This window comes from Polypterus senegalus, chromosome 4 (genome assembly GCF_016835505.1).
Source record: "Polypterus senegalus isolate Bchr_013 chromosome 4, ASM1683550v1, whole genome shotgun sequence".
NCBI lineage: Eukaryota > Metazoa > Chordata > Cladistia > Polypteriformes > Polypteridae > Polypterus > Polypterus senegalus.
Window position 1 is genome coordinate 247,612,587 of NC_053157.1, and position 135,862 is coordinate 247,748,448.

The following is a 135,862-nucleotide window of genomic DNA, read 5'->3' on the forward strand; positions in this document are numbered from 1 at the left end:
CATATATTGTAACATAGCTGGTCTCACTACCGTCCTGTAGACCTTACCTTTCACTCCTGCTGATTCCCGTGTGTCACTAACCACTCCTGACACTCTTCTCCGCCCTGCCTGCACTCTCTTCTTCACCTCTCTTCCACAATCCCCATTACTCTATACTGTTGACCCCAAGTATTTAAACTCATCCACCTTCGCCAACTATACTCCTTGCATCCTCACCATTCCACTGACCTACGTCTCATTCACACATGTGTGAAGGACAAAGGACACTCATTTGAGGACATTAACATCCAGATATTGGATAGAGAAGACAAGTGGTTTGAGAGAGGGGTGAGGGAAGCTTTGCATGTGCAAATCAACAACCCCTCACTCAACAGAGGTGGAAGTCTTAGGCATAACCTGTCTTCAGTTTATCATGCTGCCCTTTCATCCATCCCCTGGAAAATCAGGCCTAATTTACACCTCCACCAGGTGGCCCACTCTTAGCGACCCACTCTATGAAGGTAGGAGGAGCTGTTAAAAAGGTGTGACTGTTACATCTACCCACACCTCCCCCTTCCTTTGTCTTACTCAATGAGCCTATTCAGGCAGTGGCGGTTTTTGATATGGGAGACATGGGCCGTTGCCCAGGGTGGTATCGTGGTGGGGGCGGCATTATGGACATAGTCATTTTTTTTTTCACGCGCTCATGCTGCCCCGGCATCATGCCAGTGCATTTTTGGGATTGCATGGGCACCGATCAGTTTTCTACTTCCCATTTGCGGGGAGTAAGGGCGCCCTCCATTTGTGAGGTGCGCCTGCTGCTTGCCGCACAGGGAGGAGAGGGGCGGGCTGGTGGTGGATTCTCTGGCTGGCTGGCTGGCTGGAGCAGCATGATCTAATAACCAGCTCGCAAAATAAAACAAAATTAAAACAAATAAACAAACACAAAAGCACCAGACATTATGATATAGACTTATAATTTGCACCGATGTGTTTTCTAAATTCTATCACACCCATATATGTGGGAACTGAGCGCGAGGGCCCTCAGTGTGCCTGCTTGCTGGTGTTGCTGTGCTGAAGTCTCACACACAACCTGTCGAAAGAGGAGGGAGGCGGGGTGCTTCCAAATAAAGCACATTTCATTCATAATATTGTCAATCCAAGCCCATTATGACACAATGAATTTTTCCTGGGTTGTGCAAAATCACAGAAGAAACACCCTATACAAACTGAATCTGTGCACTAAGGCGTAGGTCAATTAGTTTACGTTGTGGTAATTCTCGGGTTGGGGGATGGGTGTTGATACTGGAGTGCAAAATTAACACAGATGGAAGATAGACAAGAAAAGGTCAAAGCCATCAGGTGCTCAGTTTAGAAAAAAGAGAAAAGAAGAGGAGGAGAAACGAGCAAAAGATAAAGGTAAGCAGATGCGTCATTGGATAATGGCAGGTATTATGCATGACATGTATCCTGAAACAAGATAACATTAATTAGTAGGGATAGGGAAAACTTCTGTTTATGTTTTGTTAGCCACTTGGCTATGATAGTAAACAGTAGACAGACAGTAGACACTGGTGTGGTGTAGAAAGCTGAAAAAAAAATTATAAACTTAGAAATAAGAAAACGAGACAGAGAGAAAAGAAGCACCCCTATTCAACCTGTTTATTTATTTTAAGGATTTCTTTTGATTTCACCATGGTTTAGATGAGTTAAGTGCTCTTCCACCTCCAAGTCATTAGATGGGCGCTCCTTGCGCAAGCAGCATAGAGCAGCGTACAGCAAACAGGAAGAATAAATCCTCCTGTGTGAAGCTGATGCCAGCTCAATGCGTGTGCTCTTTATCACAGGTTAGTAAATTCACCATAAATGGAGTGCACATTACAGGCTTTAAAACGGTAAAACATCGTCAATTAGATTTTGAACATGTTGATAAAATGATTTGAGTTAGTAAGAGTGTTTTTGTATGGATATATATATTTGTGTGCTAACTTACTAATGCAATTGACTCACCTAGTGGAGAGTGGTAGGCAGGGAAAGTTAACCCGAAATAATAATCTGACTGCAGCTCTGAGAAAAAAAGGTTTATGTAGTTGTTAGTGACCTGGTGAATTGATGACTGGAGATGGTACTAAAGTGAAAATTCTTTACATTATAACGAAATATTTTGGTGCTGTATAAATGTAAAATTTGATTTTGTCTCTGTTAGACATTACATTTCCAATAGTTTGTTTTATTGCATTGATTTTGTTCAGTGTTTATTAGAACACACCTTGGGCGTCGAGGGGGTGCTGGGGTGGTGCCAAAGGGGTGTTCACCCAGGGCACCAAACCGGCTAGGACCTCCCGTGTATTCAGGACATGTATGAAGTGAAACTAACCTTATACATTTTCTGACACATGAAATCAGTTTTGAGTCCACAGAGAAGTTGCCTGTTCCTGTGCATTCAGACACCTGTGTGACGCTGAAAGTCACCAAATACACACCTGATATTGAACAATTACCTCAGGAGAAGAAAGGACAAGGGTCACCATAATTGATTAATGTCTCAGGTCAATAATAATCAATGATTACTCATACTCATACTTACTCCTAATTTTAATAATGTGTTTTATGTTTGATTATTTTATTTTCTTCTTCAAACTATTGGACTTTCTGTCTTAACAACATATACATTTGACAATTTTACAATTAAAATTCAAAGTAATGTGTTCAGAAATAAAATTTTGCAAAACAAAGTTTTTGTATTTGTTCAAAAAATATTGAAAAATCAACAAAGATTAGACTAGTTATTTAATGTACTGGAAACATGTTAATATAAGATCAAGTTAATGTGTTTCAGTGGTTGTTGTATATGAAAACATGATGGGGTTAGGTTGGCATGCTGAGTAACTTTGCAACATTACCTCAGCACACCAGTACTAAAAGGTCACCTCTATTCAGTCTATATCATATTAATTCATGAAAGACCAGTTCCTGTCTGTAGGCTGTAGTTTGCTCACCACTGCCTTAGATGTTAAAAAGAAAATCTGATCAGAGCACAAAGAAACTCCACCTTGTGTAATGAGAGCACTCAGCTCTTCATGGGCAATATTGGAGATCTCATCCTGGACTTTTCATACTTTACACTCAGTCTCACCAGGGCAGGCTCCAGGAACCTATTCTCTGAACTTAAAAAATCAGGTTTATAAGATAGATGCCTAAATATCTCTGTTACAGTAAATTTAGAAATTCCTTAAGTCAGTGTTATTCAAATAATTTTCTTTTAATACTAAACTCCACTCACCTCTTTTTCTTCTTTTTCTATCTCCAGCTCCACCATTTCATGATTTTTATGTCCAGTCACCACACACATCAAGCAGATGCACATCTCATCAGTTTTACAAAATAACTCCAGACTTTTCTGATGTTTCTCACAGAGTTTCTCCTTTAGATTTCCATCAGGATCGACCAGCTTGTGGTGTTTCAGGGCATCTCCTTCATAGTGAGGCTGCAGGTGAGTCTGACAGTAGGAGGCCATGCAGGTCAGACAGGACTTCACCGCTCTGAACTTCTTCCCAGCACAGATGTCACACTCCACTTCTCCAGGGCCAGCATAATTCTGAGATGGAGGAGGATGAGAAGAACTGAGTGCCGTCTTCTTTAATTTCTTGATGACTTCATTCAGCAGAGTGTTTATGTGCAGTTCAGGTCTCAGCATGAAGATGTGTCTGCACTGAGGACATCTGCACTCTTGGCTCTGATCCCAGTAGTCCTTGAGGCAATTCAGACAGAAACTGTGACCACAATGCAGTGACACTGGGTCATTCAGGATGTCCTGACACACCGAGCAGTTGAACTCGTCCTGTGATACAAACAGCTGAGCTTCAGCCATCGTCAGTCTGAGGAGAGGCAGGCAATGAGAATCAATCAGACAAACAAGGAAGTGACTTGTGAAGAAACGAAAGTGAAAGTTTCTCTGTGCTTAGTGAGGAGGAGGAGGAAGAGGAGGAGGAGGAGATTTGAAGAGAAAGCTGAGAGCTCACAGAGAGAACATCTGAAGAGACACTGAGGGTGAACAGTTAATGTGAGACAGGAGCTCAGAGAGTGAAGACATACAGTAACAGGGCCTGCTAAAGATTAATTCACGTCAGTATTTCTTATTTATTTACCAAACACTGAAGTTCACATCAGACAGACTCATTTACAAATGGAATAAAATGACAATAAAGCACAACACATAAATCAGTATTTAAAGCTCTTTATATTACCATGCTGGTACTTTGTTCATGCCAGTAATTTATCACCTTTTTCTCTGAGGCTCCCAGCTGTTAGACTCCCATCAAGGTGACTGAAGCCCATTTTGATTAAAATGGCCACCAATACTTAAATTAATATACATGTTCTGTATATCAAAATGGATGACAGACATTTCTCTTTCTCATATTTACATCTGGATAAGAAATTATGTTTTGTATTTAAATGACAGTACAGTAACCCAGCCACAGGGGATATAGAAACCAGTGTTTTTTCATGCTGGTCCCAAGCCCAGATAAATGGGGAGGGTTACATAAGGAGGGGCATACAGTGTAAAATTTTGCAAGATCAACATGCGGACAACAATACAGATTTCCATACTGGATCGGTCGAGCCCCGGGTTAACAACGACCGCCACCAGTACTGTTAGCCAACAGAGTGCTGGCGGAAATTGGGCTAGTTTTGGATGAAGGAGGAGAAGAAGAGGGCTTCTATTTAACTCCCACCTCACTCAGCCTCAGCCCACCTTCCTTTGTCTTCCTGAAGGTTCTCTAAGGAGTCCTCCCTTCTCTTGCACATCACGCTATTCTCAGTCTTGTCCCTGGACCTGCCTACCTGCCTCAACAGCCAATCAGTCACTACACTGCTCCCCCCTCAGCTCCTTGCCCCCTCAGCAATATGAAAACTTCATAACGGCTGGGCAGGTGGATGTGCCATGTTGATCGTCTAGGAGCTGAAACAGATGAGGAGGAGATTCTGGACTCTGCAACAGCCAGAAGGTCATCTGGGTCAGAGAGGCTCAAGACAGCACTGGAATGAGATGCTGGGGAACTCGTAGATGCCTCATCTATTGGTTTTACCAATTAAGGCTCCTTTCCTGATGGAAAAAAAAAACTAACTTTTTCCATGGTGTGGCAATTGCACCCCGTACACCACCACCCCAGCTCTCTCCAAAATCTAACAAGGACCCACCTATGAAAAGTCCAGCTTTGGGTATTTGCCTTTAATTCTTTCAGGGTAATAAACCCACATGCGATCCCCGCTCTCTAAGGGCCTCTCCTGGACTCAAATATCATAACGTGTCTTCTGTGCCATACCAGATGCTTGCATTTTCTAGGTCTGATGGTGTAGATGCATTGTTAGGGGGAAGGCCCAGCACAATGGCAGTGGACGTTCTAAATTTACGTCTTAACAGAAACAATGTGGTTATGCAACCCGTGGACTCCAGCACAGCAGAACAATGCGCCATTAAAATTAAAGGTACATTTTGATCCCAGTTCCGCCAGTCTTTATCAGTGACAATGGCCACCTGCATGGTAAGGGTGCAAATAAATTGCTTTGCCAATCCATTACTTTGTGGATACTGGGGTGTGGTATGGGTTTCCTTAATTCCAAGCTGGGCACAAATAGCCTGAAACACTTTGCTTTGAAAACTGAGCCCCTGATCTCAATGAAGTTCGGCTGGGACTCTGAAATGATTATTGATGCCCTCAGTTAGCCCCTTTGTCACGGTCTCTGCCTCTTGATTTGGCAAGCATACACCTCTGCCCACTTAGTGAAGTAATATATGGCCTAAAGCACGAAAAGGTTTCCTCTGCAAGATTTTGGGAAGCAACCCAATATGTCTGTCCCTACTTGTTCCATGAGTTTCCCAAACTTTATTGCTAAAACTGTACTAATGATTGTCCCAGGGGGTCCTTCTTGTCTGTGCAGGGGTCACACCAATGACAGAAATCCTCTCTATCCCAGTGACAGTGTCTCCAGTAAAAGTGTTGTGGAGATGTTTAAAAGTTCTTGACACTCCAAAGTGTCCTGCCCCTGGGGCTCCATACACGTGTTGCAGAACCTCTCTCTGCAGCTCCTTGGACGCTACAATCTGCCATCGCCACTCACCAGTTGCCATCTTTCACCATCTCTATTTCATGACACCCTCCTTGATGCTCAGACTGTCCCACATGGAGCAGAGCCACTTTACTAGAGTGCTCTCTGGTGCCACCTTGTCTCTAACCAACTCTTAATTTTTATCAACTCTGGATTTGTCTCTTGGTACTTGCACCACCCTCATTTTCATTTTCAGGCAGAGCAGCAAGGTTCCTCCTCCTTCAACTGCTTGGCCTGCTCCTTCTACCACTCTTCCAGTCCAGTGCAGTACTGGCAGTCATTCTCCACACAGGGTCTCTGGGACAGGGTGTCTGCATAGTGGTGGGTGCTGCCCTCATGGTACTCCATTGAGAATTGAAAAGACTGAAGATACGTCAGCCAGAGGGCCATTTGTGTCTCTGGTTCATGAAAATACCACAACCTTAGAATCAAATGAAAATTAGGAAAAGACCATTTATACTGGATGACAGTAAATGAAAGGCTAATTAGCCTCCATTACACCTGATCAGGTACTCCTTACTTTAGGACATGGCCAGAGGTGGGATAGGGTCTCGTGCAGATGACTTGTGTTGATCATAAGTATACATACATGAATACATATTTTGTACATCGATGGCACTCACTGCCCAAGTCGATATTGAAAAACCGGGGTGGTAAAGGACAAGCCTATGGGTAAGAAAAGCTATCAATCAAAGTCAAATTCAGCAAATCAGGTTCTTGCTTTCAGCCCTATAACCCTCCACCTACTTTGCTCCAATCAGCAGCATTAGCCTTTTTGAAATATCCCCGGGTATTATGGCTGCTTGTATAGTTCACTTCCTTCCATGTTGTCATAACTCCCTGAAGCCAACTACTGTGGCCCTGAAGTGCAAAGCAAAAAAATCAAAATAAATTTTGCAACATATTCCAGATATAAGATGTCACAATCTGAGATCACAACGCATGTTTGTATTTGTGTCTTTCAACTTGAAGTCAGTGACTTGCGATCTCACAACCTTAAAGTCGCGTCCTGACTCTTTAACGTGCGGCCAGTGCGCAGCTGTGGACCAAACCTGAGCTCCGCCTTCAGCCCCCACCTCCCTGCAGTGCGCATTCACGCTGACCTCAAAGCGCAGCACCGGTTTAAACCAGTCGGGCATTCCGTGAAGCGCGCGTGTCACAAAGACTTAGCGGAGTGAGCCTCACGTGAATAGCCGTCTGCTTACAGTCGAGGCTCAGTCGGTGCTGCGATATCAAAGTCTCCGTTGTTAACACATGACGGGCTGAGACAGTTCACGGTTATGTGCGCACACTCGGGAGATTTAAAGAGCGCCGAGAAACAATCATGGAGAACATCAGTGATGAAGACATCGACGAGAGAGTGTCAGTGCACTATTATGGGATGGCGTGGTAAAGTAAAAGACACGAGTGACAGACCATCTGAAGATGTCGAGTCTTTTTGAATTGATGTAAAAGTGAAGAACAGATGACAGAGAGAGGCGCCGAGCAAGAAGCAACACTTGAGTTGGGCGATTGGCGCAAATCTGTGACAAATTCATCTGCTGAATAATCGACGTTAACACACACACTCCTAAATGCGTTAATTGTACAATGTAACACATTGTTAATGAAGCAGCACCATTCAATCCAAGTCTATTAGTAGTAATATCGGGTCCCCAGCACTAGATCGTTATTATTACATTACTAGCAAAATACCCGCGCTGCGCAGCGGTGAAGTAGTGTGTTAAAGAAGTTATGAAAAGAAAAGGAAACATTTTAAAAATAACGTAACATGATTGTTAATGTAATTGTTTTGTCATTGATATGAGTGTTGTTCTCATATATATATATATATATATATACTCACCTAAAGGATTATTAGGACCACCATACTAAAACGGTGTTTGACCCCCTTTCGCCTTCAGAACTGCCTTAATTCTACGTGGCATTGATTCAACAAGGAGCTGAAAGCATTCTTTAGAAATGTTGGCCCATATTGATAGGATAGCATCTTGCAGTTGATGGAGATTTGTGGGATGCACATCCAGGGCACGAAGCTCCCATTCCACCACATCCCAAAGATGCTCTATTGGGTTGAGATCTGGTGACTGTGGGGGCCATTTTAGTACAGTGAACTCATTGTCATGTTCAAGAAACCAATTTGAAATGATTCGAGCTTTGTGACATGGTGCATTATCCTGCTGGAAGTAGCCATCAGAGGATGGGTACATGGTGGTCATGAAGGGATGGACATGGTCAGAAACAATGCTCAGGTAGCCCGTGGCATTTAAACGATGCCCAATTGGCACTAAGGGGCCGAAAGTGTGCCAAGAAAACATCCCCCACACCATTACACAACCACCACCAGCCTACACAGTGGTAACAAGGCATGATGGATCCATGTTCTCATTCTGTTTACACCAAATTCTGACTCGACCATTTGAATGTCTCAACAGAAATCAAGACTCATCAGACCAGGCAACATTTTTCCAGTCTTCAACTGTCCAATTTTGGTGATCTTGTGCAAATTGTAGCCTCTTTTTCCTATTTGTAGTGGAGATGAGTGGTACTCGGTGGGGTCTTGTGCTGTTGTAGCCCATCCACCTCAAGGTTGTGCGTGTTGTGGCTTCACAAATGCTTTGCTGCATACCTCGGTTGTAACGAGTGGTTATTTCAGTCAAAGTTGCTCTTCTATCAGCTTTAGGTGAGTTTATATATATATATATATATATATATATATATATATAGGTTCACAAAGAATGGTGTGAAAAGGGAAAAACATCCAGTATGCGGCAGTCTTGGAGCTCTTCCTGGTTTTCTACGCACTGCGTTGACAGTCAGTTCACGTGATTACGTGGGAGGCGTGATTATGTCACACGAAACTCCACCCCCATGGCTTTCGTGCTTAACTCCATTACAGTAAATGGAGAAAAATAGCTTCCAGTTATAACTGTTACGTGTAGAATTTCGAAATGAAACCTGCCCAACTTTTGTAAGGAAGCTGTAAGGAATGAGCCTGCCAAATTTCAGCCTTCTACCTACACGGGAAGTTGGAGAATTAGTGATGAGTCAGTCAGTCAGTCAGTCAGTCAGTGAGGGCTTTGCCTTTTATTAGTATAGATTATGACTTTCATTGTTACCACTTACTATTTATTATGACTTAGCAGCACATAATTAGCTTATATGCCTTACTTCCACATAATTACAACATACTATGCCATTTGTGCAAGTTAGTTTCTGATGAATAAGATGAAATACCCCCCTCTAGGTATTTGGTAGCTTTTAACTAGAAGTGTTTAACAAGTGTGCCACAAGTATGAATGATAAAGTTTAATGTCAGGATTTATTAGCAGCTGCACATCCCCTAATACAGTATGGAATGAGTGGGGTCAGGCGCGAGTCACAGGGACCACCCACCTCGTCACAGCAAATTTTTCTGTGCATGCATCACATGGACACACACGGCCACACACTCACACACAGCAGAACACAAACAGTCGGACTGGCGAGCAACACTCATTGGCCTCAATACCTAAATTTATTGCTATATACTTAAGAATGCAATATTCACACATTACTTTATTACTTATTATATTAAGAAACTATTTGTGCTATACGTCTAAATGGGTTGAATTCTAATTAATCAACATAGATCTCAGCATTAACATTTGCAGTGCACCATCCATTTGGAATGTATTTTAAAACGTATATAGTAATAAAATACATTGCATTTGTCTTTGAAACAGATGGCATACCACACACATTTGTAATACAGTAGTACAATGCATTACTTCAACTGTTTGTGATGTGCCATCTGGTGGAGTGATAAATGCAATGCCTAAATCTATGCTATATGCCATTTGGTAGAGATGTTTTATTTGCAGAGCCGAAGTCCCACAAATCACCACAGGTTTAGACCAGCAGTTGTGTGCCAACAGATTCATAATGGAGGTTTACAGGCAGGCATTGTACACAGTATTCTCACTAACTCCCAACCTTAAATTCTGTCAAAAAACCGCTGGTGTACAAATGCTGTTCAAGACCAGTGGTGATGTATGGTGCTGTAGTTATGCATGAGCTGGATGATATTGATTCAGTATGTCATTCATAAAAGCAGTTTTCATGTTTTTTTCTGTACCATCTGTTGGAATGAAAAATCCAAATGCATTTTTTACTATAAACATCTGTGAGACTCCATCTGGTAGAAGGACAGAGACAATCCGATTGGACAGATACTCAGACAGATATACAGATAAGTTTACTTTTATTAATCATAAACAAGAAGATCTTATATCTTCAGAACATGCAAAACTTGAGATATGATCAGAGGAATTTACAAATCAAAAGTTACCAAATGAACAGATTTGACAAATATCACTTGCCATTATTTATTTATTCTTTTTTTTTTTTTTTGAAATTTTATTAATTTTATTGCAATCATTCCATACAAATCAATCAATTTTTACAAAAAGTAAAATTAAGAACAATTCGGCCCCCACCCCTGAGAGAGAGAGCAAGGCAAACAGAGTAAAATTTAAGGCTTGTAAACATACCTAAAATAATAAGTTTGATAAGCCAATAGAGATGAATGCAGAAGACAAAGAAATACAGAAATAATTGCTTCCTCTGTGCTTTAAGAGCTTATTTTAAAATATTACTGATTAGATCCTGCCATCTTTTGAAAAAAGTCTGTACGGATCCTCTAAATGAGTATTTGATTTGTTCCAATTTCAAACAATATAACACATCGGTTTCCCACTGACTTAAAAGAGGAGAGTTTGTGTTCTTCCAGTTTAGCAGAATAAGTCTGCGTGCCAACAGTGTAGTGAATGCAATCACAATTTGTTTGTCTTTCTCCACTTTAAGCCCCTCTGGAAGAACCCCAAACACAGCTGTTAATGGGTTAGGAGGGATTGTGAGTCCAAGGCTATCTGAAAATTTCTGTCCAGAATAATGCTAATTTGGTGCAGGCCCAGAACATGTGACTTAGTGAGGCTGGGACTTGGTTGCAACGTTCGCAGGTTGGATCATGCCCTGGATACATTTTGGAGAGTTTTAGTCGAGACAGATGTGCTCGATATATAATTATGAGTTGTATAATTGTATGCTTTGTGCATATGGAGCTCGAGTGAATTCTCTGCATTGCTACTTTCCACTCCTTTTCTGATATGTTGAGTGAGAGATCTTTTTCCCAGTGTCCTCTTGGATCCCTGAAAGGAAGGGATTGTAAAATGATTTTATATATTGTAGAGATGGTGTCTGAGTCCTTGAGATTGAGCAATATTATTTTGATCTTTTTTTAAATTTGAAGAAACTAATATATCATTGGAACTGTATTTTACAAAATGAGAATCACTAATAGGCCATTTATCTCTTTGAATTTAATACCTAATGTAAGAGCCAATCTTACAAAGTTAAAGCTTCATCACTCATATTAGTGTTTGCTTAAGTAGAAAGAATATAATTTTCATGTATGGCTATTAGAATATGATATAGTCTTCTAGCCCCTGTATATTATTATGAGATAGAACTTTCTTGCTATAATCTGCAATCCAGTGTGTTAACTGAGTCCGTTTGTGGTTTGTGTTTGGAATTATTCCCATAGCCAGCAGGGACTGAGACGCCTGCCTGAAAGGAAGCCAACTGTATTATTGGAGTGTCTCGATTGTGACATAAACTGTTGCTAAGTAGAGGCGTGTCTGGGTATGCGCGGCAGTGAACATGTCAGTGTCCAATCATAGCTCAAGTAAAGTTACCGGGAGTGATCTGAGGACGGATTGAAAGCCAGAGAAAATTGCTTAGTGAACTATAAAGGCGTAATGAAAAGGCAAGATCGACTTTCTGAGCTTATGACTGAGATGGAAAGCCTTAAGGACACAACTGTTAATTTCACCGACATAGCGCAGTTGTTTGAAATCTTTCAGGAGACGCACAGTCAGGCTGAAAAATTGAATGAAAGGGTAATATTTATACTAAATAAAGGAAGTGCAATTAAAACACAGAAAATGGTATTCGCAGAAAATACTCTGGAATGAATTTAGTGACGCTACAGTGGCGTGGCTGAAGATACGATGAGACCTTTAGCACCCTCATCTGATGAACAGTGTCGACGATTTTTCTCTTTCTCTTCATTATTTCCCGGACAGAGTAGGAGTCTCACACCAGATAAAATTAATCAGTAATATACACTTTATTGCACCTAGACTAGAGAAGCCCTCGTACAGGAAATTCTTTGCTCTTTTATAGCTTACAGAGTTGAGCAAAATGACATTATTATACCAAAAATAGAGGCGGTACATATTTCTTACTGCTGAAAAATAAAAAGAAGAAGTTACTTATTTGGAGCTTTAAAACAGGAACTATAATAAAAACTGGTTAGGGCAGATTCTAAGACAAACAGGAACTATAATAACAGACTTGTTGCTGGGCAGATTCCTTTGACCTGCTCACCCAGTACACTCTGTACCTCATACAAGGGTATACATAGAAATGTCACATACACATTTTGTAACTGCTACATGTCACAGGGACAAGCTGTATTTTTCCATTCCACACTCGACCCCTTTGAGCAGAAAAAGGAATCTGGCAGGTCAAACTTCGGAATCACTTTCAGGGGCCAGAAGAAGAACCTGTTCTTGACGTAGGAGGTAAGCTTTAGATAGAGCAGAATGGAACACATGAGCAATTAGACAGTGGACAAGAGGAAGTAAGCAGCAAGAGGCAAGAAGGAGTAGAACAACTCCAACAGCAAGGGAGACAAAAATAGATCTGAACCATTGCCCCCAGGAGCCAAACATAGAGGTGAACCAAGAATGGAGAAGGAGGGAAAAGACAGAAGAGAGGGAGCAGGAGGAATTCGAGAAATGGAAGGAGTATTAAAAAGGGAAAGTAAGCAAGGAAGAGAGTTGGAGGAGTTATGGGACAAAGGGAAGGGGTGGTTGCGAGATGGGGACGAGCAGTGGCACACACATAACAGTCGGATTGATTGAGCTGACGAGCTGAATACAGGACCCATTGCAGCCAACGGTTCCGATCACCGTACCCAGTTTCAACCTCGAAGGTGGATTCTATGGAAAGGACGGACAGAGAGGAGAATGGAGAAGTAGTATTGGAAGAAGAAGAAGCGTTAACAGGAGAAGATAAAGAGGAAGAGGTGGGGAATTGGAGTACACCTCAATCTTGAACTTTCCCAACAGATCTGTACCAGAGACATAGGCACCAAGAATGTAGATGCCAGAATCATGTAAAGAAGCATTCTTAATAGTAACTACTAAAAGATTGCATAAAATAGGATTATTGCCTTTACAGGTTTCAGCATACGGGTGTCCTTTTATAATTGAAAAACGAGTCTTTAGACCATGTTGCGTAGCTTGTCTAGGGTTATACCCCAGTCCTGGTTTCGGTGTTAGCGAACACGCGCTCCATGAGCTACATTCTGGGACACAAACGTATTTTTGTGAGGAAGTCCAATCACGTGGAGAACCAGTACAGGACGCAACAGAACAAAAGTCCAGGGTAAAAGAATGAGTAGTACCCTGAAGAACGCGGAATCCTTGTGGTTCTCGGTGCGAACAGGGATAGATAGAACAAAACGGAAAAGGATCAAAAGACAGAGGAATGGTGCCATCTTTTACAATGAGATGCGTGGATCCAGGCAGGTAGTCCTTCAACTTTCACAGCGTGAGGGGTTGACAGAAGAACTTGAACGGTCCTCGCCACCTGGGTTGGTGCCAGTGTTTCCTGCGGGTGTCACGAACCAGGATCCAGGTTCTTAATGGGATAGGCGAATCCTCAGAGGGAGGGGTGGATCTCCAGGCTTGCTTCACTTGTTCATGGACCTCCTTCAGAGAGGCTCGGAGACCTGAAAGACTAGAGAGAAGATCATTGTCCACAGTATGTAGGTTCACATTCCCTATAACCATACCAACTGGCATGGATCTACCGGTAAGAATCTCAAACGGCGATAGCCCCAATTGTCAGTGTGTCCGCCCTCGTAGCCCCATCAGTGCCAGTGGAAGGGCATCAGGCCAGGAAAGATTTGTCTGCTCACAAATTTTTGCTAATTTTGACTTCAAAGTGCCATTGCATCTTTCAACTATACCTCCACTCTGTGGGTGATACGTACAGTAGTGGTGAACATTAATTTGGAGCCATGTGGTTAGTTCATTTATGACTGAATTCACAAAATGAGTCCCATTATCAGTCTGCAGTTTCTGAGGTATACCCCATCGTGGATAATTTCCTTTATTAACGCTTTAGCCACAGTTTTGGCATCATTATGCTTAGAAGGGAATGCTTCTACCCATCGGAGAACACATCGACAATTACTAAACAGTACCGATATCCCTTTGAGGCGTTAATTGATGAAATCCATTTGGAGATGCTCAAATGGTCCCATTGGATTCGGGGTAACGGCGGGACTTACCTGCGTGCCTTTTCCCACATTAAACCTTTGGCACAGCGCACATCTCTTACAGAATTGATCTGCATAACTAGAAAACCCTACTGCTTCCCAATGCTTCTCAACATCCTGAATCATAGCATCTCTTCCCGCATGGTCCAGTCCGTGGGCTATTTTCGCCATTCCTGGAAAGGAAGCTTTCGGAAGAAAAGGCTTATTAGTCTGACGGTGGGTCCAAACACCTTCAATCAAGGAGCCTTCCTTGGACCATTTCTTCTTCTCAAGATCCGTTGCTGAGCTCTGTAAAGAAATCATCTGGTTATCTAGAACCGACTCCGAACTCTGTTGGAAAAGAGAAACTGGAACATTATTATGAGCAGCTCTTTTAGCAAAGTAATCAGCCAATTCATTTCCTTTACTAACAGGATCCTGTTTGCCAGTGTGTGCCTGGCACTTTACAATAGCCAATTTAGATGGTTTAGTTATGGCATCCAACAGAGATTCAATTAACTTCTGATGTTGAATGGGCTTGCCAGTACTGGTCTTAAAACCCCTTAATTTCCATAATGCCCGTGATCATGGCAGACTCCAAAAGCATAGCGAGAGTCTGTGTAAATAGTTATGTCTTTTCCTTCTGACAGCTGACATGCTCAAGTTAGGGCTATTAGTTCAGCTGCTTGTGCACTGAGGCTAGAGGTAATTCGGTTAGCTTCCAGTAGGTGGTCCCCTTGGACCACAGCATAACTGGTCGACGGAGCTCCATTTTCTAATCTTAACGAACAGTCATCTACAAATATGATTTCACCTGTTTCTAATGGAGTTTCCTGCAAATCAAATCGCGCTTAACTTCTCGAGCAATCACTTCCTGACAATCATGCGGTTCTCCCTCCTCACTAGTCGGGAGTAGAGTAGCGGATTGAGGGTAGAACACCTTTCAATTGTGACATTTGAGAGAGTGCAAAGAACGTTCTGATAATGGATGGCTCTTGCTGTGGTTAGATGAGAAGTTTTTGCTTGTACTAAAATGGAATGAACTGCATGCGGAACTTTAACTGTCAGTGGACTCATGAGTACTATATCGGTGCTAGCTAAGACTGCTTCTGTGGCAGCAGCAACTGCTCTTAGACAGGGAGAAAGAGCAGCTGCAACTGGGTCTAATTTTTTCGAAAAATATGCAACAGGCCTTTGTTTGTCTCCATGTATTTGAGTCAACACGGCATTCATATATCCCCCCTTTTCGTCCACAAACAATGTGAATGGACGAGAATAATCAGGTAAACCGAGGGCGGGGGCAGAAAGGAGGGCAGTCTTTAGGTCAGAAAATGCGGTCTCAGCATCAGGAGTCCAGGAACGTGGCCAGATAAGGGAAGGCCGGGAGTGTTGGCCAGATCTTGCAGTGGCTGAGCACGTGCGAAAAGTTAGATCCATTGTCGACAATATCCAAGAATGCCTAGGACAGACATAACCTGTTGTTTAGTGACCGGTCTAGGAAGATTCTGAATGGTTGTAATGCGACTAGTGGAGAGAGCTCTTGTGCCATTAGTAATGTCATGACCTACATATTTAACAGTTGTTTGTACCAATTGTAATTTAGCTTTGGACACTTTATGGCCATTTTCAGCCAAGAAAGAAGTAATTTCTTTGTGTCCGTTTCACATGATTCCTGCGAATCACTGCAGAGCATGATATCATCAACATATTGAATTAACGTGGAACCACGGTCTGGCCAAAACCCTCAAGATTTTGAGCAAGCGCTTGTCCATACACACAAGGAGACTCAGTGTAGCCCTGAGGCATAACAGTCCAAGTCCAACGGCGGTTTTGAAAAGTAAAAGCACGGAAGGAGGATTTTGGGTAGATCACCAGAGGTTCACAATGGGCTATTCTGCCAAAATCGTTTTTATCCTGAGACCATAGGCAGGATGGGATATCTGCGAGCCAAGGCAATGGAGGAAATGTAACTTGTAAGGGAAAAACAGAACATGACGGGAAGGTGTGCAGAGACTACGATTGACTAAAAATCAGTTTGGAGAACAACCTTTGTAATTAAATGGTCAGAGGTGTCGAAGACACCAGGGCAACATATTGCCAATCTGTCCGTCAAGACAGTGTTGAACCCAAGGTCCAATTTGCACCCACTGGGTGTCATGCGATTTGGCAAGAGAAATATGAGGGACAGAGTCACCCAAATAGTAAATTTGCTGGGAAGGGGTGAGATGGACAGATGTAGCAGCTTTGGTGGAGGACAGGAATAAACAGGGAACAAGTATAATTTGCGGTGTGGGAGCTGAGGAAAGAAAAGATTCCAACCAAGGGGTATCAACTTCAGCAGGGAAGTATTGGGCAGTACAGTGAAGGGTGTCAGGGACCTGGAGATGGGGAAACAAGCAGGAAGGGAATGAACTAAGGGCTTTTAATAAAATGGTGTGTGGGGAAATGGAAAGAGTCCAAGCTGCAAAGGAAGGTGTTGGGTGAGAGGATTGAAAAGAATCATAGGGGTGGAACAGTTAAAGCCTTTGGGGGTCATAGTAATCGATAGGGAAAGTTTAGTCATGAGGTCACGTCCCAAGAGGTTAACAGGGCAAAGTGAATTAAGGAGGAAACGGTGTAGTATGGATGGACCAGAAGGAGAATTTTGGACAGGAGTGGGAGTGAAACTTTAAGGCAATGTGGTTGTCCAGAGGCTGTCAGAACAGTAATTGTGTCATCCGAGGCAGGGACCTTAGCCAGAGAAAGAGTAGAGCGTGCGCCAGTGTCAACTAGAAAAATAGTCTTTTGTCCATTAACATGCAGAGATAAAAGAGGATCATCCTCAGGATCCACAGTCAAGAAGGGAAACATGGAGTGGCTAGAGGTCCCTGAAAATTCCTAGGGCCAGCCTTGGTTTTCGGGAAACCGGTGTAAATTCATCTCCGGGGTAGTCAAAAGAGGCTTAATCTGACGATTTGGACAGTCTCTTTTATAATGGCCTGGCTGACCACAATTATAGCAATAGTAAGGAGTGGGGAGCTGTTGTTGTTGAGAAGGGTCTTGCAAAGAGGTAAAACCACCTCGACCCGGCCGCGTCCTCTTCCTCGGGAGCCTCCCCGGGCACCGCGTGGACCGGTGAAGCCTCCTCGTCCACCAGTGTAGTAATTTAGTTGCGCAGCCAGCAACTTAGCCTGATTCTGTTCTTGCTTTTGTGAGGTCTGCCTTTCAGCATGTTCAGCATGTCGCTTGACCTCTTCAAAGGTAGCAGATTCCCAGCCAATACATGAGATATGGACTTTAGATTGAATGTCTGGAGACCGGAGACAAAGGGAGGCACGGCCGCACGAAGTCGGTCCTCAGCCCGCTCTATGCCCGAATAGGTAGCCATCAAATCTTGAATTCTAAGCCCCCACTCATCCACAGTCTCATCTTTTCTGTTTTGCAGCAGAAATCAAAGCCCAGTCAGTGCCCTTTTTATACTTGTCATCTAAATTCGCTTTCAGTAGACGCCACTGAGTTTGAAAATCTGCATCTCCATTCTGACCATCTCCTCGATGGAAGGTCTCACGCCAAGTCCACGGTTGTCCATTATTATCAGTGCCATGATTAACAGAAGCCCAAGTTGGACCCAATTTACGACGAAGGACCTGTGTCCATTCAGCAGCGTTTGGTTTATACATGCTGTCCAACTGTTCTAATTGTTCAATAAATTTCAGTCCCCCCTCCTTTTTAGGGTCAACTAAGGAGCTGACCACCTCTTTTAGCTCACTTAAGTCCCAAATATGGGAAATGGAAATTGTCAAGGGATTCTGGTCACCAGTAGGTTGATTGGGATTATGCCGGGATTAGGGATCTGCATTAATGGGAAAGAAGTAGATGGAGGGAACTCGGGGTCAGGGGCAGTGGGGGAAAGTGGAACAGAGGATTTAAACACATGGGGTCGGTCATCGTGTAAGGGATTGAAAGGTGCCTGTGTCTTAGCCTGTCTTCGGGTGGTAACTCCCTTGTGTCCGATAAGGGGCTCGGGTTTTATTTCTAGTGGTTCTCCCTCTACCTCCTCTTCCCCTTCTGAACCTCCTGGAGAATCATAGGGTGGAGGTTCGGGAGCCTGAGTCCCAGAACCATAGAATATAGGGTATAGACGTTTCTTTTTCTTTTTAGAATGGGTGTCAGGTGGTTGGGCTGTTTGTAAAACTAAAAGCAATTCATCTTTTTCTTTTCTGGCCTTAACTTCATTGGCTCTCAGAACCTCATTCTGTCTAGTGATCGCCTCTAAATTTCGATCTTTTATAACCAATTCCCATCTATCAAACATATCCATGCGATACGGACCTCCCTTGCAACAACCAATATTTTCCTTATTTCCTGAATCTCACTCGTATCACCGGTGCCTTCTAATGGCCAACGCCCACCACTCTGTTTATTCCACTTCTTACATGCCTTTTTAAAATCTAAGCCTGTCTTTTTCTCAATTAGTTTCCTTGGTGACCCATTTTTCCACGACGTCTGTTGATCCTCCGAAAACAGTCCTTCCAGTATAAACTTAGACCCATCAGACCCCTGCTTAACTTTTTTACTACTAGCGGAACCCATTTTCTTTTATTGTCCTAGTTTCTTCCCTGAAACTATATCTTTTATTTTCTAGTTTCTTTTCCTGAAACTATATTCAGTGTACACTGTTCTTTTCCTACTCGATTTCCTTTTCTCTTGAATTTCCTAACTGTTAACCGTTGTTGTCCGTTACTGACCTTTGACGGGCAATGGGCTCTTTTCCTTAGGTGTGCCACGCACCTTGTAACCGTCCCAATGCCTATCCCACTAATATCCCAGTTCGGACTCCTACATCCTTTCCCAACAGTTAATTAATAAACCTCGAGTAGATACTTACTATTCCGGCCGCTAGTTTCATTTTTTCTCAATTATTTATCACTCTTATTATACCCACTACCAAGGAAACCCCCGACGGTACTTACCCTAGTCTAGGCATTTAGTCTGGTGCGCAACGCAGAGTACTCCACTCTGAGTCAGGAGGAGACCGGGACTTCTCACTCAGAAGCCGTCCTAGGACAGGACAGTCCTAACTTTTATCGGAGCTGTTTACTCTGCTGCCGGTGCACACAGTAACGGCAGTCTGCTTCAAAGAAGACAGATCCATAAGGCAGGTACCGATCAAGGAGTCAGCCGATCGTCTCCTGCCCACGTTGGCCAAAAACTGTCGACGATTTTTCTCTTTCTCTTCATTATTTCCCGGACAGAGTAGGAGTCTCACACCAGATAAAATTAATCAGTAATATACACTTTATTGCACCTAGACTAGAGAAGCCCTCGTATAGGAAATTCTTTGCTCATTTATAGCTTACAGAGTCGAGCAAAATGATATTATTATACCAAAAATAGAGGCGGTACATATTTCTTACTGCTGAAAAATAAAAAGAAGAAGTTAACTTATTTGGAGCTTCAAAAACAGGAACTATAATAAAAAACTGGTTGCAGGGCAGATTCTAAGACAAACAGGAACTATAATAACAGACTTGTTGCTGGGCAGATTCCTTTGACCTGCTCACCCAGTACACTCTGTACCTCATACAAGGGTATACATAGAAATGTCACATACACATTTTGTAACTGCTACATGTCACAGGGACAAGCTGTATTTTTCCATTCCACAACAGCTAGTTAATCAATTTAGAGAGATGCAACTGCAAGATTGACATCGCACAAAACCCAGAGTCCTGTAAGCTTCTTATCTGAAGCGCATTCTCAATAGTAAATGTGGTTCGTCATTCCTGCTAAGCGCTGCAGCAACGTCACCCCATGTCACAGTCGTAGTTGAACAATTGGCACTCAAAAGAATTCTACAAAGGCTCCAAGAGCTCAAAGGTAAAGTAGAAGGACAGAAACAACCCACAACTAACACAAGGGCAGACACTCAGAGCTCCAGACATGATATATTGGACACGCTCATAGAGAATCAAGTCGAAAATCAGAAGACAGTCGCCCAAATTGCTAAAGTGTTATTCCAAGAAAGTGATAAACAAAAGGATGTTCCTGAACCTTCTGTACCTACAAAGAAACCAAAAGGTTGTTTGATAGATAATATGACAACGAGTTATTTATAGCAGACGCATATCTCGACAAAGCATTGAAATGGCCTCAAATAAAGCAAAATGATGGGGAGGCTCTGAGAGATACGCAACCTTCCTGTCAAGCTGCATGAACGCTATGAACGACAATGAGAATGGTGGAGAATTCAGCAACAATTCTAATGTGTATGATATGTTTATGAAATGCCATCTTCTTTGTGAAGTGAATGCAGAAGGTATGCTTACCAGCTTCAAGAAAATAGAAGGAAAGCAGGCATACTCGAACTAATTAACTTTTTGCATCGTGAAGCTTAAATGCTGTTGCACCCTGAGCACAGTGCCATTTAACAAGGCTGCACCTACACAGAGAAAAAAGGACAGAGCGACAAGGAGGGTCTCCTCTAAAGTCTGGTCAGAGATCAGGAAGTATTTTCACAAGTTTTACTGACGCTACTGAAAAGGGGACTTGAGAAACCTCAGTCAGAAGGACTGCCATCTGTGCATTTAAAAAGCCTTCTGTATTTTGTACTAACCAGCATACTCTTGCTGAATGCAGTAAAATCAAAGATCTGCCACATAAAGAAAGAATTGACTTTTTAAAATCTAAACATTTACATTTTCACTGTCTCAAACAGGGGCATCTTGGTAAAAACTGCAAAGAAAGGATGAAATGTCAGACATGTTCTTTGCAGCACCCAGATATCCTGCACATCAAAAAGAGGTTGGAGTGACATCTTCAGCTACAGCCAGTGTGGCAACATCTACCAAAGGGGAAGCTGAGACTGGAACTTGTGCTTTTACTGGGGCCAGTGAAGAGTACTCACTGTAGAGTATGTGGTTCATGTTAAGGTAAAAATCTAAGAAGAGCGAGACGTATTTAGAAACATACGTCTTTACAGACCCCAGAAGTACAGTAACACTTTGTACTCAAAAGCAGTTACACCTTCAGGGGAGAAGAACACAAGTATTCCTCAAATATTATGAGTAACTATGATGATGATCCAAAAATGCTATCCCAATGCTCTGTCTTATCAGATTTGCAAGTCTGAGGTCTCAATGAAGATGAATATATTGATTTGCCAAAGGTCTATGCAGGTCTTCATTCCAGTGAACAGAGAAAGCACTCCAATACAAGAGGATATCGAGAATTGGGCATATCTTATCTTGTATTGACTCTGAAGTTGATCTTTTAATAGGAATCAACAACCCAGAAATCTTCAAGAAGTCGTGAATCATACCAACCCAAGGAGGTGGACCTCATGCTGTGAAGACTGCACTTGGATGCACTTGGATGGGTGATCGGTGGGCCATACAAAGAGACAGAGGACCTCACAAAACAAAGTGGTAAGCTGCCCAAACATTCAATCAATCAAATGTCAATAACAGAAATTGAAGATATGTTGCTTCAATAGTATAACACAGATTTTACAGAGTGCAGCTCTGAAATGTCGCAGGAGGACAATTATGTCAATGTTCTACCAAGTTAAAGTCCCAGATAAAGACACTGATCTCTTACACTTTTTATGGTGGCCTGAAGGTAATCTAAGGAAAGACCTAGAAGAATTCAAAATGACAGCACATCTTTTTGGTGCTACTTCTTCACCCAGTTGTGAAAAAAATGCTTTATAAGACATACAGTATAAGACTAATGACTGTAAAGTGGATCGTAGAGCATATGAGAACATGAGGGCAACCATTAAGAAGGATATCAGGGAGGCTAACAGACAGTTGGAGAGGAATATAATAGATAACGTGAAAGATGACCCTAAGAGATTGTTTCAGTATTTTAGTAGTAAAAGAACAGTTAAGGAGGAGGTCAAGTGCATCAGGAATAGTAAAGGGGAATTAAAAGGCAGAGACAGTGAAATGGCAGATGCACTAAACTTACATTTTTCTGAGGTGTTTACAAGTGAGCAAGTGGATAACCTCAGAGCAGTAACAGGGACTACTAAGGAGGTACTGAGGGATTTGGAAATTGTAGAGGAAGAAGTGCTGCTCAGATTAAATAAGATGAAATCAAACAAATCACCAGGCCCAGATAATATTTATCCTCGTGTTCTTAAGGAGGCTAGTGAGTACAGATATAAACCCTTGACACATATTTTTAGGAAGTCACTGTGCACTGGAGAGATTCCAAAGGACTGGAAAATGGCAAATATCATCCCATTATATAAAAAGGGTGACAGGGCAGATCCAAACAGCTATACTCTTCTTATGCCCAGGTAGATGTTGATCTGTTTAGTCCAATTTTTCCATCTTCTCCTTGGCTGTCTTCTCTCCTTTTAAAATTATGCGCATTATGCAAATTTCTCCCAGAAAAAAAACAACAAAAAAATGGATGTCCCACCTTCCTGGCACTGCTGTCAATCACAGTCTGTAAGTACTATCCACACAAGCAAACCCAACAGGCAGCAGTAAAACACATTACTTCTATTTATGTAGCAGTGCTACAAATTGCCTGGAGATGCAATAGTTAAAGTCCCAGCTTTTTCACTATTTAGTCTGAGAAAGTTGTCAGACAGCCAGTGTTTGATGTCAGCCAGATAGGCAGCCAATGCAGGAGGAAGTCATGTTTGTACAAGCCCTGCGTGTAGATAATTGTTTGTGTCATCCGAGTAACAGTGAAACCGAAGACCCTGCTATCTAATAATGGCACTGAGATGAAGCATATAAATGATGAGGGACACCCTGAAGCATGTAATATGGGTCAGACCTAAACCAACTGACAGAAAAAAACTGCTGACAATCTTTAAGATAAGACTTAAGGCATAAGAGCTATCCCAGCAATATTTAACTCACTCTCAAGTCTAAACAAAAGCATGGCATGATGGACCGACCATATAAAAAGCAGCAGTGAGGTCCACAAAGATCATCAGAGTTAAAAGAGAACACTCTGCTGCCATTAGGAGATCATCAGTTACCCTGACGAGTGGTCTCTCTGTACTGTGATTGGCCCTAAAAACAGACTGGAATTCCTCAAAGAGGTCATTACAGGCAGGATAGTCATTTAAATGGCCCACAACGGCATGTTCAGGGAGTTTACTAAAAAAAGGAAAGTGTGAAGTAGGCTTGTAGTTTTTAAAATCATCAGGGTCAACTCCAGGTTGTATTAGAACAGGTATAACGACAGACGTCTTTAGGCTGGCAGGGACAAGCCATTATAAAGAGACGTGCTGATGATACTGGTGATTAAGTTGAAAAGAAAGAGCAAAGCAGGCACTGGCGGTCATGACAAGCTTATGGACTGCAGGATCGTCCAACAATGGGAAGCCAGATAAACAGCTGCTAGATTAGATAGGGGATGGACACTGCTTAGACTGAACAAATGGAACTTTTTGAAATTCAGAATAAATCAGACCAATTTTGTTATTAGAAAAGGACAGAAATTTCTGATAAAGGTCAGAAGAGACAACGAATGCAAAGCTATTTGCAAGCTTAAGTAGTTGAGCCACAGTAGGAAAAAGTGTGGAGGTGTTCTGCTGACCCCATAGAATGCCATTAGTATAGTAAGCAATTTCAGCTCTCTTTAGTGCCTGCATGGAGAGGGCGACTTGTTCCTGATAAGCAGTTGTAAGGGCAGTTTGGAGAATGGCCAGCACGCCCTAAATATGAAAGGACTGGGGGAGAGAGCATTTCCAGCACAGTTTATTTACCAGTCCGACAGAGGGCAGTCCCCTTGGTTTCCAGTGGGGCCCGTGGCCACCACCAGGGAGTGCATGGAAATTTGTGGGGTCCTATTTGGCAGCACGTCTGCAACACCTGGAAGAGCTGCCAGAAGAAGCTTGTTAGGCTCCTTGAGTCCTTCCGGGTGGTGTATAAAAAGGGGCCAGTGGCCAGCATCCAATGGCCAGAGTCAGGAGGAAGAGGACAAAGCCTGTGTAGAGGACTGAAGGGGTGGCGAAGAAACTGTGCTGTACCTTGTGCTCTACAGGCAATTGTAAATAAACTGTGTGTCGTGTGGCAAACTTGTGTTCTACCTGTCTGTGTCAGGGTTAGGGTGGCTGAACACACCCGGGCATCTCTGCAGCTAAACTTGTTTTTCTACTAAGGGGTTGAAGTCTTTACTTACAAGCTTTAAAATGACGCAGCTCAGGAGAAAACCAGGAGCAGAGTGCTTCAATGTCATACTAGAGTTTGGAGTGGAGTGAGTCGAAAGTATTTGTTCCTAATGTTGAGCTGAGATATTAGGTGATAAAGAGACACCAGCTGGAGGAGGACACGGCCTCAGCGTACCTACAGTATAAGATCAGTGGCACTGATATTGTTCCTAAAGGTGATATTAGGAGGTGATTGTTGCCCATGCGACTGACCAGGGTTAAGCATATCAAACAAAATCGCCTTATGGTCAGAGACTGATAAATCAATAATACCATTCAAATTTGCAGAAGTAACACCAAATACACACAAGGTCAAGTGTGTGTCCTCAGGCATAAGCATGAAAACTGACATGCTGAGTAAAAACAAAGCACTGAAGTACATTAAGAAAATCAGCCACTTATAAATAATTTACAGAGTCCACCTGTAAGTTAAAATCACCAAGCGAAAGCACAGAGAGGTGATCAACTCAGTGAGTTCTGCCAAGAAGACAGGCGACGATTTAGGAAGAAAATAAACAAGTAACATCAATACCAGACAGCATTAATGCCAGATACTCAAATGATGAACCATTGTGAGCAGAGACTGGCTCGATTCTAAACTCAGAAGAGTATATAACTGCACCACCACCCTCAGGGCCGGTAGTACGTGGCTTTACCAGATAACAATAGAAGGGTGGGACAGCCATATTTAGTCTAAAATAATCATTAGGTTGTCGCCAGGTTACCGTCAAGCACAAAATATCAATATTATGCTCCAAACAAAGACTGCAATTAAAGCTGATTTGCTATTAAAAGAGCGAACATGAAAAGGGCAGTTTTCACATTTTGCATATATCTTGAAAATTCTGGAAGTTTGCAAAGTTCACAGCCGTAGACAGTCCAGCTGTGATAGCAGAGCAGCGACACAAATAATACGGTGTCCAGATCAAGTCAGTGTTATTCTCAGTATGAAAATAGTCAAACTTCTGAGGTGAGTACCTGGGCCAATGCAGAATTCCAAAATGACTAATCAAAAAGAGCGATGTCGGTGTACAGTGCTTGGTACGCTGAAAAGCATGAAGTTCAGAAAAAGAATACGTTATAGCCATAATCCAAGAGAAAAACCAGAGGATTCTAAAAGAAAACTGAGAGGTGGTAAGCAGACCATACAGGTAATATCCAGAGACTTTAGTGTTATGTCCACTGGGGTAAACGGAAGCCAAAATGTGCCAACGTAATCTCCTGTAACCCAGAAGTCCGTCAATGTAAACCCCTTATTGGAGGACCTGAATGTAGCAAAAAGTCATCAATGCAGGCTGGTGACGGTGCTGTCAAAAGAAGTCCTAAGTGTCCTTCAGCTCTTTAAGATGTGCAGAAGGACCCTTGGCTTTGTCTTTTTCTTTTCTTCCAGTTTGCCATCACTTGCCCTGCAGTGTTCTTGCTGTTCTCTTAGCTGTCTGTGCTCAAGCGACCCCTGAACTTTACAATTTAGCAGTGGATTTAGAGATGAGATCCCCCAACTTCAACATTAAAATTTGTTTTTTAACTTTTAATATTTTTATTGCGTGTTTGTACTTTTAGTTAAAATTTTCCTGGTCAAAGCTATGCAGCTAAAGATGGTGAAGTAATACAAAAAGTCTGGGACCATAATTAGCAAAGGTAATTAACAAAAAATAAAATAGCAAAGCAAAGTCATCAAAATAAGGCTGCATGGAGCCCAAGACATAAGCTGATCAGCAACTTGATCCCCGCAGAACTGTGGAGGACCACTGGATGGCTCTAAATTTAAAGAAGCCACCTTTAATTTTTCTAAACTTTTTCATGACAGGTTTGGCTTACATTTGTGGTTTTAAATATCAGACAATCCAAATCTAACATTTCCTTTCACTTTTAGAGTTTTTTTTAGTAAAAATGTTTCACATCTTACACTGTTGTGCGCAGTGCTGTTTTAGGAGCCATTTGTTATCTTAGGTCCAGTTTACACTTCACGCTCGGGACACACACATCATGGCTGCCATGCATGTTCATTTGACGTGTCCTCTGAGCATTAACTCAGAAAATAACATGGTGTGTGTGTGAGTTGCACTACCAGCAGAAAATCGGGGGGCACAGTATGCAGTGTGACAAAGTAAGAACCTGACGTCAGAGTCTCTGTTTGCTATCTATATGTGACAGCGAGCCACTGTGGAGATCGTCTGGGATGGATGTGTGTGCCTCGATGTTTGATGAATGGTTTGATATGGTGAAGCAAAAGGCTGACATGCAAATGCATTCGTGGTGCTTTTCTTTTTAAGCGTTTCATATTCCCCATCGTAATTTTAAAAGTCTTACATACCATCTTCTGTGCCGTCTATTTTTTTTTTTTGCACCTTCACAACAGCATATGAATGTACTGTGGCGTATTTGAACCACAGAGAAAAAAATCAGGGACACAGTGAAAACATCTGTTTTGTGATTAAAGTGGAAATTTCAGTTTTAATCTCAAAATGTTCACTTTAATCTCATTGGTTATTTTATCTTTAAAGTAGACCATCGTAATGTCATCTTAAAACTGACCCAGTTGTTAATCACTGTGTGCTTCTAGGGCTTCCTCCTGAAATGACAGTAGCAGCATGCAGTGATCGCCACACAGAACACGTTACATTTATGATATTCCAGCTCCCTGCACATTTAGAATCCTTAGATGTATACTTGATATCACTTTCATGATGAAATGCATTAAAGAATGTATGTTACCATTTACAGATAAGTCGTTAACTTCATTTACATAATAAATACTGATAATAATTACACAATCCGAGGCGGCACAGCGGTGGAGTGGTAGCGCTGCTCCCTTGCAGTAGGGAGTCACGTCTCTGGTGGTCCCTGCCTAGAGTTTGCATGTTTCCGCAGTGTGTTCCAGTTTCCTTCCAAAGACATGAAGGTTTGGGGATTTGGTGACCTTGCGATGAGCTGATGTCCGGCCCAGGGATTTTGTTTCTTTCTCGCGCCCAATGATTGCTGGAAGGGGTACATCCCTGGATTGATGAATGTAATCATTAAACATCCATCCCTTTCAGAGATATTGTGTAAAGGCATTCTCAGAATTTAATAGATGTTTCAGGCAATCAACACAGAGAAGTCAAACTTTTTCTGACTGTAATGATATTTTGCACTGCCATCTGGTGGAATCTTCCAGATTTATGTAAACTACGTGCGCAAGTATAAACTGCACACCACTTGTGTACCAGTAGCATCCACAGGAACATAGTTGCGTGAAATATAAACCTAGCCTTAGTATGTCTATGCTTTGATGACTGAAAGTGTGTGACACGTGATGTCACCAAGAGAACATGATGAGATTAAGTTCAGCTCCACGCACTTGCTAGTTATCTGACATTGTGGATTTTACTCAAATAAACTAGCGTGTGACTTTGTGTTTAAGCTTCCCATTAAATAAACTTTTGCTTTTGATCTCTGACTTTGTATATAGTTCAGTGTTTTTGGTGCAGATGACTGGATTTTATATATATATGTATATTTTTTTTTTCAAAACTTTATTTGGTTACAATATCATTTTACCTAACAATCAAACAAAATGAAATCAAACAAATCACCAGGCCCAGATATTTATCCTCGTGTTCTTAAGGAGGCTAGTGAGTACAGATATAAACCCTTCACACATATTTTTAGGAAGTCATTGCACACTGGAGAGATTCCGAAGGACTGGAAAATGGCAAATATCATCCCATTGTATAAAAAGGGTGATCAGGCAGATCCAAGCAACTACAGGCCAGTAAGCTTAACGTGAAACATCAGAGGAAAATTAATGGAAGGAATTATTAAGGATAAGATTGAGCAACACATGACAAGGACAGGAGTTATTAGGGACAGTCAGCATGGGGTCAGAAGAGGGAGGTCGTGTTTTACTAACATGCTGGAATTCTATGAGGAGGAAACAAAAGGATACGATCAGAGAGGAGCTTATGATATTATTTATCTGGACTTTCAGAAAGCATTTGATAAGGTGCCACATGAGAGGTTGGGCATCAAGTTAAAAGAAGTAGGAGTTCAGGGTGATGTTTCTAGATGGGTGCAGAATTGGCTCAGACACAGGAAGCAGAGGGTGATGGTGCGAGGAACCTCATCAGAACTGGCCGATGTTATGAGTGGTGACCAGCAGGGGTCAGTGCTGGGGCCGCTGCTATTTTTAATATATATAAATGATTTAGATAGGAATATAAGCAACAAGCTAGTTAAGTTTGCAGATCATACCAAGATAGGTGAACTAACAGAAAATTTGGAATCCGTTATATCATTACAGAAGGATTTGGATAGCATACAGAATTGGGCAAATTTGTGGCAGATGAAATTTAATGTCAGTAAATGTAAAGTATAACATAGGAAGTAAAAATATGAGGTTTGAATACACAAGGGGCAGTCGGAAAATCGAGAGTCCACCTTATGAGAAGGATTTAGGTGTCATAGCGGACTCCAAGCTATCAACTTCCCAACAGTGTTCAGAAGCCATAAAGAAGGCTAACAGAATGTCAGGTTATATAGCGCCTTGATCTGTGGAGTACAAGTCCAAGGAGGTTATGCTCAACCTTTATAATGCACTGGTGAGGCCTCATCTTGAGTACTGTGTGCAGTTTTGGTCTCCAGTCTACTAAAAGGACATAGCAGCACTAGAAAAGGTCCAGAGAAGAGCGACTAGGCTGATTCCAGGGCTACAGGGGTTGAATTATAAGGGAAGATTAAAAGAGCTGAGCATTTACAGTTTAAGCAAAAGAAGATTAAGAGGTGACATGATTGAAGTGTTTAAAATTATGAAGGGAATTAGTACAGTGGATCGAGACTTGTATTTTAAAATGAGTTCATCAAGAACATGGGGACACAGTTGGAAACTTGTTAAGGGTAAATTTTGCACAAACATTAGGAAGTTTTTCTTTACACAAAGAATGATAGACACTTGGAATAAGCGACCAAGTAGTGTGGTAGACAGTAAGGCGTTAGGGACTTTCAAAACTCGACTTGATGCTTTATTGGAGGAAGTAAGTGGATAGGACTGGCGAGCTTTGTTGGGCTGAATGGCCTGTTCTCGTCTAGAGTGTTCTAATGTTCTAATGTTCAGTCCTTATCAGACATGAATGCTCCTTTTGCTGGGACTCACTGCTACTGAAAGTCCCAGAGACTCGTGTTCAAGCCGTGCCGTGTGTGTAGTCTGTGTTTTCTGCGCCAATTTGACTTGTCATTTTCTACCACAAAGCCATTCACTCCTCCATTTCAAGAAGTTCAGAGCCTTTCTCAGTCTTCTTCATGTTTCAGTCTCTCTGGCTGTGTTTGTCAGATGATGACACGTCAGAGGGTCTCACAATGATCTGATGAGTCAGACCAGACATTAACATCCCATTGTCTGATTGATTCTTATGAATTGCACATCTCACTGTTCACTAATAAATTAATGTCACCCAGTTCTGTGAAGCACTCAGGGGCACACAAGGCCTGCTAAAAGAGTCGACTTAATGACAATGCAGAAAGTCAGCTGAGACCCCCACCTGATTTCCAGAGTGAACACTAAAATGAATGTCTAAACTGCAGCTCCACCAACTCTTTGGCCAGCTTTGTCCTTCATCTGGTGACAAAGCTTTAAATCAAGGATGAGCTGACATGTCTGGAGAAACACCCTGTGTCAGCTCTCAGCTTTCTCTTTAAATCTCCTCCTCCTCACTGACCACAAACTTTCACTTTCGTTTCCTCACAAGTCACTTCCTTGTTTTCCTGACTGATTCTCTCTGCCTGCCTCTCCTCAGACTGACGATGGCTGAAGCCCTGTTGTTTGTATCACAGGATGAGTTCACCTGCTCGGTGTGTCTGGACACCCTGACTGACCCTGTGTCACTGCATTGTGGTCACAGTTTTTGTCTGAAGTGCCTCACGGACTGCTGGGATCAGAGCCAAGAGTGCACCTGTCCTCAGTGCAGAGAAAACTTCAGCACAAGGCCTGCTTTGCAAAGAAACACTCTGCTGAATGAAGTCATCAAGAAATTAAAAAAGATGTCACTCAGTCCTCCTCCATCAAATAATTTTGCCAGCCCTGGAGATGTGGAATGTGACTTCTGTACTGGGAAGAAGTTCAGAGCGGTGAAGTCCTGTCTAACCTGCATGGCCTCTTTCTGTCAGACTCACCTGCGGCCTCACTATGAAGGCAATGCCTGGAAGGGACACAAGCTGGTTGATCCTGATAGAAATCTGAAGGAGAAACTCTGTGAGAAACATCAGAAATGTCTGGAAGTATTTTGTAAAACTGATGAGACGTGTATCTGCGTGATGTGTGGAGTGACTGAACATAACAGTCATAAAATGGTCGAGCTGGAGACAGAAAGAGAAGAAAAAGAGGTGAGTGGAGTTTAGTGTTTAATGAAATTAAAATGAATGACAGTAGTTAAGGGATTTGTAATGTAGTGTGACAAAGAAATCCATTCATCCATCTTAAGACCCTGATTGTTGCCTACAGAGTAGTCAGTGGGTCAGCACCTGAGTATCTGGAGACCCTGATGATGTCCTCTGCTCCTTCTCTCCCACTCGGTCTGCCAGTGAACAGCATCTGGTGATGTCACCTCTACGTGTTATCAGGTCTCAATCCCGACTCTTTTCCTGTGTAGTTCCCACTTGGTGTGATGAGCTGCCCACCTTCATCCATACTGCTGACTCCCTCAATGTATTTAAGAAGTAAATGAAGGCCCATCTGTGCTGTGAATATGTCTAACTGGTAGAATAAATCTTTCGCACTGTGATCTTTAATGTTGATTAATTTGTTGTTTAAGTTTAATTGCTTTGTTGATTATAAGCTACGCTTATTAATTATTAGTTGTCACATCTCTTCACTTCTGGCAATCGACTTATATTACCTGTCCTACTACACTTCCTGAACAAAGAGGCCCAAGCCTATTGTTACTCGATTGTTTACTTCTTTTATAAGTCGCTTTTGATAAAAGTGTCTGCCAAGCAAAAAAATGTAAAAATATAAATTTCATATTTACAGATAGAAGGGGGCTATGGGGCCTATCCTGGTGACACTGTGTGTAAGGCATGAAACAGTCCAGGATGAGACACCCAAAGTTATTAATGAGCATCTCAGGCAGTGGCGCACCAACTACAACCAGCAGACCACAACTGGCATGACTGGCAGGGGTGTGAACGTTATGTGGGCTACTCATAGAAATGTCTAACATTTGGACCTTCATGAGGTGTTCTTTGCAAGATGATGTTATTTTTGGCTGATATAAACGTAGTAAGTGACCATGCAATGTCATCATAAACGTAATTCAATACGAGGTTTGACACATGAATAGAGACACTTTGTAGTGCTGCCACATACACTGTAAGTGTGTTTAGCTGGTTGTTTGCCTTTGTCTTGTTTGTCTATTTTTAAAGAATTTCATATTGAATTTAAGCTAATCTCAAGGTCTTTTAAGAGACACATCATAGTCACCTGTCAATCTATATTGTTCTCCAGAGTTAAGTGTAAGATAAATTACAATAAGTTTCTGCTCCAAAGGGTAACATAGTGTCAGACTGTTAGAGAGAGAAAACAATCTGTTAGAAGAAAGACAAAGCAAACTGAATGTTCCTCCATGTGTGCCAGAGGAAGCTCTCCATGGACACAACAATCTGGACAAAGCATCACCTCCATCTGAGTGACCATAAACCAAGTCAGGACTTCACCTGTTCTGAGTCTGAGAACTTCTGACTGTAACTTGGTAGTTAAGATAAAGCCAGTGAATGAATTCTGGTAATTGACATCACCATAACTGTGTGAAGGAGAAGACTTTATCGGTTGTCTCTGTATAAATTCAGTAAGAAAAGTAAACTGGACTTTAATCAGTTCAGAGCAGCTTTACACACACGCAGAGGAGCTGTAAGGGAGTGCAGGCAACCTGTGAGGAGAACCAAACTGCCTTCACTGTGCTGGGTCTAGAAACATGATAAGTAGCTAAGAACTGATCAATCTAACCTTCTGAAAGACCAGAATTGAGATGAGAACATTTAAAAACCTGTTCTGAACGAATGATGTGCCCTGGGAAATTTTTGGATAAAAATCAGAGAAATAAAAACAACCCAGTTATGTGCCTTTTTCTATATGTAAGAGAAAAATAACAAACTAAAGTAACGCAGAGTCATGTTTTGTGTTGTTTGTGGGTTTCCTTATCTTGTAAATACATTATATTTATTGACTGTGGTTCTTGTCCCTCTTGCTCCCTGTGTGTTGCTTGTATGTTCTCCTTGTGTCCATGTGTAATTCCTCCTGGTGCTAAGTTTTCTCTCATAATCCGAAAATATGCATGTTAGGTGGACTGGTGTTGCAGAATTAGGTATACTGTCTGTGTGAGTGAGTTTGCCCTGTGACAGACTGGTGCCTTGTCCAGGTGTTCTCCCTGCCTTGTGTCCAGTGTTTGCTGTTTTAGGCTCCAAATGCCCTGTGAATTTGCCCTCGATAAAAAACTTAACAAAATGGATGGATGAATGGATGGGTTATTTATTAAAGCAAGCGTGTTTCTGATAGTTGTTGATTAATAATTCATCACTATGTCTGGGCCTCAGACAGAGAAAGTAAAAGATGATTTTGGTGGACTTTTGACCATTTATGACCTCCACACTGGATTTACTGTTTGGTAGTTTTTTCAATTTAATTTATCCCTCTGCAGTATCTGAGTTTCCAGATGTTTTGATATTTTTAGTTGCAAAATAAGCTCTTGACAGACCTGAGTGGGGACATCTGTGCAATTGATTGTGTAAAGCTGAGTTTGGTCTCAATGTGTTAGTGTGGATTATGTTATTGTACTGTAGTCAAGAAGTCTTAGTTTGTATAAATAAAATTCATTTGAAGTTTCAGTATTTCAATGTCTCCATTATCAGCAGTGTTCTTATGGGTTGTAGAAGATGTGCAGGATGTCACTACCCACATTAATGGAGTGCAGTCTACTAAAGCTGAAGATCCTCCTCTGCCCTTTCCTCTCTAGTTGCCTTGTGTTCTGAGACCTGTGCAACCTGTCATTAATGTTTACCCCCCAAATACTCGTAGGACTGGACCACCTCTACATCCACTCCTTGAGGCTCTTTGGGGCGCTGAAAGTGAGTAACCAGTTTCTTGGATTTGCTGATGTTCAGATGCAGACAGTTCTCAAAGTTCTTCCCTTGACTTCTCTCCCCTGTCTCATCTCCTTATCAACACACCGCATTTGATCAGAATCATCTGAGAATTTCTTCAAGTGATGTGACCTTCTGTTATACAAAGAGAGACAGAGATGTTGGGAGCATTCACTGAGACAGTGCATTGCTGCATACACCACATGATGAACCACCTCAGGATCCAAAATTAGGACCCGAGTGTAGTCATGTGATGGGTGACACCTCAGCACCACACCAGTTTGAATGGAATTGAACAGTGGGAGGTTATTACAGTGGCTGGAGTGACAATCCTGCCACCAACCACAAAATTTTACCTTCCAAGTTGGAGGACCTGCTTGTAGGACTGGATGCAGATTAACGTCATACCCAGACAGAGCAATTGAAGGTTAAGGGCCTCACTGGAGGGCCAAGTGCAGTGGAATCACTTCTGGCATTTACAGGATTTGTACTGGCAACCTTCTGATTGCTGGCACAGACCCCTAGCCACCACTCTGCTCACACCACTCATATGCAGTGCCCTCCATAATGTTTAACTCAAAGACACATTTCTTCTTGATTCACCCCTCTGCTCCACTGTTTCAAATTACAAATTCAACAATTCAGACATCGTGAGTAAAGAGCACACGGCAGAATTTCATTTTAGTTTATTTACAGACATTTCAGTCACACAGCACTTTTTCTACACTTTTCCCACATTGTATGACACTAATGTTGGAGACACTTGGTGTCACAGGTGTTTGTTATTCCTCAGGTGGGCTTCATGGCTTCATAAGACCCCTCGGCTTTCTTCTGCCCTTTGGGGTCTGTAGCTGCCTTAGTTCAACACAATGATAAGAGCTATGGCAGTGACAGTCACAGAAGCCATTATGAGGCTGGCTTGTCTGACTCCTGTTCTACAATCTGGCTGTGGTCCTGCAATGAACTGAAGGTCAGATGTTGTCATTTCACATTTTTGTTCTTTAGTTTCTATTTTGTTTTGATGTATTTGCACAAATTTGTGTCCTCATATGTGGTAGTTCTGTATTTAGTGAGTGGTCTCATCTATTCTTGCATTTTGCCTTGTACAGCAGTTTGTACTGTTGTGTTGTATTTCTGAGGAGGCCATGATGGATTGGTCATCTAGCTCTGTGATGGCACTTCATGCCCAGCCCACCTAGAGTGGGGTCTCTCTCTGAATTGCCCTCCTAAGATTGCTTCCATTTTATTTCCCTAAAAGGTTTATTTGGGAATTTTTTCTTATCTTCTTAGGACACCTGGAGTAGGGGGCTCTCAAAAACAGGGCCCGTTAAAGCCCACTAACACACTCCTTGGGTGACTTTTGGATATACAAGAAAAGAAAAATTGTTCTTTCTAGTGTGAGGTGCACAGAGTGAAGAGTAAAGCAGTCAGGCCTGTTCCTTGTGCTGCTCCAATTTTGCTCACACAGTCCTTGAGTCTCCCAAACTGCGCTCTGCCTGACAGATAGTCCATCATCAGGACACCACAGGCTCACCCGCCTGCAGATCTCTGAGCGGACCCCTTAACAGGGATGGCTGGGTGGTCTTGTAGGCTCTGGAGAAACCAAAAAACAAAACATAATAAACATTTTGATTAAAAAAAATCTCAGTCCTGTAAATGAAACACCTGAGGTAAGTAACATATAAAAATATCATTTTAAATTTTAGAATTCCTTTAAGTTGCCTTCTTCTTGAATTTAACAGAATTGTTTGTGTATTTTGGTATCTTACTTGACTCCAGAAAATGACAACGACAGACAACGTCCTCACACATCTGACTCAGGACATCAAATGGCCTTGTAGATCCTATAATTACTGACATGACGTGTTTAAGTCCTCCTGGCCTTTCACCAGTTTCTTTACTTACACACTCCAGTTTGTTTTTATTATTTTTGGTGTTGTGTGAACTTCACATTTCCCAGGTTGTCAATGTGATGTCTTCTAAACGTTAAGAACTAACTCACACAGTAATGTGCCTTCAAACTGTCTTCTGTATTTGACGTACTCTTCAAGCCCAAACTCAATCTTGCATCAATTAAATTAAACATTTCTTTTAATCTTTATTGTCATTCCTTTGTGTTAAATCAAATCTAAGTTGTGTCATGAAATGTCAAACAAATGTGTTGTGAAAATATCAGGAGTCAGAAAGAGAAGAAGAAATCACAAAGTGAACGTGAATTCTGATCTGACCACGCGTGTCCTCTTGTGTGTCCAAACAGAAACAGACACTGAGTGACATCAAGAGGAGACTTGAGGAGAGAGAGAAGACACTGAAGGAGACGAGGAGGAAGACGGAGGAGATGAAGGTGAGTAGAATAGGAAGACAACACTTCATATCAAAGAGAGGAGAAATAAATGAGAACTTGTAGAGCAGCAGAGCTTCACTGGTGATGATGAGTAGGGACACAAGATGGAAGAGTTAGAGAAGACGTTGTGTGGTGTCCTTCATGGCCTTTCACTGTTGAGAGAATCCCAGGTGTTACTCAGTGGAGACTCAGACAGCATCACCCTAAAGTCCTCTGATATTCCAGCTTAAAGGGGACTTAACTCTACTGACAGAAACTCACACTGTAGGTTGACGCTGATCTTCTGAATTAGATCAACAGTCACAATGTTCCATAATGGTGTAAGTTTTTTTTTTATTTCAAGAAAATAACATTGCATGCAGAGTTTGCATGTTCTCCCCGTGTCTGCGTGGGTTTCCTCCGGGCGCTCCGGTTTCCTCCCACCATCCAAAAACATGCAGGTTAGGTGGATTGGCGATTCTAAATTGGCCCTAGTGTGTGCTTGGTGTGTGGGTTTGTTTGTGTGTGTGCTGTGGTGGGTTGGCACCCTGCCCAGGATTGATTCCTGCCTTGTGCCCTGTGTTGGCTGGGATTGGCTCCAGCAGACCCCCGTGACCCTGTATTTGGATTCAGCGGGTTAGAAAATGGATGGATGGAACATTGCATGCTATTAAGTTCAACTTACACATCAAATCACTTTCAAAGTCAAACTAAAAAATAATAATAAAAAAAATGAGACACTTAAAACAGAAAGCAAAACAAAACAAATGAAAAAAAAAAAAAAACTACCAAATGGGATTTACCCAAGAAAAAGAGAGGAGAGGCAACATCAGGGCCAATAATAATGTAGGAGAATAAAAAAAATAAATAAATAAATCATAAAATGGCAGAATATGCTTTTCCCATGATATGAATGCTTATTTTAAATTTTATTAATTAGATCTTGCCATATTTTAAAAAGTTTTTAAACAAATCTTCTAAGTGAGAATTTGGTGGGCTGGCATTCTTCTATTTAAACAAGATAAATCTACATGCTAGCAGTGTGGTGTAGGCAGTTAGAGTCAATGTGTCCTCCTCCACTTCAGGCACCTTGCGGATCCCACCAAAAATGGCTTTTAAAGGTTTAGGACTAATTGTGTCCCCAAGGCTGTCTAATAAAAAACTCAAATTTTGTTACTTTGGTGCCCTCCCAAAACATGTGGCCCGGTGAGGCTGGAGCTCGACTGTCACACTCGCAAGTTGGATCTTGCCCTGGATACTTTTTGGACAATTTTAAATGAGATAAATTTGATTGATGAAAGATTTTAAGTGGAATGGTTGGATGCTTAGCACATATGGAGCTGGAGTGTATTCTATGCATGGCTGACTTCCACTCCTTTTCTGAGATATTCATTGTAAGGTCCTTTTAAGGCTGTATCCTAGAATCCTTAAAGGAGAGATTCTTTGAGATTTTTTTATATGTTTCTGAGATGTTGCCTGACTCCTTGAGACTAATCAGTATTTCCTCTGGAACAGAAATAGGTGGGAGGTGTGGAAAACTGAGTAGGTTCCTTTTAACAACATTTCTGATTAGAAAGAAGTGGAAAAATTGTGTTGCTGGGATGTTGAATTTGAAGCATAATTGTTCAAAAGATGCAAAAATATGATCTATATACAGTTCTCGAAGTGTTTTTATCTAGGAGATTTTTCAAAGCTTAAATACTGTGTAGGCTTGAGAAGGTTACAATGGTGAGTATCATTTACAGGAGCAACAGTTAAAAGCTTTTCTGCCTTGAATTGCATCCTGCGTTGGTTGTATATTCTTGAATGATTGATGGAAAATTGGATTATTAGTATATTGATGATAAGTTGTATTTTTGGGGAACACAAACCATGGCATCTAAAGAAGGACAGCAGAATTTTATTTCCATTGCAGACAGGGCTGGTGTTAATTCATCAATTTGTGTCAATTTCCAGGCCTTTATAGTTTGTATATTTGCCAACCAGTAACAAAATTGAAGTTAGGTAGTGCCTCACCTTCTGCTTTATGTCTTTGTATAGTTGCCTTTTGAATATGTGAATGTCTCAAATTCTAAATAAATGAGGTTTTGATTGAGTCTAGTCTCTTGAAGAATTATTTATTAATGTATGTGGGGAACTTCTGAAATAGAAAAAGAAGCTTAGGAAGGAGGTGCATCTTGAAAGTATTGATTTTCCCTGCTTGGGTGAAATGGAGGGTAGACCATCTTTTTACATCTTGCTTGATTTTTCCATGTTGTTATCAAAATTGTGTTGAAAAAGATCTTTATATTCACTTATAATGTTTACCCTAAGATATTTAAACTGTTCTGATAAAATGAACGGATTGATATTTAATCTCTTATTGTGTGCTAGAGAGTTCAATGGAAAAAGTACACTTTAATGGCAATTGATTTAAAGTCTTGATATCTTCTCAAATTTTCTGAGTGCATTAAGGACTAATGGTAAAGACATTTGTGGGTCTGATATATACAGTAAAGTACCATATCATCTGTGTAAAGTGATATTTTCTGTTTAATTCCTTCTCTGATAATTCCCTTAATCTCTGGTGTATTTTGAAAATGATTAGCCAATGGCTTAAAGGCAAGGGCAAATAAGCGATAGTGATAGAAGGCTCCCTTGTAGATAGAAGTCTCATGTTCTAGTTTGAAGTAGTTTGAGTTAATGTTGTGAAAACAGACTGAGGCTTCTGGACTCATGAAAAATAATTTTATCAATGCACATATGTTTGGGCCATAGCCAAATATGTGCAGTGTGGTGAATAAAAAGTCCCATTCATCTCATTCAATGGCTTTCTCTGTGTCCAAAGATAATAAGGTCTCTGGCATGTTAGACTTTATGGATAAATATATTACATTAAACAGATAACAAAGGTTTGAAGGTAACTTTTCAGCCTTTAACAAATCTGGTTGACCTTGTAATATTATTCAGAAGTGAAATTGGTCTGTATGATGCACATTGTGATAAAAACTTATATTTCTTTTGAAGCTAACTTTGTTGAAAATATCTTTAAAAAATTCCACTGGGTTGCCATCAGGTCCTGTTGTATTCCCACTTTGGAGTGAGTTTACAGCATCCAGTAGTTCTGAGAGTGTCTGAGGTTTGTCCAGTTCCTCTGCACTAAGAGTGTCCAGCTGTCGTATTTGCATTACATCAAAGAACTCCTCAGATTGTGTCTCACCTTCTTTAACTGAGTAGAATATTAAGACTTATAGTACTTGCCAAATGTGTGAGTTATATATTTATACCTAATTACTTTATCTCCCATTGTGCTGCTAATTTCTTTAATTGTATTGTAGACTTCCTGCTTGTGGATTGCTGAGCTAAGATCTTTTCATCCTTCTCTTCATGTTCACATTAATGATGTTGCAATTTAAAGATGAGTTATTTAGATTATTTCGTTGTCTAGATGTTACATTCTGATTGGAGAGCCTGTACTTTACTGTAAAAAGACTCATTTGGAGATTTGGTTTATTCATGTTCTTTTCTGGAGATCATAATGTTCTTTTCTTATTCATTTTGCTATTTCCCAGTTTTGTTACACTCCACAGCTTAAGGATCTCCACTGTCTGACTGAGTACAGACTTTACATAAAGTACACTTCCAAATGTTTTACTTAAGCTTTAAAATTTTATGACAAAGTACAGTAAGGTTGTCCAGTGGTGGCATCTGCTGAATCTCAGATCCATTTGCCTGCATTCACTTTCCATGTGGAGTTTACTGATTCTTCCAGTTTCTCAGTGACTTTCCTCCAGTTATTCTACATCTCCCACAAACTCACATTTCAGTTTGGTTAATTGGCAGAAACTCCAAATTGCCTATGTGTGACTGCTAGTGTGTGTCTGACTGATTGCTGATAGACTGTCCAAGGTAGCCCACTCTCTGATGCCCGGTTCTGCCAGGATTCATTTATGAGAAAGGCCTCGTCCATCAGAGTCAGAACTCTTCACAATCATTTCTGTAGCCAGACACACCAAACATATCCAAACTAATTTATTCAGCACAGACTCACATTAACCAGACCAGCACCATCTAGCATACTAAAGTACTAAACACAGCTTGTCCAGACCACTGGGGTGTGTCTTTAGTTCAAAGAAAGTAAACGGGAACAATGTGTCACTCAACACTGTGTAGTCCAATCCAGACAAAGAGGTGACAGTTGAGGAAGTAGAAGAGAAAGAGAGCCAAACTCACAGACTGACCTTCACTTTGGTTTATGGATTTACGCTCATCTGCTTTTGTTGTTTCCTCCTACAATTCATTCTTATTAGTGATGCATGAATCCCCTCTCTACACCCATTCTGACTGTGAAATTTTTACAGCCAGGGTTTGTTCCCTGGATGTTGTTCAAAGTCTTGTTTCATTTCTTTTTGTTTATTTATTTATGTTAATGATGATTTTGTTGAGTATCTTCATTATTGTTTGTATTTGATTTTTTTCTATAACCTGCATGAATGTGCTCTGCGAGTTTGTTGAGTTCTTGTGTTCTTTTGGCTGTGCCTTATGCTTTTGCGAGTTTCTGGATTTCTCAACCTGTGATTTGTTTTTGAACTGCTCTCTTTAGATTCTGTTTGGAAACTATGTTTTGAATTACCTTGTTTGGCTCAAAACAGTGTCTGTGTATTTGAAATAATACTTTATTAAGATTAAATCTTTAATTTTATAAAGATTATATTAGGGCCATTTTGTGTGGATCTATCTATCTATCTATCTATCTATCTATCTATCTATCTATCTATCTATCTATCTAATTTCCTCAGTCTTATGTGTGGCATAGGCTGAACTTCTGATCACTATGCCACTACTGCTCCTCAGCTATGTACCTAAGTCTTAAAATTGTCCTGCAGAATGGTGGTGTTATCCAACCTTTTGTAATTGTTCACTTAGAAAGGGACACATTTGATAATGACAACTAAATCCTTCCTTCCCTGCAGTGGCCAGGAGCCTATCCACCCAACCAGGGAGGTTTTCCACATGCGAACCAAAAGGCACACTCTATAAGACTCTATGTGTCTGGAGTAATGCCTCATCCAAATACCCTAATAAATAAATCCCATATTGACCTTTCTTTCTTTTTTCTAGGGAAGTGGTTCTCAATCTGTGGGGTGGGCCCCCCTATGGGGATGCAAAGCAACAAAAAGGGGGGCACGAAAATGTGAAAAAAAGAAAACAAGAATCGAAAATATGAAAAATACATCTATTGAAACCAAAACAAATTAACTTAAACTACATTCTGATACTAGAAAAAAAAATATAGAGTTAGATAAATGTTGATAAAAGTTAAGTAGTGTGACAGATAGGGGGCGCTGTTGTCCCCTTGAACCCTCAGGTCAGTCGCCAGACACCAGGTAAAAGTCCAAATATTGACTTTATTATAATTATACAGTGCACAAAGCACCCTCCTCTCCACAATACTCATACAATAAACACTACAATCAATAATCAATAATCCTCCACTCCCAGACGCGCTGCCACCCAGCTCAGCTCATTCGTCTGGAATCTTTCACAGTCTTTTATAGTCTGTGACCCGGAAGTGCTTCTGAACCCACAGTCCATGTGACTTCCTAGCACTTCTGGGTTAGATCAAAAGTCCTCTTCTTCATCTCGGAAGTACGTCATTTCCCCTGTTGCTGTGACTAAGACATATTTCTGGGTTATAGGGCACGTAACAGTCCTTGGGCCTCCCTGCAGCATCCTCTATCGGCCCCTGTGGTATCCAGCAGGTCTGTGGATGAAAACTCCAATGTCCATAATTCCCTGCTGGCATTTGGGGCATCTCCATGCTGCAGGTAGAGCTCCACCTGGCGGCCTTGGGGTATTGGCCAGGATGACTAGCTGGCCATATTCCACAGTAGGTATAATAAAATATGCATCTATGTTATATCATTAATTAAAAAATAATAAATTGGTATTAGTGGGCACCTTTCAAAAAAATGTTAGGGGGGTGTTAAAACTGTTATGAAAACTCAGGTTGCAAATACTTAAAGGTTGAGAAATGCTGTTCTAGGGGCTGGTTAGGAGGTGACCTTTTATGGCTTCTCATCCTCACCTTCTATCACAGAGTTATCAGAGTCACTGTCCAGATGTGCAAATTCTGAAAACAGCAGAACACTTCCAGCTTTGGGGTTGATGATCCTGGACAGCCTGCACCTTTTAATTTACATTTACATCCCACACAGTAACCCCCGCCCCCCTCCAGGTGTCATAATAGAAGTATGAGTCATAGTTACAGTAGCAAATTCATTAGTAATAATGCATAAATGAAGTACAAATACATCAAACATGGAAATAAAGAAAACTCTAAGCTTTACAATGAAAAACAGATGGAAAAATAAGCAATGACATCATTAATTTAAATGAAATCTGAAGGCTCTTGACCAACGCTTAGACACTATCGTTTAATATTTCCTTCACACTGGTCTGACATGAAGACGTCTGACAACCCAAACTAGAACGCAATTATTATATACACAAGTCTCTCATCCAGAAATACTTTTATTTTCACACAATTACCTTAAAACACACAAGTTTACTCCGCTATACAAATTCATTTTCTTCCTCTTCCTCTTCTTCACTCCTGGTGTGTGTTGTACTATGCCACTCCTAACCTCAGGCTGAGCAGGAGATGCCCTTTTTAAAGGCAGACTTATATATAAATTACCAGGTCAAATTGAGTCCTCACAAGACAGTACAGTTGTCCCCAGCAGTTCCTGCCAATGGCTCTCACGATCCTTCAAAAGGATGCCTTTTATAACTGCTGTGGGGTACAGCCCAGACACAGACAGGCAGACATGTTGTTTCACCACACACGTTTATTTACAGTTATTATTTACACAATTAAAGGGCACACTCCTTGTGCCTCGGCACCAATCACCCCTTTTAAGTCCTGGCCAACGCACAATGCCTTGCTCAGTCTTCAGACCGCCTCCACTCCTCTCCTCCGAACTCCGTCCAATTCCGCCCGACTCTTGTCGTCAAATGGAGGGAGGTGGCCCCTTTTATGAACCCCCGGATGGGCTTCACGTGCTTCATGAGGAGCCTCCGCCGACACACCCCCGTGTGGCGGAAGTACCAGCGGTGTAGCCGGAAGCCCTCCAGAAGTCCCTAATCCTCTTCCCCCCAGCACTTCCTGGTGTGGCAGAAGTGCTGAGGTCTAGGGCTCCCAAGGCATTGGGGCGCCCCCTGGCGGTGACCACGGGCCCCTACAGGGTTGGGATTCCAAGCACTCTACCCGTGGCCCCCAACACAACCAGGGCGGTCGCCCCCTCGTGGTCTGGAGGAGGCACAAGCCCTCCTCCAATCCTCCTGGGCGTCCTGGCTGGGTACCACCCCCAGCCGCGTGCTACACTGCGTAACCCATAAAGTCCTGCAGTTTCCTTAATAGAAGTATCAGCAGAGTGATGATGTTCCTCGGCATAATAAGGGGAGTATATTGTCTGGGTGGCGGTCTGCAACTGACTTTCCTTCTACAAATAAAGTACCACCAGTCACTCTAGCCAACTGAAACTGTCCTTCACAGCATCAAAATAGCAATAATGTGTCTTGTGAATCGTAATTCTTATTGGGTGACTCAAATAAAAATTTTTGCCCTATCCAATCAGATCTCTTTACAAAGAGAGGTGGAAAAAAATGAGAAGAGCTTCATTGCTCTGATACGGTGCATTGAGGAATCCCAAAGGAAACTGACTGAGAGGATCAAAGAACATGAAAAGAGTGAAATGGAGAAGGCTGAAGGAGTCATGGAGCAACTGGAGAAGGAGATCGAGGAGCTGAAGAGGAGAGAAGATGAGCTGAAGGAGCTTTCAGAGACCAAGGACCATCTCCACTTCCTGCAGGTGAGAGCGACACTTCACAGGGAGTCTGATCAGACTGGGGGGTGTGTGGGACCTGAGAAACTTCAAAATCAACTGAGCTGAAGAGTTTGTACAACATGATAAGAACAGGCCATTGAGCCCAACACAGATCATCTTTTCATATTTCCTTAACATTTCAAATTTTCTGTTTATAAATATCTCAAAGTTGGTAACTTTGTGTACATGATGGACAGATGAATCTACAGCTGTCTATGTAAAATATTTAATTTTTCTGAAATTTTAAAGATGACATCTAATAAAGGATGGTGCCAAACTCTTTTCCAAGGGAACCTCCTAATGTCTCCATACTTAAATTGATGAAATTCAAATCCTTCAGCATTTCCTCACAGCTCAGACCCTACAGTCCAGTCTCATCTCTCATCTTTCTCATGTGCTTTTATCTCACACTCCACACAATAGCCCTGATGTCGACTGTGTTTTGCAGATGTTACAGAGATTCTCGTCTTGATATTACACACCAGACATGATGGTCGCTATATAACTCTGCTTCCCCTTAGCTTTCTCTACTTTGTGTTGTTGATACGAACACAAAGGCCCCCCAAGATTTCCTCACAAGTCACACTTCTGAGCTGCACACCTTCAATTGTGTAAACATACTGAAGAGCTTTCTACCTACATGTGTCAGTCTTTATATTTCCTTTAATTAAGTTTGTCTCATAACCATTGAAGCCCAATGCCTTGTTTTGTATGCCAAGTCAATTTTAGACCCACCTGCCCCTCAAACCCTTTTTCTTGATTGTCAGATCATGGAGTCCTGCGTGAAAAGCTAGTTGAAAGTTAAGGTCACTAATCTCTGATGCTCCACTACACTCCACCAAATATTCTGTCATACATAACCAACAAGTCAATGACAGGCGTTCTCACCATCTAAACCCAAGCTGACTGCCCACCACACTGATCCTTCATTCAGAAAAGCCCCCTCTTATCATCATTACTTACTTTTTAATGTCTCCTTTCTGAATACTCGTCCCCTCTTCTGTCCTGATCCAGACTTTCTCATCTCGCTGTGTCCTTCCTGCTGATGGAGACTCGCTGAGCTTCACTGTTACCACAGATTTCTCATCTGAGAACCTGAGAAAGGAGCTGTCAGGTCTGACAAAGAGTCTGGAGAAGATCAGCCTGTGGGTCATCATGACAAGGACTCCATCAGGTACAGCATCTGGTGACATTGTGTTTGTTATTGAAGTCCATTAGGAGGACCAGAGTAACAATAAGAGGACACTGAAGAAGGTCTGCTCATTAACATTTATCTGCCATCCTTTTCTGTTAGGTATTTTTTTTACTATATAGTACCTTTCACGGTCATTAGCTGAGTGATAGCAAACTTTCTAAATAATCAGCTACTTTTAATCAGATGTTTTGGATTTTGACTTTGAAATATTGTACATTGTATTCTTTTACCATATACTCTCTTCAAAAGTCCTTTTTTCACTTAACTTTGGGATTCTTTTTATTTCCTTTGCTTTCTTCAACATAAGATTAATGAACAGAAATGTGTTTCAAAATGGCTAAGCCAGCTCAAAGCACAAATGAATTGTTTATTTGAGAACAGAGAAGACGTTAGTGGAGTCAAATTGAGCTCAGCGTCAGTGCTTTATAACATCAGAACATCTCAATCTGTCCCTGCTGTCTTCAGTGTCCATTACATTCTGCTGGATGGAGTCCACGTTAAAAGTTCACGTTCATCCATTTTCAGTTGTTCTCCCCCTGGGCTCTCGTGTTTTATATTCCTGCTGTTGTTTGATCAGAAGTCATGTCTCCTACTGACATTTAAATGGATTTCACACACCAAAAGCATTTTATTTGATATATTTTGGTGGAGAAGATAAGTAAATTGGTGGACTGCGTCAGAACTCTGACTACTTGAGGACCACCTGAACATTTCACAGTGCAGAAAATGAAGGGGTCTCAAAACTCTCAGACTCCCTGTATATTTATTATTAATATGAATATTCAAATCGACATTTGGCCAAATTTGCCAGCCCTTGTATATTTTATAAATGTTTTATTTGAACTCCTCTGCATTTGTAATACGTGTTTAAGAACTAAACTAAGATCCCACAATGCCATCTTCACAGTTTCCATTCTTCTTCTCTTTTCTTTTTATTTTCAGCTCATGAAGCTCCAGTTTTCGCCCTCCAGCCTCCTGAACCTCAGAGCAGAGACGACTTTTTAAAATGTGAGTTTGTGCTTTGACTGAATGGATCATCACAATAAAAATCAGTGAAGTTTTAATAGAGCAGGACAGGCTTAGGATATGAAAGTCTGAGTGTTGTGTGACTGAGGGGCTGAGAGTGATGGGGGTCCTGTGACTGGTGCATTATGGGATAGAGAGACTCAGGCAGTGAATCACCAAAGCCGTCTGTTGAGCAAAAATTTTATGTGTCCGAAAATGTTTAAAAAAGAAAAAACTTACTTTTTCACACGACTGTATAAACAGACACAGATAAAAGTGTTGCTTTAAAAATGAACCAAAATTGTATGTGAAATAAGTTAAAGTTGACAAAAGTCCTCGTCATCCTCCATTCTTTACTTTACAGAGCAGATACTTTGCTTTGAGTTCTCCACTTCACAAATTTTAAACATTAAAACAAATTAACATTGTAGAGAAAATTATTGGGGGTCCTGAGAAATTCAAAGATCTCACTGAACTGTTGTGACTTCTCAAATTGACCGATTCCTCAAATAAGTGTCACTGGGGTCTTCAGTCACTCAGTGAAGTCCTCACTCTGCTGTGTTGTGTCATTGTGTGCCTGACACTGAACGAGGACAAGAGAAGAGGAGGAGATGAAGAAGGTTACAGGCAAGGGTTTTCAAGATGAAGACTACAAGACCACCTCTACAGAGCTTCATGTTCCAGTGAGCACAGCTGCTAATATTCTCATGATGTTTGAGGATCCACAGGACTGTAGGCCACCTCCGTGATGAGACCACCAGAGCAAAGCTGACCTCAGATTGAGAGTTTAAATGGAGGAGAATAAACAAGAAAACATCACGAGAGACTCAGGCGGACCTCCGAGATCAATGGACAACAGTGTCAAGTCACACCATCTGTTACTGTGTCAATGACAGTGGGCTTCATGGTAGAAGACCCCACTTCTGAAGGACACACACAGACTGGAGTTTTCTAAACTACGTGTTAATCAGCCACAGTGCTGGAGAAGAACCTTTAGACTGAAGAAACGAAATAAGAGCTTTATGGCGAGTCACAGCAGCTCTGTGTCCACAGAAGACAAAGTGATGCCATTAATGGTCTGAAGTTGAAGTGCTAAATCTGTGAAGGTCACAATGAAATCAGGAGATCATCAAGGTGTTTGGGAGTGAATGTCACAAGGGTAAGACCACCAAGAATGGGGGGAAAAGAAGACAATGAAATGTTGTGAAGTGTCTGCTATGAGCCCTGAACTGAATCAAAGTCAACATTCATGGAAAGAGCTGAACGTCACAGCTGGGAGAAAAAGGCCATCAGACGTCAAGAAGAGTGGGCCGGGTGGGCAGTGAGAGGAGTAGAAGTCTCATCCAGAGCCACAGGAAGGGCTTGATGGCAGTTATTACCTCCAAATAATGAGCGACAAAACATGAGATGAGGGTCTGAATCACTTTGTGTGAGCCATCGGAATTTGATTTATTGATTCAAATAATCTGTGAAGTCGAAATACAAAGAAAGAGTCTGCTGTGTGGAATAAGAATGGCGGGTGACAGTCACTGGGGTCAGTTTACACTTATTTGACTGAAAAGTGGGATTTGTGTTTAAAATGTGGAAAGGGACCAAAACTACGGGGACAGGTCAGTGATAAAAACAGTAGAGAGATAGACGTGAAAGGCGCTATATAATATAGAGATATTAAAGTCACTATATACTGTAAGAGATGGGAAAGAAATGATACTGTATGATAGATGGATAGAGCAAATGAGAAAGACAGAATATAACACATAAATATGAAAGGCACTATATAAGAGAAAGATGAGAAGAGCACTAAAATCTATAATAATAAAAGGCAAAGCCCTCACTGACTGACTCATCACTAATTCTCAAACTTCCCATGTAGGTAGAAGGCTGAAATTTGGCAGGCCCATTCCTTACAGCTTATAAAAGTTAAGCAAGTTTCATTTCGAAATTCTACGCGTAACGGTCATAACGATCAACAACGTCTGCCATATTGAACTTTCTTATTCATGGCCCCATCTTCATGAAATTTGGTAGGCGGCTTCCCTGCGCTAACCGAAACCAATGTACATACTTATTTCGGTGGTATGACGCCACTGTCAGCTGCCATATTGAACTTTCCAACGTCACTAATATTCGAACTTCCCGTGTAGGTAGAAGGCTGAAATTTGGCAGGCCCATTCCTTACAGCTTATAAAAGTTAAGCAAGTTTCATTTCGAAATTCTATGCGTAACGGTCATAACGATCAACAGCGTCCGCCATATTGAACTTTCTTATTCATGGCCCCATCTTCACTAAATTTGGTAGGCGGCTTCCCTGCACTAACCGAAACCAATGTACATACTTATTTCGGTGGTATGATGCCACTGTCAGCCGCCATATTGAACTTTTAATGGAAACCGATGTCCGTACTTATTTCGGTGGTATGATGCCACTGTCAGCCGCCATATTGAATTTTCCAACATCACTAATTCTCCAACTTCCCGTATAGGTAGAAGGCTGAAATTTGGCAGGCTCATTCCTTACATCTTACTTACAAAAGTTAAGCAGTTTCCATTTCGAAATTCTATGCCTAACGGTCATAACGATCAACAACGTCCGCCATATTGAACTTTCTTATTCATGGCCCCATCTTCACGAAATTTGGTAGGCAGCTTCCCTGCACTAACCGAAACCAATGTACATACTTATTTCGGTGGTATGACGCCACTGTCAGCCGCCAAATTGAACTTTCCAATGTAACTAATTCTCCAACTTCCCGTGTAGGTAGAAGGCTGAAATTTGGTACTTATTTCGGTGGTATGATGCCACTGTCAGCCGCCATATTGAACTTTTAATGGAAACCGATGTCCGTACTTATTTCGTTGGTATGACACCACTGTCGGCCGCCATATTGAACTTTCCAACGTCACTAATTCTCCAAATTCCCGTGTAGGTAGAAGGCTGAAATTTGGCAGGCCCATTCCTTACAGCTTACTTACAACAATTAAGCAGGTTTCATTTCGAAATTCTACGCGTAACGGTCATAACGGTCAACAACGTCCGCCATGTTGAACTTTCTTATTTATGGCCCCATCTTCACGAAATTTGGTATGTGGCTTCCCTGCACTAACCGAAACCAATGTAAGTACTTATTTCGGTGGTATGATGCCACTGTCAGCCGCCATATTGAATTTTCCAACATCACTAATTCTCCAACTTCCCATATAGGTAGATGGCTGAAATTTGGCAGGCTCATTCCTTACATCTTACTTACAAAAGTTAAGCAGGTTTCATTTCGAAATTCTACTCGTAATGGTCATAACGGTCAACAATGTCCGCCATATTGAACTTTCTTATTCATGGCCCCATCTTCTCGAAATTTGGTAGGCGGCTTCCCTGCACTAACCAAAACCAATGTACGTACTTATTTCGGTGGTATGATGCCACTGTCGGCCGCCATATTGAACTTTTCAACAGTCTTTGTTACTTATGGGCCCATATTCAAGAAATTTGGTACCCGGGTTCCCAATGCTAACTGAATCCTACTTACGTACATATATACTGTACGTCCATAGCCTGCAGCTCAGTCACCGTGTGAGGCGGCGTTGGGTCTCCCATCACAACGCCTCCCACCTTGTTGGCTGCCTGCCTATATAAGGCCGTCCATCGCTCCAGTCTCTACATTCCCTTCCTTGCTTCGCCACAGGATTCACTTCTCCCTACTGATAACTACAGCCTTTTTGTTTAATCTATGGCTTCTCCCCTGTTTTATTGTTCTTTTATTACGATTATAGTTATTGTGTAGGTATTTTACACTTACTTTACATTGTTCAGGTACTCATTTCCTTTATCATTCCAACCCCCATTACCATGTCTATCGAGATGATCACTATCGATCAAAGAACTGTCACTTACCGAGTGGTTTCCATGCCCGGAGATGGCACCTACCTTTTCCATTCTCTTTGTTACATATTGCACGGCCATATCAGGCTCACTCTTGATATCCGGAGGAACATTGTGTCTTATGTATTGAATGACTGGGACAGGTTCAAGGTGTGGACTGATGACGGTACAGGAGATAATTAGACTACACAGGAGCACTAGAAGAGTGAAATGCTTAAGCCCTTCACCTATGGTTCTGCATGTGAGTTGATGGCTGCCGCTGAATTGTCCGGTTGTCACTTTTAAGTGTACCGAAATAGCCAAATATTTTACACCTTTCGACAACCGCCAATGCCTCTTAAACATCTTAGATTCACAGGTGACGATTTCAGTAGTGGACACTTTGATGTTTATGAATGTTTAAACTCTCAAAAGCTGGATGTGATTTTATCAATGAAACCGGTTGTATACTTACAACGCTTGACAGACGCCGAATGTCACTTCAACACAACAAATCCTGCAAATACTGTCATAATTGAAACAAACCATGAAACTCAAACCAATTATGACAGCAGCAATCCAAGCTGTGAGATTTGAGACAAGATTACTGTTCACATGGCCAACTGTAAGTTACATGCTCAAGAGTAAGCTCAGCGCACAGCTTGGTCATGTTACAACCAGACGGCCGAACTGACAACATGGTATACAAAGAGATCCTTAACAAATAATTATTGGCATATTTTCCCTCAGTTTAAAAAGGTAAAATTTTCTTCTTAATAAAAATTTTAATGCAGCACTTCGCCGCTGCCAAGCGAGGGTATTTTGCTAGTAATAAATAATAGGAAAGACATTATAACAATGAGAGAGAAAATGACAAATAGGAAAAGGAGTTAAAGACAAATACAGCAGACAGAAGACACTAAAATAGACAGATATACATGAAAGGAGCTATATAATAGATAAAGGAGGAATGCAATGTGGTGTGGTGGTGAAGACTCTGGAGTTCAAACCCTGAGGTTGTGGGTTCAAATCCCACTACTGACACCACTGTGTGACCTGAGCAAGTCACTTCACCTGCCTGGGCAAAGAAAAGAAAAAGAAACAATGGAATCTCAGATGATAGGAGTCACCTTGGATAAGAATGACAGTCAAATAATAATAAGAGATGACAGGAAACACACTAAAGAAAGAAAGAGAGAGACAATGACATATGGAAAAGGCATTATATGATAGATAGAGGGATAGTTAATTGTCTGTATTGTGCTCAGCCCCCAGTCCCGTTACACACTCCCAGATTTCCTCACTCGTTTTCTTTTCTTTCCTTTCAGACTTCTGTCCCCTCACACTGGACATCAACACGGCACACAGAGACCTCTGTCTGTCTGAAGGGAACAAGAAGGTTAGATATGGGAGGACAAAAGCTGAATATCCTGATCATCCTGACAGATTTGACCACTTTGCCCAAGTTCTGTGCAGAGAGGCTCTGACTGGGACTCGCTGTTACTGGGAGGTGGAGTGCAGTGGAGATGACATGCAGATTGGAGTCGCATATAAAGGACTGAGCAGGAAAGGAGAGTACTGGAAGTGTGGCCTTGGATACAACTGCAAGTCCTGGAGTTTGCGGTGGTCTGATTCCCAGTACTCTGTGTGTCACAATAACAAGCAGACTGTAATCAGTGCCCCCTACAGCCCCAGAGTAGGTGTGTATCTGGACTGGCCTGTTGGCTCTCTGTCATTTTATAGCGTCTCACACACAATGACCCTCCTGCACAGGTTCAACACTTCCTTCACTGAGCCCCTCCATCCAGGGTTTAGTCTTCATTATAACTCCAGTGTAACAATCACCCATCTGAAACCATGAGTCCACTGATTAGTACCCTCCACTGGTCACTTGTTATCCCCACAACCTTAGGTGTCTTTGTGTTTGTATTATGGGGTCAAAATGAATTTTACAGGATGACTGGGAGGGTAGCACCTCTGTGAGTTAATTTCTGGATGAGAATGCAGGGCGAGTGCGGCTACCAGGGTCTCCATTATTATTGGGTTTGAGTAGCCAATCAGGTGTGTGTGTCATAATGAGGGGCGGTGACACCTTAGACCTACAAATACCAGTCTGACCAGCAGGGGTCACTATTTATTCACGGTCACATGTCCTTGAGATTGACTACCCAACTGCTGTGTCCTCTGAGTGTCACTGAATGTCACCTGTTAAGTCAGTCTATATAGCGCCTTTCAGTAGTGCTGCTCCAGCAGGACCACATGCCTGTCTCAGTATCAAGATCCTCAATCCAGTGAATAGTTAGGAGCACAGAATTGCAAAAGTGACTGGAGTGCTGGGCTCTGAACAGACATTGTCTGTCCCTCTATTAGTTACTCCGGTGGTCTGTCACCTCTGAATAAATTCACTGTGAATGTCTAAAGACGAGGACTTACCGCTCAGTCCCGTGTCGGCCATATGATCGAATACATTTTTCTTTAATATTTTATGTCACTCTCCTGAACAACACTTTTAAAGTCTCCATTCACATGTGCATGCTAAGTTTGGCACACAGGGGCTCAGCATTTTGAATTGCCAACCAAGCATAGACTAGATAGCCAAAGACAACTGGAGGATTGTATAGTCAGCTTAAACACAGTACAGTATTTCTGGCCTCTGTCAGTACAAAATCTTCTTTCCTTGTTGGGAGAATGAGAACCGGCATGTAAGCATTATGATATTTCTGTACTTGTTGAGGAGGAGTTTGGTCCCTACCTGCCCTTGTTTGGAGTCAGAGAAGAGCATCAAGTGAAGCAGACAGTATTAAAAGGCTTTGACAACAGCCAAACCCTTTGAAGCAAGTGTCGGCTCTGTCCGAAAACCCTTTCAGCATGGAGACGAAAAATGGCAGACTGCGTAGATCCAGATTCCCACCTGAATAAAAATCTTTGTCATATGCTTCCTGTCTGTAACCTCATCAACCGTCAGTAAATGTAAGCTAAAGTATATTTTTTCTCATGTGATTCTTATACTGCCGTAATCACGATGGGAGGGATATCGCATTTTCTGTCATATTATTATATTGTTTAGTTACTTAATGTGCCGCAATTTCAAAAGAACACATTTCCGGAGAGCTAATGCCTCTTAAGGAAACAAAATTGGCGTAGTCGGCAGGATTGTGGCTACATTAATAACTATATATTATTTATAATATTCTATATATATTATATATACATATATATAAAAATATGCTTATAATGACGATATGAGAGGCTCGGTCAAAATATTTGATATATTTGGGATAGTTGCGCGCACTGTCATGTACTCCCGTGACCGAGATAAACTGCCTTACAATGCCTGGCCCAAATTGGAATACGGATATTAATTAATCCCATCAAAATAGAAGAGGCGGTCATGTCAAAATATGCACTGTGCATGAGGCTGGAAAGAAAACCCGACACCTGTCGGCGACTCGTGGTAGTGTCTTCTAGCTACGGTATGTGAGTGGACTTTTAAGTTCAAAGCATAAGTATCAATGTGGGACTAAACCGGACAAAATAAATTGAAAACAACAAGGTTTAAACTTATAGCACGAGACTGGCTGTCCAGTAAAATGAAACGGCACCCACGGGGGTAGCACAGATTAATTTACTGCCGTACGAAGTCCAAAACCTGCCTGAAAAGTAAATGCTGTGTTGGGGAACACTGTTTTAAATAAATGACATTACTAGCAATATTGAAAAACTATAAAGAACTGCGCGTTATTGTTTTAGTTGTGGCAGGCAGACAGACATGCAGGCAATGCACTTACCTTGCCGTTTGCCGAATAATCCAGCGGAGCTGAAAACTTAAAGATAAAAATAAAGCCATCAGCGATAAAATCCATAAGGGCTCAATCACACTCACTAAAATAACTTGTAGAAATCTTTAATGGCATTATAGCACCAACATAAAATACACGGTTCGCCCACGTGTTAAAAAGCAGTCTGAAAGTTGCCCAGCTGTTCGAATCACTCTGCCTAAAAGATTAAAGGTGAAAGGTTAAAGGTTTTGGCAAAATGTTGGTACTTTTAAGTATTTGCTGTGTGTTTAAACACACAGAAATTATTAAATCGCCTTTTAAATATAGCTTAAATGACAAACCTACGTTATAAGCTAATGTTTACAAAGAAACTGTAAAACGGTGTACACATATAGCACTAAAATGCAGAAGAGCTCTAACTAACAATTGGAAAAAGAATAAATACATTTGGGTTTAAAACTTGCAATAAGAAATATGCCTTTGTACCTTCTGGTAAGTACTGGCCAAACTTTGTTTTAAGAAGGGATTAATTGGATAAGTGTGAAGTTAAAAACATGAGGCAGTTTCTCACATGACAAAGAAAGATAATTATTGATGTGTTTAATTGGTTTAAAGTAAATAAAAATAGAATGTCTCCACTTTTGTTTAAAGCTTGTAAACGTGCAAAATATTTTTCCTTTTAAACCCTAATCAAGTCTAAAAAAAAATGCTCTTTTAATAATACTGAATAATAAGGGAGACAAGTTCTTGTGATATGTAGCATGTGCCCGATTGTGCATGAATGGAGGTTATGTATTTTGGGAACTCTTAAGGGAATGCATGGTGGCGCAGTGGTTAGCACACTTGCCCAGTGATACGAGATAAAGGTTCAAGCATGTATGTTTTCCTTGTTAAGTCAGGATAATCTATGTGATGGCGTAACTTTTTTTGGGAATACTTTCTTGTTGTGGAATTGTGCTGCGTGATTTCCCCACGAGTGGATTTTTCTTGCTGTCACTGAAACCAAGGGATCGCCACGGAAAATATTTATTTTTTCCTTGTTGCCGCTGACTCCAGGGGTTCGCCACGAAATTTCCATGATCTGGAAAATAGCGTGTATGAAACTGAGGTAAGAAGTACTCCTAATAATTACAGTAGTATCATGATGCGGCCTGAGATGTTGTTTGTTGGTAATAATAAGCATGAAGAAAAAGACGCGTTTAAGTGTGTTGCACAGTGAATAGATAAACAAAAAAGCACAACCTCGAGTGAGTTTATAGCACATGTGCTAGAGATCTTTGTGAATGAAATAGAAGTGGAAGAGAACTTTATTCTGTGAATGAAGTGTTATTGTAAAAGAGAACGTGAGTATGTGAATATGTGAAGATATGTGAAAGAATGAAGCAATTGCCAAATACTGTGTGTAGAAATGATTGAAACAAGTGAAGGATTATTGTCTGTTCTCCAGTGTAACGAATTTCTGCTTTAGCCAAGTAATTTTGCTTGGGCATAAAGTGGGATTTAGAATCTAGAGAAGAAAAATAAAAGACGAATAAATTATTTTTATTCAGAGTCTGGGGTGGCAGATGCACTTTTATGTCATTTGTAAGTCTGTTTTTCTGTGTTCGTCAGCTGACTAATTAAGAATGTTAAATAAAACTGTAGAAAAATGGGAGACGTCCCATATAATAAGATAATAACATAAGAACTAGTAATAGTGGATCGTATTCAAATTTAATTGTAATACATGTGAATATCAATAGTGATCATGACTGGTGATTGGTAACACAATCTGTGCCTGGTCTGTGTCTTTGAAGCCTGCAAACAGATGCAGAGTTTAAATAACGCCATGACTTACTGACCTCGACGAATCTTAGAATAGCCTGTAGCATGGTCAGTTAAAGAGTTAAGAATTTTAAAATTTGAATTTCAAAAAAAGTATTATAAGCATAAAAGTATAACTAAAATCTATAGATGTTCTTTTTCTCCAGATTCAGCAAATCCACTGACCAATGGATGAAAAACACAAACTATGTTTCTATAAAAGTCGCAAAAAATAGCTTAATATCAAGTTTGGGCAGAGCAATTAGAAATAATATAATCGAAGGATAGTGAATATTTATCAATCATAAATTAATGAACAGCAGCTATTGGAATCATTTTCTTGCATATTGATTAGTGCAAGTGTTAAATATTTAAATGAAAATGCAAACAAATGAAAACTAGACTGATTTCTTTTTCTAGTCTTCATATAAATACAGTATAGAGGGTTTACATATTTTGATGTATAACAAATTATTATTATTATTATTATTATTATTATTATTATTATAATCACTTCAGTAATTACAAATGTATTAGAATTGAAATACATGTATTGATTTGTTTCTGTACGTGATTAATTTTAAGAAGAGTTGTTATTGCATCAATGTATTAAGTTAATGCTCAGTGATAATGCACACAGCTAAATGGATTATTCAGTTATACATTAGAACCATTATATTAGTCTATATGAACTGTTGTAAAATCTTGAAGACATTTAAAAGATTTGTCTCTTAATAAGATGAGCTACAGGTTGTTATATGGTATAGATGTTATATGATATTTTTGTTTTAGAAAAAAAAACAAAAAATGAAAACGCTTAAATTCAAATATGTAACATCCTGTTATAATTTAAGACACTTGTGGTAGATAACTGAGGCAATGTGTGAATTTTGTGTAATGTATGATCCGACTGAAGAAACATTGTCACTAGCCTGGTTTAAATGTATTACTCTATTTCTTACTGTTATTTTATGAGACTGAACTGCGGGTCTAGAATTGTCATTTATAATACTGCATTTGTATGATACATATGATTGGGAAATAATTGCTTTATGTTATGTATTTGCTCTACCTTGCACCCTTCTTTAGTTAGCCTAGCAAATATTTTAGTTTGGCCACTCAATTTAGTGGTTAAATCCTCTCCATTCAGTGGTAAAGTTTTATCAATGAAGAAAAAAGGTGGTGTACACATAACTGAAGATTTAAAAAGACTGTACTGCACTAATGACTTTTGATCTGCTGCACATACCTGAGAATAGCTGGTGAAGAAACACTTGCTTTTCCAAAGGGAAAGTAGTACAGAACCACAAGAAAGATTATAAATCTGAAGTCATGCTGTGTGCAGACATTTTTGCTACAGAGACAAGTTTTATGGACTCTGGCAGGGACAGGCTGTAGCCACTGAGGTGATGTGACTGTTGAAGGCTCCCGTGAATGACTACTGAATACAGTGCAAGCCTAAAAAAGGGACAGTCACCAAGTGTACATCTCATGCGCTCCCTAATGGCAAAAGGACTGTTTAATTTTCTGTTCCAGTAACAAAAAAACTTTAGTGTCCTGAAGCAGTCACACTTTGTTCAGAAGGATCTGCAAAGCCACCAAGAAAAAAGACTTTGTTAACAAACCACTGGGTTGGACAAGGCATGTATATAGAAAGCCTAGGCATATTCTTGACTGTTATAAAAAGGGCGCAAAGGTATGAGGATATGCATGATTTATCAATGATGTTTAAATTGTAAATTGAAAGGGAATAGAACATCTGATAGTGAAGTTGGGGAGGATAAAAGATAGTGAACAAACAATTGTGTAATAATACTAGTTAAGAACACGTAATAATCATAGCAATGAAACTAGAATAGCATCTGAGTTGTGTTGTAACTCATAAAGGGATCAGACACCAAAGGGTGGGGCACATATAGCAACATACTAAGGCTAGAAATGTTAGCAATGCCAAAGAATAGTCTAATCCATCAAGATGCTATATAGGATTATAATATAATCTGATGCTATGACACCCACTGCATGAATTCAGTAATATATAAATACAACACTGACTATGTAAGAAATAACAGGGCGAAAATCTCCACTAACACCATTGATGAGATACAATGATCACTACTTGGTAACACCATGTTAAATGTAACTGTTTGTCCTTGTTTATGCTGGTTTTAGATGAATGGTACAGAAGCTATAGTGGTATTACATCACACATTTCCACAGATGATCTTGCAATGTCTACACTGTGACGGGTGATCAAGTACCTTTTGCTTTCTGGATATAACTTTCAAGTATTGTTTTTGTCACAGATCCAGTGACAAAGGGTGGTTTGTTATAATACATTTTTCTTTAATATTTCTGTCACTGTGTCTGGACAACACTGTTAAAGTATCAATTCACATGTGCATGCTAAGTTTGGCACACAGGGGCTCAGCATTTAGAATTGCCAACCAAGCATTGGATTAGATAGCCAAAGACAACTGGAGGATTGTATAGTCAGCTTAAACACAGAATAGTATTTCTGTCCTCTGTCAGTACAAAATCTTCTTTCCTTGTTGGGAGAGTGAGAACCGGCATGTAAGCATTATGTTATTTCTGTATTTTGTGGAGGAGGAGTTCAGTCCCTACCTGCCCTTGTTTGGAGACAGAGAAGACTAGCAAGTGAAGCAGACAGAATAAAAGGCTTGGACAACAGCCAAACTCTTCGAAGCTGGCCGGACCTCCGTCCGAAAATCCTCTCAGCGTGGTAACGAAAAAATGGCAGACTACATAGTTCAAGATTCCCACCTTGATAAGTATGTCATACAGCTTCCCGTTTGTAACCGCATCAACCGTCAGTAAATGTAAGCTAAAGTATATTTTTCACATGTGATTCTTATACCACCGTAATCACAATGGGAGGGATATCGCCTTTTCTGTCATATTACTACTGTATATTGTTTAGTTACTTAATGTGCCACAATTTTAAAAGAACACATTTCCGGAGAGCTAATGCCTCTTAAGGAAACAGGGTGGGGGTGGGTTCAAATCAACCAATCAGGTCGAGGGGCAGGGCACATCATTCAAAACTATCAATTAACAAAAAGGGGTGAGACTTCCGGTCATCCATCAAATTTGATTGACATTTTGACAGATGCCGCATGCATACTACTACTTGAAAGTATTGCAGCTTACATTGCAGAACTTCAAAGGCTGTCTGAAAATTGTAATATATGGTAACAGTTTGGATTCCTTGCTGAGAGACAGACTTGTATGCAGGGTCAGGGATGAGGATATTCAGAGGCGGCTCTTAGCAAAATCAAATTTAAACTTTGCCTTAGGTCAGGAAGAAGCACTTGCATATGAGGCTGCATCAGTACACTCAAAAAAAAATACAGGAATCATCTATTAAATTGTGCACATCAGACACCCATCAGCTGCAAAATAAAAACCCAAAAGCAAAGTCTTATTTCTTGGACTCAGACATTTTGGACCCCGCTCAAGAAAATCCCAATAGTTGTGGGGGGAATCACAGACGTGACATTTGTCGTTTCAGAGAAGCTGTGCGTCATAAATGTAAAAGTCGATCGCTCAGCAGGTGGTGGAAACTTAAACCCGATGGTCTCTTAGTGATTCAGCTGAACGCGGAAAGCGCCGAAGCACCAGAGTTACGACAAAAATGGAGAAGATGATATCAACATTAAACATAAGCAATCGATTTCCTCTTCACTGAGAGGAGGCGCAGGTGGTGATCAGCACACAGAACACATTCACTTCATGATATTTCTGCTCTCTGAACATTTGGGATGCTAAGATGAATACTTGATAACATATATTTGATGAAATTAATTAAAGCGTGTGGGGGCACGGCGGCATGGAGATTGCACTGCTGTCTTACAGCAAGGGGGTCCCAGGTGTGCCCTGCCTTGAGTTTGTGAGTTTTTCTGGTGGGTTTGCTTGGCGTGCTTCAGTTTCCTTTCAAAGTCTTGTAGGATGTGGGGTTTTGTTCAGCTAAATTGCCCCTGCTAGTATAAATGTGTTCCTCGTGTTCACCCTGCGATGAGCTGGTGCCCCGTTCAGGATTTGTTCCTGTCTTACGCACGATGCTTGCTGGGATGGGCGCAACCTTGAATGGATGGCATAATTAAACATGTGTAACAAAGGTTTTTAAAAGTTCTGAACACTCTATGTCTTAAGTTTATAGCTAGTTTTAATTTCACAAAGACATTAGACGTCTACATTGTCCGCTGTGAAAGTCATTTCTTCCAACGATGTTCACAGATCTCGGAGTCTTTCACTTTTTACTGATCATATCCCAGTTCCAGGGTTGTCACAAGTAGTGGTGGGCTGCTCAGTACTGACGTGTCGAAGCCATGTCGAGCTTTCAAAGCGCAGATGTTTAAAGTGTTAATTCAAGGCTGTATTATCGTGGGATTTCCCTCTCATTACCCTTTACCTCTGTTCTTTAAGGGTCAGTGTGCTCGTCAAGTTCGTCACCGGGTTGGTCTCACAGACACACAGACAGAGACATACGCAGACACACAGATCCTCAGCACACAAGTACCGTATGAAAGACGCACACACAGCACGTTATTTGCTGCACTTTAACACACACGAGTGTTGTCTGAATAACACAAGCACAGTCCGCCCTCCCCAGCACTTCGAGAGACTTACTTATCATAGGCACGAATAACGGGCGATGTCTTCAATATATCTCACACCTAAATATCACCTTTGGTCTCCACGAATATATTCAGACATGCAAAGGCTCAACATCCCCGGCTATCAGCCATTTATCAGCAAGTGAATGTTTGACTTTAACGCACTCGTCATTACTGGACTGAGCTCTTCGTCCGCAGCTCGATAAACCTGGCAGTTTGGATCATATGGCACTTCACACTGCGCCAGGCGCTCTTCACAAATTACTTTATTACCTCAATCACCCTGGATATGAAGACAAAGTATAGAAAGTAAAAGCAGCGTGGTATTTATTAAAGAGCAATAATACCAATAGAGAAATCATCAAACACAATGTAGAGAGCAAAGTCTGGATATATAAAGTCTTTAGGAAAAGCTTATGAAAGTTAAAGATGTCACGATGAATGTCCAGGGCGGTGTTGATCGAGCACTCGAAGTTGTTCATGAGATTCTTGGCCGACGATCACATGAAAGTGGTGGCACGTAGCTGGTGCCCTCTGCTGACGTCACTCTGTCCTCTTCCTCCTCCTCCTCTTCTTCTTCTTCTTAGATGAAGCCTATTTATTATAAAATTCAACGGGAGTTTCGCAACACGTGATTGTAAAATACACCTGATTGGCTGGCTGTCAATATGATTGATGAGTTCGCTCAGACTCTTTAATCTTGTTTGAGTTACGTCAGTTTTTTAAAGTAATAAAGTTTCTAATGTTTTAACAATCTCCTGTCTGAAGCTGTAATTTCCAGTCCCACAGCATCTCCTTCTGCTCACAGGTTGTAAAGTAATCAGCTACAGCTTGGACCACAGCATGTCTTCATCTGCTGAGCTGTACACCAATGTAGTCCTGGTGCCTTTCACTCCACAGGTGATCAGATCATCAATACAGCTGAAGGGTCTCCTGAATTCCTGCTCAGCTCAAACAGATGGCACTGTGATGGGTACAATTCAGGAGAACAGATTGACTTTGATGTTACCCGTCCATGGCAGTGCCCTGTGTTTAAGGTCATCTGTTTAGTCTTGAGCTAAATATCATGAAGTTAAAGAACACAATTTACAGACTTTACACACCACGACAGAGGCTCATGTCAAACGTCACGTGACCCTGAGGGACACTGGCACCATGACGTCACTGTCATCACCGCAGCCACTACGACGCCAGCACTCACGCAAGGCTCTGACCACTGTCATGAGAGAAAGAAAGAAAGGTTTTGAGTTTTCAATATACCTTTTATTACTTTTAATGTCTTACTCACTCTCCTAAGTGAGTAAATGTAAATACAGAAAAACTAAAATATCTCTGGAATAATAAAATCAAACAAAGCTTACTGGGTCATTAAATAATTATTTTAAAAATTTAATAAAGGATTAAAATACACTTTGCAAAAAAAATAAAAGAAAATGACAAGTATATAAAAGCAAAAACCTCAAGTGACCAAAATCCAACAAACCTAAACCAGAGCAGGAGACCAAAAGGACCACCAAACATCAAAACGTAAAGCAGAGCCCACCAGAGAGGACAGAGCCCAGTGTTGGAGCCGCTCTTTCATTGGCAGCTTCTTCTTAAATACCCCAGGCTCCATAAAGAACACACAAGAAACACACAAAAAAAAACGAGACATAACAAAACTAATCAAATCAATAAACCTAAGACTTAGAAACAAAATATTTACCAACACACCATACACACAACAACAAAATCAATACCATTTATAAAAGAATTTATTAAAAAAAAACAAAAAGTTTAAAGTAAAAGCAAAAAGACAGGAACGAAACCCAAAATGAAACATCACAGCTGACTTCAGTCCTCAATGCTCTTCACCTTCTTGTGGTGTCCATGAGTGTCAAATTCACCATTTAATGTCCATCCTTATTAGTAACTGAACATCTCACTAGTGTGGGGGGGTCAGGCTCAGGTGGGCATACGAGAGCACAGTGGACACACAGGGGCACACAGGACACATGACAGAGCTCAGACACTCAGATGTGGAATGGAGAGCACTGCTCAGGTCTAAATGATCGATTTCACTGCTAGACTTACAAATCAAATATTCAATCCAAATCAACATCTTATTTGTTACTCACCCCATTGTCTTGAGAATTAAAAAGCATATTCTGACTTTTGGCTATTAAGAAATGGATCATCAATACAGAGTGTTATATCTTCAGATCAGACAACACAGGAGATGTGACCAGAGGTGTTGACAAGTCAGAAGGTCACAGATGAGCAGATTTGACAAATGTCAGTCATTCTTATTGTTTATTCACCAAACACCATTGGGAGTTTATTATACAAAATGTAAAGAATTATTAGATTTCAATTTTGTTTATACATTAAAATTATTAAAAAGCATAATTAAATTAAATGTTCATTTCCCATAGAGAATTTTACATGACCTAACAAAGCTGCACTGTCCTTAAAGGTAATGACAATATTAAGAAATCTGCACAAAATATCCATTTGATCAAACCCAAATCTTTCCTCACGGCCTTGCCATTCATTTTATATTGAGAGTGGCCACTAGAGGGGGCAGTTTGGCTACAGAAGAATCGAGAAGCATCCACTTCTAGAGCCACAGCACCATACAGCACCATACATCACCGCAGTTTCAGACTCTCCCGCAGTTTTAGACCCGGAAGTGACGTTACCATTTCTAGGAAAGCCGACAGCAACGCCTCCTTTTATCGAACACAACAAGTCTCCGTTTTTAGCACGTGCTCAGCATTTTCGAGCACAAACAAAATATGACAGAAAACAGCACGGTATTATTATTATTACTGTTATTGTTAACTATGATTATAAAACTGTACATTTTGCAAAACGTTTTTGAAAACAGTTTGAAACGTTACGTTTACATGTATATAATCTTTGGCTGGTGAGCTAATTATTAATGACTGCAACACTGGTTACGGTGGTTTGCCTCGTAAAAACTGGGGAAATCGACACTTAATGTTGCGTTGTCAGCAAAATACGATAAAAATGCATTTTGCCCAAAGTTCAGTCTATGTTCTTGATGAATGGAAAATTGCCAGTGCTTTAAGACGATATTTAACTTAAATTAAGATCTTTTAAATTCCATTTTATTGTTTGCTATATATTTTATAAATTGTATTCATCCAGCCATCCATGCATATTCCTGTTCGGTTAAGTAGTGAACATTAAGTCTTTAAATGAGAAAGTAATCCAGGGATAAGCTTCAAAATTCTACACCACTTTATAATAAATTATGTTTTCTTATTTAGCCAGTGAAGTAGTGTCAAATGATGTTGCTTTTTAGGAAAGCTGAGAAATTAAAATCCTTTGCCCAAATCGAATGTTCAGAATTTGGTGCATTAGTTAACAAGGCTAAATCTTCCCTCATTTTCTTACTACATTTGTAAAAGATCTTTCACTTTCTCTTTGGTACGCCACATTTACAGGTGCCGGTCATAAAATTAGAATATCGTGACAAAGTTGATTTATTTCAGTAATTCCATTCAAAAAGTGAAACTTGTATATTAGATTCATTCATTACACACAGACTGATGTATTTCAAATGTTTATTTCTTTTAATTTTGATGATTATAACTGACAACTAATGAAAGTCTCAAATTCAGTATCTCAGAAAATTAGAATATTGTGAAAAGGTTCAATATTGAAGACACCTGGTGCCACACTCACTCTAATCAGCTAATGAACTCAAAACGCCTGCAAAAGCCTTTAAATGGTCTTATAAATTAGTTTTTTAAATCTTGGATATGTACCTACATTATTTATACTGGCTAATAACCTCTTAAGGTATAAAAAAAAAAAAAAATAACTGTGATCTATCAAATTATAGACCATTTTTTTCTAATCTTTCTTGTATTTCTAAAATTTAGAGAAAGGTGTAGGTAAGCGGTTCTCTAGGTTTTTGCAAATTAAAGTAATCTCTTGTAACATTTTTACTCAGGTACTGCTTTAGTCAAAGTATTCAATGACTTGCTCTCCACTGACCACGGTTGCATTTTTAGGCCCTTAGTATTAAATCTACAGTGAGTGCCACATTTGATACTACAGACCATAATATTCATCTGATCAGCTACATGAACCATCTCAGTATTCTAAAATAGAGGTTTGCCTGTTAGAAAGTCGATTCCTTGAAATTTTCCTTTGTTGAATTGTAACAAAACAGAAGTGCTAGTCATTGTTTCGAAAGCTGATAAAAATGTCAATCTGAATGTAACATGTCTGTAGATGGCACCCCCATCACTCACAATACACTAATTCTAAACTTGGATATATCTACAATGAAAATGATGATCTTTTATTTGATACACTTACTAAACATGTATCTAGAGTAGCCTTTATTTTACTTAAGAAATATCGCAGAACTTAGATTATATTAGCATTCCATGATGCTGAATAACTTATCCGTGCTTTTATTACTTCTACATGGATCACCGTAAGGCTTTGTGGCTGATGACAGACTTAATTTAATTCAAAATCCAGCGGCTGAAGAGCTTACAAGAGCCAGGAAATATGAACAGTTTATATCACCTCTGTTTTGCTTTCTTTACATTTACTTTCTGCAAATTTTTTATTATTTCGTATTGAATTATTAGATACTGGTGATCACCTGTATCACTTTGCATAGTTAAGGATCTCAATATTTGAGTTACCTTTTAATTCTTTACAGTCACACTTACAGGAAGTGAGATATCTTGTTGTCTCTAGAATAAAAAAGCTGTAGCTGGAAATAAAACAGCAGTTTGTAAAGCACACCGTTAGGAACAACCGTCACAAAGTGGTATGAGATTCTGACAGTCTGTCAGCCTTCAAATCTGGGATTAAAATATATTTGTTTAGTCAGTCCAATAAGTAACATTTACAATGAAACTACATTACTATTTGTCCTTTGTCTTTTCTTTTTAAACTTGCTATATTATTTTTAATTTGTGTAAAACAAAACAGACCATTTTTTATTTTGTTCAATAATAATCTGATACTGACACCAAGATTTTTGTCTCCGGGTTTATGGCCTGGAAATATTTCAAGCTGCTTTGTGACAATACTAATTGTGAAATGCACAAAATAATTCAAATTTGATTGCTTGATTAAAACAGTTATTTAGTATTGTGAGTGATTACTGTAGATACAGAATTTAAACTTGTTAAAGCCATCCTCCTTTATTGTCATTTTTGTAGAAACACATAACTATTCAACTGGGAGAGTCAGTAGCACTGCTGAGTCAATGTGACAGATGGTGCCCCTTGGTCCATTGTCCTTTGTGTAGTGCTAATGTGTTTAAGTCCTCCAAACTGGAAAATTAAAAAAACATTTGAAGAGTCATTTCAAGAAGGCAGTTCTCCATGAAGGTAAGTTCATTTGAGAGTTGATTTTTAAAGTATGTGCAGTACTGGTACATAGACTTTTAACTTGGTAATCTACATTATAACAATTTACAGTAATCCCTCCTCGATTGTGAGGGTTCCGTTCCAGACCCCACCGGCGATAGGTGAAAATCCGCGAAATAGAAACCATATGTTTGTATGGTTATTTTTATATATTTTAAGCCCTTATAAACTCTCCCACACTCTTATAAACATTCCCCGCACAGTTATACAGCATAATCCCTTTGTATTCTCTTAGATATTAGGTAAGATTCATCGAAATTATGTATCTAAACACACTGTTTATATACAGTAAAACCTAAATACTATTTTAAAGATATTGAGTGTCTACGATATCACATGTTACAGACATTACGATAGACAGGCCACCAGCAATAAATACGTACAATGCAAGAAAAATAGTATACAGTAAATGTGTGTGTACAGTGACACTAAACGTACGTACATGTGCTAAGTACTGTAAGTAGAAAATTAATTATGGTTACTCACCAACAATGACACAATGACTTGTCCGATAACAATGAGTTTTATTTTACTGCACAACAAGGGAGATCGTTACAGCTCTTCTAAAGAAGCCTCTCCTGGCGACTGTGTAGCACTGCCGATGTTCTTCTTCTGGCAGTCTTCAATGCAAATCCCTAAAGCAGATTCCATCCAGACTACTGCCTTATTACATCCACTTATAATTCGTTTTGCGCCCTGGTTAAAAGGACACTGCGGCCGTAGATTTTATATTCCTTTCCTACTTTTTAAATAAAAAGAATCGTAGCCTTATTGATGCCATAATGGCGTCCTACAACGGTGTAGATTTTCTCTTCCTTCAGCATATCCAAAACTTTTACCTTTTCGGCAATCGTTAACAGCGTTCCATTGGTGCTTGGGCATGACCCCTGAAGCAGTAGCAGGAGCAGATTGTTTTGGAGCCATAACGAAGGGCTTGACTACGCACAAAGATAAACACAAAAGGGCACAAAAGTGAACTTTTTACACAGCGAAACACGTTGATGCTGAATGAGTGAGACGAGACTTCCTGGTTAACGCCGCAGAATCGAATTCGGCACTCCGTCGCTGAGCCATTCAACACACAGGAACTTAACTGATTGGTTAGCTTCTCAGCCATCTGCCAATAGCATCCCTTGTATGAAATCAACTGGGCAAACCAACTGAGGAAGCATGTACCAGAAGTAAAAAGACCCATTGTCCGCAGAACCCACGAAGTAGCGAAAAATCCGCGTTATATATTTAGATATGCTTACATATAAAATCCGCGATAGAGTGAAGCCGTGAAAGTCGAAGCGCGATATAGCGAGGGATTACTGTATACTGTTATACATTTTAGGTTTTGCCATCCACAGATGTGGCTCAGACTGCAGACCATCACAGCATTATCACTGCCCCTACTGCCAGACTACAATATGTAGGAGAACTGACTTTGAAAATCACTTGCTTGTTTGTAAACACGAACAGAACGCTCTTTCAACCACCAAAGAACCACTAGAAATAAATTGCAATAAGTAGAGTGTGCACTGTAATGTATGCAAATAGATTAAATATTAATTTGAAATAATTCTTTTGTTGCTCCACAGTATGCTCTGCACCTTGTCTTCGATGCGCCATTTGACTTCACAGCTGTAAGCTTTCACTTACTGTATGTCTCTGATTATTTGTTAATATCTGTTACTGGTTTTAATGGTCTTTGTTTTTACCCTCCCTCTGCATGGCAGTGTGATTTACACTTGATCAGGAGGTGCTGGTGTTTCATTCTATTGGAGAATTTTGCTGTTGGAAGGTCTCTCTCTCTCTGACTCACTCACTCTCTCTTTCTCTTTCTCTCTCTCTCTCTCTCTCTCTCTCTCTCTCTCTCTCTCTCTCTCTCTCTCTCTCTCTCTCTCTCTCTCTCTCTCTCTGCGTGGCTAATGTGTGAATATTTCTTACAGGACAAAGGTGTTCACTAAAGGGGCACTGGAGAGTTTGAATGAGACACAGAGCATTGAGCAGGTATATAAAGTATATAATACCTAATATTATTTAAATAGGCATGTAGAAATACAGGTTTTGTTTAATTCTCAACTCTCAACTTATGATTACATTTTTTCCACGTATGTACTATTGAGGGATTTTTTTTTAAATCAGATGGTCACTTTATTTTAACAAGCGATGTAAATAACCTGTTTACTCTTTACTCTCAGATCACATTCTGTGTTTATCAAGCAGAACTGAATATTTTCATTTTCTACACAATACTGTAATAACTGTATAGTCCACTCAGTGACACACAAACACACTCACTATGCTGTCATTGGCTCCCCTGTGAATTGGACTGTTGAATCGACACAATGGCTGTACATGCTGGGGTCTTTGGTACATGTCGTCCCAGTGACACGTGAGGTGTCGCCAATGGTTTACCTGCTCCTCAAGATGACTTTGTCTTCTCCCTGTTTCAGTCTCGGTTCAAGATTGTCCAGATGACAAAAGTATTTTTTATGAGATGTTCAATATATTGAAAAAATTGCCTGTGGCCAGCATCCAGCATAATGTTTTGTCTAAATTCTCCACTCCTGTTTATGTAGCATTATAGTCCATTATCATTTCTGGCCATGGTATCTTCTATCCCTGTGCAGATCACATTGTGCACCAAGGATATGTCATTTGTTTAAACAAACGTGAAGGTCTTCACTGGCCAATGGGGATGGGAGTTCTGGCTTATTTGTCCTTATTGTGCTAAGCATTGTTACCTTCCTCTTGAGGAGCTCCTGTCCCAGTTTGTGTAAAAGTAAAAGTTATTGCATATGGCGTTGTGGCCATGCAGCTTATGTCATGTCCAGGGTAACCCTCACGCCTTAATTTCTCACAGGAGTTCCTCCATCTGACTTCCCTTTGTTAATGAAATGACATCCTCTGCTCTTCTGTATCTCTGTGCTTACCCTTGACCATGTTATTCATAACTTTGGACTGACTTATCTTTTTATGATCTCATCAGACGTCCTTTTACTGCAAAGAATCTTGGTGTCACTTTGATTCCTACTTTTCTTATTTCACCCATGTAAGCCATATTAAGAAACTTCCACCTGTGTCACCTTTCTTATGTTTGCTCATTCCTCTACTTTTCTAATGGTAAGAATCTTGTCCCTGTTTTTATCACATTCCACATTGATTATTATAAGTCACTACTGGCAGGTGACACTTCTAATTGTTTATCACAGCTCCAGCTGATTCAAAACTCAACTGTAAGAGTCCTGACACGGACCACCAACAGCGAGTACATCACTGCCATATTGAGAAAAGCACTATATAAATGTAATGAATTATTATTATTATTATTATTATTATTATTATTATCCTGCTGCACCTTCACTGCTCCCTGTGTCTTACAGGACTGAATATCAAATTCTGTTCTTGACCTGCCCACTAAGGTCCTCTCATTCTGTGCCCCCCACTAACCTGCACTCTGTGGGTGACAGCAGGGCCTTCAGCTGTATATAGCGCCCTGACTGTGGACTGACCTCCTGAAATGAATGACATCAGCTGACTCCATTCATTTGTTTAGGAGGACATTAAACAGACCTGACATTCTGCCCCTTCTGTCAGTTTACCCCCTCTGTCTGCCCAGGTATTTGGGGTTTGCATTATCACAAATTATATTACAGTTTTTCTCGATTGCTAAAACACTAAACCCTATTGTCTGAACCAAATTCTCAGTTGCCTGAACCCACTTATTGAATCAGTCACACTTTTGGCAAAACCATAAGCACTTTTCACCTGTTTAGACACATCTTGTCAACACATTGTCATTGTGATGCACCTGTGTTGCATAATGGTGAGCACAGGTGGCAAAAGTCAAACACAATTAAAGCTCAGTTGTCACCAGTTGAACACAACAACTCAAAATTCATCACACTTGTGGCTAATGATGTGAGGGTACATATAAGCCAGAGCACTGGTTTGTGAGGCACTACAATGGATAGAAATCTAAGAAGAGGAGTTCGTGTGAGTGGAGGTCGAGCAGGTCAAGGTGGTCGAGGTGGTCAGCGAGGACAAAGAACAGTAATATCTGATGAAATCAGAGCTATTGTGACTGTCCATGGTATGACAATGAAGGAGGCTGGACTAAGGGTACAACCAAACATCAGTAGATTCACTGTGTCCACCATAATCTGAAGATTTAGAGAACAGGTAGTTACCTTTTTTGACATTATAGTATGTAAATGTTGACAACAATTCCATATGTACAATGACTGTACTATATACTGTACCACAGTAAACATGTTTCAGTACATCACTGTGCCAGTGTACTGTAGTATTGTAATGGAGGGTTAGTCTGACTGTTTGTAGGCCTATTCCATGTATGTATTTTTGTAAGTGCATGTTCTCTTTTTGTAGAATTGAAAGACTGCCACACGGGGGTGGTAGGACATCTATGTTCTCCCCACACCAAGAGACCCTAATTGTCGACATGGTCAGTGAGAACAACACCATTACAGTTTTTTCCAATTGCTAACACACTAAAATCTAATGTAAAGCTCAACTGCAAAAACTGACACTCAGAGAGCAAAATCTCTCCTCACATTTGTTATATTCAAAACACAAATCACACCTTTGAACACAAAAAGCAATTAACTTGACTTCTTTTGCATTAGAGTGTGCACACTTTCCTACAGAAAACACAGGAATCTGACAGCAATAAACTTTTAGCCATCTCCAAACACACCCATTCAAAAAGCCACACCCATGTACCAATTAGGCTAAAACAAGTGTCACCCGGTCAAGCACCTGACTGCTTATTAGTTAACTCAGCAATCAGAATGTGAGAACTATAAAACTCCACAGATTTACCAACACTAAAGAACAATGGAAGCTGGAGGGAGAGGAAGAGATGGTAGAGGTAGAGGTAGAGGAAGAGGTAGAGGAAGAGGTAGAGGAAGAGGTAGGGGTGCACAGAGAGGTGAAAGAGGACAAAGACAAAGAAGACAAGCACTTTCAAATGAAATTCGGGCAACATTAGTCGACCATGTTATAAAATCATGGATTGACAATGAGAGAGGCTGGACAGAGGGTCCAACCCAACCTGAGTCGATTTACTGTTGCCTCTGTCATCCGGACATTTCGGCTTGAGAACAGGTATGTTCTGTAACACCCACTCTTTACTGTATATATACAGCAATTCAAAGTATTCTTTACTTGTACAATACTACTGCATAATCCTCATTAGAAACAAGAAAGGCTACATACCAATATATACATTGTTGTCTTCTCCAAGGACTGAGAGACAAGTAGGACGTGGTGGAAGAGGTCGGATGTTCACAGAGGCACAGGAGGTAGAAATCATAAACATGGTTTTGGCAAATAATGCCATAAGACTTAGGGAAATTCAAAGCCACATCATGAGGGACGACACAGTTTTTGGCAACATTAGGCAAGTTGCCTTGTCTACCCTTGCTCGTGTTCTCCAGCGACACCAAGTACGAATGAAACAGATATACCGGGTTCCTTTTGAGAGGAACTCCGAAAGAGTCAAAGAACTGAGGCACAATTATGTGCAGGTAACTATTAGACTACAGGATGTTACATATAATGCTGCGTTTTTCCAGTACTAAACATAAACCTAAACCACTGCTTATGTAATCTTTTTTTGTTCTTAGACAGTGCTGGAAATGGATTCAAATGTGATCCCACATGAGTTCATTTTTATTGATGAGGCTGGCTTCAACCTTACCAGAACCAGAAGAAGGGAAGAAACAGAATAGGTCACAGAGCTATTGTGAATGTTCCTGGCGTGCGTGGGGGAAACATCACAATGAGTGCTGCCATCACAGGACATGGAGTTCTATACCACCATGCCATTCTTGGTCCATATAACACAGAGTTGATCCTGACATTTCTGGACAGAATGCGAGACATCTTACAACAGGCAAACCATACGGACGATGAAGGGCAGGAGCACAGATATGTTGTAGTGTGGGACAATGTGGCTTTTCATCGTGCAGCCATGGTGCAAAATTGGTTTGCCAACAACCCACATTTTATAGTGGCTTACCTTCCCCCTTATTCTCCATTTCTGAACCCCATAGAAGAGTTCTATTCAGCATGGCGGTGGAAGGTCTATGATCGTCAACCCCATGTGCGTGAGGGGCTTCTACAAGCAATGGAGGAAGCATGTGAGGAAATTGACGTAGGAGCTATCCAGGGATGGATAAGACACTCCCGACGCTTCTTTCCTCGCTGTCTAGCAAGAAAAAACATTGCATGTGAAGTGGATGAGGTGCTGTGGCCAGATCCACTGAGACGACATGACCCTGCATAAATCTTGTTTTGTTGTTCATTTGTTTTTTCACTTGTGCATGTTTGGGTTTTTCTGTTGCAAAGTGTAGCTAAATAAATTATTTCTTTGAACCTAATTTATTTCTGCACATATGTCTCTGTGTCCAATTCTCAGTATTTGCAGTTCTGACAGTCCCTAAAGAGATAAAAGTGTTTTGGATTTTACAGAGTGGTGTTTGGTTGGTTGGAGGAAAAATTTAGGCATGGGACAAAAATGTTTACAATTTGGGGCAAAAGTTTGGTTTTGATAAGTGTTTATATAGTTTTGACTGCAGAGCTTCATTTTGCAGGATATGTGAGGTGTTTTGCTCTTTGGGTGAGGTGTTTTGTGAATTGTGCTAAATGATTTGCAAAAATGAGCCTTGTAGTCAAAATTGTGCTTTAGCAATTGGAAAAAACTGTAAACTGCGTGAAATTCAGCTGAGGATCATGGAGGACCATGTGCATTTTGAGGGTATTGACAGTGTTAGCCTCTCTACTGTTGACCGTGTCCTCAAGCACAACAGACTGCGCATGAAACATCTGTACAGAGTGCCCTTTGAACGCAACTCTGATGGAGTCCAAGAGCAAAGATTCCAGTATGTACAGGTTGGTATATATCCAGACACATAAATGTTGGTTACTGTAAGTAGTGATTTACTGTAGTTGGCCTACATCACTTACAAAAATATATATCTATTCCTACAGAGAGTTTTTGAACTGGATGCAATGGAAAAACTCCATGAATACATCTACATGGATGAAGCTGGAATTAATCTCATCAAAAGGAGAAGGAGAGGCCGTAGTGTGATTGGCCAACGGGCCATTGTTGGTGTCCCTGGGCAGCATGGTGGCAATGTCACACTGTGTGCTGCCATCAGCAATCATGGTGTTGTCCACCATCAGGCCAACCTAGGGCCCTACAACACTCACCAGCTCCTCATTTTCCTCAATCACATGCGAGATGCTCTGTTAGGGCAGCAGGATGAGCAGCCCATCTACAGTATGTCGTTGTTTGGGACAATGTGAGTTTTCACAGAGGCCTCCAGGTTAGAGAGTGGTTCAATATGAACCAAGGTTTTATCAATCTTTGCCTTCCACCGTACTCCCCTTTCCTGAACCCCATTGAAGAATTCTTCTCCTCATGGCGGTGGAAGGTATATGAACGCCAACCTTATACCAGGGTAAATGGCCTGTGGTGACCTGGGTGTGGAGGCATGTCAAGCCTGGATACGGCATGCCAGGGTTTTTTCCCCCCGTTGCCTGGCCAGAGAAAATGTGGCCAGTGATGTAGATGAAGTCCTGTGGCCTGACCCAGTACGGAGAAATGATGCTGTGGCTGTGGAGTAATGCACTTCTTTTCTTTGTACTTCATTTGTATATTTTTGTGCTTTATTTTTACGTACAAGTGCTCCATGGAAATGCAAAGAATTTCTGTTTTTTTGCAAATTCTTTTTTCTATGTACAAGTGTTAACAATGCGCAGGTATTTTGTTTTGCAACATGGATTTAGCCTAAATGAACATTTATTTCTACCGCTTCATGTCCTGAGCATTGTGTTTTCCTTTTTTCTATGTAGTGTTTAGTGACTACTCAGTAGAGTATTTCATTTAGATTGACTTGAGGCCTGAGTTGACAGCATAGTTCAGTTTTGAGCACAGATTGAACTGTTTTGGGGTGAAAGTTTGGTTTTGCAAGAAGAGTCAGAGGTTTTGTGAATGTAGCTTGAAAATTGGGTTTTGTGTTCACAGTTTAGGGAAAAGGAGAGCAGCTTTCCAGGAATGTGTCTTAGCAATCGAGAAAAACTATATTTGTTCAAAAAATTGTTGTAGTATTATATGTTGTATTTTAGTCTGAATTATTGTCTTTTATTCTATTTGAATGTTTTGTATATCCTGTATTTATCTTTATTTAGTAGAGATATTTGTAGTCAATGTTATATAGGTCATGTTCTTTCTGAATTTTGGGCATAGGAAGGGTGCTATATAAATAAATTATGATTATTAATAGTATTTTTTTGGTGGCTTATAATAATAAGTGACAAAAACTAGAGCAGTTCTATGAAAGGCAATATATAGCATAATTCAGTGTATAACATGTATTGCCGTTTACTTCACATACATGTTTAGAAATATTAGATTGTCTTAAATGTTTATTCTAAATTGTTTAGTACAATATTACAGGCATGCATAGTATATTTTAAAAAATATAATCACTTTTATTATTAACATTTTACTAAAATCTAACATGGTGAAAACATTGTAATTATATTGTATATTTCGTTTCATGACTGTAAACGAAAAACTATTTTCAAAAAACACAAATCTTAATGATTTTAATTTTGTCAACATGTTAAATGGTTCCCACAGACCTGAACACAATGTAAATGTTAATAGTGTTTATCACAGAAACGATCCGTATTGTTTAGTTTGATGTATGACACGACGTGATGGCAGAAACCCTCCAAACTTCACAAGAATGTGTATTATTTAGTTTGTTGTACTGTTTTTCCTTCTCAGTTTTATCTTTTAATTTCTGAACGGGTCCTTTACTTTCCAGGCTTTGCCGAGATTTGCCGAAACCTTCCTAAAGTAATGTTACAAAGTCAGTCCTGAAACGTCACTTCCGGGTCTACAACTGCGGTGACCTATGGTGCTGTGGCTCTCCAAGTAGATAGTATTGGAAGAATCAGCTCACCTGTCAGCTCTGAAGGTCATGTGACTGTGTGATCGTGTCACTCTTATTTTACTCTTAATTCATTTAAATCTTAATTAGTGTTAGATATAATATTTAAAGTTCTTTATTTCAGGTGTTTTATTTTTGTGTTTTTACTTTATTCTTATTTCTTTTACACTGCACTGTATTCTTTTCTCCCCCCTTCACTGCAGACCTTTCCCATGTGTGTAATATGGCGGATGTCCACTAGAGGGCGCCACTGCACTTCAGTCCCACCCCCTCCGTTCTCCTGCTAAAGTCATTTTAACCTGAAACTATAAAAACAAAGAGAACCTGAGCTTGTGGGGACATCAAGTGACAAGTAGAGGATCAGTGATCACATGGTGCCAGATGGCTTATTGTTACACTTGAGTTATAATTAAGCCAAAACCCTGGATAGAGGGGCTCAGTGAAGGAGGTGTTGAACCTGTGCAGGAGGGTCATTGTGTGTGAGACGCTATAAAATGACAGACAGCCAGCAGGCCAGTCCAGATACACACCTATTCTGGGGCTGTAGGGGGCGCTGATTTCAGTCTCCTGGTTATTGTTATGCACAGAATACTGGGAAAGAGACCACTGCAAACACCAGGACTTGTTGTTGTATCCAAGGCGGCACTCCCTGCCCTGTCCTTTCCTTCTCAGTCCTTTATATGCGACTCCAATCTTCATAAGGTCTCCACTGCACTCCACCTCCCAGTAACAGCGAGTCCCAGTCAGAGCCTCTCTACACAGGACTTGAGGCCAGTCATCAAATCTGTCAGGATGATCAGGATATTTGGCTTTTGCCCTCTCATATGTCACTTTCTTGTTCCCTTCAGACAGACGGAGGTCTCTGTGTGGCGTGTTGATGTCCAGTGTGAGGGGACAGAAGTCTGAGAGGAGAGAAAAAAAAAAAAACGAGTGAGGAGTGTGTGACGGAGACACAGACAATTAACAAGAACCAATCAGGAACTGTGCTGAAGAGACCCCAATGGTGTCTTTCAGAAGTGGGGTCTTCTACCATGAAGCCCCCTTTCATTCATTAAGTGATTGACGGTGCTACTTGACGTTGTTGTACTTTGATTGTGGTGGTCACCCTGAATAAGTCCTGATGATTGCCTTTGTTTGTTCTTCACCTCTTAAACTGTCCTTCTCATCATTAAGGGGTCCATTTTTTATTTGTAGTGACATCCAGTGAGTTTGGCTGCAGTCCCATGGAGCTTAAACTTGTTGATGTTATCTGCTGTGGCCACAGGAACAAGAAGCTCTTTAGGACTCTTTTATAAAATAGTCCATTTGTCTTCATCTTTACACACATAGACTGTATATGTAGATATTAATGGAGTGGATATTGTGTTTTTATGTGAAGCACACTGAGCTGCTTTCATTGAATGACTTGTGCTGTGTAAATAAATAATTCTTATCAATATTTTAAGGAAATGATGGAAAAAAAAAACAAAACAGAGAGAAGAAAAGAGAAAAGGAAAACAGCAGAAAGTGAAATGAAAAAAATGAGGCAATGGAAAAACAACAATGGAGGTAGGACTGGAGTTACAAGAGGACCTGGCGTAGTCAGCAGGATTTCATTTTTATTTTCTGTGAGTCCACTTGACTCTTAAGAGATTCAATTCCAACAGACTCCTTTGGTGCCTCCCTGTCCTGAATCTCAATATCCCATAATGCACCAGTCACAGGACCCCCATCACTTTCTGCTCATCAGTCCCACCACACTCACATAATGCTTTCATATCATAAGCCTGGCGTGAGATATTAAAAATGATATGATGATAAACTCCATGAACTGACAGACTCACATTGTAAAAACTCCTCTCTGCTCTGAGGTTCAGGAGGCCGTAGGGTGAAGATTGGAGTTTCACGACCTGTAAATACAAAGAAAAGAGAAGAATGGAGAACGTTAAGGTGGAGTTTTATAACGTCAAATCCTTAGACACTTATTACAAATGCAGTGAAGTTGAATAAAACAACAAGACATGCAGATCAAGTCTGTGTACTGAGCCCACCAGTATGTGAATGATGAAGTGAGTTTTATTTGCCAACATTTTTATGAGCCACAGACACATGTGAGGGTCCCGATTGTGGACTTGACCTCTGCTTTAGACACCAACATCTCAGAGCTCCATGATAAGAAACTGACCGAGTTCAACCTGCCCAGTCCAATCCACCATTGGATCTCAGACTTTCTTCCAGGTAGTAAACAGTGCCGGTGCAGTTGTACACACGTCTGACCTGTTAACCCTCATCACCTCACTTTCTGTTTTCCTCTCTTGTGTTGTCAGTTGGCCACAGCTCAGCAGTTCTGTTCATAGACAGACATTGTTGGGTTTCATTTATGTTGATCAATGCAGAACTGCTTTAGCTTACTGTGTGTTTAAATAAATCTGTACAGCACTTGATAACCTCCACAGATTTTGTACTAATCAGGTCAGGTCAGTTTGGGGACATGCACTGGTACAGCACATTGCCACACCCACCACACGACAAAACAGCTTGAGATCCTGGCTGGTAACTCCCCAGGCAGAGACGCAGTCCAGTCCCACCCTCCGGAAATGACTCTCTGTCTGCCACAGCCAGGTGTTATGTGGGCACCCCCTTAGCTTGGTCCAGCCACTCAGGTCCTCAACAATGACGGTCACCCTTGGGGAATTGCGACACATGGCCACAGTGTCGTAACTGATGCTCCCTCACAGTACAGTCGACCCCCGTGAAGTCACAGTTCAGAGTTCGCAGCCTCAGTCTTTCGCGAAGTTTTCCTTAGAACCTAACTAATAATTGTTGGTGGAAACTGCAAATATTATCCGCAATTTGTTTTTGGCTTTTTTTGAGGCAATATATAACTTTTCATGCATTTTAATGTTAAATTATTAAGAACAATATCATTTATTAATTTTGAACACAAATATTACTGTAAATTCATCTAAATATATAAAATATAATACTGTATACATTTTAGTACTGTAGAGAGAACACAAAGCAACTATAGAGGAAAACACAGCTAGGGATGGTGAAAGACCCCTCTACTCAAAGGCTGGAGGTTTGAAAGTAGCCAATCCAGGAGCATTATTCATTTCTCCTTGCTGCTAATTGGCTGCTGCCCTGTGACGCATCTCCGGCAGATGCATCCCAGCATTCCCCCATCATAACAGTTTACCGCATGTAGCTATCTCGAGTGTTTCGCTGAGTGTTCTCCTGTTTTTTTGTTTTGTTCTTCTTAGAGCTCTAAGATGTTGCCCAAATGCCCTGCACCTTCTAAGGCTTCTGGCAATGAACCAAAGTGCCAGATGAAGTTTAAGACACTCCAGGAGAAGGTTGAACTAATGGATTTGCTCAGGAAATTAAAAAGTTATGCCACAGTAGCGCACCATTATGGCATCAACGAAAGCACCGTACGCTACATAAAGAAGAATGAGGTAGCGATCAAGAGTACTGTTTTTTTAGGGTAATATATTAATCTGAGATTGAAATGAAATCAAAGTGTTTTGTGGGCATATTTAGGGTTTCAACTATAAAAATAGGCATTTTTTTTACCACATCCAAAATTTGCGGTTTTTCACAATTCGCGGGTGCTCTTCGAACGTAACACTGAATTTCCGGGTTCGACTGTAATGTGCCTCATTCAAAGCCAAACCAGCGGTACCCAAGGATTCTTCGAAGAGTCACAGTCTGATTGGCTCTCAGAAGCTCATTGTCTAATTGCCTAAAGGCTTGACGTCATTTTCTGGAATTTTACAAGCTGTTTAAAGGCCCAGTTAATAAAGTGTCTGTAAACTTGTGACTCACTGGATTTGTGATCTGGTCAATTAAAAGTGAAATACTAGGAGGTCTGTGAACATTGATGGGAAAAATTATTTCTGCCCTGCACAGAGTAGACGTCTTAAATGCTCGTAGTTTATTAATATAAAATCAGTGGTGTCATTATAAAGTGAGTTTTAAAGAATTCACCCAAATTGGATGGAGACTTCTAACTTCAACTGTATTTGTGTGTATAGATATCATTACATTTATAATTAAAGTCTGTTATTGTGTTTCACCTGTGAACTTGTTATATGCACACAGTGGAGTATTCAGGTGGTCCTGAAGTGGTCAGAGTTCTAATGCTGTCCTCTAATTTGTTCAGCTTTACCAACAAAATACGAAAAAACAATGATCTATAAAACAATTTCTTTAATATCAGTGCTGGAAATGAGTCTGAGTATACGACAAGTCAAGTCACGTCACATTGTGAAGCAGGCACTGAAACAGTGCGTTGCCGCACCCACTACATGACGAAACAACTCGGGATCCCAGTTTGCAACTCCCCAGGTAGACATGCAGTCTAAATTCACCCTCCGGAAATGACCCTCTATCTTCCACAAGAAGGTGTTACATGGGTGGCCTCTTGGCCTGGTCCAGCCACTCAGGTCCCCAACAATGAGGATCTTATAAGCTGGATCACCCTCAGGGAAACGCGCCACATGGCCGTATTGCCATAACTGATGCTCCCTCACAATGCGGGTCATGTGCCTCATTCGGGACTCCATGAACAACACAAAGTCAAACCAACAGTACCCAAGGATTTTCCGGAGACACAGTACCAAAAGAGTCCAGTCTTCGTCTCAGGTCACTGGATAGCATTCATGTTTTGCAACCATATAGCAAGACAGGAAGCACCAGAACTCTAAAGACTTGGAGCTACATCCTTTTGCATAGATATCGGGAGTGCCACACACCCCTTTCCAGCGACCTGATGACCTCCCATGCTCTCCCAATCCATTTACTGACTTCCTAGGAAGAGTCACCAGAGTCACATGAATGTCACTGCCGAGGTCAGTGAGTCTCTCGACAAGGTTGACACTCTCTCCGCAGACAGACACACTGCTGATGGCCATGCCCAAGAATTAGAATTAGAATTAGAACAATCTAGACGAGAACAGGCCATTCAGCCCAACAAAGCTCGCCAGTCCTATCCACTTGCTTCCTCCAAGAAAACATCAAGTCGAGTTTTGAAAGTCCCTAACGTCTTACTGTCTACCACACTACTTGGTAACTTATTCCAAGTGTCTATCGTTCTTTGTGTAAAGAAAAACTTCCTAATGTTTGTGCGAAATTTACCCTTAACAAGTTTCCAACTGTGTCCCCGTGTTCTTGATGAGCTCATTTTAAAATACAAGTCTCGATCCACTGTACTAATTCCCTTCATAATTTTAAACACTTCAATCATGTCACCTCTTAATCTTCTTTTGCTTAAACTGTAAAGGCTCAGCTCTTTTAATCTTTCCTCATAATTCAACCCCTGTAGACCTGGAATCAGCCTAGTCGCTCTTCTCTGGACCTTTTCTAGTGCTGCTGTGTCCTTTTTGTAGCCTGGAGACCAAAACTGCACACAGTACTCCAGATGAGGCCTCACCAGTGCATTATAAAGGTTGAGCAGAACCTCCTTGGACTTGTACTCCACAGATCGTGCTATATAACCTAACATTCTGTTAGCCTTCTTAATGGCTTCTGAACACTGTTGGGAAGTTGATAGCTTGGAGTCCGCTATGACTCCTAAATCCTTCTAATAAGGTGTACTCTCGATTTTCAGACCTCCCATTGTGTATTCAAACCTAACATTTTTAAATTTATTGACATTAAATTTCATCTGCCCAAGCCTGTCTGCTATCCAAGTCCTTCTGTGATGATATAACGGATTCCAAATTATCTGCTAATCCACCTATCTTGGTATCATCTGCAAACTTAACCAGCTTGTTACTTATATTCCTATCTAAATCATTTATAGATATTAAAAATAGCAGCGGCCCTAGCACTGACCCCTGTGGAACACCACTCTTAACATCGGCCAGTTCTGATGAGGTTCCTCGCACCATCACCCTCTGTTTCCTGTGTCTGAGCCAATTCTGCACCCATCTAAAACATCACCCTGAACTCCCACTTCTTTTAACTTGATGCCCAACCTCTCATGTGGCACCTTATCAAATGCTTTCTGAAAGTCCAGATAAATAATATCATAAGCTCCACTTTGATCGTATCCTTTTGTTGCCTCCTCATAGAATTCCAACATGTTAGTAAAAAACGACCTCCCTCTTCTGAACCCATGCTGACTGTAACTCCTGTCCAGTCAGCATGGGTTCAGAAGAGGGAAGTCGTGTTTTACTAACATGTTGGAATTCTATGAGGAGGCAACAAAAGGATACGATAAGAAATAAAAAAGGATAAGAGGTCATTAAAGGCTTGGATCTTGGTTTTTATCAGGACACTCGCAAATCTGGACACTCAGACTCCTTGCTCAGTCTCTTGAGCACCCCGATCAGAGCCTCTATTGACTCTGCGAAGATCACAGCATCCTCAGCAAGATCCGTGAATCTCTCTTCACCAAGAGATGCCCCACAGCCGCTGGACCCCACGACCTTCCCCAACACCCAGTCCATACAAGCATTGAACAGAGTAGGAGCAGTACACATCCCTGACAAACCCGAGAATCAACTGGGAAAAACGCAGAGATCCTGCCTCCACTCTGCACAGCACTTACAGTACCAGTGTATGGGCCAGCCATGATATCCAGTAACCTCGAAGGGATCCCCCGAACCCTTTGGATGTCCCACAGGGCAGCTCAATCAACTGAGTCAAATGCTTTGCAAAAGTCAATAAAGGCTGCAAAGAAACTCTGATGATATTCGTATTGGCAGTCCATGAGAACCCTCAGTGCCAGGATGCGGTCGATGGTAGACTTCTTAGACGTAAAACCAGACTGTTCTGGTCGCTGGTAGGTGAGCAAGTGATTGCGGATACTATTGAGGACGACCCTAGCAAGGACCTTACCTGGCACCGAGAGCAGTGTTATCCCCCTGTAGTTGCTGCAATCCAGGGGATCACCCTTCTCTTTCCTGATAGGGATGACAAGTCCAGTTTTCCAGTCAGTTGGGATGATGCCAGTCTCCCAAATGGAAGCAAAGATTGCTTGCAATTCCAGGAGGACAACCTTACCACCAGCCTGGAGAAGTTCACCCTGGATATCACAGATCCCTGCAGCCTTTCCTCCCCTCAGCTGGTTCACCACCTGTGCAATGAGATTGGGTGGTTCACAGCTAACCGGAGGATACGACACCATTCATATAGCACACACAAGTCTGTGGATGAACGGCTGACAACAGTTTACTGTGAACTTTTAAAGAGGAGCCCATCTGAGCGAATGTAAAGATCAGAGAAGACAGCAGAAGCTCCTTCAGATTTCATAATAATCACAAAGCACTAAAGTTGATCCCAATTCAATTTTTTTTCCTTTATGTCTTCATTTGTATGCTGAGCTGGCCCTGCCAGTTTAACACAGCTTCCTGCTCCTTATTTTATGTTGGTCGTTATCCAGAGCACATGAAATGAATAACAATGTCAAATGAAGAAGCTTTTAAGGGAGTAAATAGAAAAAGCATCCTCTACATATATAAAGCAATAAAAGGTCCAATGTCCGACATCTGTTCCACGACATAATGTCATCGATTGTCCAACAGAGGGCAGCGATGAAGAGAGGAAACAAAAGCACAAAAAACTGAGCAAAAGGAGCACAAAGTAAGAGGGACATAAGAGCGAGCATGTCGGGTGAACAGAGCTCCATAAATGTGCCATATGATCAGCCAACACAAACAGGCATGGACACAGGTTAAAAGGCAAAGAGTCTTTAATTGTGGGAAAACTCTTTCTTTGTAATGGTTTCCCACCACCAGAGCCACAAGTACACTAAGATCAATACTCTCTCTCTGTCTTTCACTGCCTCCTTCATTTATCTCACAGGACTTGTTCTCCTTCCTCCTGACTCTGGCCCCCTGACGCAAGTTAGGCAGTCCCTTTTATTTTTGCTACTCCAGAAATGATCTGTCAAGGCTTCGATCTGAGGCGGAAACCCCATGAGGTAATGATTCCCCCCTATCATGCACCTCTCCGTGACTGCCCCCCTGGGACGCCAAAAGGGTTGTCGCCAGGGACTACAATACCCAGCATGCCCTGTGTTCACTCATGTGGGACTCTGAGGCTGGGCTCACTGCCATCTAGTGTCCTGGGGGAGATAAAGCCCTGTGCAATCTGTCATCCCCTGTCCTTCCATCCTAAGTGTATCCTGGCCAGGTAAAGACGCTGGCCGTCCTTCACAATATCAAGAACTCTGTATAAAAGCAGCTGCTTAGTGTGAGAGTGTGATATCACTCAGCTTGTCATTGTAAACAGCACTACAAAAAATTACTAATAGAGAGTCTCATAATGGACTTAACAATGAACACAACATGACTAGATGCTGTACCTGATGGAGTCAAAGGCAGGATGTCCTGTTCGCTGATCTTCTCTACACGCTTTTTCAGACATGATAGCTCCTTTAGCAGGACCTTAGGAGAGAAATCGGTGGTGACAGTGAAGATGAGCGAGTCTCCATCAGCAGGAAGGACACAATGGAGTGACAAAGTCTACATCAGGAGAGAAGATGGGACAAGGAGAAATAAAAAGTAACATTAATAAGAAGGACCATCTCTCAAGTGAGGATCAGCCAGGTGAACAGAAAGTTTGTGTTACAACAGATTATTTTTCATTCATGTACTGGTTGTTTATAGGAGAACTTTTCATTATAGTGGACCATAAGATGTCAGGTGCCTTGACCTTAAAAATGATTTTTACAGAGAAGTCCGTAAGAGGCGAGTCATCAGAGTGTAGATAAGTGGACTGATGGGGCAACAGACAGGCAGGTGAAGAACTGACTTAGCAGACAAAACACGGCATTGAGCTCTTTAATGTACTGAGATGAAGTTAATTAGATAGATAGATAGATAGATAGATAGATAGATAGATAGATAGATAGATAGATAGATAGATAGATAGATAGATAGATAGATAGATAGATAGATAGATAGACAGTGCATTTGTCCCCCAGGGGGAAATTTGGCAATTAAATTAAATCCAAAGACTTACACACACTATTCAGTATAATCTTACAATAGAAGGTCTGCCACTAGAAAGTGTGTGACTTGTCAGAAAGACGTGGGAGCCTTTTGTGTGCTCATCACAGTTCTGTAATCTGACCTGTAAAACACACTTGTGAGAGCACATCAGGAATATTGTGTGTTAGAGAAATGAGAAAACAGCACAAAAGAAATTCAAGAAGAAGAAAAGAGACCAGACTGGACTGTGGGGATTGAGCTGTGAGGAAATGCTGAAGGATTTGAATGTCTTCAGTTAAAGGATAGAGACACGAGGAGGTGACATGACAGGAGAGTTTAAAGATGTGAAGGAGTTGGCATCTTCTTTTGTCAGGTGGCTTATTAAGAACATATTTCATATAAATTTGCTTCCTCAAACAAACAACTGTAAATTTACCTTCCCATCATGTAATAATAATAATAATAATAATAATAATAATAATAATAATAATAATAATAATAATAATATAATAATTATTATTATTATTATTATTAATAATAATAATATTATTATTATTTTTTTATTTATAGGTACTTTTCCAGTCACAAAAGGACAGAATGCATTAATGAAAACAGCCACAATATAAAATTAATAAAATATTACAGTACAATAAAACCAGAATAAATATAATAAAATTAAAATAATTATCAACTAAAATTCATATCAAATAGAATAAGCCAGCCTAAAAGATGTGTTTTAAGGTGAGATTTAAAGATCGGAAGAGAGCCGATATTACAAATATCTTGTGCAGAGAGTTCCAGAAGCTGAAATCTCTAAACTTCATGGTAGTCAGGTGAGCAGGAGGAATAATAAGATAAATAGAGGAAGAAGATCTAAGGATATGGGAAATAATGGAGATGTGAGGAAGATCAGAATGATAAGGAGGTGTCAGATTATGGAGGGTCTTGTAAGTCATTTGCAGAATATTAAAATTAATGTGATATTTAATATGAAGTCAGTGAAGCTGCTGAAGGACTGGAGTGATGTGTTCAATGGAAGGTGTTCTTGTAATAATACGAGCTGCAGCATTCTGAACCAACTGAAGTTATAAAGGAGTTTGTGAGGAAGACCAGAGAGGACAGACTTACAATAATCAATATGAGATGTGACCAGACCATGAACGAGAATAGCAGTGCTGGTAGCTTAAATAGATAAGCATAAATAGTTGAGATGGAAATATGGCGACGAAGTTATAATATTAATATGCACCTCAAATTTTTAGGTGCTATCAAGAATTAAACTTAAGCTCTTAACCTGGGAGGAAGAAGAGATTAGAGAATTATCAATAGTCAATCAGATATCACATTTGTCCAACACTGATTTAGTTCCTACCAGAAGAACCTCTGTTTTTTCACTTTTTAAGTTAAGAAAATTAGTAGACTGCCATGAATTAACTTCCTGAAGACATTCAGAGAGGGAAGAAATTGGAAGAGTGGAATCAGGCTTAGTAGACAGAGAGAGCTGGGGGTCGTCAGCCTAACAGTGAAAGAAAATATCAAATTTCCTAAGGATACGACCAAAAGGCAGAAGATAAATAATAAATAGAAGGGGGCCCAAGACAGAGCCCTGGGGAACACCACTAACAACTGGGCAAACTTGGGATATGAAATATTTTAGTTTCATAAACTCTGTATGATATGAGAGATAAGATTTGAACCAGGCATGTGGAGTGCCAATAAATTTTCATCTCTCAAGGATAATATCATGAGATATCATATCAAAGGTAGGGCGCAGATCAAGGAGCACAAGTGTAGTCAACAGCCCCAAGTCAGCTGCCATCTCATTGGTGATTTTAACCAGGGCTGTCTCTGTACTGTAAAATGGACAAAAGCCACACTGAAATTGTTCAAACAAATGATTGTCAGTGAGGTGAGAGTCAACCTGCATGACAACAGTATTTCAAGTGTTTTTTAAAGGAAAGGTATATTTGAGATTATATAATAATTATTTAGGTTGTAGTGATCCACACCAGATTTCTTGAGAATTGGAGTTATCACAGCCATTTTAAAAGATAAAGGAACAAGACCAGAGATAAGAGAAGAATGTATGATGTTAGTTATTAGAGAGGAAAGAGAAATCAGTAGGAACTGGAGTCAGCTGACAGGTAGAGGGTTTGGAATTTTTAATAATATCAGATATTTCAACCACAGTTGAGAGTTTTAAAATAGTAAGAAGAAGAAGAAGGGGGATCATAAAATGTTCCATGTACAGAGTTTACAAAAGAAGTCGACAGCTGGTAGATATTTCCAATGTTCATATTTAAAAAGGTCATAAAAGAGTTACATTGATCAGTGCAGGCAAACTGAAGTGGGAGGTTGTCGGGCGGCCATAGGATGTTGTTTGAAAACCGCAGATAAAGGCAGGAACTTTGAGAGTTTTGCATAAATTGAGGAAATATTAGGAAAACGTGAAATTGGGCTGAATGGCCTGTTCTTGCTATTTGTTATAACTCCTCAGATCCTTTGAATTTGAATCTAAAGTTTCTCAGGTCCCACACACCCCAGTCTGATCATGTTCCTTCATCACTCTTGCCACAGAGATCTGGTTGGATAGGAGAAAAAAATAAAATTGAGTCACCAATTTAAAAAAAAAAAAGTCAGAAGTCATAAGACACTTCTGTTGGTATTCTGATGTAGTGATGGATAATTTGAATTAGGATAAGGGCCATAGAAGACCCTTGGTACTCTGGGTAGCAACCAGGCACCATATGGAATGTGCTGCCTTAATAAGAGGATCTGTATGATCTATGAGAATCATTGTTAGAACAGCTCTATTGTCCAGTGAGGACTCTGGTAGTGATACAGAGGTGTGTCTTTAAAAGAGCCTCTCCTGGTCATCCTGGGATTGAGAACTGAGAAGTAACAAGAAAAAGAAGAAGAAGAAGAAGAAGAAGAAGTGGTATTGTGGAGAAAATCTGATCTGTTGTAATTTAATTACATTAATTGTGTCTTTGCTTATTAACCTTCACTCAACTGTATTTAATTGTAGTCCTCAGAATTATGAGTCTTTATATTTCAGGTTGTTGCATTTCCATTTCCTTTATTTAACTTTTGATTATTAATAATAACTGCGACTGTGACTTATATTTGTATGGCTCACTTGAGTGTCATTGAGATGAAAGTTAGTGTGCAGGTGGGTCACAGTCAGATGTAAGTGTAGGGTATGAGGTGCACACTGTCCAGGATCATCAACCCCAAAGCTGGAGGTGTTCAGCTGTTTTCAGGACCTTTCAGAACTGCACAGTGACTCTGATATCTCTGAGACAGTAGGCAGGGATGAAAGTAGTCATAGTCAGGGATTCAGTTATTATAACAATTGAGATGAAGTTTTGCTCCAGATACAGAGAGTAGTCTCACACACTGTGTTGCCTTCTGGATACACTGATAGAAAACCTTTGTGGATAGCTGGATAGGCTCCTGGCCAGTGAAGGATCCAAATGTCATCATCAAGCTTGTCTAGTTCTCATTGTACAATTAAAATATGGAGATCAGACTGCCAGTTCTGCAGGGCAAAGAGTTAGGTGCAAAGCTAAGAAGCAAAACTGTCAAAGTGGTCACCTCAGGATTTCCACCCGTGCCACACACACCGGTACACATGAGGTTAAATATTTTAGAAGGCTTAATGCACATCTGAACATCAGCACCAATCTTCATTATGAGGTATTGTTAGGAGGACTCAAGTCATCTTTAAGTGGTGGAATGAGAAGCCTGAGGATATTAAGATGTCGGTGTCTGAACTCCTGATGACTAAAACTTGAAATGCTGTCAGCAGTGAAATGCCATGAAGGACACAATAAACCATCTTCTCTCTTTCTCCATCTCCCTGTCTCTACATGTCATTAACAGAAACTTTGACAACATTTTAATTTTTATTCCTTACTTTCTTCTTACTTAATTCCACTCACCTTCATCTGTTCTATTGTCTTCCTTGTCTCCTTCATTTTCTTCTCTTTCTTCTCAAGTCTCTTCCTAATTTCACTCTGTGTCGCCCCCAGCTGTTTCTGTTTGGAAACACAAAAGGACACATGGGGGTCTTATCAGAATTCACTTCCAGTTTTGGTGTCATTCATGAAGAAATGCTCGCAGTCCCAGGAAAACCTTGACACATAATGGATGCAAATGTAGGATCTACAAGGCCATTGTGGAGTTCAGACTTGAGAGAACTTTATCCAGTCTTTGGCCATTGTTTTGATCAAGTGAGATAACTGAGGCCGAGAAGACATGAGTGAGTTTGATGAGTTCAGCAATAAATTAAATCTAAAGAGGAGTTTAATGAGCTAAGATAAATCTGACAATAAAACAAATGAATAACTAATGGTAATATTTAAATACACATAATAACTAAAATGTGTGAGAACAAGGAGCAGACGAGGAGAAGGTTAGACGTCTTAAATACTTGGTTTCAACAGTCCAAAATAACGAAGAGAGTGGGAAAGAGATGAAGAAGAGAGTGCAGATAGGGTGGACTGGGTGAAGAAGAGTGTCAGGAGTGATTTGTGACAGAAGAGTATCTGCAAGAGTAAAAGGGAAGGTCTACAAGATGGTAGTGAGACCAGCTAGGCTGTATGCTTTGGAGACAGTGGCACTGATCAAAATACAGGAGGCAGGTGACAGAGTTGAGGATGCTACAATTGTCACTTTGAGTGACAAGGGTATCCAGGATTAGGAACAAGAATATCAGGGGGACAACACAGATATGACAGATTGATGACCAAGTCAGAGAGATGAGATTGAGATTGTTTGAGCAGAGGAGAGATGAGGGGTACATCAGGGAAAGAGTGTTGGGGATGGAACTGCGAGGCAAGAGGAAAAGAGGAAGGCCAAAGAGGAGGTTTATGGATGTGATGAGAGAGAGGACATGAAGGCAGTCGGTGTGTCAGAAAATGATGTGAAAGGCAGAGAGAGATGGAGACGGATGATCCACTGTGGTGACCCCTAAATGGGAGCAAAAAGGATTATATCTGACGCTGGAGGGTGCAGAACCCTCTGTATCAGTGCATTATCTCTCCTTAGAGAAACCGGACAACATTTACAATTTAATTTTATAAATAAGAAGTCAAATGAAAGTAAACAAACTCAGATTTCAATAATGAAAATGAGAAAACAAGGTGCATGATGGGCTGCTTTATGGCTCATTTGGCAAGTGGCTTGGCTATTTTTCAGAGAGGTGGAGATCCAGTTGTCATTGTCAACGTCACAGAAAATGACAAAAGTAAGAGCAGGCTGACAATTGTGTAGAAAAGAGTAAAAATGGAGAAGTTAATATTAGGAGCAGAGGAGAGAAGGTGGTCACAGGGCTAAGGGGTATCTTGGCGATTTTTAGATCAGATGGCAGCTGCAGCCCTGGCATTAATCTTAATCTTAAATTACAATTATAACAAATCTTAAATTATGTAAAGCAGTAAGCGTCTGGGTGTTTATTCAGTCAGTCAAGAAGCTGAAATAAGACTGCAGAAGACGTTGAACATGTCTTAACATAATAAGAAACATCGTCAGACTCTGGGCTGAAGGACACTGATGAAGATGTGACAGATGGCAACCTGCACGTATCGGGTGAGTCACATTGGGCAGATCGGTCCACTCACTTTATGGCTTTATCATATTTATTAAGCCAACTGAATTCAAACATCAAACACTTCAAAAATGCCAATGTGTTTCAAGGGCACAAAAACATTGTCTTCCGGGCAATGAGCCCCTAATTTTGTAAATAAATAAAATAAAATAAAGAATAAAATAAGAGGTGATGAGAACTAAACACCTGTTCATAAGAGGCAATCATCATAACCAAAATAACAATGTGTGACGTGGAAACTGGAAAAATGAAATAAGAAGTAAAAAAAAAAAAAGACACAGAAAACCAAATACCAGAGAATAATGTAATGAATGGTGAGAAATGAACTGTGACGGGGGGCCTCACACAGCCACTAAAGCAGCAGAGGACGGTCACCTGAAAACAGCTGACATATCGGGCGCTGACCGAGCTGCCACGTTTTTTCTGGTGCGCTCATTCTCTGTGTATGTTGAGTGGTTGGTTTGTGTTTTCTGTTGATTCCAAGAATTACTTTTACTTGTAAAGAGCTTTTGAACATACAGGCCTTAGTTCCATCTGATTTTTTTCCTCTGTTTGTTTGCGATGAGGGAGATTTACCACAGAAGTTGTCCCCATCTGCCTACAGGAATGCCGCTCGTCAATCCCGCATCACCAGGCGGTACTGCGGTAAGCATACGCCGCATAATCAGGCCGCTTTTTAAATGATTTTTAAGCACAGAGGAAAATAATAAACATTTGAAAAATCCGTAATTTAATAAACCACCAAGAAAAGTAACATTGCAACAATGCACGCTACGAACCAACATACTGTAGCGACCCGTGGAGGAGTCTTTAAAGATTTCGAGCCGAACTCTGCCGTGCACCTCTCCGAAGCTGCCGGCTAGCGGATTGCCAGCGTTATGCACGCAACTGCACCCAGCTCTTTAAGAAAGAGAACACTCGTGCCCCATACACCGCACGACTCCGAGTGTCTCGGTAGTTTGCTTAGATTAAATCTTAGCAATAAAACAGCTCTGTCCTGTTGTATCTTTTTATTACAGAAGATAGTCAGAAACAAAAGCTCAACATTATTGCTCGGCCATTGCCAAGGTCACGCACGAAGACACATTTCAATAAATTTGTCACTTTTTGCAAATAAATAACCCCCGGACGGCGATGACCCAAACCCACCCAACCAATTAAATACAGACACACCATTATTTACAACACAATTGACAATACGTAAATTTCGACATACAATAAGCTTTTTATAAATTACCCATAAATTCCCCACAAACTATTTACATAATTTACCCATGAGGCGTCACTCCGCCAGCGCTTGCTGCCGGGTTGTTACAATACAATTGTCCGTGACTGAAAACTGAAGGAGCACCGTCACGCTTTCTCCTTCCAAAGCGAAGGACGGGGTTGAACGGCGCTCGTTCAGTACGCACTGCCCGCTTATGTGCCCGCCCCCAACTCCCTACCTGTGTACAGTCCACACGCACCTGTGAGTCACGTTGACTGTTAATTTTCCAAACACCGCCTCAGTCGGTTTCCACGTTGATTTTTCATTGTTCTTTGCGGTTCCGCTGCTTTTTATATATATAATCCACCAAGTCACCCGACCATGGGGGGCTTTACAAAGGGCAGGGACGTAATCAGTGCGAGCGTATGACCCGCACGTACTGGGAATTCCTCGTTCGTGGGGAACAATTGGAAGCCACGGTCTCCATCACGAATGGGGTTCAACGGCTTACCCACGCCGGGTAGACACACGTTGATCCATTCAGTGTAGCGCGCGCAGTACCGGACATACAAGTGCATCACAGACCTGTTAATGCTCAATCTCACGTGGCTGAAAGCCACTTGTCCCTCTAAGAATTTGGACGCCGACCGCTGTTGGGTCGTGTAACTATTTAGCAGGCGGGAGTCTCGTTCATTTTTGGAAATAACCAGCCAAATCGCTCCACCAACTAAGAACTGCCATGCACCACCACCCACAGAATGAGAAAGAGCTATCAATCTGTCAATTCTGTCTGTGTCCGGGCCGGGTGAGGTTTCCTGTGTTGAGTCAAATGAAGCGAAAGGCTCCACACCTGGTGGTGCCCTTCCGTCAATTCCTTTAAGTTTCAGCTTTGTAACCATACTCCCCCCTGAACCCAAAGACTTTGGTTACCCGGTTGGATCGCCTGTTGCGGGGCCTGCATTGGTGAAGCAGGTGAGACGGTAATGAAACAGAGGCACAGGGCTTATTGGTTTTTAAAGACTGCTTCCTTCATTGTGTTTTAACTAATGCACGGAACGAACCAACACACAATCGTCTGTGCGGAGCTCAGGGTGGAACGGGAGGAGAGGAGAAGGACATCCACTCCGCTCTCTCCGTCATGCTAGTCTGCTGATTTCTCGTTCAGTATACACTGCCTGCTCATGTGTCGTCTTTGTGCAGTCCAGATGCACCTGTGACTCACGTAGACTTTTTATTGCTCTGTGCGGTTTTGGCTGCCTTTCTATATATAATCGACCAAGACACCCGACCACGGTGGGAGGGGGGTGTGTACAAAGTGCAGGAGCATCTAAGAAGACGCATGTTTGTTGCGGATGCGAATTGCTGTATGTAGCGTGTAAAACAGTTTGCTATAGTGCACACAGTCGTGCGTCGTAACCAAAAACTCGTTTTTTAAAGACTGCTCACTTCATTGTGTTTTAACCTCAGTTGTAAAGGAACGTTTTAAGGATCCCATGGGATACCCCTCGTAAACAGTTTTACACGCCGCATATGGCGATTCACCTCCGCGAGAAACATGCCTCTATGAACAGTCAACGTGGTTTGGAGCTGCATGTGACCTCTACGACAGACAAATATAAATGACGCCGGTTTTTCTGTGTCATCGCGTCCGAGTTGGTGGGCGTGGCTCTGTGAGTTGTCGTCATATCCAATGGTCTTGGAGTTGGTGGGCGTGGCTCCTTCCTGCGTGCGCCATAGGTGTCTCACTTGTCGGCGGCTTAGTGAATTATATATATAGATGGCTGATGCAGGGATGTGTCTGAAATTCTTTCTTTTCCCTCTGCTGATATTGAAGTACTTGTCATTCATTGCAAAACATTCAATCTACCCTTTGAATTTCATTCTATTATACTGGTTGGTATTTACATTCCTCCTGAAGTGAATGCTCAATTGGCAGAACAGTTGCTAGCTGATAACATTCATCATTTAGAAAATTAATTCCCCAGTTCTTTGATTTTCATTATGGGGGATTTTAACAACAGTAATAATGAAAGACGATCTGCCCAGATACCACCAACTGATCAGCTGGCCCACATGTGAGGGCAGAACATTGGATCACTTTTACACCAACATTAAAAGGGCATTTTACCATTTCCCCTGTGCACCTCTTGCCCACTCTGACCACGCCCACTGTTCCCAGTGTTGGGGACAGTCAGGGCCCTTATCCTTATGAAAGACCTGGGGGAAACAGTAGTTCCAGGACAGTTTCACCCCTGAACCAACTGAGGGTAGCCCCCTTGGTTTCCAGCAGGGCCCTGGGCCATGAGCATAGAAGCTCAAACCTGTTGGGGCCCGTGGCCAGTGCCAGGGGTCACATGGACATTTGAAGGGCCCTGTTTGGCAGCACTTATGCCACACCCGGAAGTGGTGCCAGAAGAAGCTCATTGAGCACCTGGAGTCCTTCTGGGTGGCCTATAAAAAGGGGCCAGACCATCCAACGGCCAGAGTCGGGAGGAAGAGGACAAAGCCTGTGTGGAGGACTGAAGGGGTGGCAAAAGGACTGTAGTGGTGCTTTGCTGTACTGTGATGTGCCATGGGGAGCAGAGAAAGTGCTACCCGCTGTAAATAAAAGTGTGTGTTGTGTGCTGAACCCGTGTCCTCCCTGTTTGTGTCGGGGTACGCACCAGGGCACCACACCAGCTGTAAACAGAAACTGGAACCATCAAAGCCCACCAGGACTGTTAGCCACAGATGGACTCCTGAGGCTGTTAGAAGGCTGATGGACTGTTTAGACTCCATGGGCTGGAAAGCCATGGATGGCTGGTGTAGCAGCAGAGATGAATATGCTGATATTGTAACATTTTACATCTCCTTCTGTGAAGATGTGTGTCTCCCTAAGAAGTCCATTGTGAGATACAACAACGACAAACTGCTGTTCACCAAGGAGCTGAGGGTTCTCAGAGCTGCTAAGGCCCAGGCACACAGGACTGGAAAGAGGGATGAATATAAAACTGCAAAGTGGCAGTTTAATAAAGTTCTGAGAGCTACAAAAGCCACTCATAAAGATCAGCTGGAGAAAAGCTTTAGCAGTAATAGGCAGGCAGTGTGGAGAGTGTGGGAAAAACTTACAAATCTCCTCCATTCTCCTCCATTTTAGCTAATCAGCTGAATGAGTTTTATTGTTGGGTTGACAAGGACATGAGGCCCTGCTTGGACTCTGACCCTCTGCCTTCTACATCAACAGTCATCCACAGCCATTTCAGTGTCACCCCCTCAGACCCTATTCACTGAAGTCTGATTCACCTTCTTCAACTTCCCTCCCCCCAGTCATTCCTCTCCACCCCACCCTGGAGATACAAAACCCTTTTTAGGAAAAGGAATAACAGGAAAGCAGCAGGCCCTGAGGAGTCCCACCTCGTACTCTTAGACCAGTAAGCCCATGTCTTTACTAATATTTAATATTCTCTGATGCTGGGCAAAGTTCTGGACTGCTTTAAGGTAGCCATTATCATTCAAGCTCTCAAGAAGGATAAAATCTCTGAACTTAGAGAGGCCTGAGGTACTCCAGACACAAGTGATCAGAACACAAAGAACCTCCGCTCAGTTTAATGAGAGCACTCAGCTCACTCGACTGTCCATGGATCACACTGTGTATCTCATCCTGGACTGTTTCATGTCTTACATCCAGTCTCACCAAATTAGGCTCCAGCTCCCTGCTGTTCTATATAAGCAAATTGAGTCTCCTCAACATGAAGGAATAGATTACTCTGCCAAACTAAATTCACATATTACTTAACTCCTGTTGTTTATTTAGCTTCTATTAAATATTAAACCCCACTCACCTGTTTTACTTCTCTTTCCATTTCCAGCTCGACCTTTTCATGACCATCATGTTTAGTCATTCCACACATCATGCAGATATACATCTCATCAGTTTTACAAAACATCTCCAGACTTTCCTGGTGTTTCTCACAGAGTTTCTTAATTCAGATTTCTATCAGGAGCAACCAGCTTGTGGTGCTTCAGGGCCGCTCCTTCATAGTGAGGCTGCAGGTGAGTCTGACAGTAGGAGGCCGGGCAGGTGAGACAGGACTTCACTGCTCTGAACTTCTTCCCAGTACAAAAGTCACACTCCACATCTCCAGGGCCAGCATAATTCTGAGATGGAGCAGGACTGAGTGTCGTCTTCTTAAATTTCTTAATGACTTCATTCAGCAGTGTGTTTCTGTTCAGCTCAGGCCTTGTGGTGAAGGTGTGTCTGCACTGAGGACAGCTGCACTCTTGGCTCTGATCCCAGTAGCTGGTTAAGCACTTCAGGCAGAAACTGTGACCACAGAGAATGGTGACAGGGTCAGTCAGGGTGTCCAGACACACCGAGCAGGTGAACTCGTCCTGTGAAACAAACAGCTGGGCTTCAGCCATCGTCAGTCTGAGGAGAGGCAGGCAGAGAGAATCAGTCAGGAAAACAAGGAAGTGACTTGTGAAGAAAATAAAAAGTGAAAGTTTGTGATCAGTGAGGAGGAGATTTAAAGGGAAAGCTGAGAGCTGACAGAGAGAACATCTGAGGAGACACTGAGGGTGAACAGTTAATGTGAGACAGGAGCTGAGAGAGTGAAGACCACAAAGTGACAGAAGAGATGACCTGTCACAGGGGGTCTGCTAAAGTGTAATTCACATCAGTATTTCTTTTTTATTTATTATACATTGCAGTCTACTTAAGACAGACTCAGAGCTCAATGCACATTTACAAATGAAATAAATTGAAAATTAAACTCAACACATAAATCACCATGAACAGATTTGTAATGTGATGGCATGGCAGCCCTCAGCAGACCGAAGCAGCGAGCTGTTAAACTGAGGATTCATTCTACTCATGCTGGTGTTCTTTATTAATCAAAATGTCCATCACATAGTAAGTTGTCTTCTCTAACTTATTAAAGTTATAGGAATGTTAGGAGAAGAAAAAGCAATTGATTGATGTTAATCTGTCAAATAACTCATAACCAGTTGTGCCTTTTGACAATGCCAATAATTCATTTTATTATTCAGTGACGCTCACACTTTATTTTCCTTAACTTCCTCTGTAGTTGAAGTTCCCAACTGTTAGACTTTCATCAATGTAAGCAAAGCCCCTTATTTTAAGAAAAAGAATAATCCATCCATCCATCCATCCTGCCATTTTCCAACCTGCTTACACGTTGCAGGGCTCTGGGGAAACTGGAGCCTAACCATTTGGGGGAGGCAGGATAAACCAATGGACAGGGTGACAGTCCATCACAAGGTGAACACTCTCACACACACACTTACACACACACACACACTCACGCACACGCACACACACACACACACTTGGGCCAATTTACAATTTATTATAAAGACAAGGATTATAGCTGTAAGACCCAGTTCATATACTGACATACTGTAATTGTCCCAGATGGCATCCATGTATGTTTCTGTGTGTGTGTTTGTGTGTGTGTGTGAGTGGACCCTATCAAGTATAGGCCTCCTTTTCTCAGTTGTTTGCTGTCTTTCCTGTGGTCTTCCAGATATCTTAATGACCCTGCTCTCCACTAATGGCTTATTTCTCATCCTATCCACAGCCTTGTTAATCAGTCCTTATTATAAAGCGCCATCCTTTCACTGACCAAACATAAACCACTTTGCTAAGCACACTCATGAATGTGTTAATGTGCTGATCAGCTCCATCATGGTGTGGTATGGGGACTGTAGTGCTGTGGATCACAAGTTACTACAGAGGACTGCTAAGACAGCTGAGGATGGACTTCATCGCTGTGTCTCTGCTCTCCATACAAGACACCTACAGCACACACAACCTCCAAAAGCCGTCGAACATTGTGACGGACCCCTCACACCGAGCACATGGGCTCTTTGAGCTCCTGACGTCTAGCAGATGGTATTGCAGTATCTGAGTCAGATCATCCAGATTGTGTGACAGTTTCTTACACACATGCTGTCCGACTCCTTAATGTCTGAGCATCTCCCACTACTTGATGTTTATCTCTGAACTGTGAACTTTACACTATTTGCACATTTGAAAACTTTGTAAATCAAATGTACACTTTGCACTTTATGAGTGATAAACAGTTACTAAACTTTTGATGTACATTAGTCGTCTGCTTATATTTCACCTTTTAAACACAGTAATGTTGCCTCTGCTGCTAAGCTGTGACTGATCCTGTTAGAACTGATCTGCTGGACGTTGTCCTACCGTTGTTGTGTCTGTTTACTGCACACTTCTTGTCTGTTTGCATTACATGTTGTATTTGCACTAAGTGGTGTACATTGTCTAGTTGTACTACATGTTGTATATTTGTACGGGGGACCTAAAGACACCCAATTTCATCTCAACCTGTACGATGTAGTTGGATGGGATGACAATAAAGAAGTTGAACTTGAACTTGAAATTACTATTTGAGATTACATAGACTTTCATAATTATACTATTTATAATTAATGGGAACTGCGGTACTCTAGACATCAGGGTGGGACAGGAGTGTCATTGAAATGAGGACAAGGACCACAGCAGAGCTCTGAGGGCAACAGACACAAAGTGACTGAGAACGTGTAGAATGTACTCCTCGACTTTAAAATAATATTCTGACCTGAATCACTGCTGATGTGCAAATGTGATGAGGACGTGAGTTACCATAGAAACCAATGGCTTTATGTGGTTAGACGATGAGAACTGACACCATGGCTGAAGTGAAATAATAAGAGAGAGAGAAGAGGACAATAGGGTATAGGTCAGCAGTGAAGGGCTCATCGTGTGATGGCCTGTCTGATGACTGAGTGATTAAAGATTCAGACGTCAGTCACACATCAGGACACGGATTTGATCAACAAGGAATACAATCTGTGATCTCAGGACGGCTATCAGAGCGTGCCAAGTCAAAGAAGGTGCTAGTAGAGCTGAAAATCACACAAGGAATACCTCAGTTGGATTTTACTGGCCTTGTTTGTTCCCAAAGAAGACGAAAAAAAAAAAAAATGATGTAGGAATTAGCATAATTGGCAGGACTTCATTTGATATTTTTGTGTTTTTAACTTCCTGTGAATTCAATTGACTCTTCAGATTGATTGATTCACGTCCAACAGACTGCTTTGGTACATCACAGTCCTGAATCTCTCAATCCCATAATGCACCTATCACAGGACACCCTGTCACTTTCAGCTTATCAGTCACACAACATTTACACCACACGTTCTTCTGGTTACGCTTTCATATCATAAGTGTGGACAGAGATATTAAAAGAGAAATGATTTCTACTGTGATGATCCATTTAATCAAAGTACAGACTCAAATTGTAAAAACTCCTCTCTGTTCTGAGTTTCAGGTGGGCTGTAGGGTGAAAACTGGAGGGAAATCGGTCGAGGAGGCACTACCTCAAAATAAAAAGAAAAGAGAAGAATGGTAACTGTTGACATTGTGTAATGTTAGTAAAATTCTTAAATGACCTGCAGCTAAAACACACAGTAATCTCAGTGGATCAGGATAGATATTAAAGAGAAATGATTTCTACTGTGATGATCCATTTAATCAAAGTACAGACTCAAATTGTAAAAACTCCTCTCTGTTCTGAGTTTCAGGTGGGCTGTAGGGTGAAAACTGGAGCTTCGCAACCTCAAAATAAAAAGAAAAGAGAAGAATGGTAACTGTGAAAATGACATTGTGTAATGTTAGTAAAATTCTTAAATGACCTGCAGCTAAAACACACAGCATAATCTCAGTGGATCAATCACAATGGATAAAGACCAGCCAACTTTGTTAATATACTGTATATATATATATATATATATATATATATATATATATATATATATATATATATATATATAGTAACAAATACAATTGAGTGTCATCAGTCTACACAGTAAAGATGATATTACATTTCAGAGTGACATCTTAAAATGGCAAACAGAACTAAAACACTAACGGCCACAACATCAGACTCTGAGGACGGCAGGAATTGGGAGTTAAGCAAATAATAAAAATGAGTTGATAAATAAGAAGTAAACCACAAAAGGGCAGTGTCTGAAAAGCCAGATAAATCTCAAAGGCTAAAAGGCTAAAATCTTAATAATGGTGGAGTTTACTGCATTGTGTTAAATCAGAATGTCATTTATAATGTGAGTTACAGCAGTTTCTGAATTGGCTCCAGGCAGAAAGGCACAGTTAGGTTTATCTTGATTTATTTTTTGTGGATAACATTTGAGTGGCTTTATTACATAATTATGACTGTGATTTCTTTAGTATTTTTAACAACAGCTGTTTAGAAGGCATCAGAGAGAAAGTCTTCATATAAAGATTTAGTAGTAAATGTAAATAGCACTATATATGAGTAAAAACATAATAACAAAGGTAAAGAGCAGCTCATCTTAAAGTAGCTCACCTCTCCGTGTCCTCTTATTGGCACTCTGGTGACTCTGAACAGATGGTGTCCATGTCATGATGTCCTCCAGGCTGTTCTTCTCCACACTCTTCATCAGACATGACAACTCCTCTCTCAGGTCCTCAGAAGAGAAATCAGCAGTGAGATTGAAGCTGAGTGAGTTTCCATCATCAGAAAGGATACAAAGAGATGAGAAAGTCTTCATCAGGAGAGATTAGGAGATGAGATTATATACAAGAGCAACAAAGAGAGATTAATCTAAGAAGAAGCTCTTCACATTTATGTACTTGTGTAGTGGACATTCAATTTGTTTTTTGAAGGGGTGATCTCATCTTTTAAATTTATTGGTTACTTTGCGCAACAGTTTTTTTGAAACCTGACAATAACGTATTTAGTCACGTTTATGTTTCACATAAGCTATTGAATTCAACAGAATAAAAATGTTTTGCTCCTAATTTTCTTTTGTATTCAATGTCTGGTGCATCACATTGCAGTGTCCAACAGTCGTCAGCAAGCATTGACAGATTCCAGTTGCCCTGGTATCGTTTCTCCATCATAGCAATGTCTTAGTGAAACCTTCACTGACAGCACCGAGATTTACGGGGAAGAAGTCCAAGTGTCAGTGGAGGAAATGAATCTTGAGTAACATGTTGCACTTCATTGTCTTGTATACTTTGAGAAGTTTCTCTACCAGCTGAAAGTAGTTTGGGGCTCTGTAATTGCCCAGAAAATTGTCAATAATGTTTTTGAAGGTTTTCCAAGCAATTTTTTTCCCAGCCCAACCAACAGATCTTCAAACCGCTTGTCACTCATAACATGTCTGATCTGGGGGCCAACAAAAATACCCTCTTTGATCTTGGCATCAGTTATTCTTGGGAACATCTTTCTGACTGTGGCGCCGCCACGAGTGGCAGCCTTTCCAGCAGCTCCGTGTACGACTTTATCTTTCTACCTTTTTCTCTATTTCACTGATCACTCCTACAACTTTCTTTTATATAGACTCATTCCCTGGACACTTTTTACTACTTTTTTACTACTTGGCATGGATTTTTTCACGCCGAGACTCGCAATTTCAGGTAGTCAACTTCAAGCGCTGAGAACAAAGGCCCGTGCCAGTGTGGTTCCCTATTTACCCGACGAGGTAAAAAGGTCATATTGTGGCAGCAGAGCTGGCGCTAAACTAAAAGCTAAGTGGCTAGCAAGAAAGTGGCGATACAAACCTTTGATGCCTTCTGTGATCCTGGGAAATGTGAACTCACTACCAAATAAGATCGACAAACTGGCTGTGCTGGTGAAAAATGTCAGGACCTACAGAGAAAGCAGTTTGTTGAGTTTTTGTGAAACATGGCTAAAATCTAACATCCCAGATGCTAACGTGGAGCTACCCTGGTTTAGCACAGTTAGAGCGGTTTGAACGATACCCGGACACAGACAGGCAGACATGTTGTTTTTCACCACCACACGTTTATTTACAGTTATATTCAAGATTAAAGTGCACACACAAACCCCAACAGTCCCCAAAGTCCTGTCCAATAGCACACAATGCCTTCACTCTTCTGCCCCTTTTATTAGCATCCGGATGTGCTCCAGGTAAATTCCAGCAATCATCCACCGACACACCCCAGTGTGGCGGAAGTGCTGGCTGTACTCCCGGAAGCTCTTCGGGTGTCCCTTCTTCTCTTCCCCTGGGCTCCAAAGGCATCGGGGCGCCCCCTGGCGGTGACCATGGGCCCCTACAGGGTTGGGCTTCCAAGCCCTCTACCCGTGGTCCCCAAAGCAACCAGGGTGGCGGCCCCCACGTGATCCAGGGCGAGCGTAGACCCTCTTCCGGTCCTTCAGGGCGTCCCAGCCAGGTCGTCGCCCCTGACATCCCTGACAGCGGACAGAGATGCAAATACCTGCGGGAAGCAGAAAGGAGGAGGACTCGCTCTCTATGTGAACAAATGGTGGTGCAACTCTGGACATGTAAACATCAAAGTCTCCACTTGCTGCAGGGACCTCAAACTGTTGGCCATGAGTCTGTGCCCCTATTACTTGCCCAGAGAGTTTGGACACATCATTGTTGTTACTGTTTACATCCCTCCTCAGGCGGACGTGGAGATAACGGGTAACGGCATCCACTACGTGTTGCTAAACTACAAACACAGCACCCTGAGGTGCTTGTGCTAATCGCTGGAGACTTTAACCATGCAACGCTGGACAAAACATTACCTGCCTTCTCCCAGAATGTGGATTGTAACACCCAGGGAAACAGGACTATCGACCAACTGTATGCAAACGTTAAAGACGCATACAGTACCACCCCGCTGCCTGCGCTTAGGGAAGCAGATCATGACCTGGTTCTGCTTCAGCCTCACTACAAACCAAAAGTGAAGGCGCTACCTACAACCACACGATCATTCAGGAAGTGGTCCCCTGAGACAGAGCAGGCTCTGAGAGACTGGAACTACAGACTCGGATATACTGCTGGGGTCACATTGAGAGAACATTGAAGAGGCTGTTGACTGCACAACTGATTACATCAACTTCTGTATGGACATTGTAGTTCCAGTAAGAACAGTACGCTGCTATGCTAACAACAAGCCATGGATTACAAGTGACACCAAAGGCCTTTTGAACGAGAAGAAAAGGGCTTTTAAAGGCGGTCAGAATGAGCTCAAGCACATGCAGAAGGAACTCCAAGTCCAGCTCAGGGTGGCGAAGGAGCAGTACAGGAGAAAGCTGGAGCAGAAGTTGCAGAATAACAGCATGAAGGAAGTGTGGGATGGGATGGAGATCATCACTGGCTGCAGCTTGAAGCGGGGTGCCACCATTGAGAGAGACGTGAAGAGAGCAAACGAAATGAACAACTTCTTTAATAGGTTTGACCACCCTAACCCACTCTCACCTCAGAGTATTGCACCCTCCACCCATCCGTCTGCTAATACCAGCATAGGAGAGAGTTTCCCACCACCCACAATTACAGCAGCCCAGGTAAGCAGAGAGCTGAGGAGATTTTGTGCAAGCAAAGCAGTGGGTCCAGATGGAGTATTGTCACGACTGCTGAAGGCCCGTGCGTTGGACCTGGTCCTCTACAGCGCATCATCCACCTGAGCCTGGAACAGGGGAGAGTCCCAAGTCTTTGGAAAAAATCTTGATTCACCCCAGTCCCAAAGGTATCACGTCCTAGTGAGCTGAATGACTTCAGGCCTGTCGCTCTGAAGTCACATGTGATGAAGACCATGGAGCAGCTGCTGCTTCACCACCTGAGGCCACAGGTCCGCCACGCCCTTGACCCTCTGCAGTTCGCATACCAGGAGAAGATGGGAGCGGAGGATGCCATCATCTATATGCTACACCAATCCCTCTCCCACTTGGATAGAGGCAGTGGTGTAGTAAGAATGATGTTTCTGGACTTCTCTAGCGCCTTCAACACCATCCAACCTCTGCTCCTTAGGGACAAGTTGACAGAGATGAGAGTAGACTTACACCAGGTGGCATGGATCGTGGACTATCTTACAGACAGACCTCAGTATGTGCGTCTCGGGAACTGCAGGTCTGACATTGTGGTCAGCAGCACAGGAGCACTGCAGGGGACTGTACTTTCTCTGGTCCTATTCAGCATACATATATCAGACTTCCAATACAACTCGGAGTCCTGCCACATGCAAAAGTTCACTGACGACACTGCTATTGTGGGCTGCATCAGGATTGGACAGGAGGAGGAGTATCGGAACCTAATCAAGGACTTTGTTAAATGGTGCGACTCTAACCACCTACAGCTGAACATCAGCAAAATCAACGAGCTGGTGGTGGATTTTAGGAGGCCCAGGCCCCTCATGGACCCTGTGATCATCAGAGGTGACTGTGTGCAGAGGGTGCAGACCTATAAATACCTGGGAGTGCAGCTGGTTGATAAACTGGACTGCCAATACTGATGCTCTGTGTAAGAAAGGCCAGAGCCGACTATACTTCCTTAGAAGGTTAGCGTCCTTCAACATCTGCAATAAGATGCTGCAGATGTTCTATCAGATGGTTGTGGTAAGCGCCCTCTTCTACGCGGTGGTGTGCTGGGGAGGCAGCATAAAGAAGAGGGACGCCTCACGCCTGGACAAACTAGTGAGGAAGGCAGGCTCTATTGTAGGCACAGGGCTGGACAGTTTGACATCCGTGGCAGAGCGGCGGGTGCTGAGCAGACTTCTGTCAATCATGGAGAATCCACTGCATCCACGGAACAGTATCATCTCTAGGCTGAGGAGCAGCTTCAGCGACAGACTGCTGTCACCATCCTGCTCCACTGACAGACTGAGGAGATCGTTCCTCCCCCACACTATGCGACTTTTCAGTTCCATCTGGGGGGTAAACGTTAACATTATACAAAGTTATTGTCTGTTATACCTGCATTGTTATCACTCTTTAATTTAATATTGTGTATTATCAGTATGCTGCTGCTGAAGTATGTGAATTTCCCCCTGGGAATAATAAAGTATCTATCTATCTATCTATCTATCTATCTATCTATCTATCTATCTATCTATCTATCTATCTATCTATCTATCTATCTATCTATCTATCTATCTATCTATCTATCTGTCTTAAATAACAAAAACCTTCACCTTCCTTGCTTAGTGCTTTCACGAAATTCTTCATGAGTCCCAGTTTTATGTGAAGAGGAGGCAAAAATATCTTTGCTGGGTTGACAAGCGATTCATTAATTTAAATCCAAAGAGGACTGTTTCATTTATGTTAGGTAGAATGCCCAGAGAGGACTGGGCGGTATCATGGTCTGGAATCCCTACAGATTTTATTTTTTCTCCAGCCGTCTGGAGTTTTTTTGTTTTTTCTGTCCCCCCTGGCCATTGAACCTTACTCTTATTCGATGTTAATTAATGTTGATTTATTTTGTTTTATTATTGTGTCTTTTATTTTTCTATTCTTTAATATGTAAAGCACTTTGAGCTACTGTTTGTATGAAAATGTGCTATAGAAATAAATGTTGTTGTTGTTGTTGTTGTTGATGTGCCCCATTTTTCTGTCCTGGAACTAACTTTTTACGGAGTGCCCAGTTCTGTTGACTCTTTGACACGGCTGTCCCATTCACAGATGAAACAACACTACTTTGTATAGCTGAGCTGCAGTCCTAGTAACGCAACGACTTTAAGATCTCCACAGATATTCCAGTTATACCTGCTATACTGGAGGAGCTTCAGCAACAGTTCTATATTCTCATATGTTTCTTTCATGTGTGCTGCATAGCCAACAGGTACTGAAGGATAAACGTTGCCATTGTGTAGCAGAACAGCTTTCAGGCTTAACATTGATAAATCAATGAAGAAATGCCACTCTTCTGGGTTGTGATCACAACCCAAGGCCGAGAACAATCCTTCAATGTCACAACAGAAACAGAGACTGTCAACTTGTGCAAAAAATTTGGTTATATCATGATGTCGACCTCGAAACACAGACATTTTCGTACCTGGTGACAGCAAAGACCATTTCTCCAGTCTCGAACCCAGCAGCTCAGCTTTTGCTTTTGACCGAACCAAATCTCTGACCAAATCATTCAATTCGGACTGTGTTATCAGATGTGGATCGCCTGATGAGCGCGGTTCAAAATCCGGGTCAATGTCACTGTCAGTACCCTGCAGTTTCTTCATCTGGTTCGTCTAAGGTCCAATCTCCTGGTGGTTTCGGAATTGGAAGACTGTCGTCATGTGGCTCGGGTCTCATTGCTGAAGGCAGATTAGGATATTCAATTGACTTCTTGTTTTTGGCAGAGAAACCAGACACATTAGTCAAACAGAAGTAACAGTCCATCACATGGTCTTTCTGTTCTCACCATATCATCGTCTTTCTAGTGCCTCTGAGCCAGGCTCTCAGACTGACAGCACATGTCGCACAACAAATGCGACACAAAAAAACCACCAATTCCTTGTCTTGATCACCAATTTTGCAGGCGAAATACAGATGATAAGCTTTCTTTACAAGAGCAGTCATCCAACGTCTCTGAGGCACGAGTGTATATTCGCCACAGATACAGCAGAATGTATCGTGGCTGTTACAACATTGATGAGACATATCGCCATGACAACACCAAAACGTCTGTAGCATCAAGCTTACTTACTGTTCTATTGTTAGAGATACTATACTTTACTATACTGATACTATAAATACACACTGACTATCTATATTAACGAAAGGAGCAGGATTGGTGTATGCAAGCCACCTTTATAGCATGTGAGACAGCGTCGAGCTCGTTCAGACCTGCCCAGGCATTCCCAGGATGTCAACTTCCACAGAACAGCTTCCAACCTGACCTGATGCCATACCTGGACATGCCCAGGCTGCACAAACTGTTGTTGATAAGTTACTTACGGGAGCGAAAATGTTTGGAAACAAATATAAGAAAAAATCATGACAAAACTGAAATTGTATGTGATGGGTAAATGTTGATGTGATATTCGTGATCAGCACCCAAAACTCTATAAGAAACACTCAACAGGGTTCAAGAAGCAAAAACATTGTTGTGCAGTGTTATTTATGACATTATTTCAGTACAGTGGAGCATAGGAGCTTATCGACTTTGGCTTTCAGTAAGCATTTCACACAGGACTCCATGATGGGTGACTCATCAGACTGTAGGGGACTGAGGGGCCATCAGGCAGGATCGTGTAGAACTGATCCAGAAACCAAGACATCATGTTGTGAAGAACTTTGGAAGAATTAAAGTCAAAATTGGAGATTGCTTTTTTAGGGTTGCTTTTGGGTTTTTATTATATAGATGAAATAATTAAATTAAAAATAGAAATTTACACTCAATAAATGAAAGCTGTTACTTATACAATTAATTGCAATTAATTATACAATTAAAGGTCTATGGGTCAAAAGTGTCACTAATGGAGAAGAAATGGAAGACGTTATATCCTCATCACTGTCCTCAACTAACAGGGTGCAAAGGGCTAGTGGAAAGCTGAATGATATGAAGTTTTTCTAATCTAATCTAACCTAGTCTAATCAATATAATCTAAAATAATCTTAAATAAACTAATCTAATCTAATCTGTTGTTACTGCTAGGAGCTTTAGGGGCACCAAAGCTAACTGTATCTTCTCTTTTCCATTCCCTAGATTACTGAAACAACCCACGGAGGGCAACTTGACCACGCCACCAACCAAGTAAGCCACACCCCTTAAGGTCGAATGGTATAAAGGTGGCTTCTCATTTGAAGTAGACCCTCTAGAGAGAGCTGATTGTTTCTAAAAGCCACTGAGGCTAACAAGGCAGTTATTACACCTGTTTTCAGTTATGCCATTGTGTGCTCATTTTTGCTCTATTTTTTGGATGATTGCACTACAATAGGTTGCACAATTAGCACCCCAATATTTTTTTTGCCTGTCCTGTTCCTTACTTACCACCATCGCCCTCCACACTATATAGTACCCACAATTTGTGGAGAATAAACCAAAAAGAGAATCTCCCTAAGTTCTACAACACACTTGTGATTCCACATCAGTAACACTGGATGCAGTTTTGGTCTCCATATTAGAGAAATGATGTAACAGCACGTGAAGGTTTAGAGACAAGACTGGACTGTGGGGTTTGACCTATGAAGAAGTACTGAAGAATTTTAATCTCATCATTTTAAGTATGACAGAGGTGTTTAAACATATGATGGTAGTTAGTCTCATCTTTTATTAGATGTCATTTTAAAGAAGTGTGAATTTCATACAATTTTAGTTTCTCACACAGACAACTGTAGATAGATGGAACAAGTCACCCTGCAGTGGAGATTAAAGCAGAAACTTTAAGACTTTTGTATGTATTGGGAATGGTAAACCAATATGAAAATACAATCTGTATTGGGCTGAATGGATTGCTCTTGTCATGTTGGATAAACACTTCAGATCTTTTGAATTTTCCTCTAAATGTTATTCAAGTTCATAACCCCCAGGCTGATCAGATTTCCTGTGAAGTGTCGCTCTCACCTGCAGGAAGTGAACGTGATCCTTGGTATCTGAAAGCTTCTACAACTCCATGTCTCTCCTCTTTAGCTCCTTGATCTCCTTCTCCAGTCGCTCCAAGACTCCTTCAGCCTTCTCCACTTCTTTCTTTTCTTCTTCTCTGATTCTCTCAATCAGTTTCATTTGAACGTCCTCAATGTAGTGAATCAGATCAGCTAAGGTCTACTCATTTTCTTTTGTCATTCTGTCTGCGGAGATCTTGGAAGGAGAAAAACATTGAATTGAGCCATCTAATATGAATGTCCAGTCACAGGACACTTATTGTATTTAAATGTTGTAAAGGACAGTTTGGGTGGGTTGGCACACCAGCTAAGATGGCTAATGGGACCTTCAACAGATTGGAGGTTAAAATAAAGGAATGGAAGTGGCAGACTGTCTCCCTGAGCAAAATGTTAGTCCAGTATGCTTGGTGACAACCTCCCTCTGGAAGTGTTTCCCATTGAGCACCCAAACGTCTGTATGGCAGTGCTTGTCAACCAGTGGGGCGCGAAAAAATTGGAAATCGTTTATTACAACTGTTTATGGAAGTAAAATCACACCGAGTTTGTAGACTATTGGTTGCATGTCGTGATGTGTTGTTCGCCTCTAAGAGCCGATTCTATGTAGTGAATGAGAAGAGCCAAGTCCCGTTGGGAAGAGCAGAATCTTCAGCTGCAGAGAATCCATGCACGCAGGGGCGGAACTTTATTTTGATAGGCACACCATGCAGCCAATCACAAGCAAAGACTAGGATCATACCATTATGTGAAAGAAGGAAGGGGGACAGATACTTCAAAGACAGCAAGTGTAGTGGTACAGGCCAGTTACTTAGAGAGACAGAAAGACAGGCATTCGGATTGAAATGCAAGTGCGTTGGGAAAAAGTGAAGAAATTATCAAAAACTGAAAAAGAAGCAGCATCTGACTGCATTTCAATGATATTGGAGACTGCAAAGCTGAGTGCAGAATTTGTAAAATGAATATATCCATCAAAGCAGAGCAGAGTCAACACCAAACCTACACAGACATCTAAGAAGCGCTCAGCCGTCCGTGCCGCTGGTGGAGAGTTCGCCCTCACTCATCAGGCTGCCATCCACTGACCCGTGAAAAGTGTCCTGTTTTGAGCCAAGAACTTCTGCTGCAGCCTAAACTGCCTTGCTGCTGACCCTGTGTTAGGATATAGCCTGTTGGACACTGACTGACTGACTTACTGACTATATAACACGGAGCGTGCATTGTGGCAAGACAGGGTCAAAAAAGCTTCAGCAGTTTGCCTGACAACTGACTGCCGGACATCCAGAACGACCTGCTCATACAAGTCTGTCACTTGTCACTTTATTGAAAACTTTAAGGTGGCATCCTGCCTTCTTGACTGTTGTGAGTTTACTGAGAGACGTACTGCAGAAAACCTGGCAGAGGAGCTGCTGAGAGTGACAACAGAGTGACAAGTAGACAACCCAGTGTGTGCTGTGTTACTGAATGTATAACATAACAACATTTTGCAGTGGACCCACCAGCCATGATGATTAAATATGCGCTGAGGATGGTGACACCAACTGTGGAAAAGGGGATGGCTGTTGCAGAGTTTTTTTCACAAAAGTACGGTTGCCACAAAGAAGCTGAAATCTCATCAGCAATTCCAAGCTATGGCATCTGGTATTTCTGAATGCCCACCTACACTAAAGGCTTTTGTCTAAAGTGTCATAATGTTAAGATTTTGGCCTTTATTTGTTTGATTTGTTTGTTGTGGTTCTGTGTTCAGTTTGATTAAAATGTTAAACAATAGTAACTGTGTATTTTTTGTAATAAAAAAAAATGCAAAAAATAAGGCTTTTATGAAAACACTGAATAAAAAAAATTGCTTCTCAACACACAAACCTTTCATAATTACTAAATTAAGTCTCTGAGTGATGATACTAAATGAAGAGCCATTTGGGAGCCATAAGAGCCGACTCTTCTAAAGGAGCCGAGCCAAAAGAGCCATACCTCCCATCACTAGACCTCAAAATCATTCCACACATAAGGGGACATAATGACATGGAACACCAGGGGCCTCATGTATAAACGGTGCGTACACACAGAAATGTTGCGTAAGAACTTTTCCACGTTCAAATCGTGATGTATAAAACCTAAACTTGACGTAAAACCACACACATTTCCACAGTACCTCATACCCTGTTGTACGCAAGTTCTCCCGTCAGTTTTGCAGACTGTCGTCACCCAGTGTCAAAGCAGTGCTACTGTTCCTGTGTGGTTATCCTTTCTTTTTCTGACGCGGCTTTATAAATACACTGAAATTAACCGCATAGTGCTTATTAGTTTGTAATTAACTTGTAACAATATAATGGTCCACAGAATGGTCAAACTATTCCAAATACCATAACTACTTTAGCGTTGTTACTCTCACTGTACCTTCTTCTTCTTTCAGCTGCTCAGGTTAGGGGTAGCCACATCAGATCATCTTTTTCTATATTACTCTCACTGCACCACTCGGAGTATTTATATCACTGTATCTGAGTGTGAATCACAGCAGCAGCTGATCGGAAAGATAATTATCGGGATACAGCATCAAGCACCACTGTCTCAGCCATTCTCTATTTGAACTGCTCTCATATGACAAACGCTTCAAAGCCTTTCCTGTACGGACCTCGTGGTTCACAAACAGTTTCATCCCAAGAACTATAAACGCACTCAATCAGTCCATCAAGTGCTCCGTGTAGAACTGTCCGGACTTCAAGGGTGGGGATCGATCTGTTCTTAGCATAATTCTTTTTTTTTGTAAAAACTTGATTGCTATGTATTGATTGTAATAAAATTAATAAATAAAAAAATAAAAAATTAGAAAAAAAAAAAGAACTGTCTGGACTTATAAGTACAATCACCTCACTGTAAACTTGAGATACAGTTATAATATTGCACAACCTGAGCCACTTTATAAAGCACGTATTTACATGATGATGTTATCATTTTTAAGATGAAATGCAGCAAAATATGCTTATTATATTATACAGATAAAACTTTAAATTTAACTACACCTTGCCGCAGCGCTATCAAGTAATTTGAGCTTCCTGCCTCGCGTTGTATTCTTGCTGGTGCTGTTGTGACACTGGAAGGATAGATGGACAGAATAATGAAACATTATAAAGATACTTCAAAGTTCCTTAAAAGTTTTGAAGAATCGGCATTGTAAGCTTACAGATGGCTTAACGTCTATTACAAAACTGATTGTGTGGCAATTGGGGACTTAGAGAAAGAAAGGGAAGGACAGGAATTGGAGGTTAGTACATTTGAAAGAGACAGTACTGCTACAATAAAGTATTTCATTGAAGGTCGCAAATGGCGCAGCAAGCATGTTGTGTGAGACATGAACAATCACTGTGCCACCGTGTTCCCACACGCTAATAACATGCTTTAACTCCTATCATCATGAAAACGACATCACATATACTTCTTAGTATTTTAATTATTCAGAGTGCTGTAATATTACGAATGTAATGGATTCTGTGTCCTGTTGGAGGAAAAGAAAGCCCGTTTAAAGAAGCACGTAGTGATTCACACACAGGAGACATAGAAGATCAAATACAAAACAAAGCATTTACGTGCTACTTTAGTTACGATGGGATTTGAGAAACTAGTTAAACGATATTAAGATGAACTTTATGATTTTCTACTTTAATGACAAAATAAACTATGTGATTAAAGTGGAAATTTCGAGATTAATATTGACATTTCATGCTTTTTCCCACTGTGTGCCTTTTTTCTCTGTACCCTAATAAGCTTTCACATGACATTCAAACGGTGGGCTATGACTCGCCTTTTCACGGCGACTTTGATATCTGACAACTTCTTTTTTATTTCAGGCACTGTGCGACTTTGTGAACTTGAGCTTTTGAGTTTCTCTGACACTCTATGTCACTCGATCAACTTCCTTTTGTTGTTTATACCACAGTTTAAACCAACAAATAGAACGTTTTTTGCCTCTACTTGGTATTCGCTGAAATTCTATTTTCCCTCATACTTTTCCCATTGTCTTTTCACAGAAGGCTGATCTTAAGGGCTATTTATATTGATTTGCATATTCAAAGAGGTGTAATTTTGGGAGGAGTTGGGGCGGAACAGCCGGCCCGTGCACGAGCGTTACTTTTCACACACACCAGGATTTATGTAGTGGAAGAACATGGAATTTGGCGAACACACAGATTTATGCATCTGGATGTTTTTCTGCGTAAGTACATTTCCACTTTTGTGCTTACGTCATGTTATAGTGCGAATTCTACACACGGCATTATGCATGAGGCCCCGAAGTGTGGAGAAACTGTAAGGAAATAACAAGGCAAATGCTGATCTTGAAAATGGTCATCTTTAAAATTGTTGCACCCTTGGCAAATGGAGCCAGGTATACAATTGATTATATTTTGTCTCATTTATTGTTTCTTTGTAAAATGTTAAAAAAAATTTAAGTTTATATTTTTTGTTTATAGTTTTCATGGTGCTTGTGACGGTACAACAATGTTAATAAAGAATGTATAGACGTGAATAAAGATAAAGGCACCAGTCTGTGACTCTCTGTGTGTTGATTCAATTAAATTAAAGAGGCTCATACAATTAGTGGCGTCACTCGTCATTTCAAGACTCGTCTAGACACGAGTGTAGTTAGGGCTGACCGCCCGTAAGCAGACATCAGAATTCAGGTGCAGTCCTCTCTCTCACCGTTATACGTAACTTCTGCAATCGCTAATATGTTACTTATTGTTTTAGAAATAAGAAGTGATAGTATTTATAATATTTGTAATTTATTTTTTATTATTATGGAATGGAATAATTCAAACTGTGTAATTCTTAAAATTATTTTAAAAAAATCATAAAATTTAATGAAAACCGAAGAAATGTTTGAGTTTTACATATATTTTACCACATGAATTTTAATTGTAAATGTGTCACATGTGTGACTGTATATTTTGATGATAAAAAAAATAAATATTAGCGATGCCCCAGTGTGATCCAGACTTGAGCATTTCAACCAAAAGTGCATTTCCAAATTAAAATTTAGTGTTGTTGAGTGGACCTCAATATAATCAAAAATCTGAAAATGTGCATAGAAATTTTAGGGAGGGGGGCACAAAAACTAAAAAAGAAAAAGGCTGAGAAACACTGCAGTAAGAGATATAAACAGACAGCCCTGTAAAAATTCAACTCTAGTGCTAGTGGTTGGTCAGGGGTTTCTTACATCACTTCATTTCATGAACACTTTGTGTAAATACTGTTTCTACATCCTTCAACTCTTCATTGAAAAACTTAGCATTGTATGTCTTTTTTTCCAGGGTTGATGTATTTGTATTTCATTTACTGTTTTAACTCCTTATTATGCCACTACCATTTCAACTATAGCTCTTATGAGTATAACTCACCCAGGTATCATTTAGAGATGTAATGGGCACTCCAGAATAGTAACAGAGGACACTCCAGACCAGAGGGATAGTTAGAGGTAGGAAAGAGTTGGACGTAAGTGAAAGGTAAGAGGTGCACACTGTCTGGTGATCTCAACCCCAAAGCTAGAGGTGTCTGATTATTTTCAGGAACATGCAAACCAGGATAGCTAACCTCTGAGATAGTTTTCAGGGATTAGGAGCCCCTAATGGTCACCTCCAAACCAATCCACCAGAAGAGGGAAGTAGTGATAGTCAGGGACTCAAATGTTAGGAGAAGTGTGATGCAATTTTTCTATAATGGCTGAACGTCTAATATGGTGTGCTGCTATCCTGGCACGCATGTGAATGATACCACTTGACAAGCGGATATAATCCTGGTCAGGGTAGTTGGAGGACCAGATGTCATTGTCAGTGTCATCCAGTTGTTACTGAACAAGTGACATAAGTAAGGTCAGGCTGCCAGACTGCAGGACAAATTTTAATAGTCGGTGCATAAAGTCCCTGAGTTGAAGTACCTTTACCATCATCGTGCCTTCCAGGATTAAAGCAATGGATTGAAAGACTTTTTGAATTGTGCTGTTTGCTTAATATCTAAAATGTTGCTGTTTAATCAATGTCATTGCTATAGATTTACTCTTAATTCACGTTTGCTTTTTGATACTTATTGATTAATGTGTGAGCCATGATAATTGACTGACAAGTGGCTGGGTCTTTAGCTGAACCCAAAGGGGGAAAATATGTTGAGAATTTTGATCAAGGATCAATGCGCTGCATTGTTAGTTTTTGTGCTCTTAGCTATGAAAAGTTTAGGCGTGAAACAACCTTAAAAGGACACCATTTATTTTGTCAGAGAGGCCTCTTGCCCGTCTGTCCTTCTTGATCTGAGTTTCTGAGAGTCGAGCTGTGAGACGAGGTCATCATGAGCTTTCTGAGGAAGCAAGCAGGCAAACTTTGTTTTGAGAAGTGCAGGAGCCGAGCTTTTTTAAGACTAAACAAACTGCACGTAAGGCCTTTGCCTGTGTGTGTAAAGTGTAACCTCTTCAGCTAGCGTATAAAACATATAAGCAATTAAATGGCATTTAGAAGCATTACAGTTCAGTAATACCTCAGGAAATAAAATTAAACACAATGTATTACGACCTTGTGTCCTTAGCAGGTTTTGTGCTGCATGTTGAGATGAAGACATCAAACGTTACATCAGGTCTGCTTTGGCTGCCCACCCAGATAGTCAGCCCTGTTTTTGACCTGAGGTGTCCCAGTTAAAGTGCACTGAGGGGATCATCTCTTTTTGTGACTCTAGATGGTTCTATGGCAGTAGTCTGAAGATTCTCCGTATAGATTTCTTGCTGTGTACATATTGCTCCATTGAGACCTACAAACACCAGTCACACAGTCAAAGTGATCACGGCATTCATGATAAACCTAAAGGTGTCCCTTCCCTTTCTAAGGACATTTAACTGAACATCCATCCTGGGTATGACGTTAATCAGTAGTCAGGTCCTCCAACTTGCAGTGAAAACTTGGGTGTTGCTGGCAGGACTGGCACTCCAGCCATCGTAACAAACCTGCGACTGTTCAGTGTGCCGCTGAGGTGCCACCTGCTGCACGGCTGCACTGGGGTGTCAATTTGGGGGGCTTGCCGTGTCATTGGTGTGACAGTTCACTGTAATCAGTGCCTTCTCCCAACCTCTGCTCTCTTTACTTAACAACATTGGTATTTCAGCTGGCACCACTTCTGTTTCAGTGCCACATCGCGTCTCTCCAATCTTTACAGGAATTTTCACTCGTTTGGTGGAATGCACAACATTGCCACCTCCAAATATGAAAGCTCAGCTGCTGGAAATGTTTGAGTTCCTCAGCTTTGTGACTTCATTCTGGTCAGGCTGACTGATGTCATTGTCTAAGAGTTTCTCTTCATAGACTGTGAGTTTGCAAGTAGAATCAATTACCGCTAATCCTAAAGATTCGACCAAAACACTCAATGTGTCTGAGTTTGATTCCTTTGTAAATGATGTCATGTTTCATTCTTCACAGTCCTCTGTTTTCCAGTCTGCTCTGTTATTATCACCTGTTCATTTATTTTTGTTTCAGTCTTTAGCCCAGTGCTCTGACGATAATGCACTTTGATCTCCTACCATATTTGTCTAGCAAATTATTGCCTGTAAGTGATGACTTCTTCTGGCTGTGTTGTGAATGCCACCTGTTGTGTTGTCTCTGACTGGTGAAAAACGCAGTTTCATGAGTGACAGTAATGCCCATTGTTACTAGACTTCACTTTAATACTAAAATTCTCATTGTACCAATTCCAATGAAGTAAAATTAAGTGCCATCCATGCTGTTAATGCCAGCTGCCTTTGGTTTGTATCTAAACACGTCGTGTCAAACAGCTTAAAAGCTCACACAGCATCAGGGACAGCCATGTTATTTCTACACATGCAGATCACTTCATGTCATATCATCACACTTATGGACTTCATTGTCACAGATTTTAATGAGACTTGGCCTGCTGATTTGTTCATCTGAGAGACCCATGGAACTGAAATTGCACGTGTCTTGGATCAACAATAATAAGGAGATTTAAGATAACAAAGTCTGAACACTGTGCTGGATTAGGACTTTGACTGGCAATTTCTACCTAAATATAAGTGAAAAGAAATGGTTCTCATGTTGTTTCAAAGATCTTTTCCAGCTCTGTAGTTTGTGAAAATACTATGCTAACCCCAAAATGACAAAATGACCATGTAATGAGGGATTATAATATTAAAATTTGAATAGAAAGAAAACCTATATTTTAAAATTGGCCAAATTTTAACTAAAGCTACATTATAATGTCATGAACATCTCCAGAAATTTTGGTTTTATTTAAATAGGAGTAAAAGTGTGATGATTTGACGTGGAATTACCCATCAGCAGTACCTCTGCTCCAAATCAATGATCTAATCCACCATAGAAACTGAACTCGGCCTTTTAACTCTGTAAAATCTGAATATCCTCATAGATACGATCCTTTTTCTCCTTTAAACACAACATCAAGCCTTTCTATCAGAATAGTTGCACCTTCATCTTTGTTCAGGTATTCTGCTCAAATTGACATCTCAATGCCATCCCTGTAAGTGACAGTCCAATCCCAAGTGCATGTTTTTTATTTCTCAGCTCCGTCCATATTAAATCTTCATTATTCCAGCTCTCGCGTGCCTTTCTCTTGTCAAATGCAGGCAGGATTCTACAATTATCAGCCATCCTCTACTATGAATGTTAAACTTTAATAACAACACAACACCTTTCATGTTAGCCACACACTTTTTATTCTTCTCTCCCATAAAACACACCCGACACGAGTAACCACTCCTCAAACCCTGAATGCCCTACTCCTAGTCAGGATGCCATCCCGTAATCCTACAAATAGGAGCACATATATAAGATATAGAATATAACAACTTAACAGAATGAAGCTTCCAATTCGCAGTTCAATTCCAGCGAGGATATCCAACAAAGCCCTAAATATGACGGCTTTAATAGACTTGCCATTGCTGTCTCCAAAGACTTATTCAGTGCATGGTCACAGATTTGAAATTAAAAACACATGAACTCTGAAGTCTGCATGCCACGGCTGTCCTCAACCATCCACTCAGGAGTGACTGACAGGTCTTTCCACCAATCAGCTTTCTTCTTTTGTTTTCAGTATGTACCTGCCTTTTCTATGCTGTCCTTTCTGATTTTGTCCTCGTCACCTCTGCCACTGAGCATATTTCATTGATGTCACCTCTTCATTTTGTGGTTTCCACTTTTTATATTTTTCTGCCTTCTTGCATTTCATGGCCAATGTACCCTTTTTAGATAAGTCCTTGTAAGAGTCAAGCTATACTCACACATTTGAGAACATTAATGACATTAAATGTAAAAAAAAGTGTGGCCAAAAAATGAAACATAAACTTACAAAATACAGAAAGTCCAAGCAGAGTGAATCAACAATGAGTAGTGAGGGGGTCAAATTTGACCTTCAGAGGTGGGGGTACAGAAGGGGCCACTTGTGCTTTTTGGAGTTTTCTGTCAAGTAAATGAAGCCGAAGCTTTGTGTTGAGCTTTCTAATCGTCCATCCTGCTTTTGAAGTTTATTGAGCTTCTGTGGCCCCCAGCTTGTAGTCTCAAGGTGAAGAAACGTTGTGTTGGGTATCGATAAGAAGAAGCTGCTGAACTCAAACTGAAACCTGAACCAACACATTCGGAGTTTTAGAGCATCCTTCACACAGCACCCAGGATATACTGACATGGAGCAAAGGAACATCTGTTATATTGTTAGGTGAATTTATCAAAATAATACGTGGGTCAGCAGAGATCCCTGTGTGTTTCTGCTTTGTCTACACTTTTTCTCTTATATGTCAGACAATAAAATCAGTTCATTTCATTTTCATTGTTTTATGTATTCATTATGGTGTTCAATTTCTCATGAAATTATTATTATTTTAAATAATATTCCTTCTATATATCAATTGAAATTCTTCACAACTGTGGTCCCCCGTGCTAAACCTAGCATGCTGTTGTGACTCCTTCTTCAGGTCTTAAACATTTCAATTTGAACCCTGAATGTTTCATTTTATTTTTATTTCGATCTTCTTAAATTCCCACTTTTGGACTCACCCTTGACACACAGCTGATGAATGTGATTGGTTTGTAAAGACTCTTATCTATACTAATAAAAGGCAAAGCCCTCACTGACTGACTGACTCATCACTAATTCTCCAATTCTTCCTGTGTAGTTAGAAGACTGCAATTTTGCAGGCTCATTCCTTACAGCTTACTTACAAAAGTTAGGCAGGTTTCATTTCGAAATTCTACGTGTAACGGTCATAACTGGAACCTACTTATGTACATATATACCGGCCATAGCCTGCAGTTCGGTCGCCGTGTAAGGTGGAGTTGCATCCTTCATCGTCACCCCTCCCATGTAATTGAGTTCCTGCCCATATAAGGCTGTCCGTCTGTGGCAATCCAATAGAAACACTTTGCCGCTAAATATTCGTGGGTGAAGGACTGTGCTTATGGAAACAAAGATGAGATGGTCAGGGTGGTGTTTGGCATAAACTCAGCGAAACTGTGAGACAAACTTTTAAGTGCCGGGTCTTAGCTAACATTAAATAAAGCCGTGGACATCGCATGAGATAGCACAAGCACAGCTGAGAACCTTCGATGCATGTACTCCAAGCGGCTCACGTGAACTGATTGTGAATGCAGTACGCAGAGAACAAGGAAGAGCTCCAAAGAGCGCTGAACAAAAAACGGATTACACAATTGAGAAAGCAGCAAAAGAATATGAAGCGAGTGACGCATACAAGCATATTCATAAGTGCAGCTACTGTGGAAACAAAGCACACGGTGGAAAAAGTCAATGTCCAGCTAAAGGAAGACAGTAAAAAAAAAACGTGCATGCAGTGTGTCAGGTCTCAGATAAAGAGGAAGACGAGCTGTTTGTTGATGCAGTAAGAAACGAATCGATGAATGAAACCTTTTATCTTTACGATTGACAAACACGGAATGTAAGTTGAACACAACACATCCAACAAATACGAACCTGATTGAAAGAAATAATGATAATCAAATCCTTGATGACAGTAACACTCAGTAACACTCACAAAACAAATACTGTATATTGACAATCATATTACGTTATTTTTAAAATGTTCCCTTTTTTTTTATAACTTCTTTAACACACTACTTCTATATATATATATATATATATATATATATATATATATATATATATATATATATATATATATATATATATATATATATATATATATATATATATATATATATATATATATATCCTGATCTACATTCTCTCAAACAGACAAGTCACATGCCATAGCGCAATAGCGCCGACATCCGAGGTTCGATTCCCGAGAGGGGATGCACTAAGTATGTACGCGCGCTTTCATATTACCCTCACATCCCCTTGGTTTGAGACGTATGAAAAAATATGCGGTTAACGCATAAAGACAGATCACCAATTGAAGCTTTATGAATAATGGATACTTTATTCGCCATCAATGATTGTTTTGGTAAAGCCATACTCAGTGTATTCATTAGATGAACGGTAAAAAAGTAAGAGCGAGGGGAGGGTAACTTATTGAGGCATGCAGGTAAAACCACTATAGCACGCGGGCTCAATGTACTGTAGTGTGCGTCAACTCAATCTGAATTGCGCGATCACATTCGAAAAAATATATCTTTTCAAGTTCTATTTAGTCCATATGTGTCAAACTCAAGGCCCGTGGGCCACATCCGGCCCGGCATTAAATTATATACGGCCCGCAAGATCATTTTATATACTGTATTATTGTTATTAATGGCCCGGGGATATGAAGTGCTGGTAACACAATAAACTACAGATCCCATAATGCAGCGCTTCAGCTCCCTTGCCGAACACGTACTGCGGTAATCAAGTCTAGCTTATGATGCTGCAAGTTATTGCGAAGCTAGCTCACACGATGCCAAAGAGAAAAGGTGATTCTGAACACAGAGCCTTTAAAAACCGATGGGAGGCTGAGAATATGTTTACTGACATTGCCGGTAAACCCGTGTGTCTCATTTGTGGAGCTAATGTGGCTGTAATTACAGAATTTAATCTAAGACGGCACTATGAGACAAAACATCAGGATAACCTGAAAGACCTGAATCCAATGCAGAAGTAACGGAACATGGCGGCGCCCGTGCAGGCTGCGGCTTACAGAGCTCCCGAGTCCGCAGTGTTTAGTGTTAATCTTTGTTCGTCTTTGTTAACTAGTATAAGTAGAAAAGTAGATTTAAGTGATAGTAGTATGCAGACATACATTTACGAGTGGCAAATCCTGCTAGATTTCCAAAGAAACTGTGCCGAAATATCCAGTGAGGTGACTGAGACGCTCCGTAGCCTTTGCTTACTTCGGCAGCCTGAGAAGCTGAGTTGGCGAAAACGCAAGCACAGAGATCGGAAACAGAAACGAGGTAAACGCGGCGGTGTTCGCAGAAGGCTAAAAACTAACCCCACCAGACCTGCGATACCGTTTATTCTTCTTGCGAACGTCCGATCGCTGGACAACAAGCTGGATTATATAAAGTTGCAGCGGGCCAAGCAGTGGGAAATGAGAGACTGCTACATCTTTATTTTCACTGAGACATGGCTCCAGGAAAACATTGCAGACTCGGCCATCCAGCTAGACGGACTGACCATCTTCCGAGCGGACAGAGACGCCTCTTTGTCCGGTAAGACCCGCGGGGGCGGACTTTGTGTTTATGTGAACAGAGAGTGGTGTACGAACGCTGCCTCAGTTGCGCGACACTGTTCCCCGCTGATAGAGGTTTTATCAGTAAGGTGTCGGCCTTTCTACCTGCCAAGGGAATACACTTGCGTGATGGTGGTGGCCGTCTACCTCCCACCTAGCGCAAATGCTAACCAGGCGCTAGCGGAACTCTACGAGATCATCAGTAAACTGCAAACGACGCACCCCGAGGCATTTTTCATTATTGCTGGAGACTTCAATCATGCCAGCCTGAAGTCATTTCTCCCAAAATTCTCCGAGCATGTGAACTTTGCAACTAGAGGGGGAAGCTGTCTGGACAATGTTTACACGAGCGCTCCTGACACCTACAAGGCACTACCCCACCCTCACCTGGGCTGTTCAGATCATATCAGCGTTTTTATGGTTCCTGCATACAAGTTCCTGCTGAAGCGCACTAAACCAGCCGCAAGAGCATCAGAGTGTGGCAGGTTGGTGCGGTTTCAGCTCTCCAAGACTGCTTCGAATTGACAGACTGGGACATTTTCAGAGAGGCTGCTATGGATGGTGACTCCATCAATCTGGAGGAGTACACAGACTCTGTGACTGGCTACATCTCCAAATGCATAGAGGATGTTACTGTTACCAAGGATGTTACCACAAGAGCCAACCAAAAGCCCTGGACGACAAGAGAAGTGCACAAGCTGCTCAAGATCAGAAATGCAGCCTTCAGATCTGGAGATAAGGCCGCCCTCAGGGTGACCAGAGCCAACCTGTCTCGCACTATAAGGAGAGCTAAGTGGGCATACGTGCAGAGGATCAACAAACAATTCAGCAGCACCAGAGACATACGTTGTATGTGGCAGGGCGTTCAGACAATTACAGACTACAAGCCCAACCCACACAGCAGCAATGGTGATGCCTCCCTTCCGGATGAGCTGAACAACTTCTTTGCACGGTTTGAGGCACAGAACAAAGAGCCTGCGAGAAAAGCAACACCTCCCTCCACTGACCAAGCACTCTGTCTCTCCATAACAGATGTGAGGAGGACTCTATCCAGAGTCAATCCACGGAAGGCTGCAGGACCTGACAACATACCTGGTCTTGTGCTCAAAGAATGTGCAAGTCAACTGGCTGGTGTCCTCACAGACATCTTCAACACATCTCTGAGCCAGTCGTCAGTCCCAACATGCTTCAAGTCGACCACCATCATACCAGTGCCAAAGAAGTCATCAGTGACATGCCTGAATGACTACCGACCAGTTGCACTCACACCAATCATAATGAAGTGCTTTGAAAGGTTAGTCATGTCACACATAAAGACTAATCTCCTGCCTCCCTTGACCCTCTTCAGTTTGCATACCGTTCAAACAGGTCAACTGAGGATGCCATATGCTCTGCCCTTCACATCTCCCTGACACATTTGGATAAAAAAGACACATATGTCAGGATGCTATTCATAGACTTTAGCTCTGCCTTCAACACAATCATCCCTCCAAAGCTGGTTGTAAAACTGAGCAGGTTGGGCCTGAACACCACCCTCTGCAATTGGATCCTGGACTTCTTGACAGAGAGGCCCCAGTCAGTTCGGATGGGCCACAACACTTCCAGCATCATCACACTGAGCACTGGAGCACCGCAGGGCTGTGTGCTTAGTCCACTGCTCTTCACCCTGCTGACTCACGACTGCACAGCCACGCACAACACCAATCACATCATCAAGTTTGCGGATGATACGACGGTGCTGGGACTGATAAGCAGGGATGATGAAAGAGCATACAGAGATGAGGTGAAATGGCTGTCCGCATGGTGTGAAGACAACAATCTATCTCTCAATGTCAACAAAACAAAAGAGATAATCGTGGACTTCAGAAAATCACGTCCTGCCCACATCCCGCTCAGCATCAACGGTTTAGATGTGGAGATTGTTAGGAGTACCAAGTTCCTCGGTGTGCACTTAACTGAGGAACTTACATGGACACATAACACCTCATCACTAATCAAGAAAGCCCAGCAGAGACTACACTTCCTGAGGCGGCTGAATCAAGCACGTCTTCCCCCTTCCATCCTCACCATGTTCTACAGAGGCATCATAGAGAGTGTCCTGACCAGCTGCATCACTGTCTGGTATGGAAACTGCAACATATCCGACCGCAAGCGCCTGCAAAGGATAGTAAAGACAGCAGAGAACATTATTGGGGTGCCTCTCCCTTCACTACAGGACATATTTTGCAAACGCAGTGTCCACAAGGCCTGCAGCATTGTGCAGGACCCCTTACACCCCTCACATGGACTTTTCACAGTTCTGCCATCCAAGAGAAGATATTGCAGCATCAAAGCCAAATCTGCCAGGCTGCAGGAGAGTTTTTATCCCCAAGCTGTTAGACTCCTTAACACCAGGCTGCCCCCTGGGACCTTCCACACGGCCTCAACCACCACTAAAAACAGAACTTTTATACATGAAAACCACTATCCAGCTAAGAACTGAAAATCTCATACTGACCTCTAAGGATTTATGAAACATTCTGACCTGTCATTGTTTACACACATCTTAAACAACTATTATCATACACTGATAATTTCTGTATTATCTATATCTATTATTTATTATTTATTTACTTATTATATTACATATCTTACACATCAATATTGCTGCTACTTGTTTGTCCTATCTTTGCACAATGTCTTGTCTTGTTTGTGTTTTAATTATAAATTTTAAAATTTTTATTCTATTTTTAATTTACTATTTGCACATCATGTTGTAACACTGTGGACCCTGAGCTTCGCAATTTCGTCTATCTGTATACTTGTATATGGTTGAGATGACAATAAAGTTCACTTTGACTTTTTGACTTTTTGAGAAGATACAGAAAGCAGAAGAGTTAAAGAAGAATCTGACACTTCAGCAGACGTTTTTACCCGTGCACAATCACAAAGTGATTTCAAGTGAAGCTGCTTTTATGGGAGACACAAATGCACCAGTGCAACTTGCCCCACTTTCCCTGTTGCCAAGTAATGTTGAACCAAGTCGGCACAACGGTGTTCCCGAATACGCACTTTGCTGATAAACTGAGCGCACTGAGTTTGCACGGCACTTTGGTGACTTGGAAGAACAAAAAAAGAATTTTGAGTTGTTTCGCAACCCATTTGCCGTCGATGTGGAAACTGCACCTGTGCAGATTGAGATGGAGGTGATTGAGCTGCAGTGTAATGGCACACTGAAGGCAAAGTACGGTACTGCACGGCCCGCACACTTTATTCACTCCATTCCCGCAGAAATGCCCCAGCTCCGTCTACATGTGGCTCGAACTTTGTGCATGTTTGGTAGCACATATCTGTGTGAGAAGCTCTTCTCAGTGATGAAGACTAACAAAACAGCACACAGGAGTCGCCTCACTGATGAGCACCTGCAGTCCATCCTGAGAATCTCCACAACACAGAACCTCAAACCAAACAGAAACGAACTTCATGCCAAAAAAAAGATGCCAGGCGTCCAGCTCTGATAAAATGACATAAGAGCAAAGACAACTGAATGATTTGATTTGTTATTGCTGAAAAGAACACATTTTATTTATATTTCCAGGGTTTGTTATGCAGCATGTTCATATTTGAATTTGTATAATTTTGACAGGATATATTTTTATGGAGAGCAAAATCTTTTGGGATATTTAAAATTTAAGTTTATTTTTTATATAAAATTACATAAGAGTAAAGAAATTTCAATGTTTGTTCTTTTAACGTTTACTTTATTTCTAACTTGTATAATTTAGACAGGATATATTTTTATGGAGAGCAAAATATTATTTAAGGTTTGAGTTTATTTATTCCGGAATAATATTCCTGTCGGTTTTTATTCATATTTATGTTCAAAAAAAGTTAAATTTTAAAAGTTTAAAAGTTTAGTTTTAGTGTGTTCTATAAATGTTTATCCTGTTCGGCCCGCGACCTAAAGTGTGTTTTGGATTTTGGCCCCCTGTGCAATTGAGTTTGACACCCCTGATTTACTCGACACAAATATCTTTGGTTGGAATGTAAGGCTTAATTTACTCTTTACATTTGTATGGTGAAGAAAAATTTATGCAATGATGCCTACATTTAACTTACATTCCTACCAAAGATATTTCTGTCGACTAAATAAAAATTCCTTCTATTTAAAATTTAAATAGAACTTGAACAGATACGATAGATCATAAAATCCACGCAGACTTGCACGTAACAGCGGGAGTCATCCGTTTTAACAAGCAGCGTATTGCACTGATACGAAATAGCCTGCCCATTGAATTGAAAGTGAGTATTTGGTGGCAGCGTCACAAAGTCGCTTTCGTAACACTGTGTTAGCTGCGGAGCTCAGCTCAGAGCGAAATGAGGTGAATGGGAGGGGAGATGATGATGTGACTCCCCCACCCGCCTTAACTGTCAATCCCCCACAAACACAGTCTCTCGGAATTTGCATAAGCACAGCCCTTCACCTGCAATTTGAACTTAGTTACAAAGTGATTAAAACTCTCGTTTATATCCTGCGTTCTCTCATTAAACTTCTATCCCGCATTACCCGTGGGCATGAGAAACGCCAGCGGCATCCTGTCTATGAACTTAATTTAAACTTTAGGTTTACACCATGCTTTGTTTCCGAAGTAGCTGCACTCATGAATATGGTTCTATGTGCCACTCACTCGCTTCTTATTGTTTCGCTGCCTTCTCAATTGTATAATGCATGTTTTCTTCAGCGCTTTTTGGAGCTCTTCCTTGTTTTCTACGTATTGCATTGACAGTCAGTTCACGTGATTACGTGGGAGGTGTGATGATGTCACACGAAACTCCGCCCCCCACGGCCATCGAACTCAACTCCATTACATTATATGGAGAAAAATACCTTCCAGTTATGACCATTACGCATAGAATTTCGAAATGAAATCTGCCCAACTTTTGCAAGTAAGCTGTAAGGAATGAGCCTGCCAAATTTCAGCCTTCTACCTACACGGGAAGTTGGAGAATTAATGATGAGTCAGTGAGTGAGTCAGTGAGGGCTTTGCCTTTTATTAGTATAGATATATTGTGGTGGATTGTCGGCATGTTACTCCGGCCCTCACCCCCAGGCCACCAGGAGTAGCCCTCCCGACAACATGATCATGCCCCGAGTTCCAGCAGGGCATCATGGACTTTGTAGTGTTTTTACACAGCCCTGCTGGATACCTTGGGGGCCACCAGGCGTTGCTGTAGGGGGGCTCATAAGCTCGCATGTGCCCTACAACCCGGGAGTATGTCATAGTCATGTGATGGGAAGAAACAACGTGCTCCTGGGGTGAAGAAAATGACTGTTTGCCCTGACCCGGAAGGAATAAGGAATTGTGGACTGATTGGACAGGAACACCTCCGGGTCAGGGTGTATGAAAGGATTGTGGGGGGTCCCAGACAGTGTGCTGAGCTGGGAGGTAGTAGGGCGAAGTGTCTGGGCGAGGAGGAAAGAGTATTTTATAGTTTATTGGTGATTTATGATTGTGGAGTGGAGGGTGCTTGGTGCACTGTATATTAATAAAAATAATAATTATTATACTTTCACCTGGTGTTCAGAGTGATACCTGAGGTTGTTAGAGGTGGACCACACCTCTATCTGCTACAATATATATATATGTACATATATGTACATATATGTATGTGTGTGTATATATACTGTATATATATGTGTGTATGTACAGTATGTCTGTGTGTATATATGTAGATATGTATATATATATATATATATATATATATGTGGATGTATGTATATTTATATGTATATGTATATATGTAGATATGTAGATATGTATGTATATGTACAGTATGTGTATGTGTATATGTATATACATGGTTATATGTGTGTGTCTATATATATATACTGTATATGACAGAAACACTCATAAAAGTGACAAAACAATTATATTGACAATCATGTTACGTTATTTTTAAAATTTTTCCTTTTCTTTTTTATTACTTCTTTAACACACTACTTCTCCGCTGCGAAGCGCAGGTATTTTGCTAGTCTTTTATAAATGATAACCTAATTTAGTATAAAAGTCTTATAAAACCCCTCTACATTGGTCTGTCATGTGACGGCTCTCTTTTTAGTCTCCTGTCCTCCTCGAATGCCCCTCCCCAGTATCTGATTGGACAGCATTGGCTGTCAGTTGACGTCACAAAATGAATTTTTCATTTTGAGGGTTAAGAACGGCTGTCTGCACTCAGCCCAGGCATCAGCCATCAGATGACATCCCAGAGACGGTACTAGTTCATTGCTACTCAGATAAGGCCCACTCTCATAAGCTTCGAATCAAAATATTCCCCTTGTTGTCAGTGGCACCTCCTGGTGGTTTGCACTGCACTGTGGATTTGATTTAATTTGACTTCTCCATTTTTTCATTATTACATTGAACTTTTTCAGTCATGTTCTGTGGTTGAAGTTATCATCACCACACAGTTCTGTTACTACCTCATTCTGTTTTCTGGTATTTGTATTGTTCACCATCTTATGTCAGAGCACTGGGGCAGAGATACTCAGTCCCTGTATGGCTGACATCCTGGCAGTACGGTTTCTGAGTTCTTCATGAAATCTTACATGTTGCTGATGATGGCTGATACAGGAGGAACACACTCAAAATTCAGAACTTACTACAAGTAGGCAGGTGATTTGTGACTCTGAAGACCACTGCTGTCTAAAAAGCGTTAACCACATTTAGGACAAGAATGAGGTTCTTTCTTGCACCTATAAGTTGTTGAAGAAGATTCTTGCTGTTTGTGAAATATGTTTTGTATTCCAGTGTGAATTCAGATGTGGCTCTGAGGTTACCTTGCATCTACGATCTGTTTGCCACCTTCAGTGTTTTCTCCACTATTCTTATGTATTTATTAACTACTTTATCCTGGAGTCCTTTACCTCATTCAGATTTTTCTTTATTTTTTTTTTGTTGAGGAGTCAATTGGAAAATATTTTTTTCAATTCTGGGAAAGGCTTTACTCCAATATGATTTTGTGTGTGTCTTTGAAAACTTCTTCTGAAAGAGTACCCATTACCACATTCAGAACCGGTGTACTGCTTCTCTCCAGTGTGAATTATTCTATGGTACCTAAGCATACTTTGATGTGAGAATCATTTGCCACACTCTGGACAGCAAGAAGGTTTCTCTCCAGAGTGAATTCTCATGTGTCTCTGTAGATTGCTTCTCAATGAGAATGACTTACCACATTATGGACAGCAAAAAGGTTTTTCTCCTGTGCGGATTCTTCTGTGCCTATTAAGATTGCTTATATATGAGAACGACTTACCACATTCTGGACAACAATGTGGGGTTTTTCCTCTGTGGCTTCTTCTGTGGTTCTGAAGATGGCATCTGCTTTGGAAAGACTTACCACATTCTGAACAATGAGATTTTTCTCGTGTGTGAATTTGTATGTGGTTCTGAAGATGGCTTCCTGTTGAGAATGATTTTCCACATTCTGGACAGCAATGAGGTTTTTCTCCTGTGTGGATTCTTCTGTGCCGCTGAAGATGGCTTCTCGTTGAAATCGACTTACCACATTCAGGGCAACAATATGTTATTTTTCCAGTGTGAATTACGATTTCTTCCTCCACTTGCTGTTTATCAGTTTTGATGGCTTCTGTCTGTGTTACTCCAGTAGCAGGGAGAGAACTGTACTGCAAAAAGGCTGCCTTCAGGTTATCTGATCTTGCTGATTTCAGAGATTAGCTGCCATTCTTCTGCAATTCTGAAATAACACAAAAATTTTAACACTAGAATTACCAGAGTCTACGAAAAAACTCGTAAATCCTGCCCACCTTAAAACCGTTCTCACAGCTCCGCAACCGTCTTTTGTCTTCTAAATGTGCCGATTAAAAAGAGCAACAAGCAGCTGGCTATTCCATCCCCCACCGTCGCAGAACGTTCATTAAGTTTTCCCAGCTCATGCCTTGTTTGATTATCTGGGAGTGACTCAACTGCTGGAGTTTTAGAGTAGAAATAATAGATCGTTATTTGGAACTCATGCATTTCATGTGTGTTCCGTTTCTACAGTAATCTGTGTAAACACATTGTTTAAACAGAAACTTTTTCATATTTTAATAATAAATGTTACAAAATGTAGGCATAAACTATAGAATATGTAAAGCCTGATTTCCAAAGATCAAATAAACACTAGCACAAAAGGTTCAAGAATGCTGCAATAGCTGCCTTGGCATAGTGCTAAGATTTGTTTCTTAGAGCCCGGCATGTTTATCGTGTCTCAGAGACTAGAGTTCAATTCCCCGCTGGGGAGGAAGTGTTAATTTTTTTTTTCTTTTTAACCTTCGCTACTCTGCCTGCCTGCAAGCGTCTGCTTTCTGTGTGCTGGAGTGTTTTTTTTTTTCTTTTTTCTTAAGTAAATCTTTAAGTTAATTCATGCTTTCATTCATTATAGCTAATACTGTTATCAAGTGGTCGCTATTTTTGCCTGTTGTATAGTGAAAGAAATGTGTAGCTGGAATGTTACATTTGGAATGTAATTGTTCATAGGATGCAAAGAAATTGTTTATATAAAGATCTCTAAGCAAGTTAATCCCAAATTTTTTCCAGATATTAAAAACGGCATATGTTTGTGAAAGTTGAAAGAGGTGGTTCTCTTGCAGGGCCACAGATAGAAGCTTCTCCATCTTAAAATGCTTTCTACATTGGTTCCAGATTCTAAGTCAGTGGAGCACAATTGGGTTATTAGTGTATTGCTGATAATGTGTGTTTATTGGAGCACAGAGCAAGGAATACAAAGAAGTACTGCAGGATTTTACTTCTATTGTGGTCCAGGCCTGTGTATGTTCTTCTATTTGTGTCCAGGTTCTTATCGCCTGTATATTTGCTGACCAGTAATAAAACTGGAAGTTAGGTAGAGCCATGCCGCCTTCTGCCTTTTGTCTTTGTAGGGTCGCTCTTTTGATGCGTGGATGTTTTGAATTCCAAATAAATGAAGTTATTGTTGAATCTAATTGCCTAAAGAATGTTTTATTAATGTATATTGGAATTGTAAGAGCCATTTTCCTAGTTCTATAAAATGTATGAATATTTATTAGATGATAATGCATAAAATATGGGAGGTTCCTATAACCCCCGTGAATAGAATTGAGTTGGTATTTTCCTGTCATTTCTTAACAGTTATGAGTACACAATGTTCTCCAGTAAGTGTTTAGCTTTGCCTTGTGTAAGGTGCAGAGGCATACATTTTTTTAACCGTGTCCTTGTACATGTTCTTGTTTGTGCTCGTGTTCATGCTTATGCACGTGACTGTGACTGGGCGCATGTCTATGTGCCAACAGCCTAAGGGCCTTTTGAGTGTGAAGTCACTCGTAAAATAAAAGAGTTTTGAACCGTATGTTTAAAGCATACAGAAGAAGAAATAAATAACCTTTAAGTATAGAAATAACCAAAGCTTCATAAGAAAAACTAAGTTTATAGAAGATACATTTTTCCTTTTTTGACTTTATTCTTTGTGTGTAACTATTTTTCTTTTTATTCCTGTATGGATTGTTTGCCTTTAACTTTCACTAAATATTTTTAAAACGAACTTTTGGACTGAGAGATTTCTTTGACACGCATCTTACCCGTGCCTGACTTTGTCTTATACAAAGTTTTGAAATAAAAAAAGGAGCTTAGGAAGAATATTCATCTTAACAGTGTTAATTCTTCCAGCTAGTGTGAGATGAAGGGTTGACCATCTATGCAAGTCTTGTTTAATATTTTCCATGCAGACAGCGAAATTTTGTTGATAAAGAGCTTTATGTTTACTTGTGATGTTTACCCCGAGGTATTTAAACTGTTCTGCAATGACAAAAGGTAGGGTATCTAAACTAATATTATATGCTTGAGAGTTCACTGAAAAGAGTACACTTTTATTCAGATTAATTCTGAGACCAGAGATCTTTTGAAAATCTGTGAGTGCTGGTAAGGCTGCAGGCACAGAATTTTCTGGGTCCGATATATACAGTACCATATCATCTGCATATAATGAGATTTTCTGTTCCAGTCCTTCTCTGCTAATCCCCTTTATCTGATCAGTATTTCGACAATGTATTGCCAGTGGTTCAATGGCAATTGCAAACAGTAGCCGTGACAAGGGGCATCCTTGTCTAGTGCCACGTTCTAGTTTAAAGTAGTCTGAGCAAATGTTGTTGATGCAAACTGAAGCTTCTGGGTTAGTATACAGTAATTTAATCCATGCACAAATGTTCGGGCCAAACCCAAACTTCTCCAATGTAGTAAAAAGGTATTTCCATTCAATCATGTTGAATGCTTTTTCTGCATCCAATGATAATAATATTTCTGGGGTGTTTGATTTAGTTGGTGAGTATATTACATTAAACAGGGTCGAAGATTTGAAGATAAGTGTCGGCCCCTAATAAATCCAGTTTGGTCTTGTGATATTACCAAAGGGAGCACTTTCTCCATCCTTCTAGCTATGATTTTAGAGAGTATTTTAACGTCATTATTCAGAAGTGAAATTGGTCTGTATGATGCACATTGTAATAAGTCCTTATTTTGTTTTTGAAAACAGTGATTAGTGCTTGGCGAAAGGTTTGTGGAAGAGATTGGTTATCTCTGGCTTCTGTAAATGTTGCTAATAGGAGGGAGCTAGCTGAGCGGAGAATTTCTTGTAAAATTCTGCAGGGTAGCCATCAGGGCCTGCTGCTTTCCCGCCTTGGAGTGACTTTATAGCATCTAGTAATTCTGATAATGCCAGAGGTTTATCAAGTTCCTCCACACTAAAAGTGTCTATTTGTGGTATCTGTAATGTATCCAGAAATGCATTAGATTGTATATTGTCTTCTTTAAACTCAGTAGTATATAGGGATTTATAGTAGTCTCTGAAAGTGTGCATTATATTTTTGTGTTCGATGATTTTATCTCCGTTCGTGTTAGTGATTACGAGATTGCGTTGCACTTCTTGCTTGTGAATTTGTTGAGCTAAAAGCTTATTAGCTTTCTCTCCATGTTCATAGTAATGATGTCTGGATTTGTAAATTAGTTGTTCAGTTTCTTTAGTTGTCAAGAGGTTTAATTCTGAATGTAGAGCCTGCCTTCCTATGTAGAGTCTCGCTTGGTAGTCTGGCATGTTCTTCATCTATTTTAGTAATTTGCTTTTTATCTCTGCTACTTTCTTGGCTTCGATTTATTTCTGTGGGAAAGATATGAGATAATCTGTCCTCTTAAGAAGGCCTTAAGAGTTTCCCAGAGTATTCCTGCAGAGATCTGGGGGATGTATTTGTCTCTAGAAAGAATTTGATTTGTTTGGATATAAATTCATTACAATTCTCGTCAGCTAATAGAAGCGGGTTGAGGCGCCATCTGCGGGTGAGTGTATGGGGCTTAGTAATTTTAGCTCCAAGATCATAGGTGCATGGTCAGAAATAACAATAGCATCGTATTTGCAAGATTTAATCTTAGGCAAGAAGTTATTGTCTATAAAGAAGTAATCAATCCTTGAGTAGCAATGATGTACTGGTGAGTAGAAAGAATATGTTCTTGAATTTGGGTTTAAAACCTCCAGGGTCTGATAAGTTGTGATCAGTTATAAACTTTGTAATTATCTTTGCGTGTTAGATGCCGTTCCCCTGTGGAGGAAGTCCTATCTAAAAGTGGATTTAGAACACAATTAAAGTCCCCAGCCATTATAACTTTATGAGTGTTCAGATTGGGAATGGATGCAAATAAATTTTGTATAAATTCCTTATCATCAACATTAGGTGCATAAACATTTATCAAAATCATTTTACAGTTAGATAAGTCTCCCATGACCATTACATATCTCCCTTCAGGATCCAATACTACATCTGATGCTACAAATGGTACTGTTCTATGTATGAGAATTCCCACACCTCTAGTTTTCTTTGTAAAACTAGAATGGAACATTTGGCCAGTCCAGTCTTTTGCAGCGGAACTGATCCTTGCTTAGTAAGTGGGTTTCCTGTAAAAATACTATTTTAGCATTTAGACCTGTTAGGTGAGAGAGTACTTTCTTTCTCTTTAATTCGTGATTCAGGCCTTTAACATTCCAGCTCACGAAGTTAACTGTCCCATCATGGAGACACTGATTCTGAGTTTTTGATGTCATTTTATAGTCTTAACTGGAAGTGAGACAGCTTTGGTCTTAATTTCCTATTTCCCTAGAGTTGTTGCCATGCAGCTTATTATTACGTTGGTAGTTATAATTATAAAGATTAGAGGATAGATTAGGTATAGATCAAGCCTGCTCTCTTTCTCTCCCCCCTTAACCCCCACCCTCCTTTTGCCTCCCCAAGTGAGGCTAAAACCCACTTCACACAGTCCCAGTCCTCTGACATACCCAGAGACAGAGCACGTCCAAAGCAAAACAAGCCCCATGCAGTGGGCTTTAGGGTTAAAAGATAGAGATATCTATTACCAATATAGTCTAAAAAAAAAAAAAAAAAAAATTTTGCACTTAAAATATATATATAGTCTTCAGCAATTTTAGTGCATTAAGATGATACACCCAGATAATAAACCCGGGATGGTGTTAAAATGTGTCCAGAATAAGCATAACAAGTCTTAATGCAGTAATAGCAATAACAATAAACCAAGGGTATGATATTGAACAGTCTCGTTTAGGGTAGAGATGAAATAATTGGAAAGAAAAAAAAAAGAGAGAAAAAAGAAAAAGTAATTAAGCACAATGAAACATAAACAGATAGCCTAGTAATACTAAGTAATAATGAGAATATATGATGATAAAAACCCGTATTTTAGACAAATAGATCAGACAGTAGATTATTAATCCTTGCTTTATCATTAACCGCCATGACTCACTATTATGTATCAGAATAGTCCCGGGATCAGCTTTCTTAATTCCTTTTCTGCTTCTTCCTTGCTAGCGAAGACATAGAATTGACCCTGCCATTCCACTTTCAGTTTTGCCGGATACAAGAGGCTGTATTTGACGCTGGCTTGCCGTAACCGCTGTTTAATGTTGTAGAAGGCTGCGTTTAGTAGCTGTTGCTGGAGAGAAGTCAAGGAAGATACGAATGTGGTTATTTTCATATATAATATCTTGCTTGTGTCTGAGGTGTGCCATCACCTCTAGCTTAAATGATAATCTTCAAAGCGAACTATAAAAGATCTGGGTCTAACGGTATTTGATCTGCGTACTAGATAAGCCGCTGCTATCTCAGATTCTGCTTTAAAGTCGTCCCCGATTATTTTAGAAAAAGTTCAGCTGCGAATTTCACAGGGTTTGAACTTTCTCGATTCTCAGGCAGACCTTCAATTCTGACATTATACCTTCTACTTCCATCTTCCAAAGCAGCCAGTCTGTCTCCGAGTTTTTTGCATTCGGAGCTGACATTTACTGCTTTTTCTTCAGCACTGGCAGTAAAATTTTCGGCTATTTAAATCCAAGTTGTGAATGTCTCCTTGAGATCCTCCAATTGATCAGTAAGCGTGCTCAGTTTAACCGAGTTTTCCTGAATGCACTCTTCAATTTTACCCAGCACCTGTCGTAGCTCAAGTTGCATCTCCTGTCGCAGCCATTCATTTGCCTGTTTCAACTCCTGTCTCACCTCCTGTTTTAGTCTCTCAAGTGCCTTTGCCGTTGCTTTCTCATTTGCCTTCTCACTTTTCTTTATATCTTGCATGAGCTCAGCGAACATCACCTGCAGTTTAGACGTTTCAATTGTGCTTTCTTGTACCGTAGATGAAGCGTCAGACTCTACTGTAGCCGGTGTCCCTGCTGCTCCCGGCTCGCGTGGAGTAATTGAAGCCACGGACTGCAAGGCCTTTTCCAGTTTCAGGTGATCATCTCCGATCGGCGAGCTATCCAGATCTGCAATAACGATCGTACATTCACTCCCCTTTTTGCTCTCAGCCGGCGACGATGTAGCTGACCGTGGTCCCGAGGAGTCTGTACTTTCGCCCATCTGATCCAGGTCTGTCTCTGAAATGCCATATCTTGAACTAGGGCTTGCTGATCTTACCTTGGGTGTAGCTTTAGTTTTCGATTCTTTCGGACTCCCCTCCTTGTTGGCCATGTTTATATGTGCTTACATATACTGTAGCAGTCCCTCTGGGGTTGAATAAATACAGGATATCTCAGGATAATAAGCAAATAATATGAAAAATAACACCGCTGCTAGCGGAGCTCCACTTCAGATGTCCATCTCTTGCATCGAACAAGACCCAACACCATGAATCTTTCATAAGTTAAAAGATGATGAAGTCAGGTCAGGAGGTGTGGAGTAATCTTCATGTGTCTGACAATCAGAGCTGTGCACAGAGAGACGCCACTCAGCTTAGACTCTGATTCTTATATCAATGCCACATACCGATTCACGTGCAGAAGAGGACAAATTAGAATGACATGCTTAGATAACGGGACAAACGTCATTGGAGCTGAAAGACAGCAACGTGAAGCAATTAAAGATCTCGAGCAAGAAAACATCAACAACGCTGTAATGAAGAAAGAATTCAATTTTAATGTCTTCGGATGAAATCGTCTGCTAAATGAGTAAATGTAAATGAAAAAAAAAAACAAAAATATGCCAAACAAAGCTTACTGAACATTTAAATGATAAAAATTAAAGAAAGGATTAAAATACACTTACAAAAAAAAATAAAAAGGCAGGAGTAATAAAACAAAAACCTCAAGCGACCAAAATCCAACAAACCTAAATGAGAGCAGAAGACCAAAATGACCACCAAACATCAAAATGTAAAGCACAGCCCACCAGACAGGACAGAGCCCAGTGTTGGAGCGGCTTTGTCATCTGCACCTTCTTCTTAAATATCTTTGGGGGCAGAGATCCAGCTGCAGTGTCACGTGGCCCCATCCCCCTGGGCTCTACAAAGAACACACACAAAAAAAATGAAGGCCAACAAAACTAACAAAATACATAAACATGAGATTAATAAAACAAAAATATACATCAACACACCATAATACAACAACAAAATCAGTAACATTTACAAAAGAATAAAAAAAAAATAACAAAAAGATAAAAGAAAAAGCAGAAAGGCAAAAGGAAACCCAAAATGAAACATCACAGCTGACTTCAGTCCTCAATGCTCTTCAACTTCTTGTGGTGTCCAAGAGTGTCAAAGTCACCATTTAATGTCCATCTTTATTAGTAACTGAACATCTCAGTATTGTGTGTGTGTTCAGCGGGGGGGGTCAGGCTGGAGTGGGCATACGATGGCACAGCGGACACACACAGCGGATACACAGGGGCACGTGGGACACATGACAGAGCGCAGACACTCAGATGTGGAATGGAGAGCACTGCTCAGGTCTAAATGATTGATTTCACTGCTAGAGTTACAAATCAAATATTCAATCCAAATCAACATCTTATTTGTTACTCACTCCTTTGACTTGAGAATTAAAAAGCATATTCTGACTTTTCCAGCGCTATTAAGAAATGGATCATCAATACGGAGTGTTATATCTTCAGATCAGACAACACAGGAGATGTGACCAGAGGTGTCGACAAGTCAGAAGGTCACAGATGAGCAGATTTGACAAATGTCAGTCATCCTTAATGTTTATTCACCAAACACCACTGGGAGTTTATTATACAATATGTAAACAATTATTAGATTTGTATTTTGTTAATACATAATGATTATTATAAAGATTAATTCAAATAAATGTTCTTTTCCCATAGAGAATCTTCCATAACCTAACAAAGCTGCACTGTCCTTAAAGGTAATGACAATATTAAGAAATTTGCACTAAATATCCATTTGATCAAACCCAAATCTTTCGTCCCCCTCAGCCTTGCCATTCATTTAATATTGAGAGTGGCCACTAGAGGGGGCAGTTTGGCTACAGAAGAGTCAGCTCACCTGTCAGCTCTGAAGGTCATGTGACTGTGTGATCGTGTCTCCCTTATTTTGCTCTTAATTCATTTAAATCTTAATTAGTTGTATATATAATATTTTAAAGTTCTTTATTCCAGGTGTTTTATTCTTGTGTTTTTACTTTATTCTGATTTCTTTTACACTGCACTGTATTCTGTTCTCCCCCCTTCACTGCTGACCTTTCCCATGTGTATAATATGGCGGGTGTCCATTAGAGGGCGCCACTGCACTTCAGTCCCACCCTCAGTCCTCCTGTTAAAGTCTCCATTCGTCGGACTCTCTGATTGTTTCTCATTCTCTCCTTTCATGTTTCACTGCTCAGAATTTCACTGAATGCTTTCTGCTTTTATCTTTTAGATTTTCTTTTTGTATAAATTGCTGTTTAATATTCAGAGTGGCCACAAGAGGCAGTAGTGTGGCGACTGACCAATCAGTGACCCCTTCTGTCTATTCATTGTCTTTCTTATCCGCTTTTCAATTTCTGATTTGTGGACAAGGTGGGCCAACCCTGGACGGGGTGCCAGTCCACTGCAAAGTCACACATGTGCACCCATGTCAAGTGTGTGCCAACTGACCAAGAATTCATTTTTTGAAGAAGTTGGAGCTTCAGAGTACCAAGAGT

General features: G+C 40.9%; 4 protein-coding genes and 1 long non-coding RNA gene across 5 annotated transcripts; 2 read left to right on the plus strand and 3 right to left on the minus strand.

Moving 5' to 3' along the window:
* Positions 1–683: 683 nt before the first annotated feature.
* LOC120529009 (E3 ubiquitin/ISG15 ligase TRIM25-like) lies at positions 684–3,866 on the minus strand. The gene is made up of 2 exons (XM_039753070.1): positions 3,357–3,866; positions 684–885 (listed from the first exon to the last, which is right to left on the minus strand). The coding sequence occupies exons 1-2, from the start codon at positions 3,848–3,850 to the stop codon at positions 684–686; spliced, it is 696 nt and encodes a 231-aa protein (XP_039609004.1). The 5' UTR covers positions 3,851–3,866.
* Positions 3,867–30,368: 26,502 nt separating this feature from the next.
* Positions 30,369–52,570, plus strand: LOC120529011 (tripartite motif-containing protein 16-like). The gene is made up of 7 exons (XM_039753071.1): positions 30,369–30,980; positions 35,989–36,114; positions 41,891–41,923; positions 43,674–43,907; positions 44,937–45,096; positions 46,060–46,091; positions 51,237–52,570. The coding sequence occupies exons 1-7, from the start codon at positions 30,402–30,404 to the stop codon at positions 51,837–51,839; spliced, it is 1,767 nt and encodes a 588-aa protein (XP_039609005.1). The 5' UTR covers positions 30,369–30,401; the 3' UTR covers positions 51,840–52,570.
* A 5,628-nt stretch (positions 52,571–58,198) lies between these two features.
* Positions 58,199–71,326, plus strand: LOC120528423. The gene is made up of 5 exons (XR_005633519.1): positions 58,199–58,352; positions 65,396–65,566; positions 67,189–67,233; positions 67,540–67,600; positions 71,242–71,326. It is a non-coding gene; the product is annotated as an uncharacterized LOC120528423 (long non-coding RNA).
* A 2,989-nt stretch (positions 71,327–74,315) lies between these two features.
* Positions 74,316–94,268, minus strand: LOC120528413 (tripartite motif-containing protein 16-like). The gene is made up of 5 exons (XM_039752578.1): positions 94,144–94,268; positions 87,449–87,544; positions 82,877–83,036; positions 76,407–76,472; positions 74,316–75,485 (listed from the first exon to the last, which is right to left on the minus strand). The coding sequence occupies exons 1-5, from the start codon at positions 94,246–94,248 to the stop codon at positions 74,944–74,946; spliced, it is 969 nt and encodes a 322-aa protein (XP_039608512.1). The 5' UTR covers positions 94,249–94,268; the 3' UTR covers positions 74,316–74,943.
* Positions 94,173–94,723, minus strand: LOC120528411 (E3 ubiquitin/ISG15 ligase TRIM25-like). Its single transcript, XM_039752576.1, has one exon. It carries the CDS (start codon positions 94,721–94,723, stop codon positions 94,283–94,285), a length of 441 nt encoding a protein of 146 aa, XP_039608510.1. The 3' UTR covers positions 94,173–94,282.
* Between the last annotated feature and the right edge of the window lie 41,139 nt (positions 94,724–135,862).

What these genes read in the sequence shown, in the direction of transcription:
- LOC120528413 (XM_039752578.1), bottom strand. Translation starts at nt 94,248, where the DNA reads ATGTTTTGTAAAACTGATGAGATGTATATCTGCATGATGTGTGGAATG. An exon ending in TGGAAAGAGAAGTAAAACAG is followed by an intron (nt 87,545 to 94,143) that starts GTGAGTGGGGTT and finishes GTTTCCAAACAG; the next exon opens with AAACAGCTGGGGGCGACACA. An exon ending in CAGAGAGGAGTTTTTACAAT is followed by an intron (nt 75,486 to 76,406) that starts GTGAGTCTGTCA and finishes CTCTCCTCTCAG; the next exon opens with ACTTCTGTCCCCTCACACTG.
- LOC120528411 (XM_039752576.1), bottom strand. Translation starts at nt 94,723, where the DNA reads ATGGCTGAAGCCCAGCTGTTTGTTTCACAGGACGAGTTCACCTGCTCG.
- LOC120529009 (XM_039753070.1), bottom strand. Translation starts at nt 3,850, where the DNA reads ATGGCTGAAGCTCAGCTGTTTGTATCACAGGACGAGTTCAACTGCTCG. An exon ending in AGTCTGGAGTTATTTTGTAA is followed by an intron (nt 886 to 3,356) that starts AACTGATGAGAT and finishes TTATTTTGCGAG; the next exon opens with CTGGTTATTAGATCATGCTG.
- LOC120529011 (XM_039753071.1), top strand. Translation starts at nt 30,402, where the DNA reads ATGGCTGAAGCCCTGTTGTTTGTATCACAGGATGAGTTCACCTGCTCG. An exon ending in CATGACAAGGACTCCATCAG is followed by an intron (nt 45,097 to 46,059) that starts GTACAGCATCTG and finishes TTTTATTTTCAG; the next exon opens with CTCATGAAGCTCCAGTTTTC. An exon ending in CAGTTTTCGCCCTCCAGCCT is followed by an intron (nt 46,092 to 51,236) that starts CCTGAACCTCAG and finishes TAATTGTCTGTA; the next exon opens with TTGTGCTCAGCCCCCAGTCC.